The sequence below is a fragment of the Malaclemys terrapin genome, chromosome 4 (assembly GCF_027887155.1).
Source record: "Malaclemys terrapin pileata isolate rMalTer1 chromosome 4, rMalTer1.hap1, whole genome shotgun sequence".
Taxonomy (NCBI): domain Eukaryota; kingdom Metazoa; phylum Chordata; order Testudines; family Emydidae; genus Malaclemys; species Malaclemys terrapin.
This window is the reverse complement of record NC_071508.1, coordinates 11,556,039-11,700,217: the sequence shown is the minus strand read 5'-3', so window position 1 is coordinate 11,700,217 and position 144,179 is coordinate 11,556,039. Positions and strand designations below refer to the sequence as shown.

The 144,179-nt window shown below is 45.0% G+C and overlaps 3 protein-coding genes across 4 annotated transcripts; 2 read left to right on the top strand and 1 right to left on the bottom strand.

The window, feature by feature from the left end:
• Positions 1-41,508: 41,508 nt before the first annotated feature.
• LOC128835335 (olfactory receptor class A-like protein 1) lies at positions 41,509-42,838 on the top strand. Its single transcript, XM_054024730.1, has one exon. It carries the CDS (start codon positions 41,509-41,511, stop codon positions 42,460-42,462), a length of 954 nt encoding a protein of 317 aa, XP_053880705.1. The 3' UTR covers positions 42,463-42,838.
• Positions 42,839-59,985: 17,147 nt separating this feature from the next.
• Positions 59,986-92,780, top strand: CAMK1G (calcium/calmodulin dependent protein kinase IG). Its single transcript, XM_054026455.1, has 13 exons — positions 59,986-60,073; positions 67,100-67,217; positions 79,707-79,835; positions 80,947-81,021; positions 82,669-82,807; positions 84,167-84,290; positions 85,524-85,599; positions 86,105-86,217; positions 86,753-86,831; positions 87,222-87,309; positions 88,238-88,653; positions 89,223-89,351; positions 92,119-92,780. Exons 2-12 carry the CDS (start codon positions 67,126-67,128, stop codon positions 89,311-89,313), a joined length of 1,422 nt encoding a protein of 473 aa, XP_053882430.1. The 5' UTR covers positions 59,986-60,073; positions 67,100-67,125; the 3' UTR covers positions 89,314-89,351; positions 92,119-92,780.
• Positions 91,686-140,540, bottom strand: LAMB3 (laminin subunit beta 3). Of its 2 annotated transcripts, none has more exons than XM_054026453.1 (23): positions 140,398-140,540; positions 139,489-139,553; positions 138,481-138,635; positions 118,870-118,984; positions 117,459-117,532; positions 116,587-116,778; positions 115,193-115,256; positions 114,467-114,660; positions 113,108-113,228; positions 112,163-112,351; positions 111,890-112,045; positions 110,434-110,630; positions 107,637-107,748; positions 106,873-107,245; positions 106,003-106,163; positions 104,103-104,311; positions 102,350-102,553; positions 101,346-101,490; positions 98,471-98,678; positions 97,017-97,158; positions 96,357-96,533; positions 95,215-95,368; positions 91,686-93,626 (listed from the first exon to the last, which is right to left on the bottom strand). In XM_054026453.1, the coding sequence occupies exons 2-23, from the start codon at positions 139,535-139,537 to the stop codon at positions 93,493-93,495; spliced, it is 3,525 nt and encodes a 1,174-aa protein (XP_053882428.1). In that variant the 5' UTR covers positions 139,538-139,553; positions 140,398-140,540; the 3' UTR covers positions 91,686-93,492. The 2 variants fall into 2 exon arrangements, with proteins under 2 accessions (XP_053882428.1, XP_053882429.1); XM_054026454.1 differs by lacking the exon at positions 140,398-140,540 and adding an exon at positions 139,799-140,068.
• Positions 140,541-144,179: the final 3,639 nt, after the last annotated feature.

Below are 144,179 nucleotides of genomic sequence, written 5' to 3'. Positions count from 1 at the left end.
CGGCAAACATTTAAGGATCCTTTTTAAAGGGGGTGGAAGAAGAAAGAGGGAATTTTACAGAATTTCAATCCAAATTAATATTTTGTGCTCGCTCGCTCTCACACACACAGAACACATGAATATATTTTAGGGTGACCAGATGTCCCGATTTTATAGGGACAGTCCTGATATTTGGGGCTTTCTTATATAAAGGCCTATTGCCCCCCCACCCCCTGTCCTGATTTTTCACACTTGCTATTTGGTCACCCTAATATATTTCTAAGTGGATGAGGTAAGATACTTGCATGCAGGAAAGCTAGTCACCTCTTTTAACATTACTCAAAGGGTACATTTCAAGATTTCTATCATTTGAAGCATATTTCAAGACCATGGATAGGATATCTGTGGTAGGTAACCGGCAGTTTCAGCAATAGACTCTCCTCCAAGTTGGAAGCTCACTACAAAATATGTATATTTTCAAGCAAAATAATATATGTAATGTTGCAAGTTTCCCAATTTTACTGCACCTATCTTGCACAGCCTTAGTTCTAAATCAAGAAACTGCAGAGTTGCAGGCACGGTTTACATTTACCAGCACTTGAATGATTTTAAAAGGGCCAGATTGAGTTACCCTTATTCCTGATGAATACTGCATTACACCATTACACCACGCATATGAGCGAAGGTATCACAGTTCTATCCCCTTCTGTTCTCTTCAGGTTCTTATACTGCTCTCATCACCATCATTACAAATAAAGTTCACACCTGACTGAAAGAATTCTCTGACTGAAGCCCATGTAGAGTCTTCACCTTAAACATGTTTCAGAGAAAGAACATGATTTTAATAACATTATGCCTTCTATAAAAAAAAAGTCATGTATGAGAACAAGCTGACCTTGATAACAGTTTGACTTTTAATTGGCAAAATGTGACTTGTTTGATAATGGTGCAGATTAGGACGGAGCTGATGTTAGAACTTACTTTGTATTTCCTTCAAATAAATGCACGGTAGATGGGGAGATCATTTTAAATGGAAGAAAAGAAATCAAACTGTATAAAGAAATTTTCTTTGATAGATGTTACTCTTTTTAAAAAGTTAGAGACAAATGTGAATAAATGAGATAATCCTGATAATGTTCTGCTCCATGGAAATGATCAATTAACTGTAATGGCGTGTGTTCTTATTGAAGGTTAGTGGTGGGCAGGAGGTATATTTTATTGAACATTCTTAATCTACAGCAAAAATTCTCCATACCATTCTCTGTATAGTTGTGTGTGTTCAAGGGATATTTAACATGGATTCTCAGAGTGACTGGACTAGAAAGCAGTTAGATAAATAATAGTACTTGGCTCTTCAGGGATCCCCTGGAACCTTGCAACAATTAATTAAGAGACACAATGACCAAGATTTTCAAAAGTGACCAGTGATTTTGGGCACTCAACCTGAGACACCCTAAAGGAGCCTGTTTTTTCAGAGAGTGCTCTTTTCAGATGCCTCAATACAGGTACCCAAAAACGGAGGTCTTCAAAATCACTAGGCCAAACCTTGCCCTACACACTTGTGGGGAAGGTATCAATATACCCATCTTACAGATAGGAAAACTGAGGCACTGAGAAATGAAGTACATAGGTCCAGTCACTGGCAAGAGGACAGAGGACTCCATTTCAGATCGGTCTCTGACTGTCCAGCCCCTTCCTGTAATGGTTAGGCTGGACTCCCTCACTACCTACGCGATCTTCCCTACCTGCAAATTAAATGTTAGATACTTTATCCACAATAGAGGCAATAGGGTAGGAAGGACGTCTAGAAAGTAGGGAATGTGTTGGCACTCAAATGTTCTGGGTTCAATTCCTGCCTCTGCCACAGACTTTCTACACAACCTTTGGCAAGTTCATTAATCTACCCTGTGCCTCAGCTCCCCATGTGTAAAAGGGAATAATATTTTACCTTACCTTTCCCTTAATGATTGTAAAGCACTAAAATACTATGGAAATAGTGGCTAGATAGGTAGCATTTCATGTTTTTTTAGGGTTCAAGCCCATTAAGACAGCGTGTGTTATATACAGTAGTGCGCTAGTTAAAATGTTACATTGTTTTATTCTCCTGAACTGACTTTACAACCATTTACTCCAATACTTGCTTGAAGCTATTGGAACATCTACCTTTTCCCTCCTCTTCCCAGCCTTTTGATCTTTGCAACATAGGAACTATATTTGACCAGAAAAGTTTCATTCTAAATAAACATAAGAATCATGGTTAGCGATACTTAAACAAAGCATATTGGCACAAAGGTGCATCATAATATTTCACATCCTTGAAGCAGGCTTTCTATTAGAAGACCAATAATTTTGGTAGTTCCTGCGGGGGGGCGGGAGTAATTGCTTTCATCCAGAGAAGGAGTCTTTATTCCCCCTGTTGCTAAAATGTGCAACCAAGAACAGAATATCCTTCCTATTGTAGTTTAAATCTTTATGGTAAGATGTCTGGAACAGATGTCACCCACCCCCATGATTCAGCATGTAACTCTAAAGGTCAGTAAAGGAGCATTGTGCTCGCAGAACTGCTGTCTGACTGTTCCTTGAGCATAGAATATTACAGAGAACTCAAAAGGCAAATACATTATTATTCTGATTGTGTGTCTCATTATTTTAATGCATTGATCTAATCTCCATGGTTCAGGATTAGACTAAGGTTCCTGCATTTCATCAGCAATTCGAGATGAACATATTATTTAGGTTCAGAAAATTATCCACCGAGCATAATCAAGAGTTCTTTTTCCCAAAGTTCTTTGCCACGCTAACATTTTCATTAAGAGGAGCGGGGCAGTAGGTGTTCTATTCACTTCTGTGGGATCTGGCCCCCTCCATCTGATCACCATACGAGAATGGAAGCTGCACAGTGTGAGTGTGGAATATTGTGTGTATAAAGAAATGACATAAAGCAAAGTTGATCCCAGTTCTGCATTAATGAGTGTGCTTACCCTGGAGATGAGCATTAAGAATAATGCATTAATAAGATCCACTGCTAAGGCTTTGTCTAGAGTGGAAAAGCTGCACTGGTTTAAGTAAATCAATTTTAAATCAAAGTGTTTAAACCAATCCAGGCCCCTAATATAGACACACTTAAGCCAGCTTAATTGCTGCTTAAATTGGTTTTAGTTTTCATTGGTAAAATTACCAACTCGATATTAGAGTGTTGCACTGATAAAGCTAGATCGCTTTAAAATTTATTTGGTTAAACTGGAGCAACTTTTCCCCTACGGACAAAACCTAAGGCATGTGACTAAGCAACTCATTAGCAGCAGGAGGATCATAGAAGATCAAGGGTAAAATCTTGGCCCCATTATCAAAGTCAATGGGAAATTCCCCAAACATTCCCTTTCTCCATCCACACACTACCTCTTCCTTACCCTGTGAGAGCAAGGCAGTGAGTATGCAGGGACATGAAGCCTACTTCTAGTCAGTGCAAAAGTGTATGGCTACCATTTAACCTTACATGCCCCCATGCATGAGCTCCACAGACTAGTGCGAGCATGCTACAGACTAACGCAACTTTCTGTGCACTGCGCCAGGATTTGCAGGTTCCAGGCCACAAATTATCAGTAAAGTCTCTTGGGGCATGTGAGGGTAACAGATGGGATAAAGGGAGAGAACATTGCTGGCATTCTCGCTCCCACGGATCTGGATCTTACATCTTCTCTAAACATACTTTGTTGCTGGTTATTGGACACATCATATGGCAAAAAACAATCTGACATTCAGTGGGAAGCCACAAATTCGGCTAAAACCTGCACCCTTCCTAAGAGAAAGTTGCACACCCCAGCTCCAAGTGCTCTGGTACTCATGCAGCAAATCACTTCAACACGTATTAAACTTGAAACACATGAATAGTCCCACTGAAGTCATGGAGCCAAAGTGCTCAGCACCTACTAGGATTGAGCCATGCATGAGTGAGTGAGCACAGAACCTCTTAACATCATTATTATGTACTAATTCATTCCAACAGTGCCATAGACCAACATGATACTCATAACAGTGCACTGGACTGTATGATCCCTGCTCCTGCTGCCGAAGAACTCAATGGTAAAAGTTCAGGACAGAGCCTTGTGCCTACCTTTCAGGGCATGCAAGAATAGTGCATTTCCTGATGCTCTTCTTCTAAATCGTCTCTGTTTAGTTTTTCATAGCAAAAGGCCCAATGGGGCAGCCCTAACTTAGGTAAAAAGCCCCACTAAAATTGGGTGCCACCTCCAGTCAGTGTGATTACTCAGATGACCAAGGAGGAAGACCAGAACTTACTCAAATCACTGAAATATAATAAAGCATCTCAAATCAAAGAGCTAATAAATGGGGCACTAGAATTACCCAGTGATGCTAGGAATAATTTAGCTGAAATAATAGAGTTCTTCATTAGATAATAACAATAATAATGACAAACGCACAACATGTCCCGTCCTTTGAAATCCATCAAGTGCTTAATCATCTGCAAGAGGTCCCTTCCCTACACACACTAAACATTCTGGGCCACATTCTGCTCCCAGTTTACACTAATATAAATCTGGAGTAAGTCTACCGACTCAAATGGAGTCACTCCAAATTTACTTGTTCTAACTGGCAGCAAAATCTGTTCTATACATAATTTTCTTATTAGTAAGTTTTTAAGCGGGAGGGGACTGTTGATCAATTGTATAGTTAATTGTTTGGCCCCACTTTGGTTCACTATGAAATATATTTATTTAAGAGACCAAATAACCAATGCTAGTTAGGTTTGTTAATACGGTACAGGAAAAAAGGTTTTATATAATGCTAGTTTTTGAAGAGCAGTTTCGTGAAGCGATGTTACATTTACCTTACTCAGAAGATGTGCTTTTTAAGTTACACATTTTAACTGGTATTATTAATATAATTTTACAGGTTACACATTTTTACATGTTACTAAAATTTAACCCATTAGTTTTAGTTTTTGAACTTGTTGTTTTGGGGAGGGTTTTTTTATTTTTGTTTTGGATACTCTCATTTCAGGTACTGGTCCATGAAGGTACTTTTCTAGTTTGTGCTAAGACACTGAACAAATGTAGTTTGATTTATTTGCTTATGCCAAATGCTTACTTTAGCATAAACAAGGAGTTACGGGATACTTAAAATGAGTGAACAGGATTATAGTATAGACCAGTTTAGGCTATATCGCGGTTACAATATTTGTGCTTAATGCGTTTATGCATGTATATATACAAACTTGCCTTCCTGTTGATAATGTCATCTCAATATTTGCCATGCTCCCTACACTAACTATAGGGAATTCCTAGCATGTGCTAGGAGATACACATCTGGGATCAGTAGGGGTGTTCGAGTGGAGCCCCATTAAGTTTAAATTGGGAATGGGAGGCACAACTGACAGGGCCTTGTCTTGCTGGAATTCACTCCCCCCTGCCTGAAATAGCCTGATGCTGATGACCTTCAAGGCACATTACAAAGTTGCAGAGAGATTTGAGCTTTCTGGTTCCTTACTGGCGATGGTGGTATCTTAAAGTGCGTTGCTGCACTTCGTATACATTTGTTAAGCTATGGCAAGGGCACCCAGTGTATTTTTCTTAGCATTTCTATCAGTCTCTAAATACATAATTAAATAAATACTGAGGTAATGTCACCTACAGCAACAGAAATGTTTTTAAGGGTGACCTTTATACCTAGGGATTTGGGGTAATTTGGAGATTTATTTTTATACGTAAAACTGATATAATCTTTGAAAATATAAACATTCATCATCCTTAAAATGTCACAGTTTTGCAATTCCTTTGTTCTAAAAGACAAAAGTAAACAATGTAGCACTGACCTCCAGTGGAGACATGGAGGGACTACATCCATCCCGTTCCTTAAGGTAATGGAGAGCTTTTTGTTCCCAGTAACATGGAGCAACGACATTTCAGCATATGTGAGCACTGCAAATGAAGTTACACCTGTGATTAGCTTAGATGATGCTGTTATAATATATTAAAACTAACGGTGTGAATGATCTCAGGCCATTACCTTCTACAGCAATGACAGCAAGAACACAAACAGAATCCAGGAGGCTGTTTGCACAAGACATTTCTATGACGGATGGGAGCACTGAGGCTGCTGCTGCTCTAAGATAGACAAGGTCTTTGATACAATGACATCTCTTGTCTTGCCTTTGTGCCCATGTTAAGAAAATTCAGCAACATCGTGCATTTGTAGGCATGGGTGGACACGTGGCAGTTCAGAAATGTCTAGTCCAGCTAGGGAGAGTTCCAGGCTATGGATATCTGGCCCATTTCCTGGAAACAAACTCAGAGGAAGATATCCTGAAGTCCTCAAAGTTTTCATTTAGTCCTTACTCAGGCAAATTCCCAGTGAAGTCTCTAGGATTTTGACTGGGTATAGGGTGAATGAAAATTGAATAATTGTCTAAGAATTCTTTTTTCAGTCAGCTATTTTCATTATTATTTTTTTAATTTCCCTTCAGTTGTTGTAACTGATGATGCATTAATAGGGCAACAGAGCTAAGACATTATATGTATAGTATTTGCTATCTCAGGTGACCTCAAAGTGCTAGGGATTACTCCAACCACCACTGAAACACAGACTATTCTGGGCAGGGCCAGCCCTAGATCAAATGGTGCCTCAGGCGAGGAGTGTCTTCATTACCACCACCCAACTCCCTGTCCATTTATTAAACTTTTGAATACCTTATTTTTTATTGCATTTGTAGCCCATTTCACGACTTTGATGCAAAATTTGCATACGTGATTTATCCCTGTCATATCAAACTGAATGGCAACGCCCTGCCCCTTATATTCAACCAAGGGCATGACTGACAACATTCTAGGAGGCTTTGAGGAGAATGTAGTTCTCAGAAAGTCAGGAAGGTTCCATGAGATTCTACAGAGGTCCAGAACATTCTAGGAAGTTAGTGAAAAATGAATCCACATATGGAATACCTGAAACAAAGGCAAACCTATTTTACTTCAAACATTCAATTTTCCATTTTGACACTAACAGCAAAAACAGTACCCCAACCCTGGCATCCGAGGCAGTCACCTGAGTTGCCTACCCATAAATCCAGCCCTGATTCTGGGCAAAATGTTGCACCTGTTTGACAGCAGGGGGATGAGATGTATCCATAGATTCTAACTTTCTTATTTCTCAGACTCTGAGATGGTTTCAAAAAAAGAGGCCACCCCCTTGATCTTTCAGCTATATTTGATTGCTTGTAGCAAAGTTACATTTACATGTGTGGTCTACTACACTGAAGGCTTTTCAGTCAGCATTCGCAATTCAAAGGCTGTGCTGTACCCTGCACAAGGCAGCCTAATGCCTGATCAAATAAAAACATGGCATGATGGTTCTCTGCCTTCTGTCAACACAAATCAAGGTCTTTTACACTGGCCTTGTTATTTGGTTGTCATCTTATTAATGACTTTTGGAGACAGGCGTTGACTTTGAGGCATTGTTGGCCTAAGATTAATCTTCTCACTTTCTTTTCTTTATGGAAGGTAGATAATTTTAAAATCAGAAGTGCCTCCACTAACACCATCTGCTGCTGATGAATATGAGAAGAACTTTGTTGACACATTAATAATGTTGGTGCTAGAAAGGATGTTAGATAGCAGGAAAGATGCATCAGTCATTAACACAAAAGCTTCAGCTAAATGCACAGGAATGACCTTCAAATTAAAAAGACAAACAGTAGCAGAAGGGAAGAAGTTTGGTCACGTAATGCACCCTCTGGCCCCGATTGAGGAAAAATTCCCCTTTGGGAAGTCAGTGAGACTTCAGCACGTGCTTAAAGTTAAGCACGTGTTTAAATGCTTTCCTGAACCAGGGCCTCTCCCTTGATTCAACACTTAGGCCCCACTTCTGCAATGATATCCAGGCAAAGGGAACTTTGCACCACCTCAAAGCCCCACTGAAGTCAATGTCTGGGGGCTGTGGGAAAAGCCTATGCAGAAGTTTCTGATAACTGAGGTCTTAGACTTAGAGAGATGCATTTGCCTCTGAGAGTGTGCACCATTCTCCCATTAATTCTACTGGGAGCATGTTCCAAGGGCAAAAGAGACCTCTCTATAGCATCCAGCAGGTAATGACAAGTTATTTGTTAGATCAGAGTTAGGCAACTCTACGTACTTTCCTTAGCTCTCATTTTGCTTGCTTGTGCTGCTGGTGCCTAGGTATATATTATGTTAAGAGTCTGAAATGTTATGGCCTACAGCTCTGGATGGGCATAATTGGGGAAAGAACTTGAAATACAGTTAGACAGATGGAGAGCTAGCTAGCTATTATGGTGATGGAAGCCTTAGAAGTGAAATGATAGTACTATAAAACAATTTAGTGGTAGATGAACTATTTTGGATTAAATAAATGGCTTTCTGTAACCACTGAATGGTCTCCAAAATGAAACCAGAACCTTGTATGATTTTTGGAAAATGTAGATTTTTTTGGACTCTCTCATATTTATAAAACGCAGCCACTCCAATAGCTCTAGGTTGCAGTTGCTGCCACCCCATCCTCATTTTTCCATCATTGTTTTCTCTGCACTTCTGGGGTCCTCCCAGGACCAGAAGCGGAGGGTCCAAAATATCAGAAGAGATCCTGTTCCTGTGAGATTTGTGCATCCCACAAGTTCAGATAACACCTGATCCAATCACCACTGAAATCTTTTATCCAGTGTCCATTGCAGACTCCAGTTTGGTTAGGCATTGGGACTTAGTTCAGAGAAGGGGGAACCTCTGAATTAGATTAACTTACCCATCACCTCTATGAATGAGCACTTCCACTATTAGGAATGCCAGTGCTGTTTCTCCTGTGTATTTAAAGAAGCTATGCTGTTGATTATACCATCAGTATCTGCTGATATTACTCGTGCAAACAGTTCCTTTACTCAGTGGGATCCATTTATAATGCAGAATTAACACAAGGTGACATACTACATCTCCTCCAGCATCTTGTTCTTGTGATATCTTAAAATACCATGTGTTGATGTTGTTTTTGCAAACTCAGATGGAATCAGTGTGTCCCCTTCTGATAAGATCTGCCCATGAGAGAATACTACTGTATGTCTCAAAAAAATACATATATACCTTTATCCTGCATTGTAGGGTTTCTCTTTATAGGAGAAGCAATCTCATTCCATTTCTCTCTTGGAAAAGTTAGGAATATAATTGTTCATTTTGCCTGTTTCTTATTACAAGGAGAGGGAGAGCATTCTAACATGTCCATAAGAAACCAGTTAATGTCCCAGTGCATCACTCCTCATTGAAATGATGCTGCACAGAAAGGCAATTCTTCATCATGTAAAAAACACTAACAATACTGCAGCGTCTCTACGTGCTACAGCCGGCGCAATATTAATGGAGGAGATAATATATTGGCTTGAATCAATATTTCCCTGACTTAGTAAAGATCGCCATCCATCAGCTCCCCTTTCACTTGATAAAATCCTTCCATGTCACTTTTACTTAGACTGATGAGATCACAATGCCCCTTTCCAGTGTGACTGATGGTGCCTGGATGAATAATTGACCAATAAATTACCACTTCTGGATCAAAGAGATGAGATCCCTGGCTGCCAAGAAGGCTCACCAAACACCACAATAAAAAAAGAAAACACACGATAATTAATTAAGGCTCAGTTTTGCCACCCTTACACACACTGAGCAGTACCTGACTTGATGAGTTGCACAAACTCCCTGGAAGAAATCCACACAGCCACTAATTCAGCCTCATTCAAATCCCTCCTTAAGACTTCCTTCTGCCAGCATGCCTACAGAATGCTGCCAATTGACAGAAGCTAGACAGGTGGTGAGTTACATTGTTCAGATAACTAATGTGTGTGAAAATACGCTCATATTTCTACTACCTCCACCTCTCCCCACCTGCACTTATTTATTTCATGGACCCATTGCATCTGATTACTAGCTTAAACCCCAACTTACTCCGTGAAGACAGAACTCACCGCTACACCTGCCCAGACTGCTGTATTCACTCGGGCTCTGTGTGGGAACAAGGGCCTGCCCACGAAGAGCTTATTCCAGGATCAGGGCCCACGATTGTAAACTTTTCAGTGCAGGGACTGTCTCTGTATTGAGACAGTGTGACCCAGGCACTGTACTGGGAGTTGGGAGACCTGGAATCTATTCCTGGCTCTGGCACAGGCCTGCTGGGTGACCTTGGGCAAGTCATTTTACTTCTTAGAGACTGTTTCCCTACTTGCAAAATAAGGATAACAACATTTATCTCCTTTTAAAAGTGCTTTGAGATCTATGAATGAAAAGAACTAGGTATTCATTATTATTAGATGTCTGTACAGCACCTAATACTACGGGGTTCTGATTAGGGCCTCTAGGTGGTACCGTAATACAAATCAGAATTAATTAACAATAATTATGCATGCTACTACTTATGGATATTACAAAACTCCTGTGGATTCCTTCTCTTTAAAACACAGAAAGCAGCATCAGAAGCCCTGGCAGAGGAAAGCCATACAACCACAGCGAACAGCGGATACATGCTGATGGGCAGTGTAGCCAATGTGCCCCTCTTGCCTCATTTGCTGCTCATTGACATTGAAAAAGCTGGAAGCAAACAGGGTGCATAGAATGACAAATGATACAGCACTGCTTAAAGGTGCTGCTATTTGTTTTTAGCTTGGCAATTTGGCAGGGCTTGTTCTAAATGAGTTTGCTAGGGTCAATGAAATGTGTTAGGGGGTCAACGTGAAGAGAAGGTGGCGGGTCTCCATCACCAGGCCCCTGCTTTGAGGGCACCTCTGCTTCAACACCCTCTCTTCACCCAACCTCTACTTCCTTCTCCCCCAATGGCTACTTCTCTCTTTCCTCCCCCCGCTTCTCTGTGACTCATTTTGGGTGATGGGATATAACTGGGACTCACAGGGTAAAAGTAAGAAACTGAAGTTTAGGTTGGAACAATCAAGGAAGACAGAGTCAATAAGAACTATGAGACTCTGTAGTAGTCTCCCAAGGGATGTGTTAGGAGCTTTGTACCATGAGTCATTTAAAAGTGGACTGGACAAAACACTGCAGAATATAATGTTGGGAGCACTCCAGAACTGGCCTATTTATAGATTAGATTTGACCTAATGTGTCTTCTTTTTCTCTGACATCTACGATACTCCATGCACAGGAACATAGGACATACCACACTGGATCAGACCCATGGTCTCTAACAATCACCAGCATCAGATAATTCAGAAGAAGGAAAAAGAAAACTCCTTGTTCCTAGCAGTCAGAGACTGACTTACGGCCTGAAGAAAGAGTCTGAATATCTCTTCCAAAAATTGTTAGCATTAACTATTATAACTCTGGTTATTCTTGTTAGCCATATAAATGTCCAATGCCTTTTAAATTTTGCTACGTTTTGACCTGAGCACAAGAGATAAGCATAATTGCAGTAAGTTGTTAACAAAACTGACTCAAACTGTTCTCAGTAGGCTTCAGGGTCAACAGGCATCACAGTTAAGATGAATGAAGGAAGTGTGTTCTGAGGGCTGTTACCTCATGTTCACCGTGTGCAGTAGAATTAGCCATTTTAGTGGCTCAGAAGGTTACTTTTCCAATGGTTATAAAATTTAGACCTGATCCTTCAACCTCTACTCATACAAGTACTCCTATTAATCACAAAGACATCACTTGCAAAAATAAAGACCACTTGTGTGAGTAAGGCTACTTATATGAGTAATTATTGGGGCTACAACTATGTTTTCTCAAAGTGTATATTGTGCAGAAATTTATCAGGCCCCTAAGATGTTGAAATGGTGCTCCAGTCTGATCCACATCACTTTGAGCTTTGGTAGTAGAAGAAAAAGCAGTAGCTTTTCAGGGTTTTTCCTTCTAACCAAATGTGCGGCCTTATATCTAAAAGTTTATTATAAAATGGAAACAAAATTTGTTTTAGCCGCCCTCTAGCGGAATTTTTATGCAGTGCACACAGTTAATATTGCAGACTAGACTGTGTGGATGCAGTTACGTATGGCATAGCACTTCTTAATTCAAACATCAATAGAAAGGCTAATTGGGAAAAACATATGAAAAGTCATAACTTGCATCTGTTAGGTTCTAGCAACTATTTCAAATAGCTCCCAATAAAATCATTGTACCATCAGAAGCCTATGCCAAAGGAATGGAGAGGCTCCCCTCCAGTTTCAACCCTGAGGTAAACCATGAATGTTTGAGCCCTGGAACAAATGTTTGTTGAAGGCCCAGACCAGCATGAACAAATGTCTTGCCACTTGACTGAAGGCTAATCTGTTAACCTGAGTTAAAAAACTCTAGTGCAGACAAACATTCTGTTACTCAAGGGCCTGATCCCACAATCTTTTCTCATGGGAGGGAGCGTTGTCAAGATTAAGTTCTAACATCTCCGTATCTACTCTTTCTAATTCAGATAGTAGATCTAGGTTTATTCTCCTCTGCACTGGTTTCAAGCCTAACACTGACAGTTTGCTAGAGAGAGAGAGGGAGAGATGAGCCACCTTTGCAAAGGAAAAAGAATAATGAACATATGGGGAAAATTTTCAAAGAGACATAGGAAGTTATTATATGGCTAAAACTGAGCAAAACTGTGGACATTGAAGGGAGGGTGTATTAGTTGTTGTGGAAAGTGAACTCCACCATTTCTAAACATTGTGCTATGTTTAACTGAGAGGTAGACTATTTAATGGATTGTGTTTAGTGTAACTGTCTGGGTCATGTGTCCTGTGAATAATACATGCAGAATGTAATGGAATATTTAAAAGCATGTAATGCTACTTAGAGGTTTTTAGATTTGCTTCTTTTTACAGGAGTAATGAGCATAAATCAGACTAAGGAAACAAAATTTCAACAATAAGTGTCAGTAGAGTCAGGATGAGCTCTACCCTGACATCTGGTGGTGAATTATGTCGAGTGTGGAAGAGAACTCCAGGGGCTGATCTTGTTTGCATAGGCACACCCACTCGCCTGGCATGAAACAACAGCAACTGAAAGTGGTTACGTTGGCTGGTGTGGGATCCCCAGTTTCTCTGTTATTGGGGCAGAAAGAATAAAGTTTTGTTACCCTGATTCTGTGAATCAAGGCCAGTGGAACTGTTGTATGACAGAAGGACTGAGTGAGTCCTTCACCATTACCTAAGTAGCACTTGCTTGACAAGGGGGCATGGGTTACAAAACCAAGTGAATTGAGAGAGGATGGGGATAGGTATTTGTACCTGAGAGTATGCCCCCCCCTCTGAGGGCTTGAAACACCAATTGTACCACCTTCTCTCTCTCTCTCCACTGTTGAATGTCAGAGCTAACTTTGATTCCATTAGGAGTCTAGTTACAGGCTGCTGAGCTGAATTCACTGTGGGTTAATGGTGCACCAGCACTGGGGCTCCCCTACTCTGAGTTGAAATCACTGAGAATTGAAATCACAAAAGAGTTAAAGTTATAAAGTGCTGTGTTAACTAGTGGGGGAACCTGAAGCTATATTGCTAAGCAGCTGGCGGAGCAATTTGCGGGGACGACTGGAGGAGCAGCGAGTGGCGCGGACCCTTGCGGGGCCAGTTGGAGCGGCCCAAGGAACGGCGAGCGGAGCTGTTTGCGGGGATGGCTGGAGCAGCTCACAGGTCGGTGAGTGGAGCGGAGCAGCTTGTAGAGCGGAGCGGTTCGTGGGACGGCAGGAAGTGGACTGCCTCGTGGTGAAGGTTGCGGCGGAACCCCACGGAGAGATGGCCAGCCGGCCTTGGATCACGTAAGGTGCCCCTTACCACCCTGCATGCCCCCCTTTTACTCTGGGGCTGCACTGACCAGGGACAGAGACTTTGGGGGTTGTTGGACTTTTGGGACTTTGCGTGGTTGCTGAACCCAAGAGACTTTGGGGGTGTTGGACTTTGGGGACTCTGGATGATTTTTGGGTTGCTGGATTCAAGAACCAAAGGGAAAGGACACGGCCCAATTTGCTGGGGTGGGTTTTTTTGCTCATGGTTTCTGTTATGAATCCTGTTTGTGGTGTTTTTCCAATTTAATGCTGATGTTGTTTACCTCATGTTATTAAACATTTCTGCTATACTCAGACTCCGTGCTTGCAAGAGGGGAAGTATTGCCTCTTAGAGGCACCCAGGGGATGGTATGTAATTGTCCCAGGTCACTGGGTGGGGGCTCGAGCCGGTTTTGCATTGCGTTGTTGAAACGGAACCCCTAGATACAGAACCCGGCCCTTGTTGCTGCCAACTTAGGTGGGCAGAAGGGTTACATAAGTAATAACTCTGAGCAGTTACAATTCAGAAGTCTCAGACAGCTGGATCCAAAACCCACTGATGTCAGTTGGAGTCTTTCCTTTGACTTCAGTGTGTTTTGAATCATGCCCAAGTGCGTACAAAGATGATTAGGGACAATCACACACACACACACACCTGTTTTGCAGATGGGGAAACTGAGGCTCTTGGAAGTGCCTCAACCGTAACAAGGAGGGCTGGGAATGCAATCCAAGCCTCCTGCTTGTCAACTGGGTGAAATGAATAGCACAGCATGTTGCCTCCCAGTAGTGGCTTTTCCAGTGCTCTCACCAGTTGTGGAACATGGATCTGATTTCTGCATTAGTAGCTTGCCACCCACCTGTAGGCTGCTCTGCAAGCCTTGAGGTGGGAAAGTGTTCCAAGATCATTTTGTCTTTGCTTGGCCTACCCTCCCTCGGGAAACCACATTTACAACTGTCCAAGATCTATTGCTCCTCTGGAGGAACACGACATGCATCAGATTATAAATGTTCCCTAAAACCACAGTGGCTTCCAATAGACTCTCAAAATCAAAGCCAAAGCAGTTTGTTTTAAAACTAATGTGCGAGCTGTGAGCCTGTCCCCTTTCTGAGCTCAAATAATTAAAGATTTTTAATGTGCTTTGTGGTATTCTGAAGGTCCAGCTATGACAAATCCCTCTCATTTTTACTGTCTACTCATTGCATAGTGAGTTCAGCCAAGACTTTTTGTAATCATGTAAGATTTGTCTCTCTCAGCAGCATGGTTTGCTCTGCTGCTTCTGTGGCTCCATTTGCTTTTATACATAGAAAAGGGACTAATATAAAAGGTTCTAATCTGAATCCACATTTTCCCAACAGGAGCCAGTGTTTTGGTTCAGACTGCTCTCTAACCAGGTCACAGAGCTTTGATCCAGATATGGATTAGGTTTGGGCTCAAGGCTTAATCCAGGCAAGGGCATGGAATTGAGTGACATCCAAATCTTGAAAGCTGCTTCAGCTTTATTATTGCTATTTACTACTTGTTTGCAGTAGGGCCATAACATGCTAAGTACTTTCCAGACATACGAGAAGGTATGGTCACTAGTCTGAGGACCTCACAGTTTAAGAACTCAGACAAGTAGACAGAGGTCAGGGAAAGAGAACAGTAAAAACTGTTGTTTTATACAAATCAACTAGAATTGTTATAGGCAGCAAAGCAGGGATGAAAAAAGTGGATAGGGCAAAAGCCTTGTAGGTGTGTTGAGAGAAGTCTAGTTAGCCAGAGAGCCAAACAGAAGAAGGCACAGAGGAAATTCTGTGAGAAACCAACAAACAGGAGAAAGTGGGAATGTTGATTGACTAGAGGTGGGGACAACATAGGAGATTTGGACCAGAAGTCCAGAATCTCCTTGAAAAGTGGAAGCCGGGTCATTGTGAGATTACTGCCATCTTGAACCACACAGGAACCAAATCTGGCAAAAAAAAGTCCCTTTAAGCTTTGCATCTGAATTGGACCCAAAATGGTCACCGTGGATTTGGGGCTGGGAAAATCCTCTTACCAAAACTGAGTGTGAGCAGGAGGTTCTACTTTCCTGGTGCTGGTCAGAATTTTCTATCAAATACACTTTTCAGTGACAAATGGCTTTTCGGTCAAAATGGGAATTTCCACAGGACCTATCTATTTTCATCATTTTTTTCAGGTTTTCATTAAAAAAAATGAAAACCAAAAACAAACTAAAACTTTTTTTGATAAATACCTGACAAATGTAAAAGAAAAATTTTGACCAAAACAGGCAAACAAAGCAAAACTTGTTTTCATGAACATTTTTTTTTTACTGGGGAAAAACCTGCAAATATTTCCCAACTAGCACTAAAACTCTACAAAGGCAAAAAGTCCAGAAGCTTTCAAATTAGCAGTGGACATTTATGCTCTGTTTATTCTCTTATGTTACCCGTTTTCAACAAAAAACTATCTAGAGAGTTAATTCACCTTAATTTATACCATGGAGCATTAATGAATGAATGAACAGAATTGCTCAACTACACTGAGCAAAACAACGCTAACCTCCTGGACTTCCTTGAGGTAGCAAAGATTAGATCAGTAAAAGACACTTCCTATGGTGTAATTAAAAGTTCAGAGCAAAGGAATAGTTGTACTGGCTTGAAGGAGCTCTGGTAGAAAACCATGGGAACTCCTAAATTCTACATATTTCCCAGAGACTGTCTCATATGGCATTTCCTTAATCTGTCCCATAAAATGGTTTGTGGTATGAAATGTGAGCATAAAGACCCAGGAGATACTCAAGTTCTCTATCACTAGTGGATATTCACTGAAGCTGTCCCAATAGGTGGCTGTGTGCGCGTGAAGGGCACCTGAAACTTGAGCCCTACTATTTTCTAGACAAAAAGCTCTACTAGATGATCCCTGTCTGAGTGGGTGGGAGCTACAATGAGTTGGGAGTTGCCTGCCACTCTTTGCAGGCCTTACACACAAAAGGGGCACTGAATCAGAGGCTTGAATCTTAAAAAAGTATTTAACACAGATCGGTGCCTAACTCCCATTTGAAAATACCACTTGGCCGCTAGATGCTTTTAAAAATCTGGCCCTTAATTCCCAAAACACCCTTGAACACTAGGAAAGTTGAGGTCTGGAATGCAATCTAGTTTTAAACTCCAAGAGTGTCCTTTCTCTGTTACAATGGGTCAAACCGGAGGGCCCTGAAGAAGTTTGGAGCTTTGTTTGCTTGAGCCCCGGTCTGTTGCTAGAGGGCAAGAACCCTGGATCCTGACAAAATAAGGGCCAGCCCAAGAATGATGTGAGGGTCAAAAAGAAGGTTCAACCCACTTTATTTTTCATTTCCTACTGGCTCCCCGAGTCTGGTAAGGACTGGCAGCAAAAATACTGAAATGCTGCAAGCCACATTGTTCTCTTAGAATTTCAAATCCTGTTTGATCAGACCCAAGGGTTTCTAGCAGATAAGGTAAATTCCTGAACCACACAGAACTTCTGAGGCTGGCCCATTGCTATGTATAAACTACAGATATTTCTGTTAATGCTCTACCCCTTTGCTGCCCCCCAAAAGGATGTTAGGGAAACTAGGAATCAGCTATCAAAACATAAATCATCGTCTCTTACTTTAATATCTCAAAGCTCTGACTGGTTTCATGCTTTTTCTTTTCTCCAGGCACATGCAGGCTTCCTTGTTAAACAACGTTAGCCAAATATGTCACAGGTGCAGCCCCAATGACTTGAATGGAGTTGAATTTAGTCCTGCTGAGTTTACATCTTGTGAACCTGCTTAGCAGTAGCCAAGCACAACCCTATTATAGCAACACTGATTTCAACAGGATGAATTTGGCTCAGTGGGTTTATGTCTTTGTACTTGCTGTCTCTGCTTCTCTCCTTGTTAAGTATGCAGAATACAAGGAAGCTTTTGGAACAAAGAGCCATTCATTCACTGGGTGACTTCATTACTCTGCTAGATATCTTTACTGGATTTCACTTGATTCTCGGCACTCCTAATTTAATAGAATACTTCACCAACTTAACCTTTTAAAAGGGGGGGGTTATTGATAGTGTGGTACATAGACTTTCCCTCCCATCCCTTCTCCCCCCCTCCAAGAAATGTGAAAGAAAATTAAATTACTTTGCTTAGTGCTCTTAATTGTCTGGAATAATTACCTCCAGTCAATTCTCAAACAAGAGCTTTCCAGAGAACTGAGTATTATAGTTGGGGTAAAGAAAAAAAAAACTGAGTCCAAAAAACCCAATTTTGTAACTTATTTAGAAATACCTAATTAACTCTCTGAGTGAGGAATCCAATCAAAACGTCTCCATTAGATTAATTATTAAAAGCCATTAAAGAGGAAAAAGCTTTTGTGTGCTGACTAATGTGCCACAAAGAGCTGGTTAGGTCTCCAAAGCACCATTCTGACATAGAACGGAACAGGCTACATAGATAAAAGAGAACTGGAGTGGGAAATATTATTACTATAACAGACTGAAAAAGGTGACTCAGGGCTAGATTCACAGGCAGGACTTAGACACCTCACTGCCATTTTATTCCCCAAGTCTAACATTTAGGCTTTCCTGACATTCATAAAGGGGGCTTAGGCATTACAATGCTGCGTGTCACAACACCTACCTTCTAGGTACCTAGAAAATCACAGGAACAACAGTGCTATCCACAGAGCCATGTTCCAGGTCTAGGCTCTCTGTATGATGAATAGGGAGAGATAGATGCCTAACAATGCAAGATACCTAAGCTAGCCCATGGGAAACACCAACTACAGGGGTGGTTGCTAAGCCCTATCCCTCTCTTACAGATAGGCTGACTGCAGGGAGGCGCCTAGTTCTGCTTAGCCAGCCACCAATGGAAGCTCATCTCCTGGAGTCAGGTGGCCTTGGTGCCTAAGCCACTTCTTAAGGGAATGAGTTAGGTCCCGCCTCACTCCATACAAAACAACTGGAGGAGGAGCCTATCTTATAGCTTTAAAGCCAATGGTTGGATCCCTTACCTGCAGTGTTAGGAGATCCAGCTTCAATTCCTCCCTTTCACTGGTGGGGAGAAAGAATTTCAGCAGAGTATGTTAACCACTGAGCTCTGGGATAGTCTCATGCGAGACTCCCACAGTTTCTCCTGTTGAAAGTGTTCCTCTGTGGCTACGTAATGAAAGAGCCATGGGGCTGGACCCTGGGTCTCCGAGCCCCCAGATGGGTGCTCAAACTTTTAGACTACAAAGTCATTCTCAGATGCTCTCTTTCCTCTCTGACCCAATGGAGGTGGGACCAGGCCTCCTATTTCCTATGCAAGTTCCCTAACCACTGGGCTATAAGGTGTTCTGGAGGGGTATTTTTCAGTCTCTCCTGTTGAAGCTGCCCCACTATGTACAATTCATTAACCATTACTTGGGCATGCATCCAAACCTTCCACTTTTCATGTGAGTGCTCTAGTCATTGGGTGACCAAACATCTCAATATTATTGGGAAGGTCCCAATACTAGGGACTTTGTCTTATACTGTATATGCAACTATACTCTTCCCTGCCCCTACAAACAAAAGGTGTCCCAATTTTTCACACTTGCTGTCTGGTCACCCTTCCTAACCACCAAGCTATAAGGTCAATCTCACACATTCTCTGGCCCAGTGACTATTTAAGTATTTATGTAAAGTAGAAAAGTTACACTAAAACCCCCTTATGATTCTAGTCTCGGTTATTAGCCAATCCCTCTAACCCAGAGGTTTTGTTCCCTTTATTGTTAAAATGGAATACAGTCATGCTCAAAACTGAATAAAAAATAAAAGGTGGGTAGAACTTCGCTGGATATTTTAAGGTGGAATGGCTAAAAGACACCCTGTTTAGCATAGGAGAAAGTGGCAGTGCAGGCTTGTAACTGATCAGCACAGGTGATCCCTGTTGAGTCACTTTAGGGAAGAATAAAAGGACTCCTGCGAATGAAGAAGGAATTCATGTGCACGCTTTTCTTTCTGGGGAAAGCTTTCCTGTTTAGTACTCATAATAGTGTATAGTAAAGAGTTTGACCTGTTTTTGCTGATTTAGTCTTAGTTATTGTAAGCCAGATATGTTAGAAATATAATACCAAATACTGGGAAAGGTTTTTTGTTTCATGTGAAGTGTTTGTAAAATGTAGACTCTTAGTTATCACAACCTCTTCCCTTAGCACAGCCCTGCCTTGCCCTAGGCCTTCCATGGATGGCATAAAGCAGAAGAGAACATTTCTTCTATTTTCATGTCTTAATATCTTAACAAGAACAACACTTTCCAAATATTTAATAGGACCATGCACAGTGGGGTGTTCTAAATGTGATGCAAATTAATGTTTCCTATTTGGTACCTTTGCGTTAAAGCCAAAACCTGAATGAATCTGGATAGCTCAGTCATAATAAGTGAGAGCTCAGACAGATTCACAGCTGGGTTTCAAAAGGGCACTAATCATGAAAGCAATGTTTTTAATCAGGAAGGAGCAAGGGGAAAATACAGGTTTGTTAGGGTAGGCCTAGCCGAGTGTCTAAATAGCTACAAGCATGTGTATCGTCCCCATACAAACAAACCGGAATCTGAGAGGGCAAAGCAGGAAGTGAAGAGATGAGTGAGAATTTAAAATGAAAGTTAATTGAACTTTATTTTCCATTTGCACAAGTGTGTGTTTGACAGCTGACTTGTGGAAGCTCCACAGGGGGTCAGTGTTTCAGACTAAAGAACTGTCACCATGTGCAAACTGCTTTCCCAACTAAAAACTGAGTCTCAGGACACTACCATGATGGCAGACAGACTTGTTACCCAAAATCATTTCTGGGTGTCCTGTTCAAATTAACAAGAGCAACTCAAGGTTCTTGTTTAGTTCAGGAAGAATTTTATTTTACCTTGACGTTAGTCTGAACACAAAGCCTGGGTCTGAATACCCACAAGCTGTAGGGAACTTGTGACTTGAGGAAACTTTACCACAACATTCCATTTATGCACAGAGAATGCATCCTTTTCTAGTTCCCACGAATTGTCATTTTCCGCTTGTTAGTGGGAAGGAGTGTTGCCTAGCAGTTAGACTTCTGGACCAGAAGTCAGGCCTTCAGGCTTCCTCAGTGAGTCACTTTGTGATATGAGTCAAGTCACTTCCCCTCTTTATTGTTGTTTTCCCTCTTGTAAAACAGGATAATAACTAATTCACAGGAATGTCAGTTAACATTTCAGATTCCTAGAGGGAGGTGCTATAGAAGTGCAGAATAGCAGCAGTATGATACAACTACTGCTAAGGACCAAGAGTAGTCTTCCTCAATTGCACTTTGCCAAGGACATTTATTGTTACTCTCTCACTACCCAACACCCACTTACTTATTTACTCACTCACTCATGAAGAGGCTTGTGCAGAGAGCTCTGAGCCTAACTTCTTAGCCTCCAAGGTAGTCACAGAGCTTAAATGCAGGACACTTGCTTTAGGGCTCAGTCAAAACAAGCAAAATGCTAAAAATAAATTGGTATCTCATCTGTTGCTGGGAAAGGAACATTCAGGAGAAGGAATGAAAGGTCAGTAACAAACACCTAGAAATGGATATCCTACAAATTCTGGGGCATGGGAAAAGGGGTCTGATTTTTTTTTTTTTTTTGGTCTTTTCCACCACGTGACATAAAAAGACTTTTTCCTAAGAGAGCATTCTTCATGGTGTGGGAAGGCAAAGAACAAATATTGAATCTTGAAACATTAATAATTTACAAATGAGCTACAGCAGATAAACTTGGTGTTACTTGAATGTTAAATACTAGTGAGAGTCTGATCTGAATAACTTGCAAGCCAGACTAGCTGGTTATATAGGCAGAGGGAATACATCAAGGGGCATAGCAGGTGCCATGTATCAATCATATTCCCATGGCAAAGTGAGAACCTCCACCCTTTATTCTTTCTTTTCTGCCCATAGTAGCAGTTCTAAGGCAAACTGTTTGCCCAGGGAGTACATATTTAGTAACTCAACAAAATTTTAATGGAGTCTAATGTAAAAGATTGCTCCAGAAAATATACAGTACCCGTGGAAGTTCGATTTATATGGGGAATAGGTAGTGAAGAATCTGGTTAGAGTTTCACTAGATTTCAGTCAAAAATAACCTGCTGGCACCTGCCAGATGTCTCTGCTGAAGTTGCATCTGAAATAACAAAAGTAAACAGAAGAGTAATTAATTTAGGGCCAGCTAAAAGGTGCTAGCCTGATAATGGTGGCGATTAATGCACTGATATGCAGCCACTTCTCAAGTGAAATCCAGCAACTATTTAGCAGAGCACAACAAGATTACACATTCATTTGGGACAGGAAGTGAAGAATAGTCCCCTTTCCCACACAGGATATGCCTACACAGCAACTAGACACCCATAGCCGGCCTGGGCCAGCTAACGCAAGCTTGTTGGGCTTGGGCTATGGAGCTATTTCACTGTGGTGTAGACTTCCAGGCTTGGGCTTGAACCCGAGCTGTAGGAGCCTCTGAAGTGGGAGGGTCCCAAAGCTCAGGTTGCAATCTACACTACATTGAAGCAGCCCCACAGCCTGAGCCCCGCAAGCCCAAGTCAGCTGGCATGGGCCAGCCACAGATTTGTCTTTGCTGTAGAAGTGGAGAAGACAGTTTTGGTAGGCAGAAGATAATCACCTGAGTCAATGCCCTGGCCAAACTCCAACTAATGTACAGTATCAATAAATCTTTCAAGGATGATGCATCACCTGAAGGATGTTGTCTTCGGAAACATAGTGCTCCTTAACACCTTGCAAGGTTATAGATCTAGTACTGAATCAGAGGAAAGAATACCATCTAGTGTACACAGAGCACTTCCTTTTTCATTTAAACACTCCTTTAAAGGTCTTTGATTCAAGTATTGACCTAGTCTGATCCTGCTTAATTTATTTAAGAGCTTAGGGTCCGAGCCAAACCTCACTGAAATGAAAGAGAATCTTTCCATCCACTGCAAATGGGTTTTTGTATCCGGCCCGAACACTGATCACAGCACAAGCTGTCATTTGGTATAACATTATAATACAGCAATAACCACAAAGCATATCACAAGTCTATTCACTTTGACACCCTAGACAGCCTGAACTCCATCCCATTAGAGCACTTTGATTAGTGACATGCCATTTCATGTGTCATTCCCTTAACAAGAACATATTAAAAACCATCTTTCATATCAACGGATTTTATAATCTGATGTACACTACTTCTAGCAAGGTTAACTAATCATAGTGGTAGGAGAAAATATTCTTCTGCATAAATGATGCATCTGCCCAAGTTTGTATGTTAAGTATGACTAATGCCTTATCCAATCTCAGCTTTATGAAGAATGGGCAAATTATATGTAATAAATAATGAACTCTTTATTTATTAGAATCTAAAATTCTACAACTCACTGCAGATGATGAGGAAGAATATCCGATAAATAATTTAAGCAGAGGTGATGAAAAATGTTCTAAAACTCAACTCAATAAAACGTAAATTTATTTTATTAGAAAAAAATAAATAGGAAGTGTTAGAGCCAGAGGATAAACTAATAATGTGATTGGGAAAGAGATTTCAGCCTAGTGAGATATGTGGAAAGTTCATTTGCGGAAGTCTCTAAAGGTACATCTGTAGGAGCTGATCCTCATTTGCTCACCCAGTAGGTAGCCTGCCATCTTCCTTGTCAGTGTGAAATATGTCTGAATGTTGTTTGTTTGGATTATTATACTGGCTGTGGGTTTTTTGCTTTGTGGGTTGTGGATTTTTTTAAAAAATATATAACAAGGATAGACAAGTAATATGAAATGAGAAACTCACAAGTAAAGGTAGAGTCTGAAATGTCAGAGTCCCTCCAGTATGTTGTGTTATTTATTCTGTTCTTGACTATTCATGATTGTTTATTGAAATAAAATGTGAATATGTTACATGAAGTATCCTCTCTAAAATTCATTAGCTCATATCAAGTTAACCCTTCAGAGGCCTTCCTTTTCCATTCTATACTACCTTTACCCAATAGACCCAACCAGAGTCTTCTGCTTTATAAAGCCCTGAATCCCATGCCTATCTCCAGTAACAATAATCTCTGAGTCTCTATCAAGGTCTATTTTTACAATATACCCCAAAAGGAGAGGCTTGAGTCATAAAAATAAATAAATAAATGGGTTGGCGCGGTGCAAAATATTCACATTAAAACCACAAGCGACTCACTTGCACAAACACTCCGGCCCAGTTGGCCAAGGTTCGTGAACCTTTCAATTAAATTTGGCTCCAGGTTGTTTGAACCTAAGTCATGTTATGGTTTGGATCAGACTTGGGCAAAATTTGTACTTCTGCATGATTTTAGAACAAATCCGAGTAAGAGATGGTGGTTTCGGCCTCGTTTTGCTTTTAGTTGTGTGAGTAGTATGAACCTGTTGCAACTTGTGGAACTCAAAACATAGAAACTGACTTTAATATTGCCAAAAATATATATACTAAATTTTTCACTACTTTCTGAGAACTCTTTATATTGAGAATACTAGCAGTGATTTGCTGTAAATCTGGTACATCCCTGGCTTTTTATTATTCCATCCACAAAGATCAGAATCCTAAGCAACTTCTTGGCTATAAATAATGCATCAGCTTCTGAATTTTCTCCCTCTAAGGTGGCATCACAGACGGTCCCTCTCTTTTGTATCTTGTACCTTGATAAGGAGGCTCCGCATATATTGCCTCCCTTCCCCAATGCCAACCTTCTCAGAATGGACACTTGAAAGCGATCCCTATACTTTTGCAATATAAATAATAAACGGTTTTTATTCTGGGTGGAATTCAATGGCAACAGATGACTCAAATAATAAATCAGAATAAGGCAGGTGGTCTCTTGGCTGGCATCTCAAAGCTGATGTGCAGCTTTTTATGAGGAAAGAGGTGGCCCTCTTAGGAAACCTATCCGTATAAATCTCAGAAGTTATAGCACTTGGCAATGCCATTAGCAGGCCTTGTTGTAACTCAGGGCTTGATCGTGAAAAGTCGCAGGAAGGAGGATGGATTTATGAACTTCCGTGAACCGCCCTAACTCTTGTTTTTATTTTCATACTTGTAAATTAAATTAAAGGTGGCGTAGCGCGCTTACTACCAGCCTTGCCAAAAAAAAATTCTAGTAAACCTCAGGATACTGGGGAGTGGAAAACTGGTTCTGAAATATCTCCATGCCCACTTCATCAGTGGGAGCGCCTGCCTAGTTTTAGAACTAAACCTCAAGCTGCCTTTGTACACCTGATTGGTAAACTGAGTGAGTTCCAGATTCCAAAAGCATTGTTCTTGCTCCTATTGCATGTAGTTTGTGAGCTTTGTGTCCTCTGCTACTGCCCTCTAGATTCAGAATTGTTCAGCTGTGTGTCAAAGGGATTCTCCTTAAGCACAGGACGAAGGGGTCTGAGCTTTTAGCAGCAGCAGGAGAGAATTTGCTGCCAATCTGCAGCCCCATTTGCCCAGAGTTTGTGCAGCAAAGTGACCATGGAAAAGTTCTAGATAGTCCATGGATTTGTTACACTGATGTGAAAATGGAACTGAACTCTTGTGAACGCCACACGATCCTGAAACTGCAAGAACTTAAGAAACTGCATCTATATAGATATAATCTATTGGCTAGTGGGGATGGCGGAGTACTATTGTCCTCTAACTGATCAGCTGTGTGTCAGAAGCTTTATACTGCTGAAAACTAATGGAGATTCTCCCTTGAGCTCAAGTGACAGGATCCTGTGCTGTTAGAAAAGCAAGACAATCTGCACTCTGTCCTCAGTGTTGCTGTGAGTTCACAGGCAACACAGATACCACCATTAAATTCCTAAGTGGATCTTGTCTGTTGCAGCATCTTTAGCCACAATGAAAAGCAACTTACAACCGGTTTCCTCCTTTAACTATTATAAATAACAGCTGAAATCCATCATTTAAATTAACTCTCTTTTCATTGTACTGCAATGCTCTTGTGCATTGTGGTTTATATTCTTTAGCCAACAACATTAAGTTCTGATGTTTCGTTTCCCTGCATATAGAAATCCCAGTGACATTCAGCACCTGCTTTTATAATTTCTCCTGCCCACATTCAGTTATTCTATCCATATTTTCTAAGCTGCTTACAAAGCCTGCGTTTTCAAAGGGAAAGAAATATTTAAGATGTCAGTCTCCATTTTCCACTTACACAATGTAATTTAAGGGACTGTCAGGTCACCTTAACGTGTACAGTTATTATCTGTCTTGTATGTTGTCAGATTTTATAGGAAGGAAGCTTACTGCAGGAAAGTAAGAGGTGTTGATTTAAGGATGCTATAAGTAACTGTATAGTTTGTCTAAAGCTGACTCACTGCTCCTAAGGATAATAACATTCTATTTAAACAGTATTTTGAAAAGATAATTTAAACACTGTGATGTTCTCCTTAAGCTCTAGCAGATGTATTAACTGCCAGCAAGTGCAATATAACAATCCCCAAATAGTTAGAGAAGAGAGATTCTGAATTATTCCTTACATCTATCAATAACTATGGATATATGCAGTATTGATGTTGCCATGTTGGTCCCAGGATACAGTATTAGATATTAGAGATATTACAGAGACAAGGTTGGTGACCAACAGAAGTTGGTCCAATAAAAGATATAACCTCACCCACCTTGTCTCTCTAATACAGGGGCGGGCAAACTATGGCCTGCGCTGCTCCCAGAAGCGGTCGGCACCACATCCCTGCAGCCCCTGGGGAAGGGCAGAAGGTTCTGTGCACCGCCCTCGTCTGCAGGCTCCACCCCCCACAGCTCCCATTGGCCGGGAACAGGGAACCGCAGCCAATGGGAGCTTCGGGGGAGGTACCCACAGGCGAGGGCAGCGCATGGAGCCCTCTGCTCCAGGTAAGTGGTGCCAGGCCAGAGCCCGCACCACCACCCCCTGCCCTGAGCCCCCTTGTACACCCCATACTCCTCCTTTGCCCCAACCCCTTGCCCTGAGCCCCTTCCTGCACCCCAGCCCCCTGCCCAACCCTACATTCATGGCCCTGCATGCAATTTCCCCACCCAGATGTGGCCCTCGGGCCAAAAAGTTTGCCCACCCCTGCTCTAATAACTATGGAGACAAAGAATTATCTGAGCCCCAAAACTGAGCAATGAATATTGTGTGATGCTACCTTGGAAAATATTCCTATATGTCTATGTTCTTGGCTCATCTGGGAGCCAAATAAAGTGAAGGACTCGCAAGAGCTGATGGTCAACTAGATGCAACGATAATGTTCCCAGAGCTTCAAGTCCAGGGTATTAATGTGCAGTTTGTAATTACAGGCAGAACTGGGTTTCATTCGCAATCGCACATGCTGACTGATGGACTCTGTAGTTGCTTATGAAATGTTTTGTCATGTATCTTCTAGTTTTCAGCAAGCCACTGGAAAAACAAACTAACTAACTCATCAGGTGAGTTGTCTCACCACCTATTGGCAGGTTTTGTCTACTTACAGTGAATGATAGAAGTCTTCCAGAGCTGATATAAAACAGAGAACTTGTTTACTTTTGATCACTAAACAAAAAAGCTAAAAAACAAAGACCTTTCCCTGATCTCACAAGTGTTAATGGTTTTAACCCCTGGGTCCTGCCAAAATTCCAAGTTGGCTAAATATTTTCTATCTCCTTTTAAATTCCTTGTACAGTTTAACTTATTATGTTATTCATCACTTCCTTTCCTAAACTCTATCGCAGTGTTGCTGTGCATTCTTAAGCAGCTGCTGTGACCTGGCCCAGAGGTGGCTGCATTTCAGTAGCAAGCAAGGTGCTTCTGCCATGTTGGCATATGTGGTGCTTAAAGGTACTTTAAGCTCCCTTGGAATGTAGGATGCCATATAAATTGGCTTGGAAGAATTAAATTGTTATTAAATTTTTATAATTTAGATGGATAATATCGATGGTTATGTTTAAACTTTTTTCTGATTTTTATCTATTTAAATGTTCAGAGTTGCCAGAAATTATGAGGTGGGATCAGACAATAGAGGGGGTAGTGCAATTATTTAATGAGAGTAGATGTTGAGATTCAAAAAATTAAAGCTTTATAACCATTAAAACATGAATTGTCACCACTGCATGTCACAATATACCAAGTTAATATTCTGAAACCAAGTATAATAAGTTCATAAACAGCATTTTTCTTACTTTGCCTCTCTGTAAATTTCAGTAACTATCAATGGAAATATCTGTTTGTTGTGAAATTATGTTTACCAGCATTTACCAATTAAAAAATCGAATCCTTCCAAGACTACATATAAATGTAAAAATAGTTATAATTGCAACATAGGAATAAGGTGTAGATTTTTAACGGAGATGGTAATTAACCACTGAAACAATTTATCAAGGGTCGTGGTGGATTCTCCATCACTGGCAATTTTTAAATCAATATTGGATGGGGTTTTTTAAAAGGTAATTCCTTTTGAAATAGAACATATGTTGGGGACATTCTGTGGTCTGTATTATACTGGAGGTCAGACTGCTGATTTGTAGTTTTCCTGCTGAATTGTAGAAGAAGCTGACAGAACTAGTCTCTGGGCTGAAATATTCTTCTGTGTAAACTCCATATTCAAAGGGATGTGTGGATTAGGCTCTAATCTTTTATATTTCTCAAAATAAACTCCTTTCAGAATTACAACTGGGTTGAAATTTCTCATGCATCCATGTGGGGGAGCACCAGACCAAGCAATCTCACTGGTAGGAAGGTCATGGGTATGCCAAACTGCTAAGAAATCATCACACTGACTGGTTGTGATAGATAGATAGATAGATAGATAGATAGATAGATAGATGTAGCTTGCAATTGGATTCAGGGCCACTTCACAAGCTTTGAGGACATCTGTTTTAAGAATTAATTAATCCTATACCTATTGAAAGAATCTGAGAAAAATCATAGGAAAAGATGTGCAAACTGTGTTTGTTTAGACTTGAACCAAGACTAAAGTTATTTACTTCTCAACAGCCTATAGCTTTGTCCAGGGAAGAGAATGCATTGTTAGCCAAATACAGATTTGGGTCGGTATTTTTATCTTTGGTTCTCTGACTCAGTTTATATTCTATTGTCGAGGGTTCATCCAACTGTAGCTCAGTCAGAGAGAATTTTCCTTTTGCTACTCTTTGCTTTTACCTACAGTTTTGCCTACACTTGACCTTGAGGTTTTTTTTTTTTAATTTCCCACCATTGCAGCTCACAAATATGTAAATATCCCACAAATGCAATCATCCTCCCAACACTCCTGTGCACTACAGAAGTATTATCAGCATCCCAATTTTTGAAATCTCAGAATAAATGTCTTGCAGAGCAGGGAACAGAATCTCTCTCTTCTGCATCCGAGCCCAATACCTTAGCCATCAGACCATCCTCCTTCTCTCTTGATGATGGTTCGCATTTTTAATCTTATATCTGAATGTCTCTCCTATTAATATCTCCCTCTGGGATAAGAGATTGAGGGGAGGACAAGAATAATTCCATTCGGTCATGTTACTCTTGCGAACCAAAGCCTGTCCATTTGTTAGCAGCCAGAACATTATAACAGACTCTTGCTAGGAGCATAAAGAACAGTAGCAAGTATAATCATTGTTAGATTAGCCATGACAATAATGAAAATTCTGCATGTTGACAGAGGCCACTACAGTCTGCAGCCCAAACCATGTATCCTTCAGAGTAAATGCTGTGGGTACAGCCATATGATCAGCTGCACATTGTCAAACCCTAATTCCCATCATCATGATTTAGCTTGCAAAACCAATAGGCAACAGCACAGCCCTTGAGTGAATTCGCTGCCGCGACCTATCTGGAGCCATCATGTAAAAGTACTAATGGACTCCGATGTAATTCCTGTTTCATTTCTTAATCAACACCCTGCTGCTCCCAATGGGAGACTCTGTGGCCACCGTTCAACATAAATACTGGAAAATAGCTGTACAATTTTTTTTCTTGAACATATTTTGGCAGAAGGGTAAAAAAGGATTTGCATACCATCAGGCATAGCCTGGTCTGTTTCTGTCGTGCTATCAATTGTATCAGTTGTTTATTCTTATTGATCCCATTACACGGCTCTACAGCCAAAATGCTTCTGAAATAAATATAGTCAAACTTTACTAATTCTGGGTCACTGAGAATGAAAATGATGCTTAAAATTGTTGATTGGCTCTAGTTTTCAAGATATGCTATTGGGTCAGTATATACGACCCTTGACTTGGGAATGGCGGAGGATAAGTGACTTATAAAGGGAAGGGATCTCAATTTAAACCAGAAATGACTAAAATACATCTTTGACTGGATCTATGAATAAATCTATGACTGGGTTTAGACAGTACTTGCTTTTTAGGCAAAACAATGAATGATGCAATCTGAAGCTGGTATTGCGTCATATATGATATGAATTGCATCATGTTATTCCTAGAAGTCATGGATGATGCAATCATAACGAAGCTTACATCACTCTGCTGAACAAACTGCCCTATATCAGCTCTAGAAATCATACAGTGTCGTGCTCTCTTATTTGTCAGTGTTTGATTTTGCAAAGGGACACATTTCTGTTTAGCCAAAGTGAGCAGAGATGCCTCGTACTTGTGTGAACAGTGCAGATAACTTCTGCTATGTTTGTGGTGAAGTGACTTTTGCATCACAAAAGCACAGTATAACCACTATGGTTAAGAAAGCCTATCACCTTTATTTTGGCTGCAAAATTGAAGATCAGGACAAGAGGTGGGCCCCACACATATGCTGCAACACTTGTGCAACAAATCTTCGCCAGTGGTTGAACAGGAAAAGGAAATCTATGCCTTTTGCAATGCCAATGATTTGGAGAGAGCCAACAGATCATACCCAGCAACTGTTACTTCTGCATGGTGCCTCCAGTTGGGAAAGGTGTGTCAAAGAAGAAAAAGTGGACTGTACATTATCCAAACATTCCATCAGCTATACGCCCAGTACCCCACGGAGAAGGACTGCCGGTTCCTGATGCACCAGAATCATTCTCACTTGAGTCAGACGAGGAAGAGGAAGAGGATGAAACTTCTGGCCCTGAACCATCAATATCACAGGACCCACATTTTCTCCCATCCTCCTCCTCTGAACCACACCTCATAATACAAGGTGAACTGAATGACCTTGTCAGGGATTTGGAACTACCCAAGAGTAAGGCAGAGCTGTTGGGCTCCAGACTACAGCAGTGGAATCTCCTGGCAGGTGATGTTAGGGTTTTCATGTTCCTTGACCGTCAAAAGGATCTTGTCCCATTCTTCTTCATGGAAGGTGATCTTGTAGCCTGCAACAACATCGATGGTGTGATGGCAGCCCTCAACATCGTTCACGATCCAGATGAGTGGAGACTGTTCAGTGATTCATTGAAGACGAGTCTTAAAGCTGTTTTACTGCATAATGGCAATGTTTTGCCATCAATTCCAGTTGGTCATGCAGTCCATATGAAGGAAACCTATGACAACATGAAACAACTTTTGAGGTGCATAACTATGACCAACATCAGTGGCAGCTTTGTGGCGATTTGAAGGTTGTTGCTCTCTTGCTTGGTCTGCAGACTGGATACACAAAGTACTGCTGTTTTCTCTGCGAATGGGATAGTCATGCAAGAGATTCCCACTACATCAAGAAAGATTGGCCACTCTGACAGTCATTGGAGCCTGGGAGGAAAAGTGTTCAGCATCCACCACTTGTTGAATCAAGGAAGATTTTGTTACCACCCTTACACATCAAGCTGGGTCTGATGAAGAACTTTGTCAAGGCCATTGACAAAACACAAGCAGCTTTCAAGTACCTCCGTGGAAAATTTCCAAGGTTAAATGAAGCTAAGATAAAGGAAGGTGTCTTTGTTGGTCCTCAGATTCGTGAACTTCTTCAAGATGATGCATTTGACCATGCACTGCGTGGCAAAGAAAAGACGGCATGGAAAGCCTTCCAGTTAGTGGCAATAAATTTTCTCGGAAACAACAAGGCAGACAACTACAGGTTGTTGGTGGAAAACCTCCTCAAGGCATACAAAAGCCTTGGTTGCAACATGTCACTAAAGATACATTTTTTGCACTCTCATCTAGATTTTTTTCCACCGAACTGCGGAGCAGTGAGCGACGAGCACAGCGAGCGATTTCAGCAGGACATTGCAACAATGGAGAAACGCTATCAGGGCAAATGGAGCCCATCAATGCTTGCAGACTATTGTTGGACAGTGACAAGAGATGCTCCATTTAATGAATACAAGAGACAAGCCAAGAAGCGCCGAGTAGACACTGAATAGGACTAAACTATGTACATAATAGTTTTTTGCCTTTTGTTTCATAATAAATTTTATTTATATAACCCTTTTGCTGATTTTTAAAGTGTTACATAAACAGGACAAGTGAAATGTTATCATGTAAAGCAACCATAAACACATGAAAAGACCTAGGTTTACAATTTATGATTAAAACTCTACTATCTACACAATATACATAGACATAAAATGTAAAAACTTAAATATCTTAGAAACAATAGCCAATCAGTTGTTTTAATTGTCATATTTGAATTCAGCACATCAAAATACATAATAAATAGCACACTTTATCTCTGAAGCAGACGACTTCTCAAAAATTGTAGACCAGTGTTATATGCTGTCTTATTTGGAGCTGATAATGTTACAGGGATATTTGTTTTCAGGGAAGCCTTTGAAATTTAAGATGCCTTGTGTAACAAGGATCTGACATACAGTGCTAATAAGAAATTGAAGGGTCCTGGTTCGTGACTGCCTTGCACCTTGTCATGTCATTTACTACCAAATCTGAATGGTACCATTTTAAATCCACTCTGCCTCCACTTTCCATTGGGATACAGATGCAGGGAAATAGTGAGTTGGAGTCTGAAAACTCATTTCCTGGCTCCAGCCATGTGATCTGGGCCAGGGCTCTAAAGACTAAGTCATCTGTCGCATACAGCCACCACTAACATTACCTACACGTTTTTGTGTTTTCTGAAGTTCTAAAGTGAGATGTTGTAGACAGAACAGTGAATTCTATCTAAAACTTCATGAAGTGAGACAAACCTATCACCCTAAGGAAACAATGAAATGGTGGGGGTGGGGGGAGTTTGCTTTATTTTTGTTTTTAAGGGTTTTTATTATTATTTAAAACTTTTGTCAGTGGAACATGCAGCGTCCAGCAGGATAAATGTTTTGTTCTGAATCAGCAAAGAAAAAAAGAAAATATCCTGAGCGGCAGATACCAAATCCTCCTGCTGACAGAGCATCCAGTCGTGTATAAGATCACAATATAATTCACAACTGTCATTAAGTTTTGCATCAGCTATGTGTTATCCCTTTTCTTAAACAAATCAGATAGAAGTGACTCTCCACTGTTCCATTCCACAGCAGAGTCAGGAATATAACTCAAATCCTAATTACGTTTCTGACATTTCAATAAATTGCAAAAACCAGTACTGTGTATGAATGCCAGTATTGTAACCACGGTGTTGAGAGGTATCATCTTGCTGGAGTCAATGTGATAAGGGCAAAGGTCAATTTAAAATAATGGGTCGGAGGTTCACTCTCTCCTGGGGAAGGAGAAGAAATAAATAGACGTGGTGACATTTGAAATATGGCTGTGAGGTAATTTCTGTCTTCAAGGGCATATGCAGGCTCTTCACAGGTGCTGATCTACATGCTGCATTTAGCAAAATGTCTACAGATTCCCCTTATACCACTTTGATACATCTGCCTTTTGCTAATTGGGCACTAATCCACATAATTGTCAGTGGTGATTTGAATAAATGCAAGTTGACAGGTGACTCTTTCATATAAATGTATTACAATTGTAGGCTCTTGTGTATTGCTGAATGTGCTCTGTATTACAGTGTTAGGTTTGGAATGTGTTCCCATTCCTAGAGGGGGAAGCCCATATAAATTCTCAGTCTCAGCCGATCACTTATTCCAGACTCCTGAGCTGTTTAAAATCCCTCATTTTCCAAAAGTGAGGGATTAAATCCTTTCAATTGACACTGAGTTTATACACTGTCCTTTTGTAGATGGATACCGGCCTCAAATTAGCCACTTCAGACCTATTATGTAGCCTATGAGTAAAAGTTTTCTAAATCATGCATCTTTGTTTCAAGAAACCTGCACAGCTTTGACCCTTGCCCATAACATGGAGATGGCTAAAAAGACCCTTTTAGATCTTTTCCATCTCTAATTTTTAGGAGTCCAGGTTTTTCCATCATATCATCCTACACTGCCAGTACTTCCTGACGGTGCTCCAATCCATCCATGTATATTATAAACAGATTACACTTGATACAGTGTTATATTTTATATAGTCTGGATAACTCTCCAGAAGACACATCCTAGCAAATCTGGAGGTTTTGGTAAGTGAGGTTGACAAGTAATATAATATTTAATATGTGCCATATTTGACTTTACATTTTATCAAGAAGGCAATGGCAAATGATTGTCAGTGAGAAAGAAGGGAGACACGTAATGATAAAAAGGCTTGCTATGTTTGTGTACGGTATGCAGGTATATTTAATGAATATGTGCAAAGTGAGCATAATGGCAGTTGACCAAAATCATGGATTGGAAACTGAAATAGACACTGGTCTAAATTTTTACATCAGTTTTCAAACTTTAATTTTAATCCTGCGTCGAAAGGATTCCTTGTTGCATGAGCTGATAATGGAGAATGCATTCAGAAAAAGTTACTTGTTTTGGACCTGAGGCTTAAAATTGCCTCGGAAGATGTCCACAAATAGCACTTTGTTTTCCTTACTGTCCCTATTCAGTTTCACTGCAGGCAACAGGCAGGAGCCTTCAGAACCTCTGAATGAAGCATGGAGAATCCAGCAGAAACTGAAGAAGCCTGGTCTCTGTCTCCTGCTGTTGCATGTGAGTGTTTTTGTTTGTATGTTGACAACGTGACATGGACGGATCCCCTCTATGCCTCAGATAGACCAGCTGCAGATGAGGGTTTGTTTGGTTGGTTCCTGATATGCTCTTATTCCTGTTTATAATCACAGCCACTGACAAAACGGTTCTATTAAGAATGAGGTCAGCGGTTCAGAGTAGAATCCCATGGATACACTTTCACATGTACTGGAGTGAAGATAAAACAGCATGTTCATGACTGTAGAATTCACTCCCATGATCTATCCTATTTAGAAAATACCATAGGCTTAATGCATTTAATCACTGCATTGCCACCTTCTGGATTGTACTCGTGCTGTGACAAATTTTAGGCTTAGGCTTCCCTGGGGCTGACAAACAATGCTGTTACACATAGGAAACAATGTATATCCTGGCCCATGTGTACCTGAGGACAATGATGGGATGAGTCAACATGTCTATTATTCACCACCTCAATGATCAAGGATAATTGAGCTCTGGTCAGACAATGAAAACACATAGAAATTACTCTGTGTTCCCAGTAGTGACTGCTGAGAAACCAGCAATCGTTTGTTTTCCCCCTCGACCCAAAAGTAAATTCATCTCCTCTTTAGAATGTTAGCTTTTACCTGGAGCTCAGGTCAGAGTCTGGTACAAAGCACAGCCCCTTCCCCTCTAGATACTCCTGACTGTCAGTAGAGGGGCAGGGAGCAAGAGGTGGGATAGGTCCTGTGCCCAGCACTCACTGGCCAGGTATGAGGGGTGAAGACGGTAAGCTGCATCCTTTCAAAGGCTGTGGCATCTTAACCCCAACACTCAACCTCCTCTCCAAGAGCAGGAAGAGAGTGGTGGAGGGAAGTGTACCTCAGAGCAGCGTTGGTGGCACAGTGCCTTCTCCGGCTACTGCTGGGATGGTGCAACTCATAGACCACCATTTGCTCAGGGTTGTGCCTAAAGGTACAATCTACCCCCAGATGTTTTGGCTTCTGCCCCTTGCTGGCTTTATGGAGCTCATGCAACAGTTCCTCTCTCTGGTCCTCCTGCTTGGACTTTCATAGACAGCTAGTGAGAGTGCTACCACGAGCCATGTTTCAAGTAGCTCACGTGAACCTCTGTTAGGAATACGGCATTGACTGACCTGAATTGTCCTTGCCTGTGGGTTGACATCATTTGCATCTTCCTGGCCACTGAGATGCTTCCCCAGCTTTGCTGCTCTCCAAGGCAGTGGGGGAGCTTCCATGAAGAAAGTTAAAGAACTAATTTTTTAAGCTCCTCATTTTTCACTTCTTTCCCTAGTGCAGACAACATTCAGATTTCATGAGCTTCTCCCTCCCCAGATGCACAACATCAAGTTCTGCTTTATTATGGAGCCATAATTAGCCCCTGGAGAAGGCATCTACTTAAACCTCCATAATTAGTACTTAATTTCTCTAAAGCTAATGAAAGGCCCTTTTAGGTTCCTAATTGGCTGCTACCTCCTATTAGCATTCACTTTGAGCATGAATTATCAACTTGGGAAATAAGTTACTTTCACAGGAGTAATGCAGTGGTTGGGGACGTGAGCAGCTTATCAACCCAGGAGTGGAATGGGAGGATGTCTTGGACTGCTGGCCAAATACGTTTCACGTTTCACCCACGTTGCAGCTGCAGAATGTAAACTAAATCTGCTGCCAGGTGTCGCTTGAGTTGGAACAATCTAGGCACAAACCCAAACCAGCAGTGTTCAGGGTGCAGGGCACCATCTGAGTTCTGTAAGCTCCATGTGGCAGGTATTTGTATCATGCCAGTGCCATTTTTAATGACATCCCTGGTGAGGCCCATAGGTGGGGCCTCCAGATGTAATATCCTGAGCCTTTCCCATTTGAGATAAAGGACCAGGCCCAGAGGTAGGAGCAGACCCATAAACCTATATATACCAATGCAGTGAGGCACTGAGAGGCCATACTGACCCTCAGGCCTCCATCTTATCTTGTCAAGTTATCCCCCCATAACATGGCTCTCCTCAGCACAAAGTTATGGTCCTGTCTCCCATCGACTAGCCTCAGAGAAGACCCATACGAGAGATGGTTGACAACTACAAATTCCCATCCATAGGAAATCTTGAGTGTTCTGGGTTTTTAAAAAAAATAAAATATCCGGCAAAAAATGTATTTTGTAAGAAACTGAGAGGCAACAACATTTTTACTGCAAAAAAGTTAACCAAACTGGGGGAGGGAAAAAGTTTTGATCAGCTCTAATAGTTATCTTTGGACATGCAGCTATCAGAGGGGACACATTCGTTGGTATAAATGGAAAGCCAAAGGCTAAGAGAAGATGGAGTGATCATTGACAAGCTTAAAAATATTTTTTTAATTCAAAATTGGTACTAACATGTATAATGCTCACCCTTTCCTGTCTCTGTTGGGTCACTGACCAGGTGAAAGTTAATGGTTCCTTATGGCACTTCTTTTTAAAATACTCAAAAATCCTGAGACCTAACTGACATTCCCTGTGACCGTAGAGAATAACACGACCTGATTAGCTACATATTCTCTATGCCACACCCTACTTTATAAAGCACTTTGAGATGCCTGGAGCTTTAAAGGTACTAGAGAAAAACAAACTTTCCCATATTCAGTATCCCTAGTGTTTCAGGGCAGACTGTGGTATGGATTTCTGATGGATGCAAACACACATACTGAAAACTATTTTGGCATATTGCACAAGAGTTTGAACACTTGAATGAATTTAGAATTTCTCCAGCAAGGATCATTTTGAATAATTCTAAATGAAATATTATCATTGAACAGCTTGGAGACTTTCATCAAGTTTAAGTGAAACTTAAATGCACTGATTCATATTACAAAGGTATATTGCAAAAACCAGACAAACAACTGTGCAAGCTTTTACTGTTCTTTACAGACAAGTGTCTCTCTTACGTGTAAGGGCATGCTCCAGGAAGATGGGCCTCTCTGTGAAAACAGAGTTGCATCAGAAGAGACTCTGTCTAGATTTATTTAGAGCTTATTAATTAAGCTCTAGAGTAAATGTACCATTGAACAGCTTAATTAGCAGTATGTTTATTAGGAGCTAATTACATAATCCCTAAGCATTTTTTAAAATTAATGATTGCCACTTAGTCCACAGAATCTAATTGACCAAGGTTAAGGAGAACATGCAAAATCTGTTGCAGAGTCCTTTTGCTAATAGAGTTAATCATTTACTGTTACTTTCATTGTACTAACAGGGACCTGGAAAGAGCTGCTTCGCCCAACAGAAATTCACAGTTGCATCCCACATATACACAGAGGTGTCCTCAGGAAGGAAAAATGCTTCCATATGGTAAGAATTGGAGGACAATGGACAAACCAGTTCAGATAAAGTAATTTTCTCCTCGCTTTCACCATTTTGAGTCCACACACTGAAGAATAAAGTCTTTGTGCCACAGCACCTTCTCACCTAGGAATCCAAAGGCCACATCAGAAAATTTAAACATGGATCTCCCATAAGACAACACAATGCATTAATGCTGAGACACTATAGGTATGAACAGCTATGATTAAGAATGAAAGTAATGCCTAATTTTCCTATTAATTCTTCCAAAGCATAATCTGTTTTTATACCTAAAGTGGAACCTAGGAGTCTGGACTAAGTCTAAGGCTGGTTTGAATTATTTTTGTGTAACATCAAAAGCCACCTGTTGAAAGGATTACAGGAAGATTTTGTTTTTTTAGGTGCTGTCCCTTCTAATTCTGACACCATTTCTCCTGCTAGTCCTTTGATTAACATCTATTAGCAATTTAAACAAGATTTCCATGCTCATGATGTCTTGCATAATCTCCTTTTTGTGTTCCTGCTGGACTACATGGTGTCATTCAGTCTCCTCCCTGTCAGGGCCAGCTCCAGGCACCAGCGAGGGAAGCACGTGCCTGGGACGGCACATGCTAAGGGGCGGCATTTCCTCCATTCTTGGGGCGGCACAGTCCGGGCAGCTGTGCTTCCCACCCCCCACCCCCTGGGGCGGCAAAAATGGTAGAGCCAGCCCTGCTCCCTGTTCTGGGCTATGTTCTATGGTTTCACTCAGTACATGAGAGGGAAACCTTGAAATGTCCATGCCTCTGATTCTCACCACACCAGTCTATGTTGGTGCACAGAATTGTGATCTGTATAAGCAAGAGCACAAAGGCATGGAATTAAAAGTAGCTATGTAAAGACTAAGAGACCTATGGATCTATTGCTGTAGCTCCCAAACACTGCATCTCTGCTCTCCACTATGCCTGGGCTTTTGCCAGTATGCTGAAGATTTACATGTAGTGTTTGTTTTCATATTCTAATTTAGACTGTCCGACTCTATTATGATGTTTCAAGAAGAGCAGATTTTTGCAATCCCATGCTGGGCATCCCAGAGCCCATGCATGTCTAGTAGAACATATGGGATTAATCTCAAGCACGTCAACTCCCATCTGAATTACACCCCAGTAGCGGGGGGGAAGTATAAAGAGAAATCTGTCTGGTGCCAGCTTCAGTCTCACTGCTGGAACTCATGAGAAGGCAGGGACAAGATTGCAACAAGAAATCTTGAATCATTTCCTGGAGACGCAGGTATTGTAGAATAATTTTAAATATTGCCTTTTTCATTGAACATGGTGTTTGACTGGTAACTGTTGCCCTGGTTTTGTTTTCAGTATCTATTTCCCCTTAGTAGTCTATTTTAATTTAAAAGGCATTGACCATTTTGAATAATGTTTTTATATAGGAAACATTTTATTGGCTTATTCTTATAAAAATTAGGGCCTGGTCATGCTTGGGTGGTAAGTACTCTCAGTTCTCACTGACTTTAACACAAGGTGAGGAAATTCAAGCACTTTTTGATTGGGCCTTTAAAAGCAGACCTAAGATAAGAAATATATATATATATATACTTTCTTGTGGGAGGGTAATAACGCCTTTCACCAAAGAGAGGCAAACCAGGTCTGCACTTCTTGGAAGTTCAAAAACACATCCAGCAATTAATAGATGTGTATTTATCTTTCTAATAATGGTGAAATAACTGCTTTGTCTCATTATTTCTTTACCAATAATTTGTATAGTGCACTTTGATGGAAAGGCACCTGGGTTGTGTAGGTAAAGCAATGCCAAAGATTAAATATCAATAACTGGACCCAGTCATCTGGCTACAGCTCCTCCTACCCTCTTGTAATTACAAAATATTACTTTTTGTTAATGTAGTGGGAGTCTCCAAATAAGAAGGTCCTAACTATATCTTTATTGAGAAACAAGAATCATTAGAAGTATTCCTGGACATAAAGAACACCACCCCGGCGTATGGTTTTTATGAGATGTTCAGTACACTCATCTGTGTGCTGCAAGGTACCTGCTTCTAAATGGCCAATGACCCACACACACAAGGGGTAGGTATATGCAAACTTTTGAAGTATTTTTCAAATGCCATTTTTTCGCAAGTTCTGTTTTTTACTTTTTTGCAATCTGTTGAATTAATTGAAAATCACTGTTACAAAACCTATTGCCCCTGGGGATCTGAACACCCTCAGCGGCTTGTGTGCTATCTCTGCTGTAGTTGCTCCATCTCCGGAATTAACCTTTTCTAAATTGACGTTGCTGGAGATAGGCACCCAGGCAGATGTATTAAAATAGCGCATTTCATGCTGAAACTGGACTGGGAGCATTGGAACAATCTGGGGATTTTTTTTTTCTGATTACGGCTTTTATGTCTCAGTGAAACTGTGACCAGAAAGCAGGCTTTCATTGCGATGATTTTACAGAGCGTGCATTCTTCTCATATCTGCTCTGGAACTTTTTACCTTACTCATCAGACACTACATCTTAATCCATAAATACAATCAATTTCAGATAGTGCCTTACAAGTTTTCAGATCTTACAGAATCTAATTGATCACCCACTTCTGAAAATGTTTCTTTATGGAGAGAGGGCTTACATGGATGCAAAAATCTTTGGCAGCTGTGCAAACGAACTTGCTATCGGCTTGAATGAAACTACTCCTTTGTGCAGAAATTCCTGTCAGGATGTTTCAGCATGGTCTGGAGGAATGAGCGAAGGTGTAGGAGTTGGAAGGTTTCCCTGCCTCTATCCCAGACTCACTTTATAGCTATGGACAAGTCATTTCAGCCCTCTGCTTCAGTTCCCCATATGTAAAATAAGGACAATAATATTTACCTGCCTCTTTTGGGGGGTGTTATGTGAATTTAGCTTGTAAAGTGCTATATAAATGCTACTTATTATTGATAATTAAATAAACTAATTCAGTGCATAAGCACTGTACTGATTGGCACTCTGTAAAGACCTACATATAGATAGCATTAATTAATTTTGCCAGTTGGTATTGTGACCAGCAAAAATTAATTCTAACACCTGTTCACTAAGAAAAAGCCTCAGACCACCGACCCTTTTCACATAGGCTGTTGAACAGCCATCAAAGTAGCACCTGGAGCACAATCTTATGACTGAGCTTTGTATGTTTGCTTTTGCAGGATGGTCCTCGGTGCTCTTTCCCTCACAAATTGGACATGGCTAGTGACACCTGAGCCCATTATTTGATGAGGATCTTTAAGAAGGTCAAAATCTGTCCTAACTCTAGGTATGTAATGACACCTCTGACGATCTGAATCCGGGTTTGAATCCAGAACCTTCAGTACCACAACACAAGCTTTTAACAGTTGAGCTAAAGGAGTAACTTCACTAACTGGTAGCATTAGTAGGTTGTTTTCTTATATTGGACCAAATGTTAGAGGGCATTAAAGACACCCACTTTGCAAGTACATTATATGACTTGAAAGTCCCCAGTTTCTAATGTACATACCATTTCTAATGCACAATGTCTATACAGAATATACTAACAAATAAATTTTTTAGTCTCTAAGGTGCCACAAGTACTCCTGTTCTTTATACAGATCCATCCATTTGCAGGATCAGTTATGGGAGCCTGGTTCATCTTTGACATGGTTGGCTTAATTTTATTGGACATGGTGGGGATCCCAGGGAACCTAGTCATCCTCTATGCCTTCACCCACATGTTAATGTGCCATGGAAAAGTCACGCCCTCTGAAATTATACTGAGCAACCTCGCGCTCTCCAACCTCCTAGTTATCCTGACCCAGGGGATCCCCATCACCCTCAAAACCTTTAGGCTTCAGAACACGTACAATGACCTGGTCTGCAAAATTACCCTCCTTATTTACTGTGTGGGCAGAGCCATGACCATCTGCATCACCTCCCTGCTGGGCTGTTTCCAGTGTATCCTCATTGTCCCATCTCCTTGCAAATGGTTGCGCTTGAGAGAGAACCTGCTGAAAAATCTCTCCTCAGTTATGATTTCCATGTGGTGCTTCAACCTTTTTGTGTGCAGTACCCACCTGGCTTATTCCTCCTCCCAGGCTGCTGCAAACTCCTCCATCATCAAAAGCCACACAATGGTGTACAACTTCTGCTACATGGTGTTCCCCAACCACCTTTTGTACTTAGGAAACGGGGCGGTGTCTGTCATTCGGGACTTGTTCTTCCTGGGAGTCATGACTCTTTCCAGCTGCTACCTTCTCTCCATGTTTTATCAGCACGGGAAGCAGGCAAAACATCTGTTGGGGCTGCACACAAAGCACGCGGAGATCCAGGCAGCCAAAGCCGTGGTGGCCCTGTTAATCATGTACCTTCTCTGTTTTGGGCTGGACAGCCTCTTCTGGATCTCTACCCTCTGTATGTATCCTGTCTCACTGAGCCTCATTGATGCCCGGATGTTCCTTGATTCCTGCTACTCGGCCATCAGCCCACTGCTGATTATCCTGACCAACAAGAAGGTACAGACAGGTTTGAAATGTGCAACCAGGAGGAGACAGTTACCAGGTGTAGACAGCATCTCAAAGTATATTCAATAAGAAACAAATGGGCCAGGTAGCAACTTTCAGGCTTAAGTCTTATTCAGCTTTGTTTTTAATATTGCAATTATTATTGTTTCTACACACACACACATACACATACACACACACACACACACACCCCAATTCATACTTCAAGTATCTCAGAACAACAAAACAAAAAAACAACAAAAGTAAATTCTCCATGAGGCAGAGTGAAAACACAGGGTACAAAAATCTGTATTTGACTGTACACCCAGGCAATAACAAGAGAGGAAGGATGGTCTTGTGATTAAAGCATGACTCAGGAAACCTGGTTTGATTCCCACTTTAGCCATAGACTTCCAGTGTGAGTAGAGAAAGAAATTATTTCCTCCCATCTAAATAATTAACAAAGTTTCAGTAAATATACCTGAAAACTGGGGTACATTTTCTGAAATAGTCAAATTGGAAAGTGATGCATGCCAATAACTTTGTTGTAAAGTAACTTCCAGACTTGTTAGATTGTTCCTTGATGCTCTGTAAATGTGCATTTTATCTTCATATTATGTGTCTAAACCCCGGAGAAGGTGTCACAAGCTTAATAGGCATATTTAAATTCAATATATGTCACTTATGCATTTTAATGTCTATCAAACAAAAGATGAAAGCCACATCAGAGCCAAAACCAGTGGTAGACTTTGAACATATACAGCACTGCAATATTTAATGTCTACAACACAAATCTCATGTTCAGATAGTAAAAACTAGGTTTTATCCCAGGGTTCTGTGGCCTTGGTTTCAGAAGTGCTGAGTATCTCCAGCTCTCATTGAGTACAGGTGGATATGTGGATTCTCAACACAATGCAAATCAGTCTTTGGCAGGCTGCATGTCAAAACTGTGACATAACTATGACATATGCCTCTTTAAAATGTGTGAAAAATTCCCCAGCAACTTTTACAGCATGTTAACCAATAGGCGCAGAATGCAAGTGAACGAGTTAACCAATCATCTTTAAGCTGAGACACTATTAATAATACAATTTCATCACCTAACACTGAGCTGTAAGGGATTGCTCCAGTAGCTTGTTAATATAGTATGTTTCAAAGTTATTTCAAATTTGTGCAGGAAGTTTGTGCTAGTTTAAATGTTATAAAAATCATTCTGAAGAATAAAAATCAAATGACAACTCTCTCTGAAAAATGCCACTGTTTTCCATTTGCTTGAATGACTAAGACAAGAATTTATTCAAGCTGATGTAGTTGTTAACAATGCTGTCCATGCTTGACACTGAAGATCATTGCACTTGTTTATCAAGTCAGACATCACGTAAAATTATTTGAATTTCCATCAGGGGGAAAGATTCTGTTCTATTAAAATTTAATAAACAACCCCCTGGTCTGTTCTTCTGTTACCCAATACCACTTACATTCAATGCAAAAGATTTGAGCTCCTCTCACCTTCTTGATGATAGACAGACACACCCACATCTACACAATTCTTCTCTGAGTAGCTGTGACTAATTGCCTTGCATCTCAGTGCCACTGTCATTATTACTAACCTCCCTCATTAATTTCATAGGACAATATTTGAAGGCTGCTAATAGTGTCTCTCTATACTTGTCCTGATCATGCTCATTGCTCAAACGAAGGTGCTAATTTAAACTTTGAAAAATGGAGTTTCTTGCCACCTTGCGGTGCAGTACCTCCTACACCATTCTGTTAGGGTTATGGCCAAGAATAAATACCATTGCCCCTAATCTAAGGCATATTCTCTAGGAGCATCTGCTCACATACTATTGTTCTACAGCAAGAACAGAGCCTTAATTGCATGTCCTATATTTTAAAGGGGAAATCTAAAGTCTCCTAGGGAAAGGCCATCATAAAATACCTTATGTATAAGTGCCACTTATATGAAAAAAGTTTATTGTACGAATCTTGCATTCCAAAATCTGTCAGAAGATTATTCCGGGTAGGTTTTATTTATATGGCTAGAAAATAATTTGTAGGAGTTGGATCAAACTTTAGAAAATAAACATTGACACTTTGAGAAATTTTCTGTCTGTGGCATATTCATAAATCTGTAGAAATGTCTACAGTGTGATGGCTGGATCCAGAATTTAAACTATTTCTCAGCGCCTCCCGTTCTGGCTGCATTCCACTATGTCTGGTATCTCACTTACTAATAAGGAGGCTTTTTAAGCATAGACAGCTAAGCAAGACCAACTATTAAAGCAGAGAGACACAATACGTCTTCTGCTCCTTGTCTGCCAAGTGTATAAATATTCAAAGACCTGGAATTGATAAAGTTCATTAGAAAAGATTAATGGTTCACTTGGGAATAGTTCCAGAAGGGAACTGAGTTGAATGTGTAGGTCAGGGAGTTATGAAAGAATAAAAAATATAATTAGACTATTTTCTTAATATATCATTAAAAATCAGATACTAATAGATTGCATACCTGTTATGGGCCTCACTGAAGTTGCTTTGGGTTTTAGAAATTGGAAGGATAGTCTGTTGTGGTGAAAATTGCCTTCATTTCCTCCACATGCATCTCACTGGAACAATCCTCATTTGAACTCATCGGTATCTGAGGCATGTAAAATGAACAGTACGTTTTGCAGTGTAGAAGGAGCTTCACTGAAGGTTCATCCAACTCACTTTTTTTGGTGGGTCCTAGCTGAATCCAGTCACAACCCCATCAGAGAACTGGAGGATAGCAGACTGAGGTAAGAGAGAACTAGTGAGAAGTGTTATGGGCAAAATAACATTGATCACAGTGACTGCCGAGAGTCTTGTCTTTGCTTTTCTCATATTTGATGGGGTCAATAGCCTGAAAGAAATCTCTCCTGAACCCCCTTTTCTTGCCTTCAAACTACACCCCAGCCTCACCAAGCTCAACTCCAAAAGAGAACTCCCCATAGACCAGGACCCACCTACTCAAAGAGGCTCCAGACCCTACCAGAACAATACATGCAAAACCTGTAGCCACATCTCCACTGCTATGGTGATCAATATCCCCACACACACACACACGCCTTTCAAGATCCAACATGTGGTGTACCTCATCCAGTGCACTAAATGACCCAATAATGACAACGCAGGTGAAACCAGACAACCACTATGCTCTCTAATGAACTCACACTGGAAATTAATAAAAGACAAAAGCACCATCTCCACCCATGGGCAAAAGCTTTTCACATAACGATCACTCTATGGCTGACTTATCAGTCCTCATCCTCAAAGGAAACATGCACAACAGTTTCAAAAGATGAGTCTGAGAGCTTAAATTCATAACTTTGTTAAACACTAAAAATCATGGTCTTAATAATGACATTGGATTTATGGCTTATTACAATAATCTGTAACCCATTAACCCTCCCTTTTCTGTCCTATGATTGCAGAGCTGTAAACAGGCCACTTCACCTTGAGTGGTCTCTTACAACATGACTTAAATAACTACTTATGCTAAACAATCTGTTCCACCTTGTATTTAGCTGTGACACTCAGACTTGAAGAAGAGCTCAGTGTAAGCTCAAAAGCTTGTCTGTCTCACCAACAGAAGTTGGTCCAATAAAAGATATTACCTCACCCACCTTGCCTCTCTACTAAGACTAAATTGTGCTTTTAGGCATAGCCCTGAGCACTGAATGGAACATGAGCCGTGCTGTTCCAGGGGCAACCTGGAAGGCAGTGTGACTCCAAGTATCAGAGGGGTAGCTGTGTTAGTCTGTATCCCCAAAAACAACGAGGAGTCCAGTGGCACCTTAAAGATTAACAGATGTATTTGGGCATAAGCTTTCATGGGTAAAAAACCCACTTCTTCAGATGCATGGAGTGAAAATTACAGATGCAGGCATAAATATACTGACACATGAAGAGAAGGGTGTTACCTTACGAGTGGAGAAACAGTGTTGATGGGGCCAATTCAATCAGGGTGGATGTGGTCCACTCCCAATAATTGAGGAGGAGGTGTCAATACCAAGAGAGGGAAAATTGCTTTTGTAATGAGCCAGCCACTCCCAGTCCCTATTCAAGCCCAAATTAATGGTGTTACGTTTGCAAATGAATTGTAGCTCTGCAGTTTCTCTTTGAAGTCTGTTTTTGAAGTTTTTTTTGTTGAAGGATGGCTACTTTTAAATCTGTTATAGAATGTCCAGGGAGATGGAAGTGTTTTCCTACTGGCTTTTGTATGTTGCCATTCCTGATGTCCAATTTGTGTCCATTTATTCTTTTACATAGAGACTGTCCAGTTTGGCCAATGTACGTGGCAGAAGGGCATTGCTGGCACATGATGGCATATATCACATTAGTAGATGTGCAGGTGAATGAGCCCCTAATGGTGTGGCTGATGTGGTGGGGTCCTCTGACGGTGTCGCTAGGGTAGATATGGGGACAGAGTAGGCAACGGGGTTTGTTACAGGCATTGGTTTCTGGGTTAGTGTTTCTGTGGTGTGGTGTGTAGTAGCTGGTGAGTATTTGCTTCAGGTTGGAGGGATGTCTGTAAGCGAGGACTGGCCTGCCTCCCGAGGTCTGTGAGAGTGAGGGATTGTTTTCCAGGATAGGTTGTAGATCATTGATGATGTGCTGGAGAGGTTTTAGCTGGGGGCTGTATGTGATGGCCAGTGGTGTTCTGTTATTTTCCTTGTTGAGCCTGTCCTGTAGCAGTAGATGACTTCTGGGTACCTGTCTCACTCTGTCAATCTGTTTCCTCACTTCCCCAGGTGGGTATTGTAGTTTTAAGAAGGCTTGATAAAGATCTTGTAGGTGTTTGTCTCTGTCTGAGGGATTGGAGCAAATGCGGTTGTATCTTAGGGTTTGGCTGTAGACAATGGATCGTGTGATGTGTCCTGGATGGAAGCTGGAGGCATGTAGGTAAGTATAGCAGTCAGTTGGTTTCTGGTATAGGTTTCTGGTATGTTACCATCACTTATTTTCCACTGTAGTGTCCAGGAAGTGGATCTCTTGTGTGGACTGGTCCAGACTGAGATTGATGGTGGGGTGGAAATTGTTGAAATCCAGGTGAAATTCTTCAGGGGCCTCCTTCCCGTGGGTTCATATGATGAAGATGTCATCAATGTAGCGCAAGTAGAGGAGGGACGCTAGGGGACGAAAGCTGAGGAAGCATTGTTCTAAGTCAGCCATAAAAATGTTGGCATACTGTGGGGCCATTTGGGTACCCATAACAGTGCCGAAGACTTGAAGGTATAAGTTGTCCCCAAATCTGAAATGGTTGTGGATGAGGACAAAGTCACAAAGTTCAGCCACCAGCTGCGCCATGGCCTCATCAGGGATATTGTTCCTGATAGCTTGTAGTCCATCCTCATGTGGAATATTGGTGTAAAGTGCTTCTACATCCATGGTGGCCAGGATGGTGTTTTCAGGAAGATCACCAATGCATTGTAGTTTCCTCAGGAAGTCGGTGGTGTCTCAAAGATAGCTGGGAGTGCTGGTAGCGTAGGGTCTGAGGAGAGAGTCCAAATAGCCAGATAATCCTGCTATAAGAGTGCCAATGCCTGAGATGATGGGGCGTCCAGGGTTTCCAGGTTTATGGATCTTGGGTAGCAGATAGAATACCTCTGGTCAGGGCTCTAGGGGTGTGTCTGTGTAGATTTGTTCCTGTGTTATAGCAGATATAGATATAGCAGTCTCCAGAGTTGCCTCTGGGAGGAACAGTTCCCTCCTTTGCTTCCCCTTGATCCTGGATTACTAGCAATTTTCTAGCAATAGTAATTAATTCATAAACATCATGAGTATATATTTGACTTTTACATTATCACTCACAATTAGCTGTGGTAGGGCTACCATATGTCCGGATTTCCCCGGACATGTCCGGCTTTTCGTTCTATAAATAGCCGTCCGGGGGGGATTTTTAAAAATCTAAAAATGTCCGGGATTTCCCCAGTCGGCTATTTATAGATCGAAAAGCAGCGGCCAAGTGCCGCTGGGCAGCCAAAGCCCCTTCCCGGCTCCCCCCATCCCCTGCAGCCTTACCACTCCGCTGGCCCCGCAGCTATCTTCCCCCTCCTCCCCTCCCCTGAACGCTCCGCCCCCTGCTCCCCTGATTCCCGCGAAGCTCGAAATGAAGCAGGGGCAGGCCGGCGGCAGCAGCAGGTAAGCTGGGGGGGAGGAGGAGGAGAGCTCCGGGGAGGCGCGGCCCTGGCCAAGCGGCGCCCGGCGGCCCCAGCAGCACCGGCCAGGACCCGACCCGCGCCCCAGCACCCCCGGACCCGGCCCGGCCCAGGCCCCAGCAGCGCCGGCCCGGGCCGGGCCCCAGCAGCACCGGCCCCCAGCAGCGCCGGCCCGGGCCGGGCCCCAGCAGCGCCGGCCCCAGCACCCCCGGACCCGGCCCGGGCCCCAGCAGCGCCGGCCCCAGCACCCCCGGACCCGGCCCGGGCCCCAGCAGCGCCGGCCCCAGCACCCCCGGACCCGGCCCGGGCCCCAGCAGCGCCGGCCCCAGCACCCCCGGACCCGGCCCGGGCCCCAGCAGCGCCGGCCCCAGCACCCCCGGACCCGGCCCGGCCCAGGCCCCAGCAGCGCCGGCCCCAGCACCCCCGGACCCGGCCCGGCCCAGGCCCCAGCAGCGCCAGCCTGGCCCGGGCCCCAGCACCCCCGGCCCGGACCCCAGCAGCGCCGGCCCCAGCACCCCCGGCCCGGCCCCCAGCACGCCCGGCCCGGGCCCCAGCACGCCAGCACCCCCGGCCCGGCTCGGGCCCCAGCACCCCCGGCCCGGACCCGGCCCGGGCCCCAGCAGCGCCGGCTGAGCACCTCCGGCCCGACCCCAAGCCCTGCAACCCCGGCCGGAGCGCAGCCCGATTCCTGGGCTCTTTAAAGCTGGCCCTGGTCAGGGGACAGGGAGGGGGGGTTGGATGGGTCGGGAGTTTTGGGGGGGGGGCTACCAGGGGGGCAAGGGTGTGGAGAGGGGTTGCGACAGTCATGGACAGGGAGTGGGGGGGTTAGATGGGTCTGGAGGGGCTGTCAGGGGGCCAGGGGTGTGGAGAGGGTTTGGGACAGTCAGGGACAGGGAGCAGGGGGGGTTAGATGGGTCTGGGGTTCTGGGAGGGCTGTCAGGGGGCAGGGGTGTGGAGAGTGGTCGAGGCAGGCAGGTAGCAGAGGGGGTTGGATGGGTCAGGAGTTCTGGGGATCCTGTCGGGGGCAGGGAGCAGTTGGATAGGGCATGGGAGTCACCAGGGGTCTGTCTGGGGGCAGGGGTTTGAATATGGGGTGGGAGTGTGGATAAGGGTCGGGGCAGTCAGGGGACAGGTAGGGTAGTAGGGCATTTTCAGGAGGGGGCAGTCAGGGGACAAGAAGCAGGGGGGCTTAGATAAGCGGTGGGATCCTAGGGGGCAGTTAGTGGCAGGGGTCCCAGGAGGGGGCAGTCAGGGGACAAGGAGCGGGGGGTTGGGGGTTCTGAGGGGGGCAATCAGGGGGTGGGAAGTGGGAGGGAGTGGATGGGGGTGGAGCTGGGGCGGGGCTAGAGCGGGGCTCCTCCCCCCCCCCCCCCCGTGTCCTCTTTTTTGCTTGTAGAAATATGGTAACCCTAGCTGTGGGCTCCTGGGGGGACTCTGCTGTATTTCACACTCTGCAAAGGATTTGCAAATGTGATTGAACCTTGCAGGGATCAGATTTCCCAGAAGATTCCATATGTGTATCCACTGGGCACTGAAGTAGATAATCCTGCTGCTTACAATACATCCAAATACAATTCTCAGAGGCACACGGTGTCTTTATCAATGTCCCCCTCTGATGCATGTCTGACTTTAAAGGGAAAACTCTGCTGCAACAGGAGATGGGAGTAGATGACTCCATCAGCAGGATGGACCCCAATGAAGTATTACAGTCTCCATACTGCTTAGGGGGCTCTTTGCTGCAATAGGAAGTGTGGTCTTTCAGAAGCTGTGTAACATCTAAGGGTTTTTACCACCTGTAACAAATACATGATCTCAAAGCACTTTTCACAACTGTCATGGCAATATCCAATGTGCCTTAGCTGACGTCTACCTCTGGATGTTACATTCTGCCTCTCAATTCCTCCTGCAGTTTTCCATATATGGATTCTTCTCTTCTTTTAAGCTTTTGTGCATTGTTGTTATTGCTGATAGATACATATTTTGGGCCTTGAATTTGAATAGCAACTCAACCTGACCCTAACATTTTGCATTTGCAACTCTTTACTTCAATTTCCCCATGTGTAAAATGGGTACAGTAATACCTACCACCCTGCCTCTTAGTTCTGGGGGAAGGATTAACTGCTTAACAGCACCTTGAAAATTACAGGGACAGATATTAAGCTTGAGAAAATCAGTGTGGATACACAGCAGCTGAGGATCTGATCAGATAATGTAGTCTATAGATGTTTCTATGTATATAAATGAAGCTTTTTAGTCCCTCTAAAGCATGGCTAGTAACTGCACACATTCCTAGTTATTACAAACTATTTCGTTGATCTCTGAGAATAAGGAGATATGTATAATTGCTATGTAAGTTTCACTATTGGAAAAAGCCAACCACTAAGGAAAGTAAAAACACTTACAAAATTTTATTCTGTAAGGAGCACATAATTAAATTAAATTTAGCTCAGAGGAATTGATCCAAACATTTAAATCCCTCTGCCAACTCCTTAGAAATCCCATATGTGCTGCTTTTAAAGGTCCATATTTTTAAAAAAAAATGTTTTGCCTCAATCAAAACGGTCCTTTCATTGGTTATACTACACTGCTCTCTGCTGGCACCATGCTGGGATTTTCTGTAATATTACAGCTAAATAATGATAACAACCTATGCCTTGATCCCACCAACTCTCACCAGCCCGGCAGGGTGTGCTGGTTGGTAGTCAGATGTGTAGATACGGTAGAGTACTGCAGGAAGAGTTATTACTTGTTTCAGAGTCAGGCTCCCAAAAGTGCTGAGCTTTTTAAAAAGAATAAATTTGTGGGTTCTTTTTATTTCCCTTCTGTTTTTTAAGCATTTGGGTGGCCACATATTCAAGCTCTTTGCTGCAAGTAGAAGGGCTAGAAATGTCCTCTGTTTCTATGAAAGTGGAGATGCTCACTCAGCGCGACTCCAAATATTGTATCACTCGTGATAAAATCAGGGTTGACAACAACGTTGGTGATTCTTCTGTCTGGGTTAGCACCAAAGCAACCCCCCAGCCTGATGTTAAGGGCACTGTCTGTCCACACTCTTTATCTGATTCAAGGTGCCTTCATCTTAGCAGGTCGAGGCCATTCTCTTGTTGTTGGGGGTGCTGTTTATCAGCTGCAGCAGCAGCATCGTTAGGGCAAATCCCAAAGCGATGTAGCCTCCTTGCAGATGAAGCATGTCCCAGGAGATTGATATCTAGCTAGGTCCTTAAGACAGTCTGGCTGGATGTTCACTCTATGTCTGTCATTGGCAATTTTATCACAGCACCATCTGATCACTGACTGTATGGCGGCATTCTTTGCTAAACACGCTTTACTATAATTTTGTTGGTCTTCCATCCTAACAGTAAACGTTTCTCAGCTGAAATGTAAAACTCTGGTCCTGGTTTCTGGTGGCTTCTAAATATCCCATGGCACATCCAGCATTCCAAATTGCCAACCTACAGTTTTCCTGCTTTAAAATACCCTCCTTTAGCTCCAGGTCAACAATCCCCCAGAAACTCCTGTGACCTGCTGTCTTGTACCCTGGCTGCTGTTTCTATTGGTCTCTGCATACTGAAATGACTTAGAATTTTTCGACATTAGAGATTTTTGCAACCGTATCGCTACACGGATGTGCAATGTGTAATACCCAGTGTAATGTGCTGCACTGAAGTGACTTACCCATTTTGAAGTCAGGGTAAGTCACATGAGTGTGGCAGCTTGCATCCATGTAACTCCGTCATGTAGATAAACCCTTAGACTCAGCTCTGCACATACCCCTCTGGGTCAAGTTTGCAGGTGCTGGCAGGCGTCAGCATGTGCCGGGATTGGACCTGGTGCTGTGAATAAACAAAGGACTGTAGTCTTCAAGGCTATCAAACCAACAACTTTCTGCAGCCATTTTAATTAAGGAAAGCACCCACCCACTCACACACACACACAGTCACAACCGAACACAGAGATTGTTTAGGGTAAGCTGCCATCATGCTGGGAGTACAGGAATAAAAATTGCTTGGGGGAGTGGGGCCTATAGGGCCAGGAAAGTAATTTATACCAGTGCCCAATTTCAGAATGATGATTGAGATGACAATATTTTCCCCTAATATGCAAGATTCCCTGAGTCCTGTTATTAGCACCAGGGACCTGTGATTGGAACAGGAATCCTCAGCTAACTGTCACTGTACGGTCTTCTTTCCAAATCACATCTTCATCCTGCATGTCATACTGGGCTTCATTGCTCTTTACAGAGCATGGAGACTCTTGGACTGTGCCTGGAATGCCTCCGTATCTCCTGCTGCTTGCTTGAGATCATGTGTACATGCTGTCTGCCTGGGCCTAAAGCATTGCCCTTAAAGATGAGACCCAGCTATGGCATTCAGACCCAGTCCTGAATTTCTCCAGATTTCAGAGTGTTGTATAGATCCTGGGGTGCGGTAAGAAATGTTTTTTCCTATTACACATAAAGCCACACAAGTTGTGTACAGTGGGGCAGAGGGTTGTGTGTTTCCTTCAATATGTCTACTTCCATCCACAACCCACAAGTGTAAAAAGTACAGAGGGGCTGAAATTAGAGAAAATTAGATGTTTATCTAGATTCTTGTGAACCTCAAAGTCTTGGGGGTTGATTCTAGTCTCTATAGGTTCTTCTCCTCAGTGTGGTATCTGAGTATCTTCCAGTTGTGCAGTGAACAACGTGACTAACACCTGTCATGTGTGGTGCGTTCTTTCAGCCTCTCCCAGGGTGGGGAGGACTGTGTGAGCAGTGTAGGGTTTGATTTTTTTTTTAATGTCCACACTACTCTGTGTTTATATAAGAGAACACAGGTCAAAGACATGAACTTGGCACTGGGAGCAAGGCGTGCGGAGGTTGGGATGGACCTTAGTTCCTGTGGGAATTTGTTCTTCATTCAAGTTCTGGCAAAGACTCACCAGTGCGGGTTAGGGGGAGAGGGGTTCTAGTTGTTTTCCATATGCCTTTGACTGTTCCTAGTAGAAATCCTCTTGATAAACAGAGCAGTTGCTTTATCAGTGGTGATATTTCTTGCTAACTGATGTTGCCATCCAATTACACATTTTGCTAATTCAAATTCAGATTGGCTTCCAGGAGAAACTGACATCAACAACAAAATAAGAATTCCACTAAGGTTCCTCACTAGCAAATTACTGCATTCATCATACATATTGATAATAACCAAAGCTGTGAGGGGCTTTGGCCTAATTATCAGACTAATTAAAAACAATCCTGTATTCTGATGATTAGAAAATCAGTCAGCTGTAAGAAAACACAGTTTTGGAGTGGTGTCTCTTTTGTTGCAAAATTACAATGCTTTAAATGTGGTTGATGGATAATTCTCACAGCAATCTATAAAACCTTGTTTCCTGCAGTCTCATTACTGGAGTGCCCTGTTGATGGGGATTCAGTGTTCCAACTTGGGAATTCAATATGACACACAAATTCTGCATTTGGGCACTTAAATTAACAGTTAATCACTTGAAATGAGGAATAGTGCAGATTTTCTATTAGGGTCAGGATCTGATATGCAGAAGTTTAGGCATGCAAATGCATCCATAAACTGTGCTCACAATTGTGTGTCTCATTTGCAGCACAAATATCATAATTTGGGCTTGCAGCTGTGGTCACAGTGCATGTGAAATTACCACCTGTGTCTAACTCTTCATTTGAGCATGCAGTAGTTGTGATTCCATGTGTGCACACAACTTCTGAGCCTACTATAAATTAGCATGTATAAAACTGAGTTTGTGGTGAATATCTTGTGTTCTCCCCTGATATGTTTGCCCTTTGTGGTTCCCGTGATGCCACAGAAATAATAGCGTAGTAGAAATAAATGATACATCATCGGGGTCAATGAACTGGTGATAGTAAAGCACTCTGAGATCCATTAACTGTGGACTGTGGAAATGCAAAGCATTATAATTACTGGGTCAATTCCTAGGAGATGCCAACCTCCTGAACGTCTCACTGGCTTCAATGGTAGATGCAGGTGCTTAGGAACTGCTGAGGTGTTGGCCTGAATCACTTATTTTCCTGAACCCTGGAAACTGAGTTTAGCTTGTGTTAAAGCAACTAAGGGTAATGGTGCTGAGATTGTGCTCTGGAGAAGTCTAGCTTCATTTCTATTCTTTTCTTTTGCACCCTAAGACAAAAAAATCTTGCTGCCCTGTTGCTCGTCTCCCTGGCAACATTTAGATGGTGTTTCTCTGTTTTCTTTCCTCCTCTCACAATCCACAGAAATGTTTCCTGGCAGATCCTCAGCTGGTGTAAATCAGCACCGCTCTGTTGCCTTTGCAGGGGCTGCCCCCTGTTCTTAGCTGAAGTGTGGGGAAATCCTCAGCGGGTGTAAATTGACGTAGTCCAATAAGTGCTGACTATTAGGAGCAGCTTCTGACTGCAGGGCATTGGAGCTGACCCTTCTCAGGATCGGGATCTGAGAGCATAACCAGACTGCTTCCCTTCTCAATCTCCCCTATATGTTCTTACCCATCCATAATGGTTTATTGTTCTTCCTGATGTTCGTTGAGGAATATGCTGAAGGATACAACCCTTCTCCAATCAGCCTGCTCTAATTTCATAAACGATCTGGAAAAAGTGAGGTGGCAAAGTTTGCAGAGGATACAAAATCATTCAAGATAGTTTAGTCCAAAGCTGTGTCCGAAGAGTTACAAAGGGATCTCACAGAACTGGGTGACTGGGCAACAAAAGGGCAGATGAAATTCAATGTTGATAAGTGTAAAGTGATGCACACTGGAAAACATAATCCCAACTATACGTACAAAATGATGAAGTCTAAATTAGCTGTTACTCCTCAAGAAAGAGACCTTGGAGTCATTGTGAAAAGTTCTCCGAAAACATCTGCTCAATGTCAGTGGCAGTCAAAAAAGCGAATAGAATGTCAGATACTATTAGGAAAGGAAGAGATAATTAGTCAGAAAATATCATAATGCCTCTATATAAATCCATGGTACAATCACACTTTGAATACTGCATGCAGTTCTGATCACCTCATTTCAAAATAGATATATTAGAATTGGGAAAAGTACAGAGAAGGGCAACAAAAATGACTAGGAGTCTGGAACAGCTTCCATACGATGAGAGGTTAAAAAGATTGTGACTGTTCATCTTAGAAAAGAGATGAGCAAGGGGGGATATGATAGAGGTCTATAACATCATGAATGGCGTGCAGAAAGTGAATTGGGAAGTGTTATTTACCCCTTCACATAACACAAGAACTAGGGGGTCACCCAATGAAATGAACAGGCAGCAGGTTTAAAACAAACATAAGGAAGCATTTCTTCACACAACGCACAGTCAACCTGTGGAACTCATTGCCAGGGGATGTTGCGAAGGCTGAAAGCATAACTGGGTTCAAAAAAGAATTAGACAAGTTCATGTAAGATAGTTCCATCAATGGCTATTAGCCAAGATGGTCAGGGATGCAATTCCATGCTCTGGGTATTCCTAAACTTCAGACTGCCAGAAACTGGGACTATATGACAGGGGATGGATCACTTGATAAATTGCCCTGTTTTGTTCATCCCCTCTGAAGCATCTGGCATTGGCCACTGTCAGAAGACATGATACTGGAGTAGATGGACCATTGGTCTGACCCAGTATGGCTGCTCTTATGTTCTAAATTATGCCTCTACAGAAGCACTGGCTTTTCTTTTAACAACTGCTAGTTTTATTCAAATCCATTTACCACTCAGTGAGCAGCCCTGAATTGAATAGCCTATTTTCCCAGAATTCTAAGGTGCAGGGTTAAGAGGCACCATCTTGATAAATTTATTTCACAATAAAGCACAAGGGGAAACTTTTATTCCTCTTGCCTCCACTGGATTATTGATGTTGTTCTCAATACTTCTCTGAAGGCCAAACTCTGAATACAGCTGGTGCAGGAAAACTCAATGGCTCTTGTCTACCGAGTCTAAATAGAGCCATTCTGCTTGTTTCTTTGCTCGATCAACTTTCTTCAATGGCTGTTTCTAACCTCCCCTCAGTATAGTCATGCTCCTTCTAAAGCTGCTATTCTGGTCTTTGCATTGTTTCCCATTCTGAATACAGTAAATATCACACAAAAGCCAAAGATCGCAGCGCAGGAAGTTTTGATTATTTTTTTCACGTTGCTTACTTTTCAACCATGTTCACAAGGCAATCGGGTCATTCTGAGCAGTAAACTTAAAAAAAAATTACTCACATTTAATTGTCATGACATTAACCAAATGCTGGCTGCTTGAATGCCCAGGCACAAGGCGCTCCAGCCATCAGTCGGTGACAGGGTAGAATTAATACCAATTCCCCAGCAAGCAAGGGAAGTGGTTCTAGATTCAATCAAGAGGAGGAACTCTCATCACCCCAGTGAAAAAAGAGGGGAAGCTGCTCCTCCAAGCCAGGGAGAGGAGGGGAGCTGAAACCCAAGCTGGGGAGGTATGTTTCCTGTGGTGAATGGTAGCTTGCTTTGAATTACGGTTATAAAGAGTTGCTCCTAATAAAAGACCTTGCTGCTTTGTCCAGTTTCTTCTGAGTTGCCCCACCAGCTTCCTTCAGGCATTTTGTATGGTGCTCATCACTGTGATATCTGAGTGTCTTATTCAAGTTTGGCTATGGTTAAGCATTCCCTTTTCCCCAGGTTGTCCCCTACTTAATCAGGGTCTTGGCTTACAAGACTGTTTCCTGAATGGGGCATTTTGTTGGCCGATGTGGGACTGGGGCTAAAGCATTGAGCAGTGTCATGCAGAATGTATTTTTTTTATCCATCTGTGCAGGATAAATGCAGTACAATTAAAGTGTGGTGCCCAGATTAACTGACTGCAATGTTTCCAGGGCGCAGACATAAACTGAACCTGGAACACTTGCCCCTATGCTAGACTATGCTCCTCTTTCGTGCCAATCTGATGTACACTGCAAGCTTATTATTAATTGTTTATATGCTAGTAGCTCTTTGAGCCCCCAGCCAAGACTTGAATCCCATTGTACAAGGCACTCTACATACACTGATAAGAGACAGTTCCTGCCTCAAAGAACTTGTGATCTAAACAAACAAGAAAAAGGAAGTATTTTACAGGTGGGAAACTGAGGCCCAGACATAAGTGACTTGCCCAAGGGCACAAAGGAAGTCTGTAGCAAAGATGGGAAATGAATCCACATTGCTTGAATCCCAATCCAGTGTCTTAACTAGAAAACTGTAATTCCTTTGCTGCTATTGAAATTCTAGGTAAGCTCTGCTTTGTTATTTTTCTTTACAGAAATGAATTTTAAACTACTAAATGCATGAACAGATTTATAATAAGACCAGAATGGGAATTATGGTGAAGAGCTGAGCAGTGAAGGCGACAGAGATAAATGACCATTAATAATGATGAAAAAATACAATTGATCTTTTTCCTTAAAACTAAGATGAAGGATAGGAACAGAATATGAAAATCGGCAGTTCTTTTGTTTCAACGGGAGTTTTGCATGAGCAAGGAGTGTACATTTGGGCCAGCTGTTCATGGAATAAATTCATCTAGGCCAATTTAAACCAACTGAGAGATCTGGTGCTTGGCTTTTAACTGATGTATCTGATCGGAACATGGCCAATATCTGCCACTAGAAGGCAGCATATACTTACACATTTAGGGGGATAATGTAGACAGCCTCTGTGCCCGGGCAGGCTGGAGATTTTTGTTATGAAATCCATCTTTCTTTATTATCACTGTGAGGCAAAGTTATAGGCTGAAGTGCCATTTGTTTTAGATTGGAATGCAAATTCCTGAGACAGAGTCCTGCCCAATGAGAATCCTCTGGCATTTATGTAGTCCAGAGCTAGGAGCTAGGAAGGACGTTTTCTTATAAATCCAGCATATTTTTTTAACATTAATATTTCTGCCGATGAAATATTTGCTCTGTAGTGTGGGGAAAAAAGTTGAAATGTGCTTCCAGAGGAATAGAATTCATGGTCTCATTGAAGAATTGCCCCTCAGTATTCTGTGTATGACACAATGAACGGAACTGACCTCTTCTGACGCTGGAAGAAGTGTGGGCTAGTCTTCGCATGGATTGGGATTGGGAGCCAGGGGACTTGGATTCTATTTCCAGCTCTGCCCACTGACCTGCCACATGATCCTGGGCAAATCTGTCTGGGCCTCTGTTTTTCCTCCCCGACTGAGTGGCAGAGCAAATGGTGGTGTAAATGGAGGCAGGATAGTATAACTTGCACTAGCATTCAGTGTGTGTGTGTTTGCGCATGTGCAAAACAAGTGTGACACTCGTGTTGTGGGGGCAGGAAAAGCAACAGACAGGAGAGTGCATGATCAAGTAAAGGGAAGATTGTTAAACTTTTTAGGGCAGGGTCTGTAACTTAATATGTGTTTGTGCAGCACACAGCACACTGGAGCCTTGACTCTGTGTAGGGCATACAGATGCTACTGGAATACCAATAGTCATTGCAGGTGAAATGCAGAATACTAAACTGAGGTCTCCCGGTTCATCTTTGAATTAAACAATAGTAAAGCAAGGAAAATAATGTGATTATCCTGTATTGACTAAGTGTTGCTTTATTCCTGATATCGGATCAAATTCTGCACTGAATCATACCCTGTTTGTTCATGCAACCCCGTTATCTTATATGAGGGTATAACTCAGCTGGCATTTCTGCCAATACTATTTTTATAGCCATCCCACAATATTCTAAACTATCTTAAAACACTCAAACAGCAGCTATTATTTCCTATTTTTTACTATCTGGAAGCTAAACACACGGTACTGTTGAAAACTAGACAAAAAACATTGGCTGGTTTCAAGAAGCCCAGAGTCCCTGACAATAATAATACCTAGCTCCTCTGATAGCACTTACGGCCAGAGACCTCAGTGCGCTATAAAGGAGGTCAGCATCACTAGCCCAGTTTTACAGATGGGGAAACTGAGGTGCAGAGAGGCTTGTCCAAATTCACCCAGCAGATCAGCGGCAGAGCCAGCAACAGAACAGAGGTCCCCTGAATCCCAGTGCAGTGCTCTGTCCACTAGGTTCCACTGCCTCTCTCTGAACATTTCCAATGTAATGCAAAAGAAAGTCTGACAAATTTGTATACTGAGAAGCCGAGTATTTGAGAAAATCAAATTACTTTGCATTCGACGCAAAAATGTTTTGATAGGAAGTGCTTTCCTTGAGAAAGGGCATTGTTGCTGTTATCAAAACCAATCCCTAGCTCACAGGTGGGGTAAGCCTTGTCTGTAAAGTGCTTTGGGATCCTCAGATGAAAGGTGCCAGGTATTACTGTTATTGCCAGAGGCGGGTGGGCGGGGGGAGGAGAGAGTGAGAGGCAGAGGTGCACATCCACAGACAAGCATATCCCGATAATCAAATTACTCCCCTTTAAGTGCTGCCTGGTTACCATCTCATGAAAGAAATCTCCTGCATTCCTCCCCTTTAATCTCAGTTTATTGCTAGCACCAGACCAGTCTCTAATCCCCGCAGACCTGTAGGAGTGGAACAGGAGTCAGAACAGGAGCTGCTTCATCTGTGATCATTTGGGTAAGCGAAACATATTTTCTTAATAACCGTTTGCCTTCCTTGCCTGTTCTGTGCACAAGACTTTAGGTTCTGTACAGTATTTTCTGTTTTAAGATCACTTTTATTATGTCATAACAAAAGGAGTGGAGTACAGCGTTGCAGAGGTGGTTAATCTAATATTTCTCAGCTCTCATATGTTACACGTGTGACCTCATATAATATGGGTGGTACAGTTTTACTTGTAAACTATTTAAACTAATCTGTTTACCTGGAAAATGTGATTCAGCAGAAGTTCATCCCTGACTCCAAATTAATCCACTGCTTTGATATCAGTAGCATAGTTGGATGAATATAAGATGTTTAATGTAGGTTTGGTTTTAATGCATAACAGCTGGGTCTCTCTGCTGTTCACTTCCTCATTATGCTGTCCCCTAAATGTGTCTAACACTGTCTGTGTCTGTTCATTCATTTACATGCAGAACAATTATTTTGTTGCATTTTACAAAGGAAATCCTTTTGACCCTGTATTCCCACCCCATCCTCTTTTGTATGTACTTTTTGTTCTAAAGATAAAACCACCTCTTCATTTCCCCCCTCTCATGCATTGCTGTCGCAAGATTATGAATCAAGTGTTACGGCAGTTTTGTTAAGGAAATTCAGAAGAAGAATGTCTGCAGATGGATCTGCTGCTGTGTGATACGAAAGCTGAACCAATTTCTCAGGGAAATATTTAAGCAAGATCATAACAACACATTAAATTCTAAGCGGTGATGCGTCATTCCCTGGATCAGACTGTACAAAGCAGCAGTCCGGTTTATTGCTCTAGTCTCTGAAAGAGCAAAAAGGTTAGGCATGACAATTGAAATTACTTGTCATTTACAACACAGACACTTGTCAGCCTGGAGTAGCAGAAGGGATCGATATTATACAGTCCTGCATGGTTAATGAATTCATTGTTGTGTGGTGGCTAAATACATTAAAATAATACTTAGCACTTCAAAAGCCTTTACAAGCAGTAACTACTTAATGAGTATTTCCATTTTATTATGCAAACTCAATATCCTGAAAATAAAAAGAAAGCCTATTGTTCTTGCATTGCCAAAGGGGTATGGAAAAGATGAACATAGAAGTCTTTTCTCACTCTGACATCTAGGATTCTATAAGAATGTATTTTCCAAGCACGTATTGAGTCTATTCTGCTCCTGTTCTTTCTTTCCCTGTGTGTTTTCCATTGATGCGAATGGAAGATACACAGAAAACAAAAGGATAATACACATACTAATAGAGTGTCAAGAAGAGATTGACAGAAGGAATATAAGTGTATGTTAAGTATAGATATAACACATATATGCAAAATCATTAGAAAAATATGCCAGGCCAAGCACAAAATCTTCTTGTCCAATTTTTACCATGATATTTTACTTCTCCGTGGAAAAATAAAACTAACACAAACAAGTGAGTAGAATTAGTAAGTATTTATTTGTATTGCGGTAGTGGTCTCAGGCAAGATCAAGGTTTGCACTAAGCACTGAATGAACTAAGTAAAACAAAGACAGTCTCTGTCCCACACCACACCACTTTCTAGGATTAGGGCAAATTACAAGAGGTGCATAAACAGACCAGTGAGGGAAGGGTGGAGGACAAGGTAAGAGTGAAGATAGGTGAATTGCATAAATCGCCAGCCGCAGGTCGGAGTCGTCCAGGGATTTTTGCAAGGCTTCTGTGTTGTGTGCAATGTCCTTGTGAGACTAGTTCTTTAGTAAATGTCTGGCCGGGGGGAGGAAGACTTTTGAAAGTCTCTATGTTCTGCCATGAGACGAGGCAGATGGGCTCTTTGTCAAGTACTTACCCAGCCCCCATATCTTGGCACCCCATAAACATTCAATGTATTTAGCTCACAGTAATGCCTCCTATGCCACTGCTCCCCACTCTGGGGCAGGTAGGAGAACTGGGATGGGAAGTGACTGGCTCAGTCACACAAGCTGGCCTGTGGCAAAGCATGAAATGGAATCTGGATCTCCTGAGTCCCTGTCCCAACCCATCCCTAAAGCACAAGATCATCCTGCCTCTCCCCAGGCACAGACAGGCAAAAAGTAACTGCCCCCATAAAATAGAGGGGGTAGGAGGGGAAGCTAATCATATGATCAGATGAATGATAAAGGAATATACAGACACATGATTCCTTATCTAAAAACAGTATCCGTTAAAAAAAACCTGTTGCAAATAGAATTAAGTATAACCCTCCCCCCTGGAAAGATCTAGTCTGAATGAGCAACCATCAGGCAACACAAAACTAGTATTCTAATGGGTGTAAGCAATAGAGAGAGTACATTGTGCACGCAGATATTGACTTGATCTGTTAGCAGGGAGTGCTGGAGAGGGGCAGGGTATGAGCTCAGAGGTGGTTTCACGTGTCATAATTCTGCAATTGCCTGGTAGGTTTCAGATGAGTACTCAGCCGGGGATCACACTGAGCCCAAGTGCTCTTTTGAACGTCACATGTTGGATCTCCTTTGTTTCTGGCTTGGGGACTGTCTCATTTGTTCTTCAGTAAAAAGAAGAACAGGAGTACTTGTGGCACCTTAGAGACTAACAAATTTATTAGAGCATAAGATTCATAGATTCATAGATTATAGGACTGGAAGGGACCTCGAGAGGTCATCGAGTCCAGTCCCCTGTCCGCATGCATCCAAAGAAGTGGGCTGTAGTCCACGAAAGCTTATGCTCTAATAAATTTGTTAGTCTCTAAGGTGCCACAAGTACTCCTGTTCTTCTTTTTGCGGATACACACTAACACGGCTGCTACTCTGAAACTTGTTCTTCAGTGTGGCACACAGCTGGGTCCCAAACGTCCCAGGGAAGGGGCTCCCTTTCTCTTGCACAGCTCACTGCCTCACTCACGTTTGGATACTGTCTCCCATTTTTTTCACAAGCTGAATACAAGCAAGCCTGAACTGCTGGCCAGTGGCTTCCCCGCTGCTTCTCAGATAAGAACATATAAACATAAGAATATAAGAAAGGCCGTACCGGATCAGACCAAAGGTCCATCTAGCCCAGTATCCTGTCTACCGACAGTGGTCAATGCCAGGTGCCCCAGAGGGAGTGAACCTAACAGGCAATGATCAAGTGATCTCTCTCCTGCCATCCATCTCCATCCTCTGACAGACAGAGGCTAGGGACACCATTCCTTACCCGTCCTGGCTAATAGCCATTAAAGGACTTAACCACCATGAATTTATCCAGTTCTCTTTTAAACGCTGTTATAGTCCTAGCCTTCACAACCTCCTCAGGCAAGGAGTTCCACAAGTTGACTGTACGCTGCGTGAAGAAGAACTTCCTTGTATTTGTTTTAAACCTGCTGCCTATTAATTTCATTTGGTGACCTTAGTTCTTGTATTATGGGAATAAGTAAATAACTTTTCCTTCTCCACTTTCTCCACATCACTCATGATTTTATATACCTCTATCATATCCCCCCTTAGTCTCCTCTTTTCCAAGCTGAAGAGTCCTAGCCTCTTTAATCTCTCCTCATATGGGACCCGTTCCAAACCCTTAATCATTTTAGTTGCCCTTTTCTGAACCTTTTCTAGTGCCAGTATATCTTTTTTGAGATGAGGAGACCACATCTGTACGCAGTATTCGAGATGAGGGCGTACCATCGATTTATATAAGGGCAATAATATATTCTCGGTCTTATTCTCTATCCCCTTTTTAATGATTCCTAACATCCTGTTTGCTTTTTTGACCGCCTCTGCACACTGTGTGGACATTTGCAGAGAACTATCCACGATGACTCCAAGATCTTTTTCCTGAGTTATTGTAGCTAAATTAGCCCCCATCATATTGTATGTATAGTTGGGGTTATTTTTTCCAATGTGCATTACTTTACATTTATCTACATTAAATTTCATTTGCCATTTTGTTGCCCAATCACTTAGTTTTGTGAGATCTTTTTGAAGTTCTTCACAGTCTGCTTTGGACTTAACTATCTTTAGCAGTTTAGTATCATCTGCAAACTTTGCCACCTCACTGTTTACCCCTTTCTCCAGATCATTTACATTTGAGTTCTTTCAGAACTCTTGGGTGAATGCCATCTGGTCCCGGTGACTTGTTAATGTTAAGTTTATCAATTAATTCCAAAACCTCCTCTCATGACACTTCAATCCGTGACAGTTCCTCAGATTTGTCACCTACAAAAGCCAACTCAGGTTTGGGAATCTCCCTAACATCCTCAGATGTTCCGTTTCATGGCCTAGCCCAACCATCTCTCAGGAGCTTAGCATCCTGCTGGAGCCCATGTGAGTTGGCTGCCTGCTCCATGTCATGGGAATGCCCGGCTGGGAGCTTTCCACACACTGGCTAGTCAAGATGTCATTCCTCACCTGTTATGGGGGCATGCGTAGTTCTGTTCCAGTGTTACCTACAACTCCTTTGCTGCTCTGATGACAGCTGTGCAGTGGCCGGTGAGAAAAGGAATTAATGGCTGTTAGTCCATTTCCTCATGGACAGGTGATGACGTCACATAAATCACCATTATAGCTGGAACCAAATGGCACCTGTGGAGCACAATGATTGGATGGGATTGGGGTGCGTCCCTTTGGGGAAGAGAGGAGGCATATCGGGAGGGTAAGGTGCTGCTGGTGGCTAATCTAAGTGCTAGAATTGGGCCAATAATTCATAATCATTATTTTGACCAATTTCCTCCCCCCCCTCCGCCCCCTCCCGGATACAAAGCAATGATCTTCATCATTCAGATTTATTCAAGCTTTGCAACTTTTACATTTGGATACATCATATGAAACTCACTTTCAGTCAGTCCTTCAGCATTCATGCTTAAAATCCATTTCTGCGAGTGATTTTTCAGAGAGCAAAGGTGAAAGTGTTGAAAGAACGGTCTTGAATGAAAACCTGCTTACGAATTCAAACAAATATATGCAGACAATGTTTTGCACTAATTGCTCCACGCTGCTAAGAACTCTCCATCAGCACTAATTAAATAAACCGCAAAATAGGGCTGCTGTCCACAGGACTTGCATTGAACTGTCTGAACACATCAGAATCTATAAAGTGGATAAAAACTAAGTCTGATTTGGCCGTTAAAGAGCGTATAGACTGAAGCTGTCATTCTTTTGCAGCTCAGTCAATTTCTCTTTCAACAAAGTTGAATTAACCTTTGAAATCTCATGTTAGGGATCTGAAAATCATTGTAGCTCTGTTAATTAAGGTAACAAAATCAGCTTGGCAGGAATCAAAAATCTAAGCTAACTGTCATGAGACATTATTTGCCAGCCTCTTTTTTGCTTTGGTGCTCTCTGTCTCTTCTGAACACTTATTTTTTCTTTAACAAAAGACTCCATTTTGTCTCCCAAAGATTCAGCCATGTCTTAAAGTCTTTTATGGAACGATGTGATTGATCGTGAGTAGTGAGAAATGGAGTGTCTTAAAGGCAGTGCTTTCAGCATGCAATCTGATTCTGCTAAACGGAGAATTTTCAATGCATTTCCTTAGTACGCTTGGCATGGGGGAGTCTCCTCCAGTATCCAAGGTCAATGTTGGTTCCAAAGTTCTCTTCTCAACTCAGTTGAGAGCCTCATTGATCATTTTCTAATATATTTCCCTCTCTGGACTGTTAGATTTGATCTTATTAAGAATACTCATAGAATCATAGAATATTAGGGTTGGAAGAGACCTCAGGAGGTCATCTAGTCCACTCCGCTGCTCAAAGCAGGACCAACACCCACTAAATCTTCCCAGCCAGGGTTTTGTCAAGCCGGGCCTTAAAAACCTCTGAGGATGGAGATTCCACCACCTCCCTAGGGAGCCCATTCCAGTGCTTCACCACCCTCCTAGTGAAATAGTGTTTCCTAATATCCAACCTAGATCTCCCCCACTGCAACTTGAGACCATTGCTTCTTGTTCTGTCATCTGCCACCACTGAGAACAGCCGAGCTCCATCCTCTTTGGAACCCCTCTCCCCCCTTGAGGTAGCTGAAGGCTGCTATCAAATCCCCCCTCACTCTTCTCTTCTGCAGCCTAAGTAACCCCAGTTCCCTCAGCCTCTCCTCGTTAGTCATGTGCCCCAGCCCCCTAATAAGTTTCATTGCCCTCCGCTGGACTATCTCCAATTTGTCCACATCCCTTCTGTAGTGTGGGGACCAAAACTGGACGCAATACTCCAGGTGTGGGCTCACCAGTGCCGAATAGAGGGAAATAATCACTTCCTTTGATCTGCTGGCAATGCTCCTACTAATACAGCCCAATATGCCGTTGGCCTTCTTGGCAACAAGGGCACACTGTTGCCTCATATCCAGCTTCTTATCACACAGCTTTAGCCATTATATATTCAGCAAAATATAAACATTTGTAATTGCCAGTCTCTCACATTAGTCATTAAATGAATATCCCCAAATGACAAGTCCCACCATATGAGTGCTAAATTCTTAGCCAAGATGTCTAATATTAACTGAAATGCACATTTGGAATCTGATGCAATTTGATATGTAAGATCCAATAGAACTTGAAGTCTCATCTTGTTAGTGGCTGTGAGTGGAGTGCACTGGTAATTTTCAAGGAGAGTGATTATTTTGTGTCAAATTCTCAGAAAAACAATTTTCCTTTTAAAGGGGTACAATTTGTACTTGCATTTTTGTACTGGCAATTGTGGGTAAAATTATTTCATCATTCTACCTGGTAGTCACATGATTTGCACCAACAGTTTATTTTGTGGATGCAAAATTGACTTCCTTGCATCTTGGCTTTGACAGAGCCAAAAGGAAATGTTCAAAAATCTCTAAAAGAGAGGTTTCACAGTGGTAGTCTGTATCCACAAAAAGAACGAAGAGTACTTGTGGCACCTTAGAGATGAACAATAAATAAATAAATTTGTTAGTCTCTAAGGTGCCGCAAGTACTCGAAAAGAGAATCCAAGCAAATGGGTACTTTGCAGGACACTATGCAGAGGTTTAAGTTTTACACACCACTAGCTCCTGCTCTTGATACTGTGAATACCTGACCGCTCAACCAGTGCTCTTCCCCTCTTTCTGGCAGAATTCCCCGCTTCAGCTCTGGAGAAAATGGGCCGCAAGGAAGTGGATGACACCCGTTCCTGGAAGAAACCGACCAACAACATCCGAAAAACATTTATCTTCATGGAGGCACTAGGATCGTGAGTACCAAGTATCATGGCTAATCTCTGGCCTCCTCCAAATTGGAAGCAAGGCTTTTACAAGCTAGAACGTGTGGTAGAAGGAGTAAAGCACATGTTACTTAAGCAAGAAAGAGATGCACTTTAAATAAAGTGAAGAATAAAACTGTTTATTTAGTAATGGAAGGTTCGGACAATCTTTGGGAAATAACATCTTTACGTGACACTAGGACAGGTGTGGCAATTTCCTCCAAACATTTGAAATGTATTTACACCTTTTGTACCCCTGCCTCTCAACTGCATTTCAAAGGCTTCACTGTCTCTCCATCTCCCATTAATTTCTATATCTGCCAGCATGAGAGACATCCAAAATTGAGGACAGATCTGAGAGTCAGGAAGTCCTGAATTCTAATCCGAGCCTTGACAGGAATGACCTCTCTGGTGTAGAATGAGTCCCTTAATCTCTCTGCCTGTTTTCCTGGGAGATGAAGGGAGGTTGTGCCCTCTTGATCCTGGGTGAGAACATTTGGTAATAGGGCAAAAAATCACTGGCAGTTGTACAATCCCAAAGTGTTTCATGCTATTTTCATTAATTTATGTTTGTAAAATGCTTTGAACTACTTTGATGAAAGGTGCTGGAGATGTGCAGTGCAAGAATATTTATGTATAGTTATTTGATTATTTTGCTATCGTTTTTGTTGTGTGTGTATGTGTGTGAGACCTCCTGCCTACACACCGGCTCACACACACAGTTCTCTTGCCACCAGCACCTTCTTGTCCATAAGGATCAAATTCTGAAAGGCAGCCTTTACGTTTGCAACTTCCCCCACATTTACACATGCAAAACAGAGGAGTAAGATGTCAATCCAGTTTGCTCATGTAAATGTGGAGCCTTGCTTAGAACCATGTTGAAACCTTGGTCCTTATCTGCAGTAAGAAAACTGATGCCTTTCTTAGCTAAACATACTCAGATCCGCTGTGCTTCTGCCTAGCACATGGATTTCAGGATGCAGACTGTACTTGACGTGCACAGATTAGAGTACTCATAGTTCAGTATAGCTACAGTCAATACTTGCATTGCAAAGAGCAATCCCATTTCCAATTTCATGTAAGAAAAAAAGCAGGTGCCCAAGCCAGTTACTGAATGGCTGTATCTGCACGAAGCTTTCCTCTGAAAACAATCCCCATTGCTCTAGCACTGGTGCAAACCCCAGTGTATACAAGATGCCTGGGTTTAGGCAACGTGTGGTCTATATCTCCTTGGAGCAGGCCTGCTCAGGAATGTGCCTCCAAAGCTGCCTCAAATGCAATGTCACCTCCCAGCTCTCTGCTCCGTTTGAGTGAAAAGTAATATGGAAGCTGCCTGGAGGCATGCTGGGGTGACCAGATGTCCTGATTTTATAGGGACAGTCCCGATTTTGGGGTCTTTTTCTTATATAGGCACTTATTACCCCCCACCCCTGTCCCGATTTTTAACACTTGCTGTCTGGTCACTCTAGCCTCAGCTAGCACTAGGAATTTATCTGTACAAAATCCTGCCTGCGCATTCCTATGTGGTGCTGGGTGACATCTTCTTTCTGCACACTTCTGTTTTGTATGCCTGTGTCCCTTTAAGGCCAACATGCTATAATAACCTGTGAACTGCAGAATCTTGGCATTGTATCAGCCACTGAAGGGTTTGAAGCCTGCTGTGATAGCTGTGGTGTTCGTTCTGGACCTTTCCTCTAGATTCACACGAGAGTGCACGCTTCATTCACAACTCTCAGTCTGCTAGAGAGAGGTAATGTTTTCTATTGCTTAAAACAGGAGGCTGGGAGTCAGGACACTTGGGGTCTGTTCCTGGTCTTGAGACGGGATTGTTATCCAATAGTTAGAGCAAGGGAATGGGAGACAAGACTGCTGAGGTCTACTCCTGGCATTGCCTTGCTGTGCAAATGTAAGGAGGCAGTTTAGATGTGCCTGTCTTCTCCAAAGGGTTTTACCAATTTCCTTGGACTATGAATAGAGTGGTGGTGGTGATGATATCCTAGAGTAGTGGTTCTCAACCAGGGGAGTACGTCTACCCTTGGGGGTACTCAGAGGTCTTCCAGGGAGCACATCAACTCATCTTGGTAGCATAGTGGGCACGGTAAACACCCTGCAAGGCTTAGAGACCTTGATTCAATTCTTCCCTGGGCTGTATGCGAAGCAATCTGAACTGACAACCATGAAGCTTTCTTGTTGATGCTGTTCCACTTTAATTATCTGTTAATTGGGCCAAAGCAAGACTTAAGCCTAAGAAGCTCTCTGTGGTGTAGTGGTCACAGCACTTACCTGGGATGTTGGCCTGCTTGGCTGAAATCCCTGCTATAGCAGCAAAGGTGTTTCATTTGAACAGGGAGCTCCCTCAGTCTTGCCTGTTGGTGCTGTTCCCCTTTACTTAACTATGAATTGGGATAGGTGAAGGGCTAGGATCACTCTATAGTCCAGCAGTTGGGTGCTTGCTTAGGAAGTGGGAGATCCTTGGATTTCCTCCCTCTGCACCTTTAGAAGGGTTTTGAATGGGGAAATCCCAACTCCCAGGTATAGGGCTTGCTTTGGCTCAATTAACAGTTAATTAAAGTGGAACAACTTCAACAGGAAAGACTAAAGGAGCCCTACCTCAAAGTCCAGCACTTAGGACATTCACTTGTGATGTAGGAGAATGCTGCTTAAATCCCTTCTCAGCAAACAGAAGGGGGATTGAACCAAACTCTCCCATAGTTTGGGTCAGTGGTTCTCAGCCAAGGGTATATGTACCCCTGGGGGTACTCAGAGGTCTTCCAGGGGGTACTCAACTCATCTAGATCCGTGTTGCTCAACTGGGGGGGGTGCAGCCCCCAGGGCGGGTCATGGGACAGGTTGAGGGGGATTGCAAGTGCAGGGCTGCAAGTAGTAGGGGTGGCAAGAGGGCAATTGCCTGCGACCCCATGCCACAGGTGGCCACGCAAAGCTGTTACATGCTTCAGCCCCCGGCAGCAGGTCTTGGGCTTCAGACAAGGCTCACAAGTGAAAAACAGGCTCGGGTATCACACTGAAATATAAGTACAGGAATGTGACCAGGATCCTGGGGGGGCACACTCAGATTGCTTAATCAGAGCAACCTGCAAAGAATGGGGCAGACATCCCCAAAACTGGTGGCTATCTCTAATAATTAAATTCACCAATCCAGCCACAAAACAGCTTCTACAATACCTTACTGGTCACCCAGAAGCCAAAAATACAGTTCCCTGAAAACAATCCAGCCTTCGGATCCCACCCAGTCAGCCAAGTCAAATCATATATAAAGTTCTAACAATCCCAAGGGATTGGACACAGCACCAGGTCAATGAAAATTTCAGCTCTTACCCAAATACACGCTTACAGCCAATTCTTATTAACTAAACTAAGGTTTATTCAAAAAGAAAAGAGAGAGTATTTGTTCATATCCGTATGTATAACGATCTTTTAACCAAGTTCTTAGGTCAGTTTCATAGTAGAGATGGTGAGCTGCTGAGTTGCAAAAAGTTCTTTCAGAATCAGTGCCACAGTTCACAGTCCAAGTAGGCAGCCAGTGTCCAATATCAGGGTGATCCAAACTGGAGCTGGAGACCTCAGTCTTGTGACTCAAACTTCCCCTGACGAAGCCTAAGCAGGTCTGAGATACAGGAGTGGAGCCCTAGAGTTCTTTTATAGATCTCTGGCAGGCTGTCGATAGCCTCTTGATAGCAGATATTCCTTTGGTGAAGCATTGTGGCTTTGAAGTAAAACCTCCTATTTCCTATGTATACACAGGTAATTAGTTGCATTCATTATCCATTACACAGTTCATAGACAGTTTACTACAAACTTCAAAGAGAAATATAGACAATGATATGATCACACCCAAGTTTAATCTAAATGTTAATATTAGCTTTTGAGCTCTGAATCAATAGAATATAGTAACAGACAGGAACTGTTTGGTTACATGGTTAACATCTAACAAGATATAAGTAAACACAGACCAATACAATCACTATCTTCTTCCAATTCTCTAACAATACATATTTGCATTCCAACGTTCCAGTCTATCTAACATGGCTTTGTTAGCTATTTATAAGGAATGGCCCTAAATACCATTCATATACTTTTCTATTATGTCCTTAAAGGTTGAATTTGGATCGTTTAGCCTGCTAGTTGCTTAAACCTCTCTGGCCCAGTGTTACAAATATTTATAGTCCAATTGATTTGTTTGATAATTCTATGGTAAAAATGAGACAGTAAGCCATTTGTCAGTAAGTGTGCTGTGACACTTGTGTATTTTTATGTCTGATTTTGTAAGCAAGTCATTTTTAAAGTGAGGTGAAATTTGGGGTATGCAAGACAAAGCCGACTCCTGAAAGGGGTACAGTAGTCAGGAAAGGTTGAGAACCTCTGTCCTAGAGCCCCAGCCAGGAATGTGGTTAGAGTCTACACTGCTCTTCAGCATGGGTTTTACATTTGGAGAAGCAGAATGGCCCATTGTTCGGGAGCAGGAATCAGAAAACCTGGGTTCCTTTCTTGATTCTGCTTCTGACTCTTTGCATGATTCTGGGCAAGTTGCTTCACCTCTCTGTGCCCTGGTTCCTGCATCTTTAAAATGGGGGTGACACCACCTGCACAGCTCCGTAAGGAATTGGTTAAATACCCAGTGAGGTGCACGGAAACTTAAATCACTTTGATGAAAACTGTTTCATCGTGCTCACACTTCAGAAAAGCCACCACACGCTGCTGAATTACACTGAGAAAATGGGATCTCTTTTCCTAACCGCCCCCTTATAATTCTTTCATTCTATTTGACAAACAAAAGCACTTTGTTTTCCAAGAGCCCCTGAACCTGCTCGGCTTCCGCATCAGTGGCTTGATTGTGATTACAAGACTGAGTGAGCAAAAGATTTCTCCTTCACATGCTGCATCCTATTTAATTCTCTCTCAATGTCTGAGACTCCAGCATCGCACCGTAAGTGTCTCTTCCCCTACCTCCAGTCCAATCAGGATGTTGCCTCGCTCCCCAATTATCCCTCCAAAGCTGGACTGGCTCTGTGAGTAATGGGTTGTTTGGGAGACAAGCAGCTGTAATGACATAACTGCTTAGTCACTTTCTCTTAAATTTACAAATCTGCCACTTAAGTTTGCTCACGCTGACATCCACATTCTCAGCCAGCCACAGATGAGACGCCTTACGCACTCAGAGGCTCACCCATGGCTTTGGAAATGATACTAAAAGCAATTTGGTCCTGTCTGCACTAGTTTCCATATACAGCGCCGTCATTCTCTTTTGGATATCTGAAAATATCAGGAAAACAGACTCTCTGGAGATTTCTAGAATATTCTAAATTAGTCTTGGGTGCTCCCCTATTTTCCTGTCTCCTTTCTGGGCTCAGAACTCTGCAGCTGCATTACTCGATTCCTGTTTTTCACCTGTCCTCTGCTTTCCAGCTCATTCCTACAGTGTATCTCTGCAGGGAGCATGCTCCCCAGTTCCCCAGCTCAACCCTGCATTGCAATATTACAGGATTCCCCACAGATTCTTCTTCCCCCTCTGATCACTCTGCTCTTTCAATGCCCTGGGTGAAGAGGGGGGACGACGCTGGCAGAACGTAAACAGTAAATAGGTAATTCAGGTCCTCAGACTCTGGCTGCATTGCACTGTGCAGTATAAACAGAAGTAGCACGTCCCATAACAAATACTTCCACTCCTGCATTTGGATGAAGAGCAGCAACTCTGCCTTAACCATCCATCTGCTGCTACCCTGAACAATCAAATCTTCTGGAATCATACACTGGGGGGATATAAGGGGGGGAGGGGATCAGGAAGGGCGGTGAAATGATATGTCTGTAGCCATAGACAGCCTGCCAACGGCCCAGGCGGGACGCAGAGAGAATAAGGAAGCCCACTGCTCAGTTTTACCACCTGCTTAATGAGGAGAATGACCCAGACACAGAGAATATTCGCTTGGGTTATGTTCCAGTCTGCAGACACCACCATGTTACTCCAGGGCAATGTTAGGAGGAATGAGAAGGGCTGCAATGAATGCAAAGCACTTCATTAAGGTCCCTCAGGTTGCTCTCTGGAAATACTAAAATAAATAAGTGCAGTTTATCATTCGCACGGTAATGGTTTAAAATCTGAGGGCTAGGTTCCCTTGAAAATCCCCTGGAATTGACAGCAGAACCTGGCCCCAGCAACAGGTCCAGATCCAAACGTGACTGTCCCTGATTCTAAACAACAACCTGGATCTGAGCCCTCCCTCCCCCCTCCCACACTGATTAATGGGAAAAGCTCAGATCCAACTTCTAGTTCTACTAAGAATTGATATGGCCAGTGCTCGTGATTAATACTCAGTGAGCAGGAAAGATGCTGTTTTACCTCTTCCCTTATCCTTCCTGTCACATTAAGTTGTCTTGTCCGCCTGTCGTAACCTGGTCCGCCTGTTGTAACCTGGTTTGTACATTCTCTGCGACACAGGCACCATACAAGCACTTCTTTAAAAGACAGACCAGTGCAATACAGCCCTAATTCCTTGACTGGAACCCTTCGATGCTATAATACAGTAATAACATGGGAAGAGTTTTATTGAATTAGGATTTTAAATGAAAATTTCCCACAGCTCAGAAGCACTTAGATGCATTTTCCATTCACAATACAGGCTTTCAAGCTGACCTCAAATATGTAGGATTCTAATTTTTATTTTAGTTGCTTGGAAATTTGCTTTTTTCTCTCCTCTCCCCACCATATTCCATCTACTTTACCACTGACCTGTTCCGTGCTGAATGTTACATCGTGGGAAGTTAACCGCTTGACTAGTTCTCGTGTGTGTACAAAGCTGGTAAAACTTTAAGGCAGTGGAGTGCGAATCGGGCTGCTTTTCAGAGCAGGGAATTCTATAAGATGAAGCTTTCCTGTGACCTAGGAACCTGCAGTTGAGCTTCCATGAAATTCAGCATGGTCTCCAGAGTTAAGCTGGTGCTGTGAACTGTACTTGGCCATGGTCAGCCCCAGAAATGAGTTAACTCAGTGGTTCTCAGCCAGGAGTACGTGTGGGTATGCAAAGGTCTTCCAGGGGTGTACAGGCTCAGCACTGGAGTGGAAGGGGTTAAGGCAGCACTCTTAGCAGCAGAAGCCCTGCCCCCTCGACCTTGCTGGGCATGTGCCAACTGCTGCTGCAGTATAAAAGGGAGCAGCCCAGCCCAGTCTGGGATGACTGCTGAGGAGGAAGGATGCACTTTACTCGCTCCAGCTGAGGAGCAGCCAGGAACCTGGACTGAGCAAGCAGGAGATGCTGAGGCCCAGGTGGTCACCCAGGCACCTGTGGATGCCCTAGGGAAATTGCAATTGCCACCCGAGGTGCCCTGAGACGCTGAAGACACCCTGACTTCAACTACAGGAGTCATGGTAGGAAGCAGCCCAGGGAGGGACTAGCCAGTGCCCCTGTAGCAGTTGGTGTGTTGTGGGTGGCTTCTCTGGTGGCTTTGTGGTGAACCCTGTTGCTACTACCAGGGCCTTGGGCTGGGATCCAGTGGATTAAGGAGGGCCTGGGCCCTCCTACATGGCTTCCCCCCTTGGGGGGCAGCCACTGGGCTGTGCTTCCCTGATGCTGAGGGGAGCCCTGCGGCCTCTTGGCCATGCAGCCCTGAGGCTGAACGCAGCCATATTGACTTAACTGTCGGGCTACCATGTCCTTGCCTCACCCCCTGGGTGATGGGGTGTACTGGCCCTGTGACAAAGGGGTGCATCAACTCCTCTAGATTTGCCTAGTTTTACAACAGGCTGCATAAAAAGCACTAGCGAAGTCAGTACAAACTAAAATTTCATATAAACTGACTTGTTTATACTACTTTATACACTGAAATATAAGTACAATATTTGTATTCCAATTGATTTGTTTTATAATTATATGGCAAATGAGGAAATCAGCAATTTTTCAGTAGTATGCTGTGACACTTCTGTATTTTTGTCTGAATTTTTTGTAAGCAGGTAGTTTAAGTGAGGTGACACTTGGGGGTATGCAAGACAAATCGGACTCCTGAATGGGATACAGTCATCTGGAAAGGTTGAGAGCCACTGAGTTAAATTATCCAGCAGCACTGTCCTAGAGGGGAATGAGGCTCAAGGAAAGCTTTGTTCCCTTCTAGCCAATTTGTTGATCCATAATTTTTTAACATGGGGGTGGTAATTATTTGTTTAGGAATGAAATGTGGAACAGATGCTCTAGCATCTGATCTGTAGGTTGTTCATTTCCTACCATTGCATTACAAACCAAGATGGTATTAGAAATGAGGATTTGTGCCACATGCAGTGGGTGTTTCAGTAGGGCAGCATTAATTAGCACTGAAGAGAGTTGAGTAAAGTAAAGGGAGATATCAGTAAAAAAAAACTGAAATAAATGGAGGCAGCAGTATCCTAGGAAGTTCCAAGGATTCCAAGTGCAATAGAAAACCAAAGAAGTAGCTTAAGCCATTTAAGTGGCTTTCCAAGGGAGATTGTCCTATCAGGCAGCGTGGGTCCCAAAAAACCCACCTGTTTTGTGATCACTTATTTAAAATTATTCATGGAAAAAATGTCATTGGAAATCCAGTTTGTCAGGATTTCATTCTCAGTGTGCCCCTCCTGCTAAGGGGAGGGGGACAGGCAGGATGGACAGATGTGAGTATGAGGGACCAGTTTGTCTATGCTTGTATGAAGATGAGTATGAAATAGAAGAGAGCATGGTGGGTACTGAGCCTAAAAGTGTCCCAAGGGGAGATGCTGGGTGCTGAGAACTCTGGAAAATCTGGTCCTTAATTAGGTGCCTGTAAATGGAAGTGGAGTTCTCTTGGGAAAATGGGGCTCCCATTCCAGGTGCTGGGCATTTGAAAATCTGGCCTTATGTCTATGAGAGTGCTCAATGAATTAAAGATTGGGAATCAGGAACACAGGGAGATGAGGGCAAGACAAGGTTGCGCAATAGTGATTTGTTCTATAGAGTTGCAGAAAGAGATGGGGGATGGGGGGGGGACCAAACTGAGCCTGGGCACAGGACAATTGAAGTCAATAGGCTCTCGCCTGCTGGAATCAATGCTGAATTTGGTCTTGAGGATGAACTGTGTTCCCCTTGGAAACCTTCTGTTTGATGTCAGTCTGGATTGGGCATGTGGCTTTGGAGAGTTTTCTGCCCCAGACTGCTCCCTTCTGGATGTCCAGGGAGCGCAAACTGAGAACAGCACTGTGATGGTTACGATATCAAGAGAAAACGTCCCTTCCCCGCCCCCCCCAACAGCTCACTAAGATATGAGAAGACTCTCTTCAGTGTAAGATGCTCACACCTTAGTGCCAGTTAATCCTCAGTTGATTCAGTGTGAAACTCTACAAAGGTTGTATCCTTAACTTTTAACTCCCTAGACTTGCTGCTTCATAAACTTTTCCTGATTTCTGCTTCCAGAGTGACTGGAAATTCTCTTGGACCATCCCTGCTCCAGGGCCAGATAAAGGGTCCCTTGCACAGCTCCAGAATACAGGGAGCACCAAGGTAGCTTAAATCGGAGATGGTCTGATTTGAGAATCAGGCCCTTGCACTATTTGTGCCTTCTGCCTCCATAGCCTGATGGACCCACAGTTCAGGAGAGACCATGAAATGGAAGGAAGTTTTTTCCCCCCAAAAAATGTTTGAACCTCAGAACATCTCAGGATTCACTCTGTTTCAAATAGTCATAGACTGGTTCTACTCCAATTCAGTTGGCTCTCCCCCAGTGCTGACTATGATATGATCTGCACCTCTCCAGGCTAAGCCAGCACAGTCGCCCATCTGTGGGGAAGGGCAAAAAGGACATGTCAGGGGCTAAGATACATGGGCAGGACCCTGAGTAACGTGGCTCAGGGAATCTTTCTCCCTACTGCAGGCGAGTCATGCCTGGAGCTGCTTTCGTCTTGCTCTTCTTTTTGTGCATGAGTCACTGCCGCTGGCTAGCAACTGAATACAAAATCAACCAGCTGTGTGCCAGATGGGTACCACTCTGTGCTTAGCCAAGCTATCTGCACAACATACTGGGCGCTTTATTGAGTGGGATATGAGAGTGGCACGTTTTCTGTTCTTGCTAGTTATTTTCATTACCGTAGCATCTATAGGTCCCAGCTGAGAACCTGGCCCCATTGTGTTGGGTGCTATATGGACACACGGTAAGACACTCCCTGCCCTGAAGAATTTATAGTCCAAATACACAAGAAAGACAGAGGAAGAGACTTGCTCATGGTCAAAGAGCTGGGAACAGACCCCAGGTCTCCTGAGTGCCACTGGATCCCCCTTGGATCTCGCTGCCTCTCAAACCATTTTTCTCTTACGTTTTCTTCTCTAGCTCCCTTAAATGCTCACAGCTCTACGGGCAATTCTGTGTCAACACCATCCGTTAATCTGACGTGCAGGTGATGAGGATTATTTGAGACGAGCTTGGTGCAGTGGCACCATCACCTGACACGTTTAGCTGCCTAAGCAAAAACCTTTAACAAGATTGTAGGCTTTGGCAATGTTATAAATATTCACCCTTCGTGTAATGAGTTGAACTCTGCTATGTGGGATGCGTTGGACACTCATCCATTGCATTTTAATTCAGGGCATACAGTTGTAATCTGGTTGTGCGAGACGCCAGGGCCAAAGCCATCCGATGCCAAAAGGAAATGTTATGCAGTGAACTGGGTTTATCCAGATATTTCACATTTGATTGGCAGAACTTGGATTAATGCACAAAGCACCCAAACTGTTTTTCAATCTATAGGCAAAGTAAAACTCTCACCTAACTGACATGCAGCCACCTCTGGGGCAGGACACAGCCATTCAGTTCAGCTCTGAAATGTCACTGACACAGAGCTGGGGAAATGAATATCTGCCTTCATTGAAACAGCAGAGGGATGCTGAGGAGGCAAAAGATAATAAATCACTCATGTTAGAATTTGGCTGGGATTCCATGAATACCTCTGCCCTGGCCCAAAAAAAGTGCCGTGGGATCTTTAACGGTAATGAGTGGACAGGTCTTTGGCTCTGTGCCTCATTAGACAGGTGCCAATACATTCTCCTAGCTGGGATTGCATTAGCATTCAGCCTGGGGAAATCCTGAGCGTGGGTCCCAACAGATTACGGTGCAAAGGCTGAGAGGCAGTAAAATGCCATGCCCTCGGATCTATCTCCTTCCTCCTGTTCAGATACTGATCACTGAATACCTGTGCTGTCAAGTGGTATATGGCACCTGCCTTTCCTGAGATGGACTCTAAATCTGACACCACAGGAGTTGTCTCATGGGCTGGCATGTACATAAGGAGCTATTGGATTGTCTTTACTGGTGTGGTGTTCTCCTGACTGTTGCTACTGTGATTCTGTATCCAATCTCTCTTCCTTTTATCCATCTGTCAGGAAGGTTCCATGCTAGATGTTCTGTGTATTCAGCCCTTTCTCTACTCACTACCTGCTTTTCAAAGAATGACCCTACACCACTGGGGACCTTCACACTCTGGAACTGAAGTGGGTTCTCTATACATTGGGTCCAGAGCCAGTGCAAGGAAGTTTTGCGCCCTAGGCGAAACTTCCACCTTGCCCCCCCCCAGCCCTGCGGCAGCTCACCCCCCCCTGCCCTGAGGTGCACCCGTGGCACCTCCCCCGCTCTGGGGAGCCGTGCGGCAGCTCTCCACCCCAGCTCACCTCTGCTCCGCCTCCTCCCCAAGCACGCCACCCCCACTCTAATTTTCCTCCCCTCCCAGGCTTGCAGCGCCAAACAGCTGATTGGCGCCGCAAGCCTGGGAGGCAGGAGAAGTGGAGCGGCAACCGTGCACTCGGGGAGGGGGCATATGAACACTGTAAAAAAAAAAAAAAAAAAAAAATTGGGAGGACTGCTTTTTGGCGGCCCCAAATCTTGGTGCCCTAGGCAACCGCCTAGTTTCCCTAAATGGTAGCACCGGCCCTGATTGGGTCAAATCATGATCCTGAATCAGAACACATCCTAGATTTGGGCTGCCAGACATTCACATCCAGATCTGTATTATTCAGCTTTAACTTATCTAAATTAGGCACATCTTTGTCTGCCCCTTTCAGAAAAGATTCTTTGTTAGGTGTCTGCAGGTACTGATCATTTTACATACATCATAATAAATATATTGAGTACTAGAAGTTGAAGTGAAACTCTACAGGCTTGGTTAACAAGGTTCAATCAAATGTTTTCTTTGTTTTTAATACATCTCAGGTTCTTGTCTCCCAAATATTGCTGATCCCTTACACAGTCTTAAATTGTACATTTCCAAATGGCAACATGAAATCAATAGAATTTTGAAGCCATATATATATCACAATAATGGTATCCTAGATATGTGGCAGCTAATTACAAATGCCATCCACTTATAGTGGAAGCTTTAATCATTATTCGATTACTTGCCTGCTTTTTACTTCAGCTCCTTCTCCGCACGTATTTGCTTCCAGCTTACAACTTTGCCATCTATTGAAACACCTTTGTCCTTCATCTGTGTTTTCTCCGTAGAGGTGCTTTTTCAGAAGTTTTCCTAGTGAAGCAAAGGACCACTGGGAAGCTCTTTGCTCTAAAGTGCATCAAAAAGTCCCCTGTCATCCAGGACAGCAGCCTGGAGAATGAAATCGCAGTGCTGAAGAAGTGAGTATAATTTTGAATGTGAAGCAGAGCAAACTATTTTTGCCTGACCTGCACCTTTAGAACCAAAACCATCGATCACCCTAGGTATAAGGGCCATTTGCCGCTGCTGCACAAATTTGCATCTCATTAAAGGTGGAAGAATGAGATGAAAAGAAGATCAATATTTGGTATTTATTTAAATGATCAGAAAAGAGGGATATTTGTAAAGTTTATTTACATATGCCCCTTGCCAAGCCCAACAGTTTTGCAGGAGAACCAGAAAAAGAAACTGACTAAAACCAAACAGCATAAAGAGTGACAGGAAAATTAAATTTTCACCACTGTCTAAAAACAACAATAGAGACTTGTCCTTCGCTCACCAAAGGAGTGCAAAATGCTACGCCAGTGCAAAGTGGGTGTTAAACACTGTCAAAGCATTTTGCTTTGACAGTGTTTAACATCCACTTTGCACTGGTGTAAATGGAGACACACTGCAGGGCAGGAAAGCATCAGCCACAAAGGAGCGAATGCATGTCAGCCAGGCCTACCTGGACAGTCAGTCTTCAGCAGGCTAGTGCAGGGTCAGTTCACACCTCCTCTTGCCACAAATTAATGTTTATGCAGACAAGCCTTGATTCTCCCCTCTCACTCCTGCATAGATTAGGAGTCACTCTTTTGGAAGTGAGTGGAATTTTGCCCAGAGAAAAACTGGTGTGAAACAAGAGGAAGATTAGGTGCATGACTTTCAGCTTGACAATGCATCTTAACCTTTTAAGTACATAAAAGGTTGTTACAAGGAGGAGGGTGAAATATTGTTCTCGTTAATCTCTAAAGATAGGACAAGAAGCAATGGGCTTAAATTGCAGCAAAGGAGGTTTAGGTTGGACATGAGGAAAAACTTCCTGTCAGGGTAGTTAAGCACTGCCTAGGGAGGTTGTGAAATCTGTCCTTGGAGGTTTTTAAGGGCAGGTTAGACAAACACATGTCAAGAATGGTCTAGTTATTACATATTCCTGCCTTCAGTGCAGGGAACTGGACTAGATGACCTATCAAGGTCCCTTCCAGTCCTACACTACTATGATTATTCTCATCAAATAAGTTTGTAACCTCTGTTCGTCTTTGCTGGTTGCAGAATAAAGCATGAAAACATTGTGACCCTGGAAGACATTTACGAAAGTGCAACCCACTTTTACCTGGTCATGCAGCTGTAAGTACCTCTTTCTATGCTTCATAGAAACAACCATAACATTTTCCTGGGTGCCGAGTGTCTATTTCAGCATCCCCAGGCAGGATTCAGGCACTCAAATCTGAAAGTCAAATGCACAAAAATATCCACTCTGACATGTGTTAGTCTCTAAGGTGCCACAAGTACTCCTGTTCTTCTTTTTGCGGATACAGACTAACACGGCTGCTACTCTGAAACCTATCAATGAACTGTGAACAACAGGGTTTGAGATGCAACTACCCTAGACATTTCTCCATTGTGCATGGGCCTTCTTTTATATTAGTATATTTCTAAACTAGATCAGGATCTAATTCCTCACCGTTTAGCCGGACAGGAATGGGCAAGTTTCTAATTAAAGCTATGTGTCAGCAGTAAAGAAAGCAGCTAGCTGTAAGGAACAGTTGAAGGTGTCCCTGTTGTGATGGATGGATTAAGTGTGGATTCCTCTAACGAGGATTGTTTTACTCAGATTAACTCTCAATAAATCAGGTCATGTGATGGAGGCTGGAGTCAGCTCAACACACGAAGCTGAAAGTCAGAAGGGAAACCCTGCCAAGCCCCTGGGGGTTCAGACAACCAGGTTGCAGCAGCATAACCCAAGGCAATTTGGGTTTAAGAAATTTTCCAGTTGAACTTATTGGCTCCTTAGGAATTATACTAGTGAATTATTTATGGAGCATTTCAAATGCTTGTCTCAGATTGAAGAGCCAAATTGGCTGCATCGAGGCAATAGGTTTCAGGGCTATCCCAAACTTTGCTATGTACATGTCATGGGGCTGGTACACCCTGTCACCCTTTGGGGGAACGGTGAAGGAGCGTTATGGCCCCGCAGCTGAGTTTAAATGACCACTCCTAGTCTTGAAGTAGTATGGCCTAATGTTTGGGCATTGTCAAGGTGGTCCTCCTACACTGGGCTGTGTGGCTTAATGGCCAGAGTCCATATAGCTGCCCTCTTTGTCAGGGCTGTGTGGCCTAGCAGCCAGATTGGTTGGAGGGGTGGGCCGCTGCCTCAGGGTGGGTGGCAGCCAGGGTAGGAAGACCTGGGCCCTCCTGACTCCACCAGGTCCCAACCCAGGGCCCTGGCAGTGGCGGGGTTGCCCGCCACCAGTTTGGCAGGGATCCTGCCAGAATACTCCGAGCTAAGCCCCGGTTTTTCACCTTTAAGTTTCCCTGAATCACTTGCTACCCATTCCTCCATGGCTTGTCTTGGGATTCCTAAAGCCTCTCCTTCCTGTGGTGTCAGATGTCGGGGGGTCATGGGTCATCACCATCTAGCTGGTCTCCATGACCTGACGTGCTGCTGGCAGTCCCGCTACAAGAACCTGCAGCCCATGTCCCTTCCCTTTGGCGGTCAGTCCCGCCTGAGCTGAGTTGCTCCCTTTTATATCCATGTTCCAGCTGGAGCATGCCCAGCAGAGCTGAGGGGGCGTGGCCTCCTTGGCCCACAGAGTAGGATTAACCCCTGCTGAACCAGTGTTTATGCATCCATTGGCACTTGAGCAAGGAAAGCCTAGATACCATAGTGATTGTGAGCTATATAAAGATCAAGTAAAATTTCCTGCTCTTGCCTTTTATTAGTTTTTAATATCCATACTCTTTAGCTGATGGTGTGTACTAACTTCCCTTCAGGGTGTCTGGCGGGGAATTATTTGACCGAATTTTGGAACGAGGAGTTTATACTGAGAAAGATGCAAGTGTAGTGATCCGACAGGTCCTGGCAGCAGTGAAATATCTCCATGAGAATGGAATAGTTCACCGAGATTTAAAGGTATGTAGCCCCTGTGCTTTTTGGAAACAGCATTGCCCTGTGATGTTAACAATGTCTGCAATGCAGCACTGCAGGGTTCACTAGAGCACACAGTGAAATTCTACTAATGCTCACCAGCTTTTTAAGATGGTGCTAATATCACTATCACCACCCAATAGATCATCCCCTTGGACTTTCATCACCAAAAGCACACAAGGCTCCTATGTAAGGTGCAGGGGCCACTCCATTTGGTGGTAACAGTAGCAGGTTGCACCAAACACACTTATCCATCAAGCTGTGCTCAGTGAGTGTTAACCTGACTCCTGAATTCCACAGAGCCACTGCCTGGAATTGGAACCTCACTCTGCATTCTGTGCAGTAACTTTCTAGAGGTTTTAGTCTGAGTCATCCTACTGTTCATTCTGCTGGCCTAGTAGTCAAAGAGCGTCTTGAAATGGCAAGTGAACTGTTTACAAACCAATTAACTCCAATGCCCCTCTTGACATAAGGGCCTCTAAAGAGAGGTCAGTGGCATAATCCATTGTTTATACCAGTGTCCCCTGGCGCCAGCAATAGGAACTACATATACAAGGATATGGGTATGTAACAGGGCAAATCATTGCTGGAGACATTGCTGGTGAGAATACAGACATGGGCCTATTCTGGCCTGGATTCTTTAGACAATGTCACTTCAGCTCACAATATCAGAAGTCAAGGTTATCAGTTTTTCCCCAAATAAGGCTGCAGCATCAGCAACAAAATACAGAACTCTTTTGGACTGAGTGTCAATATTGAAGTAAAACTATCTGTACTACAGTAGGGTCCAGGGGCCCCACACATGTAGTGCAAAACAGCCCAGGCCCCAGGGAGTTGACAGTCTAGGTTCTAGAAGGGTGCTTATCTGATGCTCATCTCTGCAGTATCTGAATGCCTTGCTCTCACTGATGGGTTTTTATCTTCAACAGCCCTGTGCAATAGGGAGGTATTACCCACCCTTACAGAAAGGCAAGTGAAGCACAGGGTAGATGAAATGACTTGCCCAGGGTCACTCACAGGCTGTGTGGCGTCAGAGCTAGGAAATTAACTTGGGTCTCAAGTCCCAGCCCAGTGCCCTACCCACTAGAGCATCCTTCCTACCTAAAACAAAACCAATATAAGAGGAAACTAGTTGGTAGAGCAGACAACAGGCATGGTGGGGAGAGCCTAGGAATGTATTCATCATTTTACTGATGTAGTTTTAGAGAGTGACCATTATATCCCTGGCCACCATTATTTTTATTTGTGCATGAACAGAAGCGCAAATGAACCTATCATTTGTTGATTGTAGTTGTCCCTCTTTGTCAGTGCAGCATTTAAATTCTGACCATTTCTTACTGACAGCCTGAAAATCTGCTTTACCTGACTCCTGAAGAAAACTCCAAAATCATGATCACAGACTTCGGCTTGTCTAAAATGGAGCAGAATGGCATCATGTCCACCGCTTGTGGGACTCCAGGATATGTTGGTGAGCAAGGGGGAAAGGATGGACTCTCACTGATGACCTACATGACACAGGCCCACATAAGGCACTTTCCAGAAGAAAGCCACAAAATAACATGCTTATGCATATTAGTAACATGCTAATAATAAATACACTGTGTAGGCTACAGAAGAATCAGATTAGGGACATGTTTTTTAAGGATGGCAAAATCTCAGAAGGCTTAAAAGAGAAAAGAAAGTGTGCAAAATAAACTTTTTTTAAAAATTTTCATCCTAATCTTGAAGTTATTCAAGAATTCATTTTCTAATTTAAAAATTGAAAGCAATGGAAGTTTTGCTTGAGTAAGGATTTCAGGATTTGGCCTGTAAGAAGTAGTTTTTTGGGACATTCCCTTGTCTGGTTAGCAGAACATGTCTGAGACAGCTTGACCTAATGGCTTGAGATCTCCAGCATTCCAGCGTTCTAACCCATCTCCAAATTGCACTCTGGCCTTGTGCCAGTCAATCAGCCTTCCTTTGTATGTTGCCCATCTGTAAAATGTATTTATTTCATATGTCTAAAATGTAACAGTAGGGAGCCCATTCTAGGCTCTGGACCCCAGTCCATAAATTGAAAATCACAATAAAAACAATTAGTATAATGACCCATATATCACAAGGGATGCTAGAACTAATTAATGTCCAAACAGCATTTTGAGGCTATAAAGTTCTGTAAGAACAACCAAGTATAAAAGGTAAAACAGAGAACCTGGCTCTTTGAAACACACAGGAACTGAGATCCAAAGGTTGGAAGCTGAAGCTAGACAAATTCAGACCATAAGATAAAAAAAAAAATTAACAGTGAGGGGAATAACCATTGAGAGTTTACATGGTGGATTCTCAATCACTTCAAGTCTATAAATCAACACTCAATGCTTTTCTAAAAAGAAGAGGCCGATAGCTCAACCAGAGGTTATAGGCTTGATGCACACATTACTGAGCGAGGTTCTCTGGCCTTTGTTATGCAGGTCAGACTAGATTATCATCATGTTCTTTCTGGTCCTAAAATCTGAGTCAGTCCCCTTTCTGCTGCTTGGGATTTGGTGGGTGGCAAATGCACAGAACTGTTCGTACACACAACAGACACTAACTCCCTCTCCAGTATGAAAGCCTCACAAACCAGGTCGATGAGAAGCCATTTTTTTTTATGTCAAATCATTCACTATCCTGAAATGGTTTATATTGCCTATAACTTTGACTTGCTTTTGATTTCCTGTAGCTCCAGAGGTCCTAGCACAGAAGCCATATAGCAAAGCTGTAGATTGCTGGTCTATAGGAGTCATTACCTATATCTTGTGAGTACAAGCCAACAGCACCCTTGCTTTTTTGACACATGCTCAGGATTCTTCAGTGGTGTGGCCCTTTGTGTGACCCCCACATATGCTTGTGCAAAATGAGTGTGACACGCCACCAGCTTAGGAGCCCCCATTTGTTCCCAAGGTGAAAGGCAGTGAAACTCAGTGTAATAAAGACCGCAGTCCAATTCACTATAGAGCCCACCCCCTGCACTATTCCTTCAGTACCATAACTATCACTCAGCATCCCCTCTGTTTCTAGGTTCAGCTGCATCCCATTAGCTGCACACCAGCTGTGGCTTTGTCCTGACATTGCTGCACCGAAGCTTTTAACCTTTTTCTGAATTGTTTCACCCAAACCGTGCTGTATGGTGAGGATACATACAGCATCGTCCTCTATTCTTCATTTATCCCTGGGATACACACCAGCTGATCCTGGTAGAATTTAAAAAAGCTTGTGTGCGTGGAGAGAGGAGCTAATCCACTTCTTCCTGTTCTGCTCCAGGCTGTGTGGATACCCTCCCTTCTACGAAGAGACAGAATCCAAACTGTTTGAAAAGATTAAAGAAGGCTACTATGAGTTTGAGTCTCCATTTTGGGATGATATCTCTGAGTCAGGTAAATCTCACGCACTGGGAAGCACATTATTAGCACCCTGTCCCCTCTCAGGCATACAACATCGGCAATCCAGAATTCTCCTGATCTTGGATAGGCTGAAATCTACAAGGGAGTGCAAGTGAAGGGGAGTTAAGTGAATCACATCCTCACACTTTCCACAGCAAGTTATTCCCTTTGCTTCCTGGCCACAGTTAAGGGTTTCCATGCACCTTCCTCTGAAGCATCTTTGTACTGGCCAGAGTCAGAGATGGGATACTGCAGTGGGTAGGCCACAGGTCTGATCCACTCTGATAATCGCTACATTTTAGCAATAAAACTTGACCCATCTTCAGTTACATTGCTTAAGGGGCCATGTTCTCTCCATGGAGCACGTGTCCATTTTACCTTTGGGACGGTGTTACAATACTGTGAGTTTAGACATGGAACACTTAACACTTAAGCAGCACGTTTTATCTGCCAGCATTTGTTGTGTCAGCTTTAGGACTACTTCCTGTATGTGCTAAAACATGATTCTATCTCTGTTTCTCACAAACAGCCAAGGATTTCATCGCTCACTTACTGGAGAAGGATCCAAATGAGAGGTTCACCTGTGAGAGAGCCCTGAGGCACCCCTGGTGAGAGGAACAGGTCTCCTACCGTGTGCATGTGCACCTAACATTGCCAGTCTCAGCATTTTAGTACTAGAGGGCTATCTGTAGCCTACAGAATGGTGATGTGTTACTATTCTCTAGTATTTTCTTTGCAATCTGACTTGGAATGTTCTGTCTGTCCTTTTTTGTGAGGTTATTTGTGCACAGTTCACCTTTAAGATGGAGGGGAAACAATCCCACTGATATTTTCTCAACTCTGAAGTGTGTGTGTTTGTATTATGTTTTGTTGCTGTTTTTCCTTTGGGTTTAATTACTCTTGATTGAATGTGCAAAGCAGTTAGCAGCCTCCAGAATATGGAATGCCTCTCAAATGCCATCTGCCTACAAGCCTGTTTCTTCTCTCCCCATCTGCAGGATTGATGGAAATACAGCCCTTCACCGGGACATATACCCATCTGTCAGTGCTCAGATCCAGAAAAACTTTGCAAAGAGCAAATGGAGGGTAGGTTGTTTGCCATTGGGAGCTCTAGAACCATTTCCAGCGCAAATGCCAGTTGCTGCCATCTAGCCAAGAGCACACCTTCAATACCATGAATAAGCACCCACAAATTGGACCCCTTCCCCAGAACTCAGTTTGGACATCTTACATGATCATTATTTATATTATGGTAGGACCAAGAGGTCTCAACTGAAATTAGAGCCCCTCTGTAGTGCTGAACTTAATGCAAACACAACCCCACACACAAAGGGTGGGAAGAGGATGGATTACAGTCCCATATTACACCTGGGGAACTGAGGCACCAAGCAACTGACTTGCCTGTGGGAATTGAACCCAGGTTTCTTGTCTTACCCACACACCTGTCCTTCCTGTCAGCTAATCGTGCGAGATTGGCACTGCTTCCTGGTTGCAGTGAGGTTGGCAATGCTGCAAGAACAGCCTCTTCCAAAGTTCTTAGTTACTTTGTTCAACAAAGTGAAGTGAAACACTGGAATGGGTTCCCTAGGGAGGTGGTGGAATCTCCTTCCTTAGAGGTTTTTAAGGTCAGGCTTGACAAAGCCCTGCCTGGGATGATTTAGTTGAGGATTGGTCCTGCTTTGAGCAGGGGATTGACTAGATGACCTCCTGATGTCTCTTCCAACCCTGATAATCTAGGATAGGGTTCAGTTTTGAGCTAAATCTTGCAGCTCTGACCAGTCTGTAAGCAACAAGTAAATTCCACAGCTGACTTATCAAAAAGGGGGTGGGTGAAATTCTCTCCTGCCTTTGCTTATGCCAGGGTTGAACTTGGCCCATCAGAGCAGCATGGCACTGGGCAATGCAACTGCAGTAAATCACTATTCAGGAGATATCCTCCATTGACACTGCAGCATCCAGGTAGCTTTGCAGCTTGGGAGATCGTCATGGTTGTTTTATGTCTCCTCTTGCTCAGCAAGCCTTCAATGCTGCAGCTGTTGTGCGTCACATGAAGAAACTTCACATGAACTGCCATGCACAGGCTGACACGGGCCTCCCTGTCATACAAGTGTCAGAAGTATCCAGACTCAACAGCCCTATGGTCACCAGCCAAGAGGTACCCACTCAAGACAAGAAGATGCTAATCCCCATGTTAGCATGTCAAATTCCTCCCAGCCAGCTTGACCAAAACACCCGGATGACACAGAGCAAGTCACTAGATCACTTGGTTAATGGGTCACTCCCAGTCGACAAGTGCTTGATCCTGCCGGACAATCAGAGCCCTCCAACTCTAACTTCTTGCGGTTGCAGTTCAGCCTCTGAGGGGCATGAGAAGGTGAAGACCATCTTCTGTTCGGAGTCAGCGCTACTTAAAAAAGCTGCCAAAAACCAGTAGGTAGCCACCTTGTCCATTCTAAATACTGACCCAGGTTTATCTTCACAGCACAGTCCCTGCAACCAAGTGGCACTGGGCTTTGTGGAAACCTGCTGGATGCATTCCGTTCCAAGCACCAGGTGTAGGTGGGAAAGAGGGGAGGGGAAAAGGACAGATGGAAATTTGCAGTGGCTGTATAGGTGTGGCCAGCCAAACCCCCCTCCCACTCCCTTGGAGGGGAGCCTGGGGCATCAGGTTGAGACACATTGGCCAGGTGACATGGCAGAGCTTGCAATGTACTGATGTACCAGAGGACTTCACTCCCCAGCATCCTCAATCTGGTGCCTTTCCATAATTTGGAAGGGCCTATGATTTTTTTTTTTTTTATTTTTTTTTTTTTTGCAGTTGCTAAAAATACTGGTCCTGCTCTTCAGCTGGCATTAATCATAGCTATACCATCTGAGTAGCTGGCCCACTGTTAATATTTAAAAAAATAGTTATTTCTGCTCAATGGAAGAATGGACCTAGATTTTGCTCTTCACTTTTTTTGCATTTTTCTCTTTTCACCCCTCTCCCCCCAAACCAGTCACTTCAAATCAGAGGTTATCGTACCCATGAAAACCAATAACAATTCATACCGTGGCACTGGGCAAACTGGTGTGTGTTTGGTCATGTGATTGGCAAGTCATCCATTTGAGCCAACACATCTTTAACGGTAAGTGCACCAAGATCAATAGGATTATTGCTATAAAATGAAGCAAAAAGTCTGGCTTATAGAGTTTTCTGGGTGGAATAAGTTTGTTTTGGTTGTAATCATAGCTGATGGATGTCTTGGCAGCAAGAGTCTGACAAATTGAAGCATCTTTCAACTTCTGTTTAGACCAATTCTGTGAATCCAGGGGCCAGATTGGTTTCCATGGGGAATTGCTCGCATCCTGTTGCATGAGAATAGGGCCCCTCTAGGTTCTATTCTGTAGAAGAGAGGTAGCACATAGGCCTGCCATTCTGAACTATACGCAATTGGGCGTTATTAAATCAGAGCAACTACACAGTGGCCAGGTCTGTGACATGGGATAAGTAGCCTATGGCTAATGTCAGTAGTGACCGTAAGCTGTTGCCACATGACTGCTCTGCGGTAGCCTGTATAAAATGTGATTTGAAGGCGTCAGTCCAGCACAGAGGAGGCAAGTGTCCACATCACACAAACCACTAGCATGGTCAGCACTAACTGGCTCCTTTGGCATTCTCAGCAGACATCCAGGACTGATTGGGCCATGGAACCTGAACTACTTTCCCATCCTTAGCTGGGATCCACCCAAGTCAGGTCTGAGGCACAGTGACCCCGCAGCATAGGGAAACCTGCACTGCTACCCAAAGCTCTGCTCTTGATTAAAAGAGATCACGTACCAGAGGCTTTAGGAATGTCTGTGTGAGTGTGGAAGTGGCTTTCAGGACTGCAGATGAGATGAATTATGGATTAGTTAAGCAGACATTTGCACTACTGTAAGTAAGCGCTAAGAAGTATTACCATTAGACATTACTTGAAGGAAAATATTCCCCAAACAAAGGTAAGAATGTTAGCTCAGTTCTCCTCCCAAGTAGATGTTGAGAAGTCAGTCTTGCTTTATATCAGGGGTCGGCAACCTATGGCACGTGTGCCAAAGACGGCACGCGAGCCGATTTTTAATGGCACGCTGGAGCCTGCCGGGACTCCAGTGTGCCATTAAAAATCCTGCCCAGCCCGGCCCGCTCTCCTCTGCCCTCCGCTCCCCCCGCGGGGGCAGGGAGCAGAAGCATAGCCGTGCGCACGGGGTGGGCAAATGACCCCACTCTCCCGGCACTGCAAGCCGCGGGGTCCGCGCTCCTGGGCCGGAGCACAGCAAGCTGCTGGCCCCTCCCGCGCCTTCTCCCCTCCCCTGGAGCTCTGTCGCCACGCGCGCAGCGCTCTGGGGGTAGGGGCTGCGCGCTCCCGCGGGGCAGCTTATCAGGCTCTGTGTGGAGCCTCATGGTAAGGGGTCCGGGACTGGGGGGGGCTGGATAAGGGGTGGGCATGGGGGCAGTCAGGGAGCAGGGGGGGGTTGGATGGGGCATGGGAGTCCCGGGGTCTGTCGGGGGGTGGATAGGGGTCAGGGCAGTCAGGGGACAGAGAGCAAGGAGGGTCCCGGGGGGGGGCAGTTAGGGTGGGGGGTCTCTGGAGGGGGTGGTCAGGGGACAAGGAGCTCGGGGGTTGGGAGTTCTTAGGGCGGCAGTCACCCAGCCCTCTCCCCTGAGCCCTGACCCCCCCCCACATACACACCCTTCCCTCCACCCTGAGCCCCGCACACACCCCAGACCCTTGCCCTGGGCCCTGTACCTCCCTCATACACACCCAGCCCTCTGCTTGACTACTTCATCCCACCCCCACAACCCTAGCCCTGACTCTGGCACCCCCACACATCCCCAGCCCCCCCATACCACATCCCCACCCAGAGCACCAAACGGGAGCTCCTGCACCCCCCCACATTCCCATCTGCACCCCTCGTATCAAATGGGAGCTGCCCAGGTAAGTGCCCCACACCCGAACCTCCTGCCCCAACCCTGAGCCCCCTCCCTCATTTTAGCTCCTGGCCCGACCCTTCACCCCCAGCCCTGTGCTCAGTGCACTGCCACCCTCAGCTCAGTGCAGAGAGAGGAAGAGAATGGCCAGAACCAGGGAAAAGGTAGGTACCCACTGTATGTGGGGAGGGCCAGGACCCCAGACTGGCAGCGGGCTAAGTGGATCTGGGAGCCAGGATCCTGGCTGTCAGAAGCCGGTGGATGGAACCCCTGAGTGGCAGTGAGCTGAGCCGCTCAGTCCACTGCCGGTCTGGGGTCCTGGCCGCCGGCCCCACACAGCCCGCTGCTGGTCTGGGGTTCTGGCTGCCGGATCCTTCCCACCAGGGTCCTGGCCGCAGGCCTCGCTCAGCCCGCAGCAGGCCTAGTTGAACAGAACCCCAGACCAGCAGCGGGCGGAGCGGGCTGGTGGCATAAGATCAACATTTTAATTTCATTTTAAATGAAGCTTCTTAAACATTTTGAAAACCTTGTTTATTTTACAATACAACAATAGTTTAGTTATATAATATATAGACTTATAGAGAGAGACCTTCTAAAAAACATTAAAATGTATTACCGGCACGCGAAACCTTAAATTAGAGTGAATAAATGAAGACTCGGCACACTGCTTCTGAAAGGTCGCCGACCCCTGCCTTATATTATGGTTCCAATTTTTATATAAAGGGTTAATAGATGATAGACATGAGCATATGTGTTATAAGTGGCTTTATGCACATCAGTAGAAGGTTATCAACCTGTTGGAGTCTATTTCAATGTATTAATCCTTTATAAACTACAGATTAACGAAACCAAGATGGCCCTGGTGCTGTTTGTTAAAGCAATGTGTGCTGGAGGAACTGTCCACTGAAACAATTCCAATAGTGACTTTGAACTCTCTCCTGTTCCAGAAGGGCTGATTTACTCATTTCTGCGCTTCACAGCCAGACAGCAATAGCACAAGCAAGAGGAGAGGAGACTAAATCCTGGCAGAAGCAGATGGAGAGCCATTTTCTCAAAGGAGAGTGGCCATTTGTTGGAGAGCTGCACACTTTTTACTCTTAAGTAATCCTTCAGAGCAACAACCTTGAAGAGTATCTGGCTCACTAGAACATGGAGCAGTTGCTTTAGAGAAGGGAGGTGTATGGGCACAAGGCTTCTGCTAGCACCTTCCATGTATATGACACATACATCATTGCACAAGGCTGTATCTTGGTTCTTAATATATATTGTGGAGTTGTTCAATGTGTAACAAATGTACTGCACAGTATAATTCTTTTAAAGCAAAGCCATATGGTGTTTATTTAGTCACAGGCATCCCAGCAGTTTTTACAGTCTATACCTCTCTGTTAAGACTTCAACAGGCTGGAGCTCAGATGTAAGAAGTCGTCCAGTAACAATGGCCTGTCTTGGGTGTGCAGTTTTCCTTTTAAGCTGTGAAAGGAGAGAGCCTGCTACCATCCTCCACATGCCTGATGATAATCAAAGTGAGGTCTGAATTCCCTGTTTCCAAGTCTGTAATTGTGTAATAAACACTGTGCTTAATAAAGCTGACTTTTATTTTGTAAAGTGACGATTGGTTAGAGGTGGAAGTACTCTCTTAAATCTCCCAAGACAAATTCCCACTGCCAGCGCAGAGTTGTTCCCTACACTCTTCTGTCTGCAAAGTATTGTTTGAAAATAAGCAGGTGCTGACGAAGTCAATCTGGGTGGTATTTAACGCTACCTTAGAGCACCACTGCTCTTACATTTGTGTAAATAGGGCTTTTAGTGTTTACCTCAGTTAACCACTCCTGGGAATGGTCTTATATTTAGCTGTGGCCTTCATCCTGCCCCTCTTATGACTTTCTTTGAAGAACTAAATGCAATATACCAGAAAAGGTTATTTTTTTAAAAAAGGCCAGAGTTGAGGTTTTCATTCAAAAGGTGAAATCCAGGTGCTAAAATGAATAAACATCCCCTGTCAAGTTGGCAAACCTCATGCAGAAATAACTCCTTCCAAAAGGCTTTATTAGTTACTGACATTAGATCCATCTTCCCCCTTTCCTAGAGCCACTCAGTGTGGCTTTAGCAAGGCTACATAACATTCATTCTCCCTAAGGGACCTTGTTCTTTTTGGCTCCATGCTAGCTATTTTCTAAAGGTACAGTAGGTCTATTGACAAAGACCTTGAGAACAAGAAACTTCTACGAGCCAGGAGATGGGACTAAGTCCCCCAGTCAGTGTTCGAACAGAAGGCAGACAATGCAATTACATGGCGAGATGGAGCCCCAGCAGCTCATTGATTAGCAACTGGTGTAGTATGTGATTCGTTCATGGATATGATTGTTGATCTTTTCCACCTGCTCCTTCAGGCCTGCGAGGCTGGCTGACTTGACGATTAATGCATTGTTGCTTTTCTGAATTTCCATTTCTATAGCTAAGGAGAGAGGCAGTTGGAGTTAGGGGAAGATAGTCCAGGAAAATTATATTATGCCCTCAAGCCTTCATCACCGTTCTGAAAATCTACACCCTCTCACCGTAAGTCAGGAGAGCACTATCAGAATCCAACAGAACAGCCAACCATGCTAGCCCTGCCTAGGACATGCCCAACCCCAATCAATAAGTGCATCATAAAGCCACTCCTCCACTGTCCAGGGCACCACATAACATCAGTCAATGTTTCTTTCCAATAAAGCCTGCCCCCCACCCCTCCAATAAAGCTACTCCAGACAGTGACCATTGAAGTCAATGGAAATTCCATTGCTGACATCAATGGCTGGGCAGAAACAAGCCCATACTGTATGCACCTCATGTTCTGGAAGGGAAATTGCACACAGGCCTATTTAGCAACGTCAAGACTCCTTGCTGAGTTCAGCAATCTACAAGCAGCATTAAGTGCCTGGTACGAACAATAAGCAGCAGCATCCGATCAAATCCCTGACACGGAGAAGCACCTTTGATAAATGATGTTCACTAGAGCCACTGCTTTATCACTGAAAGCGGTGCCAAAGCTCTGGCCTGATAACTACTTGGGCTCAGTGCCATTCTCCACCAGCTTGAAAGGCTCGAGCTTCTGACCAGGGCACTTAATCTGCCCCATGGCTGGCACCCAAAGTATACTGAATGAGGCCCTTAGACACGAGCGCTGGAAATGGAAATGAGTGCATGGTGCATCAGCGTACATGAGATGAAATAGAGAAGCAGGTTATTGAAGCTAGTCCAGAGTGGCACAGTGGAGTTGGTACATTGGCTTTTGCTCTCCAGATGCAAGTTCCGATCCCTGCATGGGCCACAAGGGATTTGGTGGAGTCTCAACCTCAGTTCCCCATGCATGCCTCTCACAAAATGCCCACACCGCTGGCATGGAGGGGAAAGGTACTGAAATTACACAGCAGGGCCCAAATTCATCCGGGTGAGGCCAGGGATGAACATGGTATGAGATTTCTATTACTCAACCCCATAATGTTGCACTGCAACATTATCTAGGAGCAACAGACGCAGCAATGGGAGCTGAGCAACATGCTGTGAGGTTCAGTGATGTGACAAATGGGGGGCACATTAATCAATCCCTTTGTCATGAAAACCACAAAGCAGAATCCTTTGTATTCAGAGCTAAGTTTAACCAGTTGTCTGGGTTTCTGTGGCTAACACATTTGTCCTCCAAGGTCTTTACTTAGGAGGAGGTTTCTTGGATCTACAAGCAGAATCACTCATTCAGGGCTTGGCTAGATTAGGGGAATTTGTACTCACATCATTACATTACATTCCTGGCCAAACAGAGTTTGCATAGGGGTTATTCACCCTGCTGGTTTACAAGCCCCTTCTTACACCAGTGGATTACACGTACACTAGGGCTTTGGATTAATGTAGAGGGAGGGGGATGAGGAACCTAATATAGACAGGGCTTCAGCCATCTAATTCAGCACCACTCCCTCTCAGTCTTCTATTCCTCTCACCAGTGAGAGCCAGCAGCCCCTCTTCTCCACTTGGAATCATGCTCTGATTGCCTGCACAAGCTTACTTACTTTCCATCCTGAGCATCATAGCCCAGGTTTCTTCAAAGAGCGCTTTTGCCTCCATGTCGATACTTTGAATCCTGCTGCCCTGGGCTCCCAGATTTGAATTCTGTCCCATCCGCCTCTTCAGCTCAGCATATTTTTGTTTGACCTGTTCAAATCCCTGTAGGAAAGTGAACGAGTAGTGCAGGTGAATTCAAGCAAATAAATGAGGTCCAAGTGATGAATGGCCTCTAGACACTGTATTGGAGCTGTGTGTTATAAATGGCCATTATTACTACTGTAGAGATATTAAAGACCCTAATAAATTTACATACTGGTTTCCAATGCCTTTATAGAAACCAATAATTCAGCATCATCTGGATTAACGTGTAGAGTACTGGTCACCCCATCTCAAAAAGATGTGAAGAAAGAGGTGTTCAAAGAAGAGCAATAAGAATAATCGAGGGCCTGGAAATCTCTCACGTAAAGAGAGGTTGAAAAGCTTGGCATTGTTCACTATAGAAAGGAGATGAAGAAGAGGGACAAGATAATAGCATATCAAATAATGAATAGTTTAGAGAAGAGAGAGAGAGAGAGATCAGGAACTTCTTTTCTCCCTGTTTCATAACACAAGAAGAAGGGGACAGTCAAAGCTGATGAAAGGAAATTCTTTCTCACATGTGTAATGAAATTGTGGGACCCATTGCCTCGGGAAGTCATTGAGGCCACAAAATTAGCTAGATTCAAAAAGGGATTGGACATGTCTATGGATAACAAGAATATGCAGAGTTACAATAGTTAATGCTAACAATTTTTGGCAAGGATATTCAACCTCGTGCTTCTGGGCTTAAATCAAACTAATTGTTAGACCAGGATGAGACCTAATGTGGGGGCAGATTATCCTACTTCTGCTACTGCAGGGTTCTTACACCTTCCTCTAAGCCATTGGGTGCCGGCCATTGGCAGAGCTGAGATAAGTAGACTAGATGGACCTTGGGTCTGAACCAGTCTGACAATTCCTATGTTCCTAAAAACAGAGTAATTCACTTTCCCTGCACCAATCAAATATGTTCTGCATTTATGTGGCTTTGCTCCTGCATGAGAATAAGAAGCTAGTGAAGGATTATGGGCAGAGTCATTCCTAGGGTCCTACGAGACCTCCTCCGTACCTGCTGAGCGCTCCTTGCTTCTTCACTGGCTTCTTTTGCTCTCTGCTGAGCATCTGTGGCCTGCAACCGATTCTGCTCCGCCTTGTGCCGTAATTGGCGGATTCTCTCCGTGAAGCTGTCCAGCTGATCCGTAATGTCTCTCATATTCTTCTCCATTGGAACAAGGACAGCCTGGATCTAAAAGCCAAAGGTGTTTGGTATTTAAAAGAAAAGCTCCTCCCAGAACATCATTAATGATATATCATCCTCACAGGCACGCTTATGATTTATTATTGGTCTGTAATACAGACTCAGAAGTGAGTACAGCCCCCAGCCAGGGTCCCACCATGATAGGCTTTGTTCAGCTCGACAGAACAAAGACAGTTCCTATCTCACAGAGAGACAAGTGGACAGATGGGGTAGGGCACAAGGAGAACACAAAGAGAAAAACAGTCAGACTTTTACAGCAAGCCAATTTTGCTAGGATCCAGCCTCTTTTCTACATGGTGGGGCATCATTGCATCAGCAGGGTAGGATGAAAATGGGCGGGGGTCAAGGATGTGATTAGTAACCTACCCACCGTGGCAAGGCACTTTGCAGGGAGTTCCAGGAGAGTTTCAAAGGAGCAGCGTGCAGGCCACGCAGCGTTACAATGCCAGGAACGCAGCGTACATCACTCACCTCATCAATGCGGAGTTGGATGAGCTGAAGGGAATAGCTGGAGCCACTGATAGCATCCTGGGCTTCCTGGAGCACTGCGTTTGCTTGTCTCAAATTCTCCACCACTTCTTCCACGTTGCCCTCTACTGCGTTTGCTCGGTTCCTGGGAAAATGCAATAGGGAAGCATGATTAAATCAACAATGTATCGTTGTAATTATGACAACACAGTATGAGATCCTGCTTTGTGGCTCAAAAGTTAAAAAATGGCAGAGGGAAATAAGCTGGACAAGTGGAACATCTTGCAAAGAGACGATGTGGAAAGCTTGTAATAGAAGCCAGAAGTCCTAAAGCCACTGTGCTTTAACCACTTGACCATGCTGCCTTCTAAGAAGAGAAGCAGTGCTGTACTTCCTACCACTAGGATGAGGAGGCAGGATGGGAAAAGAAACCAAAGCCTCCTTTAGAAGCACAACTGCTTCTAATAATTGGTCAAGTGAGGAAAGATGAATTATTTAAGGGGGAAGAAAGTGCCCAATTGGTTGCTTAAAGTTTTACGTCCGTTACACCGGCTGCCAGTTTGAAGTGAGCCTTTTTACTTTCCCCTGGAATGTCTGCACGCAAAGCCAGACTCCCCTAACTCATCGCGCTCAGCTGGGGTCAGATGCTCTCAATGGGTTTACCCTCTTATCCCATTAACCTTCTCTCCAGAATATTGCTACGACGGAGTCGTCATAAAATAAACCCATTGCAGTCTACAAGGGCGCTCTGGTGGTGGTGGTGGTGGTTGTAAAGGGACAAGCCTCCCCACTTTCATCAGGATACTAAATATGCCATTTAATGCTCTTGTCCTCTCCCTTAGTAACTGTGCGATTATAATGGAGATCCTATTACTGACTCCCTGGAAATCCCTGTTCAGCTCTATCATCTCTCATGATAGGAGCTCAAAAGAAGCAAAAAAAGGTTCCCATTGGTCAGGGAAAGATCTCCCCACCCCAGTATCTATAATGAAGGGATGTCAGACTATTGTTATTAGCAGCAGGATTTATTATATGCATTGCGATATCAGCTAGAGGCACCAGTCAAGACTGGAGTCCCATTTCTCTAGATACTGTACAGACACACAAGCTATGGGGCTAGAATCCCAGCTGATATGAATCAGCATAGCTCCTCTGAAGTCAATGCAGATTTACACTAACTAAGGTTCTGGCCAGCAGTCAGGTGAAATTTGGTTCCAGTAAGTCTGGCAGCATTATCCCAACCATGCTGTGTAACGTGACTCAGGCACAAAGGTGGTGAATCTGAGAGGGGGAGTTGCTGGAAGGCCACGTGGACAGTGAGCAGCAGGATTGAAATGGGAGTCTCTCTCTTCTGGAGGGACTTGAGGAATGCAAATATAGGGCCACTTCCATCCATTTCCGTGGACTCTGGGTCAGGCCCATAGACTCTCATCCCATTAGCTTAAAGCCCAGCTTACCTTGCCTGTTCAGCCTCTTGCTGGAGCCTCTTGGCCTTAGCGATATCCCCAGCTGTTTGGGTGAGGATGCTCTCAGGACACTGCAGTTTAGCAGCCAGGTTTCGGATCTCAGTCATTTTCCTCAGGACCGCAGCAGTGTCCGTTGGGAGGCGGAGTGAGAGCACGTAGTCGCTGACCTCCTGGATGGTAGCAGGGTCAGTGGCTGGGTCTAGAGAGTTTACAAACAAACAAAAAAGTCAGGAAGAGCTGCAAGAATAGAGTGCGGGCAGGTCTGGGAGCACAGCACGGGGAGCCAGAATTCCCAGGGGTAGGCAATGCAGCAGGTGACCGTAAACACCAGGTTCAGGGGTTACGAATTCCCAGCTCCTCTAGCTCCCACTACCTCCTCATTCAAGGAGTTGTGTGTGTTTGCCAACAGGCGGCCAGATTACCACTAACTTAGTCCATTAGTGTATCCCCCATTTTACAGTCCCTCCTAAGGGACCCTAGGCAGTACTTCTGCCAGAGCCACTCGCTACGCAGATAAGATGTTCTGTGTGTCGCAGCTGTAAGTCAGTCTTTGTGGTTCCTACCACGCAGGCAGGGTTTCAACTGTGTGAGAAAATCCAGGAGGTGATTCTTTGACAACTGAACCCTCTGAGCTCAGGGGAGTCCGATCAGTTGAGCAGAGAGACAATGGGCCAGATTCGGCTTTGCACAAGTCAGTGCAGGTCGCTGCACCAGCTAACACTAGGCATAAACTTGACCCATTGCCTGGAATAAAATAAGAACTGGCTGATATTTAACTGAGGACACTGCCAAACACTTCAGCCAAGCTTCCACCCAGAGTACTAAGACAATACCTTTGATTTGACAAAGAAAGCTGTGAGGCTAAATGTGGAGCACAGTCTGACACTAGCAACAGACTGAGTAGCACATGTATTCCAGGACAAGCCTTCTCCTAGATCACCACTGAAGGTAACAGATCTGAGAGAGAAGAGATGTGCACATCCCAAAGGATGTTAGGTTAGTGATTAGCTGGAGCTTGGTAATCTCTATAATACCAGACAGTGCTGAATGACCTGATTTTCTTATTCAGCTAATGCTCACAAGGTTGATCCGTTATTAAAATCTGCTTATGAATTATAGGTCATCTCACTGGTTGTGGGGCACAATAACTTCTTTCGCCTGGTTAATAATCTGCACCCTAGAAGATTTGCTTGAGTTTATTTCAGGTCAGCAAGTGCTTCTGGAAAGCTGGTGTAGGTCTGAGTGCTGTGCAAAAGCCACCATCATAACTGATGCTAATTGAGGGTCCTCAAAGGCTGTCTCGGCATCGAGGCGAAGGAGAACGTACTCTGCTCTCAGATGCTAGGATAGAGGTACAATGGCAGTGGAAGGCATGTGAGGAAGTGTCTCCCTGCTGCCGCTGTACTGTACCTACTCTGCAGATGGAGTTCTTGGTGCCCCGGGGCTGCCAATCCAGCACTTTTCACCTCTGCTAAATTTAGTTGATTTGTTTTTAACTGTTTTTTTTCCAATTTGGAAAAGGAGAGTGATTCCTGGACAGCTGCAGGAAGCATGGCCAGATTTCTCATTAACTTCTACAGTACAGAAGGCTGAGGTCTAGCAATTTCTGCCCTCCCTGCAGCCACTTATGGTAACGTCACAGATGGCATTTGAAGGCCATTAAGGCAATGGGCTAAATCTGTCCCCGGTGTAACTCCGTGGAGGTCACCAGGGTTACACCGCCAGTAGTTAATCTAGTTCTGTGTGAATGGCACAATTAAAGCTTGACTCTGAAGATGTTGGTCATGGTCAGACTGTACTTCTACTCCCCAGGGGAGAACTAATTTAAGTTTCAGGTGCTGAAGGCTCAAACCTATCTAGATATAGTCAAATACCAGAGCTGACTACATTCAACTTATATCAAAGTTAGTCCATTTTTGAATGCAAATCTGCTGTCCGGGGCTCACGGTGCATTAGTGACATTTACACTCTTAGGCAAAGCAAAAGCAGCACTCCCTTTAAAAAGTGTTGTATCAGTTTAACAGTGTTAGAGTAAGAATATTAACCACATCTGGTTCCCTAGACAGTGCATTGTGAACTGATGCAAGGATGATATTGGGAACTGCAAGATATTATTAGAACTAAGAGAACTGTTCACAAAAAGGCCCAACACCAATCAGAACTTGCTTGTTCTCAGGTCTCATTGAAACTCGGACTGCAACTCAAATATTTGCAAACCTTTTGAAAGCTCCTGGGCCTTTTTTCCAGTAAATCTGAGGCCAATTTATTGTTTCCTTGCAACACGAATTAGGTGAAACTGAGCCATTTTAACTGAGTTTTGGGCTTCATTTGAGCTCTAAATACAAAGCAAACCTTGGAGGCGTTCAACGTACATGGATCAAAACCAAAGCAAATATTTTGTACCGGGAGACAAACCCCTGGGTTTCACACTGCTGTGGTTATTTTATTTCCCCTGCTCTTCAGAAAACACATCTAGGGAGCTAGAGCTGGTGGGGATCCCAATGGCCCAGTGATTATGTAACTCTTTTGCCAGGATTCCATTTCTCAATACAACCAAGAAATCCTCTCATGAGATTTAAAGACTAAGCGGAAAGCACAAGGCCAGATCTTCAATGGTTTCTTTAACTGTACTCAGACCTGGCACATCCAGTGTAACCAGCCAACAAGCCCTTGTCCAGGTGAATAGGTGTAAGCCGGGTTGGGGGAGTGATTCCCTGACCTGTTCTCACCCCTCCCTTTTCTTGTGGCTAAGGTTTTCCATCCACAAAGGGACATGCATGGGCATGCTGTGGGCTTAGTTAAGGAGTCCCTTAGAGCTTTCCCCTCAGTGTCCTGCCCTCGCATGCATGGAGACGGTTGGATTTACCTGACAGGAAGTTGCGGACTTGCTGGATAAATTGCTGGATGCGTCGGATGTCTCCTTCTATCTGGGTCCTGGTTACACTTACTTGGTCCCCGAGACGTCGTGCATTGCTTTGGATTTGGTTTGCAGCTGTTTCTGCTGCCCTGATCTGCCAACAACAGTGCCCCCGGTAAAGTCAGTTTCTGCTTGACACAAGACAGCCTAGAACGCTCACCAGCCCTGTCCAGACTCTGCAACCAACTCCCTGGGTGACCTTGGGCAAGTCACTTCACCGCTCTGTGCCTCGCTTGCCCCATTGTCAACAGATGGGAGGAGAGGCTTGAGGGAAAAAGATTTAAGATAGGATTTTCAAAACAGACTTTCAATGGGACTTGGGCTTCTAAGTCACTAGTCTCCTTGGAAAATTCTGCCCTTAGCATGTGAAAAGTGCTGTGAGATACTCAAATGAAAGTCTGTAGGAAGGGACTAATGTGGCTAACGTGTATATGCTGGGTCCTAACGAATGATTGTGCAGAGAATCTGTAGCATTAGAGCAGCATCGAAAGGCCTGAGAAGTTTAAGCTTTCCAAACCCCCACTCCATCTAGCATTGCTGCCCTGGAAATTCAGTGAGAACAAGCTCCCTGGTGACCTTCCCCGAGTGCTGGAAACACCTGGAGAAGAGCTGTTCCCTGGGTATTTCAGACCTTTGGCTTCCACTTTCAGAGGGAGCCAGGACATGTGAGTCAAGCACAAAAACCACCATTTTTTTTAAAGAAGTTCTACTGACATTTCCAAGCCACCCAGGAAATTCAGGTTTAGGTGAAGTTTGAGGTGAGTTATTTGAGCTCTCCCTAGCCCTGCCGGGGTAAATATGCCGGCCATCCCCCTCTCTGCTTAATGAAGGTGACACCTCCATTGCAATGTATCATGGGAGCAGGTGAACGCACAGTGTGTATGCTAATCAGCCCCTCCTTGCCGTTACCTGTGGAAGCAGACACCCCTGAGCTCCTCATTCCCTGTACCTACCATCTGCATGGTCTGCTGGAGCTGAGTGTTTAAGCCATGGAGCTCTCTGGTGGTCTTCTCAGCAGTTCTGATTGCGCCCCGTGACAGCGGAATGATCCCTCTGCAGCTGAGGCCTGTTCCGCACTCCATTGTGCTGTCCTGCGGACACAGCTCCCCGTCACAGTGCCCAGGGGTGCAGGCCTTGGATCTGACACCACTGCAAATCTAAACACAGAGAGAAGCCGCATGCTGTTGAGAAGGCTCTGATGGTATTGGTGCTACTTCACCATCAATGGCACAAAGACCATAGCGGAGATGAACTTTCCAACACAGACACAAGAAAACAGGTGTATTCGTATATCCATGGGTGCACAATTCTTTTAGGACTATTTCTGGTGTAGCATTCAGCATGGGCTTAAAGGAGAGTGCATGCAGGCGTGGCTACATATGAGCGTAGTGCAGGAGTGTAACAGAAGATGCACACAAGAACAGTTCGTGGAGCGTAGTGAAAGGTATGTCTTGCAATACAGAGCAAATACATTCTGTGGGGAAGAGTTTATAAAGAGCAGTGGAGGGTATGCACAGATAGCTGTATGTAACTCAGGGTGAGCATACCTGGGTACAGTAGATGGAGTAGATATTTTTGGAGGCAGGTATGCACTCACTATTTGGCAGCTGTCAGTGGCAAGGAAAAAATGGTATAGTTTCCTGTGCTCCAGTTATCAGATCTGTGAGCAACAGAAGAAGCTCCATACAACAACACAAGGGTGTCTAGAAATAAGCTAATACGCTTCAAAGGGCCAGGGCACGCCTGGTCTCCAAGTTATATGTGATGCCCACGATACCCTGCAACCCACAGGTTTGGGATTGCAGTCACCTTCTGACATTATCACTGGGGTCTATTCAGTGAGGATGCCAAGAGGAACAGTCTGGGAGGGTTCAGAACTGGTGCAGGGACTGGCATTTACCCCCTTCCTGTCAGAGGCAGGGATATGTCACCTGGGGGTGGCTCTGATGCTGTGAAAAGCAGCGAGATGAATGGGTGATGGTCTCCACAGCAACATACATCAGGAGACGCTGAAATGCGTCTCCATGGCAATAGCAGAGCAGCGTAGGGAGGAAAAAGAAAAGGAGACCTTGACCAGAAATCAGACAGCTCTTGGAGACATAATGCAGTGAGAACCGCTGAGGAAAAGTTTCACTGGTGGGGAGACCATCCAGTGCCTTGGTATCTGCTGTTACCAGACAAGCAATGCTCAAGCTTGGCTCAGCTGAATAGCACCTGCCAAGAGCCCCAGGACCACACCCCTTCGGGACCTAAAACAGAGCAGTGATGCATCCTATAGATGCTAGAGATCCCCACGTACCATGCTAGGCTGCTTGGGTCAAGGTGGAGTAGTGCAGGCTGGAACCTCTACCCTCTGTGCACTGCAGCCGGGTCTTAAAAATGAGAGTGTCTCCTAGACAAAACGTAGGTCTGCACTGCAAGCAGAGGTGCGAGCACAGCACGTGTAGACATGCTCAAGCTAGCTTTGATCTAGCTAGCTCAAATACCAACAGCAACTAAGTTGTGGCATCACGACTAGCCGCTTACGTATATACCTAGGGTCCTGGGTGGGCTTGAACAGCCTACGTGATAGGTGCTCAAGCTAATGAGGCCCTGTTTGTACCCACGTGCTGCCGTCACACCTCTGGCCGCAGGTAGACGTATCCTTCGTCAGAGATGCTTTGACCACCTCATTTCAGCCTGCGACAGGATCCATGTCTCCTTCACCTTATTTATAGTTGGCGTCAAGTTGGGGGAGGAGGCCATCTCGCCCTGGAGGGCCTCCAGCCTGGAGGTGTGGTCTGTAAAGCTGCTTTCCAGCCTCTCAGTCGTTCTCCGGTTCTCCCTAGATCGAGTCAGCAGGCTGGAAGTGCCCGTTATGCGGTAACTGGCGTTGGTGGAGCTCTGGTAGGCAGAGCTGACAGTCTTGAAGGCTCCTGCAGGAATAAAACCATGTGCAACGTGAATGGCTTCATGACTCATCAATGCAGCAGTGCAACCTAAACCATGGGATTGATTTTAGCCTGCTGGAGAATGTGTGGTGGGGAAGGGGGCGGAAGCTGCGCGAGTGGTTAGTCACAAGGATAGCGATTAACGGTCCTTTTATTGATTGCTTCACTGTGAACTGCAGCCTCCCTTGTGTGTCTAAGTCTGTCTTTGAGCTAATGGCTGTAAACAAAACCAGAACAAAACACAGACAGGTCCGATCCTGGGATGCATTCCAGCCACCCTCAGTGCAGCCCAGGAGCAGCGGCTTTATGGCACGTCTATGGCTTTCCCACGCCAATCCTGGGGACCAACAGGGCCTGGAGTAGTCCATGGGGGGGCTGCTCTATTTCACACCCATCTATGAGGGACTGTCCTGATAGCATGGGATCACGTGATTCCCTGGCCATTCCCACGTTCCCCTGGCCAGAAACCCTCCACTGGGAGCCAGAGGAGGGGGCGGCACAGGCGTGGCTGCAGGAACTTCGTACCCCTCTATGGTTATTCTCCTTTGCTGGAGCGGAGCAGTTGAAAGTGGCTATAGGGGGACCAAGGATGTGGAGCCACAGATGAAAGGAGAGGAGTGACCCCTACAGGGCAATGAAAGAGTGAACTCACTTTAAAGTAAAACAAACCACTGGTAAAACCTTAGGTTGAAAAATGCGGAGGATTCTGGGTGGGATTCTAGTATTCAGCTGAACCCCACAACATCTCAAAGGGAATCTCACTACAAACCGCCGGGAAGCTCACTACAAACCGCCAGGCTTTTCTTGGTTTCCTGCTGAAGCTATTAAAATTCTCAGGTTCACCATCCGACCCCACCAATCCGCCCAGCGGAGGACCCCTTTGGAATCACGGCAAGGGAGTCCTGCTTCCTCTCTACTGCTCAACAGACACGGACACCCAGCCCTCAATGGGAGCAATCAGAGAGAAGCAGATGGAACTGCACAGAAGAAAGATGGAATCTACCATAAGCCTCGGAGGTCGTTCTCCAGCGCTTCAGAGCAGTGCTTTGCCAGCAAAGCCGAACAGAAGTACAATGTGCAATGAGTCAATGAGGGAAAGCAGAAAACAATAAGAAATCTTTAGGGAACTAGCTATAGCAGGGATGTGAAGGCAATCCACCAATATCATCATCACAAGGCTTAATTAGCTCTTCCCAACAGTGTCTGACAACCATTTGGCTCTCTCTTCTACCCCATCACCTCTTCCATCTGTGCAAAAGCTTCATTCGTTCAGCTCCCTTCTAGTCCTGGTGACAGATTCTCCGAGGGGCTTTTATTTCCCTTTTTTAATTAAGCTCAGGCTGTGTTTTAGGAGGAGAGGTGCTTCTGTAACATCCAGAAGAAAGTTTGTGATGTCTGGGAGGGAAATCAGCTGGACTGCTGCGATACTAGTAGCAACACTGACCTTCTGATGCTAAGCTTTGGAGACGAATTCTACCAGCTGTAGGTGCAAACTTGCTGATGAAAGCTTAGAAGTTTGGTGGAAAGAGCACCTCTAACCTGCATAACTATTTGCTGATCCTAAATTGCCCATCGACACAGAGATGCTCCTCACCCATCCGACTGGTGGAAAATTAGCCAGAATTGCAGTCACCACGGATGGTCGAGTACAACTGCATTGAGCCAAAACTGCCTACCTGAAAGGTCTGTGCGGCGGCTGGCTTCAAACTGGGTCTTCTTAATCTGGTACTGCCCGTTAATCGAAAGCAGGCTTTTGTCCAGGTCTTCGAGATCATTGGCTAGAGAGAAGGTGTCAATCACAAAGGGTAGGTTGGGATTTATGCCCTGGACCTGCTGTCTGAAATCGAGAAAGGAGAAAATAAAATGAACCCTATTAGAGAGCACCATCTGTCTGTCTCACGTGTATTACGTGTAGAGAGCCCAGCTGAGATCAGGGCCCCACTGTGATAGGCATGGTACACACATAGCAAGAGAGAGCTGAGAGTTCCTGCCCCAAAACTTTAGCATCCGAATAGATACCGGACAAAAGGTGTGAGGGGAAACAGAGGCTTAGGCAGGGGAAGGGATTTCTCCCGATCACAGAGGAGGTTGGTGGCAGAGCCAGGAATGCATCCTCAATCCAAGGCCAGCACTGTCTCTCTGCCTTATCTGTCTGTCTAATCATCTGGGGTGATAACTTCACTAGGACGACCTGTGCAAACAATGGGAATGAGGGGCTCACAGTCGGTTCTACCCCGTCTGTGGATTAGGAGGACAGATAGGTTGGCAGGATGAGCACATATGGCAGGACCTCCACATTGTGCGATCGCTGAGCCAAGCAGACCTATTTTAAACTGAAGAACAGGCAAAAATATTAGTGCCATTAAATGTGTAGCGTGCTAAGTCTGTATGTTGAGCCCCTCTCTAGTATTAGGTCCACACAGGATAAGAGCCTACTACTGCAGCCAGCCCAGGGAGTGCTTCCTTTGGTTCAAGTGCTAGAGGCCGGTATGGGGTTCTTGGCACTGGGAACGGATCATCTGTACAAGTGAGGAGGAGTCCTTTACCTGATTGCTGTGAGCATGCTGGACACCTGACCCAGGCCCTGCTCTGTCACTAGTGGGTTGCCGAGGATCCCCTGGATCTGCTGAACATTGCCTTCCGCTTCCAAGATGCGGGTGCTGAAGCCAGCACCCCCCATACCCAGCTGCAGTCGTGAGGTGGAGTTTCTCAGGCTGGCTTGGCGCAGGCCGAACCGGCGAATGTCGCTGTCGTAGGTCTGGAAGCAGGGGTGGCACGTCTCGCAGTGGGGGTAGTTGCTGCAGTAACCCCGCTGGCACTGGTCACAGCGAGGCCCGGTAAAGCCAGGGCGGCAGAGACAGCTGCCTGTGGTCTTGTCACATCCCATCCCCTCCATGCCCTGGAAATTGCAGTCACACTCTGTTGGGTGGAGAGGGGGAGGTGAAAGCCTGTGACAGGCAAAGCGGTGCTGCTAAATCAAATCCCCATTGAATCCCGCTTCCCCTGCATGGACTCTCTGTGGAAAGGAATTAGAGTGGTGAGCCCCAACATCTCGCACCTTATCCAGGATGCAGAGGGGAAGGCTCTTGCACGGAGGGTGGCAGGAAAGGACCCAGTAGGAGGCAGTACTAGGCACATGGAGGGATGGGAAGAGGAACAGAGAGACACAGGGGGGCTGTTCCAGAGGGGAATGATCTCGTCTACCAAAAGCAGCAAGGTTTTGAAGTGGCAGGACAAGGGCCAGGAGATATTTTTAGAAACAACAATTCCCTGGTGCTGAAAAACAGTGATAAAAACCGATTGTACGGACCTCTGCATCCTGTCCTGATGTCACCGTAGGATCCATCTGGACAAACCCGCAGGTGGGCAGCAGAGCAGGTACGCCCCGCAAAGCCTTCCCGGCACTGACACTGCCCTGTGAACTACACCAAGAGAGGCACATCAGTGGGGAAACAGCTTTGAAGAATGTCTGTAGGGAGACAGGGGGAAAGCCCTCCCTCGCTTGTTCTTGAACCAGCAAATCACATCCCCTCTTAGCAATGTCCCCTTTGTAGCAGGACCAGTGTACAGAGTCCCCGGCAATGGCAATCCCACGCTTCCTGGAGGAGAAAGTCTCATCAAGCTAGTGGGAGGATGTCTCCTGGGGTTGGGAATCACGCTCCCAGCTCAGAGACAACTTAAGAGGCCTGAATCCTTGCAGCCCCTGTTGGCTCAAGCGCTTTTGACAACCCACATCCCCGATGTTTGAAAACGTTGGCCCGAGTCCCATGCTAGCTGTGATGAGAGTTCTCCTCCCCTCTGCGTCTCCTGCACCATGGAGACCAAAGAGCTCTCTCTCCATTATTCAAGCCCTTCTGCTCTGACTCATTGGCTCAGAATCTTTACTGGGCGAGAAACAAAGAATGTAGCACAGGATTTGATGTTTCTGCCATCGGAAGATGCTGATCTTACAGACTGTAGACAATGCAAATGCAGGGATATTACCATATCTCTCATTGACAGTATGTGGGGGGTGGGTGGAGATTGGGGAGAGATCATCAGCTGGCTTTAAGTAGGGAGATGTGAGTCCTTAGACACCTGTCCCCACACTGCTCTGACTGGTGACCGCAGCTTGAACCATTCTAGGGGCCCACTCAGTCTCTGAATCACCCTCAGACCCCTGCAGTGCCCAGGGGAATGCAGGAACACTGAATTTCATTCCCCTCAGTCTCCACTGTGCATGCCCAGCTCAACAAGGCCCATTTCCAATGCTTGTATCAGCTGGCAGTCCTCTGCAGCCAATGTCTGTTACTGAATTCTTTGCATGGTCCACTCTCCCAACAAAGGGACTATAATTAAGGGCAAAATACCTGCCTGCTCTGCTTTAAAAGCCAATGATTTTGCAGCATCATGCTGCCCCTTATCCTGCCCCATACAAGTGCTAAGCTCAGTCTGCAATGAGCCATCCCAAAGGAAAACTCCAATATACAGTCCTTAGTGAGGAAGACCCTCTTTCCTTTACAGGGGGAAAGAATCAACTGACACCCAATTCTCAGGGACGGCTATAATGCAAAAATACAACCTGGGGCTGAGATTGGATTGTGACTCGAGACTTGGGTTGAAATCCCTGCTCTGCCACAGACTTGCTGTAACCCCTGCACAAGTCACTTAGCCTCCCTGTGCCTCAGTTCCCCATCTGTAAAATGGGGATAATAATCCTCCCTTTGTCAGTATTCTCTGTTTTGACTGTAAGCTCTTCCAGGCAGGGACTGTGTCTTATTACATGTCTGTGCAGCTCCTACCGCAACGAGACACCAGTCTGAGCTAGCCCCTAGGGATGTCTACAACACAAATAATAAACAAATAACGTTGATTCCAGATTTCAAACAGCCCCATGTTCGAGATGTTCAGACCTCAGGTTTTCGTTTTATGTAGGATAGAGGAATCAACCACAAAAACTGGATCTGGGTTTGAATCCTGAATCCTCACAAAGCGTGGCCCCAGTTGTTCGATTTTAGGACCCATCTCCAATTGTTAGAATTGGCATATTTTTCCTAATACATAATCTGAATTTTCCTTGTTCTCCTCTCACTGATTAATTAGGATAATTAGTCCCCCTTCTCCTTCTCCCACACCTTAAGAGCTCCTATTAGGATTTCTTTGCTAAATAGCAGACCTTTCAAATGGCTTAGCCTTGTCTTTGTAATTACTGGTTTGTCTTGCTGCACTCTATGAAGGGCATGATGGACTACAGACAATTGCCGGGTGCTTTAGGGACATGTGATGCAGCCCTTTCCTTAAGGGGAGAGGCAGGTTCCATAGAAAAGCAGCAAGATGAGACCATCTAATAAGTGGTCTCAACTCTGCGATCACTCGGTGGCACAATACCATGTCACCACGGCACACAGCAGGGGCCCTGGCTTGTGCTGCTGCTTGTGACATCCTCAGCTGTTCTAATAAACCAGCCAGCCCAGTTCCCTTCTCAGAAAGCTCCATTCAAGCCAAGAGCAGTGCCAGCAGCACTAACAGAATTATTTTTAGAATTGACTGAAAAAAACATGGGGAAAGAGAGGAAACTGCAAAAAATTGTGCTGAATTTTTTTCCTAATTTTTTTTCCATAGAAAGTTCATCAACATTTTGAAATTCATAAAATTTCAGCCAGTTCTAATTAATACTATTGCCCCCCACTTGTCTATCTGTGGAATTTATATGGTCCCCATTACTGCAATATTGGAGTGCCTCGCAACTGTTAATGTATTCATCCTCACAACACCTCGATGAGGGCTGTAATCCTTTTGGAGAACCGCAGCACAGAGAGACTAAGTGACTTGCCCAAGGAGATACAGGATATCTGTGGCACAGCAGGGAACTGAACCCAGGTTTTTCAAGTGCTAACCTAGTATCCTGACCCATCATCCCACCCACGGCACCAAGCTAATAGTGCTGTTACACAGCCATGGTCACACAGGGCTTTAGCAGCTACCGAAGGGGTAGATGGAGCGCAAAGTGCTCCCCGGCAGCGTGACATGCGATACAATGACCCAGTAGCACAATGCCTGTCCACGCCCAGGATTCCCACGCTATTGCTGCCAAGTTAGCTCCCTAGGCTGAAATCTGGGGTCTGTACCTGGTTACACTGGGGGCTGAAGGCGTTGCGAGGGTCGCAGTTGCACGGCTGACAGCCTTGGCCACTGGCGATCTTCCAGTGATTGGCAGAGCACTGATCGCAATTGGCTCCCACCACGTTGGGCAGGCAGAAGCACCTTCCTGTTTCGTCGTCGCAGGGTGCGTCCTGGCGTGTCCCCAGGATGTTGCAGGCACATTCTGAAAGGCAAGGAGACTTGTTCAGCCAGTGCTGTCATTAGAACCGGGCGATGACCACTCCAAGGCCGGGGGGATAGTCAGGCTGCTTGGGGGGGGCAGATTCCTGAAGGGATGTCTGCTTTAAAGGGGCAATGAGCATGCAGGAAGGGTGCAAGAGGGGGGTTAGTTCAGGGGTCCACAGGATGGCAGCACAGGGACAAAGTCTCTGCAGGCCTTTCCCCCAATATTCAGAGACAAAAGGAGGCAGCTTCTATACCACCTCCCCTGTGCCAGAGTCTGGTGACATCAGTGCTACTTATCTGGTTTAATACAGTAGTGTGCAGTCAGACAATGCACTATGACATTGAGGTTATGACTCCAAAGTCTCTATGTCCCTGGGGTCTCTGTTCTCCCCTCCTGAGCCCTATCTAGTGCATGATGGAGATAATTCCATCCAGCCTTTTGCTGATCTTGTTCCCCATGCCAATGACTGAACCTGAGCCCACACTGCCACCTGCTGTAGCACAGATGCCAGCTCACCCCAGCACTGCACTGTCTTTAGCAGCTTCTGAGGCATTTGCAGAATCCAGTGTGAGATGCACATGACTAGCCCTGGGCGAATGTAGATCTGGAGGTCCTGGCTCTGTTCAAATGAGCACCCAAGGGTGTGAGTACATGACACCCCCACGCTCCGAACCACCAGCCGGTGATGCTCAGCAGAACAGGTTTTCTCATCAGGTCCCAGAGGGCCCTGCTTGTTGCCAAGCTGAAAACAAGTTCTCTTCCTCAAGACCAGGACACAGCCACTGCAGGGCTGGGTTTCGAAAACCTTCACTGGCTGGGGTTTTGTTCTGCAAGCCCCACACTGAGGCTGGCCTGGAAGCAGATCTCATTCAAAGCTCTCCGGGAAGCCACATAAAAGGGCTGGGTTGGACCCACCTTTCTCTTATGCCCCTGGAACCAGGCAGCTGGGACGCACCATGAAGAGGCCTCCGCTCCAGGTTCAAGCACTGCCAGAAAGCTCAGAGTGATTCTGAATTTACCCAGACAAGTATGTTCCCCCACCACCTTAAAAACCCACCTTCTCCTAAAGCCAATGTGTGCATCTGCTTTCCTAGTTTCATTTGTTTCAAGGCCAGAAAGGACCCTTTGATCACATAGTCTGGCTTCCTTCATAACCCAGGCCAGAGAATTCCCTGTTGCCCCTATATTCAGCCCAGTAACATGTGTCTGACTAAAGCATCTTCTAGAAAGTGGCGGTAGTTTCTGTGCTCACTCACTGTGGCATCCCAGGGGGTTGGCATTGGTGAGCTGGGTGAATCTGGGCTTGCAGAGATGGCAGCGGTCCCCTTGCACGTTCTCCTTGCAAACGCAGCGTCCGTTCAGAGGGTCACAGCTGGACCCAGGCACCGTGCCGTCCGGATCACACTCGCAAGCTGAAAAACACACACCTTACATAAACAACAGCGACAAGGATACCACGGAGAAGTCGCTGGGAGTGGAAGGGGCAGGTCTCCCAAGGAGATGGCCAGCGCCCAGGGAATGCCACTTACGCAGACAGGCTTCTGGATGGGTGACATCTTGTCGATGGTTGCGGAAAAAGTAGGCCTTGCAGCGTTCACAGTTCCTCCCCACTGTGTTGTGCTGACAGTCGTCGCACACACCTCCACTCACCCCACCACTGGCTTGGTACACAGCTGGGTCAAAATGGCACGTCTCCGAGTGACCATTGCAATTGCACCCTAGAAAGCGAGAACATCCCGTTTAAACGCTGATCATTCAGAAACCACCAGCGGCTGGAGTTCTTCCAGCTCAGCACTAGATGGCACTCGATCCTCGTGCATCACATTCACAATAGCTCTTAGCTATATCGTAGCATTTGGAAGTGGGCACTGCCAGGTTGTGTCTTTGAGGGAGGCTGTTGCTGAGGTTAAGCTCCTCGGGGCAGGGACTAAGTCTAGGGGAGGGCTGTCCAGCATGTTAGGACCCTGACCCTGATTGGGTCCTCTATGCACCACAGCAATCCTAATATAGCATAATATAAAATAAATAACAGGAGCAGATATTTCTGGGACTGGTTTTGCAAAAGCCATATTGGGATGGTTTGGATCAAGGTCTATTATTATTCTAAACCCCCAAGTTGTTCAGATGAATGGATTCAGAGTTTTGCCCCGCTCTAATTATTGCAATGCAATTCACTTTTTAGGAAGATTCCGAAAATTCTCAGTGTCCAAGTTAGTTCTACCCACAAGAACGTGGCATGCTTTTCCAAGCTGAGCATAGACAGCATGGGGGAGAAAAAGCCATTCACTCTGAATCAGGTCTACTGGTGAGAGCCACCCATTTTTAGATGGTGATGGGAAATAATAAAATATAAAGGGAATTAAATTCATTGCCCAGCCACAGCCCCAGAGTTACATCAGACAGATTTCAACTGGTCTGATGGGTTTGGCGAGGGCAAGAGAGGAAAAGAATGGCTGGACGGTGGACAGACATACTCCGGCATTCATTGGGGTTGCGGTCTTCTGCGGGTCTCCAAGGCTGGTCATTGTAGAAAGCTGCACAGCGATCGCAGTGTGGGCCGGCGGTGTTGTGCTGACACACACAGTGCCCATGAACCTGGAACAGAGACAAAACTTCACACCCTATTTTCTGCCAATCTGTTAGCTCACTGTGACACACACAGTGACACACACACACACACTGTGACACACACCTCTAGCAGTAGCTACTCCTTCTGGTCCCACTGCTCATTCCCCAGTTAGACTCACCTCTTTTTCCTGTCAGTCTGTGAGGACCAGAGCAGCACGGGGACAAAAGCTGCCTCTAGGAAATACGTGTAGATAGGGCCTGATGCTGTTAACATGAATTCCCAGCAACTACGCAAGGTATCTAATGGCAGGGGACTAGTACATACGCCAGCAGGCAGAAGCCTGTATTGGTGAATGTCATTTAGGTATGAAATAGAGTCAGCTAGGAGCTTTTGGGTCTCCTGGAGCCAGGGAAAGTGAAGACTTGCGGTGGCAAAAGGTGCAGTTACACCCTCACTTCACCGCTGTGATGTGCAGCCTGAGCCCTGGTCTACATTACAGAGGTAGGTCGATGTAAGGCAGCTTACGTCAACCTCATTCTGTAAGTGTCTACACTAAAATGTTGCTCCCGCTGATGTAACTCGCCCACTACCTCGACTTATCTCCACCTCCGCAAGAGGCGGAGCACTTAGGTTGACGTAGTTAGGTCAATGCAGTGTCAGTGTAGATACTGCATTGTTTACATCAACTTGCCTTTCAGAAGCCATCCCACAATGCCCCACAATGCCAGTAAATTGGTGCAAGCGCTCCTGCTGAGGACGTGCATCGCCGATGCAAGGAGCGTAGTGTGGACATGAAAAAGCAGTTTAATTACTGTGGTGGCTGTAAGTCAACGTAACTTAGGTCCACTTAATTTTGTAGCATAGATTTGCCCCGAGTAAGAATCCGTGCAATCAACAAGCACCACTTCGTAGACATTTCCGCCTTCCTCTTTGTGCATTAAAACATTACACACAGTGTGCTTTGCACGGAGCAAGCAAAAGAGCTCTGTTTTCCTTGGATCCTGTATCATTCCCCCCATCCTCCTAGCTCAGGCAACATGGATCAGCCCTGTCCCTCAATTGGCATGGGGCCTGCGTTAAGCAATGTGCAGCGCTCCCTCCCTCCTAAGGGCTGATCGTGCTGCTGAAGCAACACTGACAGTTCCTAGTCCCAGTGGAGGCCAGGACTGGGGCAGGAGCCTGGTGTTAAAACTAGAACTCGGGGATGGTACTGAGAACTGACACAGCAAAGCACTTGTCTCCTGGTTTTCCCTTGTGCTCTCACCTGCATCATGGCACTGGAGTCTGTGGGCGGGGCCCTGGAGGAAGTACAGCGGTCTGCGTGTCCATGGCAGAAGCAGCTTCCCTGAACTTGCATTTCGGTCACAGCATAGAAGGCGCTGGGTGAGCGGTAGCCCTGCTGCGGGAGGCGAGGTAGCTGGGTGAAGTTAACTCTCAGGTTGGTGAACTCTCCCAGGTCTGTATGGGAGAAGAGGACAAATGAGGAGGAAGTAGCGATGAAGTCACAGGCCGGCAGGGAAGCGAATGAGGCAGAGAGAACCAGTCATGGCACAACTGGCATTAGCTGGGCCCCTTTGTTGGCACCATCAGGACAGAGATCAAGGAGCAGAGAAGACTGAAGTATTCTCCTACCCATGGGATGTACGTCTCTCTCTATGGCCGGTCTGCAGCATATCTGTGGGACATTGCGGGGGAGGGAGGGAAAGTGAGATCGCTGCTGTGTGGGCTGTCCCTGCTCTGTAGGTTCATTGTATAGAGGTGCCCACACAGCACCTACTACTAGCATTAAAAGCTGCTTCGGAAACAAAGCACCTCGCAGCGCCACGTCATGCACAGCTTTACAAAGGCTGACTCATCTCCAGGGACCAGCATCCTCTACCTGGTGCTTAGTGCCTACAATCTTCTCCTTTGCAAATCTGTAGCTGGAAGATGCGCAAGCAACCCTGGGAAACCCCCCCTCCCCCAGGTATAAATGAGGAACTGTGCATACTACTGATGCTTTGGCTGCGAGATGCGGCGATGCCGGATGCCAGGTCAAGGGGGTTGAATTTGACCTGAGGAGAAGAACACAGAAGCAACATGTAAGATAGTTGCAGGGAAAAAAAAATATGGGTCTTTCTTTTCACCTCCCAGCCATCTAAACAATGAAATGCCTGCTCTGGAGCTCCCTCTTCTGGAGAAAGCGACAGAGTCCTGTGGCACCTTATAGACTAACAGACGTATTGGAGCATAAACTTTCATGGGTGAATACTCACTTCATCAGACGCTCCAATACGTCTGTTAGTCTATAAGGTGCCACAGGACTCTCTGTCACTTTTTACAGATCCAGACTAACACGGCTACCCCTCTGATACTCTTCTGAAGAGTAGTAGTTCCTGAGGACCATGCTGAAGGGCAGGTTAACATCGCTGAGGAATCAACAACAATTCCACCAAAATGCCCAGCTGCCCACAAGTCAGTAGGTGCCTTTATGCTTGGGGCGTATGAATCTTCCCACAGGACACTCCCTAGCCAGTCTCACCACCCTGCAGAACATCAGCAGAAGGTTCTCTTCTCGCTGCATCTGGGTGATGCCAGGGTCAAACTATAGACTATGGGCAGAGAATGCTACTGGGAAGGAGAGAGGGCTACTGGGGAGTTGAGACGGTAAAAATGGGGAAGCTAGGTGTTGGAACAATAGATGGTCACACAGCTCTGAGTTTGCTCTGTGTCTGCACCATAAGAAAGTTGAACAACCACTTGGCTAGACCCCCAAAGCATGTAAATAGGGCAACAACATTCCCGTGTTTTATTAACATCTGAAGAAGATATAGAGTGGAGGTGAGCTCTTTGGTTCGTTAATCACAGAGCTGCACTTCGTTCAACAGCCTGCAGTGGGCATTGTGTCCCTCCCTAGCTTCTCCCCTCCTTTTCAGATCTCCCGGCTTTCCACTTAACCCAATGGGGAAGAACAACTCCCTCCACAGCAGGAATTACTGGGCGAAATTCCAAGGCCGGTGCTATTCTGGCGTTCTGACGAGCTGATCATGTTGGCCCTTTCTGACCTGTGAATCTATGAAATGCCAGGGTGGCCAACTCCAGTCCATGGGTCATAAGCAACCAGAGGTTTCCATAATCAGTCCATGCTGTACTTATGTTGAATATTAGGGGGGAGGGATAGCTCAGTGGTTTGAGCATTAGCCTGCTAAACCCAGGGTTGTGAGTTCAATTCTTGAGGGGGCCAGTTAGGGATCTGGGGCAAAATCAGTTTTCATGGGAAGCTCCTGCATATTCAGGATGAGCGTGGCTGCAGTCTGCTCTACTTTATGGCCTTCTGGGTCCTGTCAGGTTGCTAACCTGGCCCTCCATGTGGACCTAAGGCAACGAGTATCACAGACATCGTACCTTCCCCCCGTGCAGAGGGTGCCCCTGGTGGGTCCGCAGTTCCTGACAGCGCACATCGTGCCAGCTCTGGGGGGAGCCTAGGGGGATCCGTGGAAACGCGGCGGCGCAGTCAGAGGCCAGGTACTGATAGATGGTCCAGGTCTCGCCAAAGTCGATGGAGCGCTCGATCAGCATCCCTACAGGCAGAGGTGCCTGGAGGAGGGGGGGTGGTGATGAGATCGTAGAAGTGCTGAGCACACATAGAGCAAGAAGCCCATTTTTAATTCCTCAGTCCCCTCTCCCACATGAGGCGTCCCGATTCTCCATGCATCTCCCCTTCCCTCCCCACAACAGAACTAACCCCCTCTCAGCCCTACTTCCTTCTACAAAGCCTTCGCCACGTGGGCCAGCTCCCTCTCGATCCTCTGCCACTAGCCAGAGCCTCCCCTGAAGCCTGCTCCAACTCAACCCCTCTCCTTGTGCTCATGGCCTCCCTCCTGGCTGGTTGGCTGACCTGGTCAGGGACCAACAGGGATGCCCAGGCTGCAGATCACGGAGTCACCTCTAGAAAACAGCCAATTATTTCTGGATGAATCAAGAAACCAATCTTACAAATACAGTGGAAGGAAAGGGGGGGGCATGTGTGCACATCTGTGTGTTTTCACACTCCGTTTCCAAACACACTTTTTAAAGCAATAATAAACCAAGCTCTGGAAGGAGCAGAATATATATTGGTGCCTTCATGCCCAGGCGGAGATGTTTGTTTGCCTGTTTGTCTCAGCTGGAGCCTGGAGGGGGCTGTGGGTTTACATTCTCCTCTGCTTGCAAAGGCCCACGGGCCCCTCCCAGCACAGTTTATAACCCACTAACGAAAGCGCAAGCTGCTCACGTACCCTGAAGTCCAGCATGATGCTGCTCAGCTGGAACTTTTTGTCGAGATCCAGCTGCAAGGAGACTTGGTTCACGTCTGAGGAGACACAAAAGGGCAGTTTTCAGAGCTGCAGACCTCAGAAAAACAAAACCTTCACCCATCGGAGCCAGGTCATTGTAACCTGCCCAAACCAAAACCCTGTTTGCGGACTCCACAACCCTCACCCTGTCATGTCCATCATTATTAGCCACTGGGGCCTCTCGGAAATCCACTGGCATCCTTCTGGTGAAAAGCGGGTGCTTTCTAAAGGGCTCTTGTTCTGTTTGTATCAGCGATGGGTTCCTACTGGAGCCCAGAGCCAAACCACCACTTTGGGCATGTTCAGGTCCAGATCCAAACCCACAACCAGAGCTGACCCTTCATGAAGCCCGATCCCCAGCTGGTGTAAATCCACAAAAATCCCTGGATTTCCGTGGGATTCTTTATACCAAAGGGGAGTGTGAGGAGTTTCACTGTTGTGATGAGAGCTGGTCTGGGATTTTCTGATTAATTTTTTTTTTTTTAATCAGAAGATGCCAATTTGTCAAAACAGAAACTTTTTGTAAAAATGTATCCGTTTGGATTAACATTTTGTTGGGAAGATTTCTCAGGTGCAGGGTGGAATTTCAGAGGAGTGGAGAGCCACAGAGACCCATCAGAACAGACAATAGCCCAATGCAGGGAGTAGGGACTTGAAGCGGGTTTCCCAACCCCACTTTCCTACCAGTTGTATAGAGAGCTATAGATATGGTCCTAGCAGACCATGTGCCAGGGTTTCTTCCCTGAAATCTTTTAAGGCATCCGTAATGGAGACTCGTAATTATGCTAATAAGCTGCCTGTAATTTATAAAGCAAGCAATGCTAGCTATATCTCCCCAGGATATCAGTGATCACACCCATAAGGTCAGGGTGCTACCATTTAGGCAAACTAGGTGGTTGCCTAGGGCGCCAAGATTTGGGGGCGCCAAAAAGCGGTGCCCCCAATTTTTTTTTACAGCGTTCCTACGCCCCCTCCCCGAGCACGCAGTCGCCGCTCCACTTCTCCCGCCTCCCAGGCTTGCAGCGCCAATCAGCTGTTTGGCGCCGCAAAGGAGAATTAGAGCAGGAGCAGCATGCTCGGGGAGGAAGTGGAGCAGAGGTGAGCTGGGGTAGGGAGCTGCCGCACGGCTCCCCAAGGCGGGGAGCTGCCGTGGGGGGGGGGGCTCGGAGCAGGGGGGAGACTGCTGTGGGGAGGGCGCCTCAGGGCGGGGGGGGGGATCTGCCGCAGGGCTGGCGGGGGGGGCAAGGTGGAAGTTTCGCGTAGGGCAAAACTGACCCTGCATAAGGTGTCCATGAAAGGCAGCTGCAGCTTCTGGGATGGATCCTAGCAGCTTGGAAGAGAATCCGGTACCTACCATTCTGGGACTGCCACCAGTGCATGTGTCCTTTGGAGGAAAGTACGTTCTCCACCCGGTGACTGTTGTGAGTACGAGGCACTCGGGAGTCACATCGGCAGCATTTCATCCTCCACTGAAAGGAAAAAGGAGGCAAACATCAGATCCTGACTATGTGCAAGGCCCTGCAGACTCTGTAGCAAGTGGGAACAAAATTTTCTTGCAAAATCTCTAGATTTTGCAGCACTCTGGGCTATTTCTATAACCTCACTGGCAGGAGGTCATGAGATAAACCCATATGTTCTATTACATCGGGACTAAGAGAACATAAGCAAATAAGTACCATCTCTTTGCTCAGATTGCTGGCCACCACCAAACCACTAAGGGGAAAAACAGGGTTTTCCAGCATTGCACCATGAGACTATTGCATTGAGACTCAAACAAACCACCCAAGATTGAAAAGTGGTGCATAAGATTCAGATAAATGGCCACACTCGAGATGGTAGCTTTCCGCACACTCAATAAACAACCTGTGAGATTTGGGCCAAAGTTTTCAAAAGCAGCTGCTAATTTGGGGTGTGTTTGTTGTTGTTGTTGGGAGCCCATTTTGGGCCTGAATTTTGGAACAGCTGTGCAGCATGTTGATGCAATGGCTTCTGTAAAGGCTGGCAGTTGTCAGCCATCTCCAAAAGGTGTCGGAGGTTTGCTCTGGCGATGAGTCCAAGAATTCAGCCCAGAAATGAGACTGTAAATCCCATGAGGTCAGGAGGGAGGAAGGGACTCAGTTTTTCCAGTTATTTATTTTAGGGTTACCATATTTTGTGCCTCCCAAAGGAGGACACTCCACGGGGCCCCGGCCCGCCCCCAGCCCCGCCCACGCCCCCTCCCCAACTCCGCCCCCTCCCCAAAGTCTCCGCCCCCTCCCCTGCTTCCCGCGAACATTTAATTCGCGGGAAGCCTGAAACAGGTAAGGGGGGGTGTGGGGGGAGGAGGCGCGGCCCAGGCTGGCCCCCCCCGGCGGCTCCAGCCTGGGTCGGCTCGGGCCCTGGGGTGCCGGCCCGGCCCCCGGCCGACCACCCCCGGCCCGCCCAGCACTGCCGGCCCCCGGCGGCCCGGCGCACACCCCGTCGGCCCGGCTCCCGGCCCCGCGGCCCAGCGCACCCCCCGGATCCCGGCCCCGCGGCCCAGCGCACCCCCCGGATCCCGACCCCGCGGCCCAGCGCACCCCCCGGCGGCCCGGCCCCGCGCCCCCCCCGGCCGGCTCCCGGACCGGCCCCCTGGCTCCCGGCCCCGCGGCCCAGCGCACCCCGCGGCCCAGCGCACCCCCTGGCGGCCCGGCTCCCGGCCCCGCGCCCAGCCCGGCCCGGCACCGCGCACCCGGCCCGGCTCCCGGCCCGGCACCATGCCCCCGGCCCCGCGACCCCGGCCCGGCCCCGCACCAGCCCCGGCCAAAGAGGCCCCGGCCGAGCCCTCCCGATTTTCCCGGACATGCCCGACTTTTGGGGATTTCCCCCCGGACGGGGATTTGAGCCCCCAAAAGCCGGACATGTCTGGGAAAATCCGGACGTATGGTAACCCTATTTATTTGTATGGTGGTTGGGCCTGGAGACCCCCAATCAGGGACCAGGGCCCCATAGTTCTGGCTATACCGACACACACACAAACCGACAGACACATGCACGACAATCCCCACCCCAAAGAGTTTAGAACCCGAGTAGCCCAAGTTATACTTAGTCAAGCCTGCCTGATGGCGTGCCAGCTTTTTGATGGAATTTGTACCCGGAGAGGCTGATGGTTAAAAGTCGCCTGGCTTTCCCCTGACCTTGGGGGCTGTTCCCCCTGCACTGAGCCTAAAGGCCACTTTGAGTTACACAAAATGCCACCAATCATCAGCATGGCACTGGGCTGTCCCAGCCACTCCTTTCCTCCAGCCGCACCTGCAGCCTGGCAGGAGAGTAGCATAAGAATCCCTAGAGCAGCTCTGTCTCACCAGAGAATCACCACTTAGACAGAGGCAATCTTCCCTGGAGTAGTGCAGCTGGATTTAGGGCCCAACTACACAAGCAATGCAGCTGCACCGCACCAGGAAATGAAGCCCAGTATGTCCCTGTTTAGCTACGAGCTCTTCAGTGCAGAGAAAAGACTGCAAAGCTGGTCTGTTATCTTCCACAGTGATAGATGCCTTTGGGCCTTGCCCATAGCTGACGGCTGCACTGGATGGGCTGAGGGATGTGTGTAAAGCAGAATTCTCAGTAAGGAACTCAGGGTGACCACAGAGCAAATGTAATAGGCGCCTATATAAGACAAGGCCCCAAATATCAAGACTGTCCCTATAAAATCGGGACATCTGGTCACTCTAAAGCAACTAATCATACTCCTGCTCTCTGCTTCCCATGTTACATGAACCACCAACCCGCCTGGGTGGTGGAGGGGGATGTTGCCGAATGGAACGCTGAAACGAAGCACGTGGCGGGTGAGCAGATGTAGCAGATTGGTTTGGTCCTGCAAGCTCTGGAGCTTGGGTTGCCAAGCCTCCAGGATTGTCCTGGAGTCTCCAGGAATTAAAGATTAATCTTTAATTAAAGATTATGTCATGTGATGAAATCTCCAGGAATACATCCAACCAAAACTGGCAACCCTCTCTGGAGCCTTGGCTCATACAAACTCCAGAATCCTATTCTGCATGGTGCCGTGTTGTCTACACAGCACCCCCGGGCCCCTTTGTGAGTGGCATGATTTGAATTTGTTTTGACAGATTTGAAGCATGTGGGGAAGGGGGGTGCAGTGTGTTTATTTTGATGTTTTATACCCCGGAGACAGTACATTTAAGACTCAACTTAACACCTCTGGGTTCTGGTGTGTGGCAAATGCAAACACAAATCTTAGCCTGAGTGTCTGTACAGAGGGTGTTTAGATGGTGTCATGATGTTGGTGATGAATATATATCACTCAAGCTGATCAGGAAAATATGTATTTCTCCCCCATAAAAAATGTGGGGATTTTTTGGTAACTGAAAACCAGTTTTTGGGGGTTGACAAAATCCCAAATATTTTAGCCAAAACCTTTTTTTTTTTTTTGTGCAAAAAACTTGTTTGCAACAAAACCCCATTTTTTGACTACAAAACTTGTTGTTGAAGAAATTCTACCAGCTCTAGACACAAGTTCTCAGTGTCAGTGAGCCTTTTCCACACAATCCAGTGGGGCTGTTTATTTGGGTGAACAGAAAGGCCTTTATCTAAAATGCTACATCTTAGCCCAGCCTCCTCTGCTCCCTCTCCCTGTCAGCGGAGCAGAGTGCAAACAGCTTAGTGGGTGAAAGGTTACTGGGTGGAAAGTCAAGCGGACCAAAGTTCATCCCTTGAGAGTGTAATTCAAGAAGCAAACTGACACTGCAGTCAGGCAATGTGGGGTATGTACAAGGGATCCATTACAGGCTGGTTTCTAGAGATGGGGAGAAACAGGGACTTAAGGGGGCCCACAAATATGCAAGGAAAGAGCGATCGGGCAAAGCTAACGCCGTTACTTTTGGAAAGCCTTTTGGGTGAAGCACACTTAGGCTTGGTTGCATGTCTATGGAAATCCATGCAGTAGAATTTGATGGAGGGGAGTGATAGGGTCAGGAAATAGGATAACAAGGTTTGACAGAGCAGCAGCAGGGCTGATGGGGAAAATTGGTTTGCACAGGAGGAAATACTTTACAGAGGGGGTAATTCAGTTGTAGGCGGATATCCCAGCTGAGATGGATGTTAACATGGTTGACCGAATGGGGCTCAGATACTGTGGTAATACGCATGGTATAAATGCCTGGATTAACAGAGGTACGAGGACTGATGTAGAAAGGGCATCATGGAGAGGCCTGGCGGTGGGGAGGGGACGATGGCTGGCAGGTATTACAGCTGATAGGGAGCAGGCAAATTGAGACTTCCATTAGAGACCTCTCAGCCATGCTTGTAGCGGGTCCATTGCTTCACACTGACTCAATAAACATTCTAGGCTTCAGAGTGACACACAGACCGACTGACAATCCTGGAATCTTTGCATATAGATCCTCACGTGGTAGGGCAATGCTATTATCTCCATTTTACCGGTGGGGAACAAGGCCCAGAGAGACTAAGCGATGGGGTCTGTGGAAGAGCAAGTTCCAGGCTAGTGTCATAACTACTGGGCCTTCCTTCCTCTCCTCCCTATCCCATAGAGGGATGTGACTTATCCCTCAGTTCGGGGTATAAACAAAGCCGAAAACTCAAAGGAAAATCCTTACCCAAATCTGTCATTCGTTGCCTGGGTTTATCAGGAAACACATGAAGCCGAGCATGGTTTTGAATGGAAAACCATAAATCAGCCCTAGATTTATTCAACACTGGGCCCAGATTTGCTTGAAAGTTTCACAAACCTGAGGTCAGATTAAGGCCTGACACAACTCTGCTGAAGACAATGAAACTCCAAATTAATAGAGCTGCAGCCGCTTACACCAGATCTGAATATAGTCTGTGGCTTGATTTTAATGTGTAATAAAGCCCAAAACCAGGTGAGTTGCAGGTAGATCTGGGTTCCACTAAGATAAGAGAGCTACGGGGATATTGCAAACGGTGGTTCTGTGAATATGCATTCCTATTTTTAAATGGAGTCACTTCAGCTGTGTTTGCATCCTTTCTGTTCACTTTCTGCAAATATCCTAGCACAGGGAGGTTACTTGCAGGAATATTTGTAAAAACAGCCAATTTTAAACCAATATTGTAAAACAACACAGAATGGTGCATGTATTCAGAGCAGCTGCAGAAGCAGCGAAAGCAGGACTGCTTCCCTGGAAGGAGAGAGTAAAAGGGTGCTCAACCAGAGAAATCCTTGTCCTCAGCACCCCTTGTACCAGAGAGCTGCCCCATGCTCTGGGTAAACGAGGACCCAGCTGTTGCCCTCCTACCCCACACCTTGGGGGGAAAACTGCACAGTGGAACCAGCCAGAAACTCTAGCCAGTCGGAGCAGCTGCAGAAGCAGCCAAAGCAAGGACCTTCGGAGAAGTGTCTCTGCCCGATACCGATTGGCTGTTTGCTCCAACCCTCGCCCTCCATCTCCCTCACAATCTTTTCCCCTTAGCTCTCTCCATACTTGACCCTCTTCTCCCCTGCGCTCTTTACCCACCTTCCCTCTGGCATCCCCTCTCCCTTCACTTTTCTTTCCAGTTAGACCATCTCCTCCTAGTTAAACCCACCCCAAAAGAGGTTGTGGAACTGGACACGCCATTTGCCACCATCACATTGTTTGCAATACTTGTGTGTTATACCCCTTCCCCCACCCCAGGTCTGTCTGGTCTATGCGGATTAGATGCTCTTTGGAGCAGTACTATTCTGTTTTTGTACAGGACAGTCTTGGTTGGTCCTCAGGCACTACCCTAATAAACATGTTTAATAAGAATAAAGCAACCTTAAACTGCATAATCATGAAAGTTCCATGGTAGTAAGGGTTATGCTCACCCAGTCAGGGAACAGAGAAATACCATGTGTCCAATAAAAGAATTCAGATTCTGATTACTCATAATGTACTTCTCACCAAGAAGCTACAGACCAGGGATTATCTGCAAAAATTAGTGAACAATTTCCAATCAAGATTCAACATGAGAAAAGTTCTCAATGTGAGAAAATTTCTGATGCGACCACAGAGAGTCCGAGGGGAAAGGAAGGGTAAATTCATCAGCTAAATTATTCATTAGGAATTATGCACTCAGCTTTGTTAAGAGCGTGTCACACAGACTTCGGCACAAGTAGCTTCTAGCAGCTAAAACACAATGCTAGGTTTTGACAATCAAGCTTTAATTGTTTTTTAAAACACAGCTCCACATAAAGCCATGGTAAAAATGTCTGGGTCAGACTGAAACCATTGAAGCTCAGCTCGGGAATCACTGAGAAGCTGTTTCCTAAGCAAAGCTTCTGTTTCAATTTACTGGCAAAGGCTCCCCCCTTCCCTTGGTGCTTCAGTGACCTGGAGCTCTTTAAATCCCACCTGTTTTTGCTCAACATAACTCTGTTACTGTGTGAAAGGTCTGCCTGCTGCAATCCCAGCGGAGGCTGGCATTGGCCGAGAGCAACGCCAAGCCACTTTGGCTGAGTGCCCCATGCCTCCCAGCCAGACTGAACACGTCCGCACTTGGAGACTGAAATAATCGTTACATGAAGCAGCAGCCTGGAATGTTGAAATCTCACTCGCATTTTTTAAAAAAACAACTATTTTTTTGGAAAGCTAAAATTAACTTTGGAAGCGAAACCACATTTCGCTGGCTCGGGACAAATTGGGTAACTTTTGCATTGCACAAGAGCATTTTGCCATTATAGAGACTTGGGCTGAAAGCAGAAACTATGTGTCTCAAAGTTCCCCAGGACAGAGGGAATTACCGGATATCACAATAGAACTGTTGATTAAAAGGTGGTTTACCCAGAAAAATCCTCCTTTTTCTGTCTACTTCTCTTTCACTGCACTGTCATGGCTTTCAATATAGATTCATTTAGGGTGCATTTCCCACGCTATGTGGTCTAGTGGATAGGGAATTAGACTGGAAGAAGGAGATAAAGATTCTGTTCCAAGCTCTGCCAGTGACCTGCCGTGTGATCTTGGACAAGTCACTTCACCTTCCTAACTTTCTGTTCTGTCTACTCAGATTGCAAGCTCTTTGTGACAGAAACTGTCTTCTGCTTTGTGCATGTACAGTCTCTAACATTGGGGGCCCCGATCTTAGTTACAACCACTATGTGATACTATAATATAACAAGTAGGTTCTAGACTATATAACAGTAATAATCCCTTGCAATTCTGAGCTAAAGAGTGTTATAGAAATGCAAACCCCTTTATAAACATTAATTCATTTAACCTCCCCAAAAAGCAATTTCAGGTAGGCAAATAATAATATATTTCACAGATGAGACCTTAGGCACAAAGCAGTGTTAGGACATAACCGGGCTTGTGGATGCAGGCACAAGTCAAATTGTGGGTTTGAACATGAGAAGTTGCACCTCTAACCAGGTTCTCAGATTCACGACAACAACTGAATTGGGTGCATACAGATTCAGGCACAAGTTATGCTCACAAAAAGAGACCGAGGGAAAATTTGCCCCTGACATTAGATTGGAGATTAGATACCTGTAGATAGATTGTATGCACTCAAGTGAGGACATAGAGTTTGTGTGGGGGTATCAGAGATTGTGTGTGTGTGGCTGGTTTGCACATGTTCTAAGTGAATGTAAGTATTTACATGCTTTTGTGCTTTGTGAGAGTGTCCAAAGAAGTAACTCTTTCATACAAAGGCAAAACTAAGCTGTTGCAATCCTCGCTCACCTCCACTTTGGTCTCATTCTCCAGTAACCTTGTAAACCAGCTGCTGCTTATCCTCACACTGCGGAGTAGGGGGGGGGAGAGGTTATCAGGCCACTTAGAGAATTTTAAGCTGACAGACCGACCAGAAATATTTTAAATAGCTCTAGCTGCCAATGTAATACTGGCTTACAGCCCCTAAAAATAGAACTTCCTGGTGCAGAAACCAATCTAAACTAGAATTACTGATCTCTCAGCAAAAAGGGAAAACTTCCTCCCCCGCCAGCCCCCTCTGGCCATAGTATGGAGACCCATGATTCCTCTTGACTTTAGGGTCACGTTTTTGACTCAGCTTCTAGAGGCATCAATGTCAATGTTTGGCTGCCAAAATCCAGCTTCCCCTCTTGGGGCCTTTCATGAGGTCTATTATGGGAACAGTTATTAGTCTGAGTTTTATCTCGGGAGAAGCTGAAAGACTGCAGGGATTTTTTTTTTTTTTAAACATATAGGCCTCTCAGGAACAATAGCAGTAACCAGAATAAGTCATGTCAGGACAAGGGCTGCCAATAAAGCTGGGTTACGTAATATATTATGTCCATGTATTTTAATTCCCCATTAACAACAAATATATGGATAAGTTAGGCCAGGCTGGATAGTCTCATTACGCCCGTAAAGCACCCCATCAAACCATAGACGCCCTAAGCTTTTCAACAAAAAGCACTGAAGAAATATTGGCCGATATGTTGTCCGTGTTCCAGCTCCCAGGATTCAAGTAGGCAGCTGAACGTGAAACGCAACCCAAATCATTACATTTCACATCATTTCAAGTCAGAACCAGAGGTAAGGCAAGGAGGACAGGGTCAGGTTTGGCAAAACCACGGGTGATTTAGATCCCAGTTTGATTTTATCTAGCCCCAAAGTCTGAAAAGGGATGGGGGAAGAGGAATGCCTGACCAACGTGATCGCCTTCTATGACAAGATAACTGGCTCAGTGGATACGGGGAAAGCAGTGGACATGATATATCTTGACTTTAGTAAAGCTTTTGATATGGTCTCCCACAGTATTCTTGCCAGCAAGTTAAAAAAGTATGGTCTGGGTGAATGGATAAGGTGGATAGAAAGCTGGCTAGATCATTGCGCTCAACAGGTAGTGATCAATGGCTCCATGTCTAGTTGGCAGCCAGTATCAAGCGGAGTACCCCACGGATCTGTCCTGGGGCCGATTTTGTTCAACATCTTCATTAATGATCTGTAGGATGGGATGGATTGCAATCTCAGCAAGTTTGCAGATGACACTAAGCTGGGGGGAGAGGTAGATGCGCTGGAGGGGAGGGATAGGGTCCAGAGTGACCTAGACAAATTGGAGGATTGGGCCAAAAGAAATCTGATGAGGTTCAACCAGGACAAGTGCAGAGTCCTGCACTTAGGACGGAAGAATCCCATGCACTGCTACAGGCTGGGGACCGACTGGCTAAGCAGCAGTTCTGCACAAAAGACCTGGTGATTACAGTGGACGAGAAGCTGGATATGAGTCAGCAGTGTGCCCTTGTTGCCAAGAAGGCTAACGGCATATTGGGCTACATTAGTAGGAGCATTGCCAGTAGATCAAGGGAATTGATTATTCCCCTCTATTCAGCACTGGTGAGGCCACATCTGGAGTATTGTGTCCAGTTTTGGGCCCCCGACTACAGAAAGGATGTCAACAAATTGCAGAAAGTACAGCGGAGGACAACAAAAATGATTAGGGGACTGGGGCACGTGACTTATGAGGAGAGGCTGAGGGAATTGGGGTTATTTAGTCTGCAGAAGAGAAGAGTGAGTGGGGATTTGATAGCAGCCTTCAACTACCTGAAGGGGGGTTCCAAAGAGGATGGAGAACACAGATGACAGAACAAGGAGCAATGGTCTCAAGTTGCAGTGGGGGAGGTCTAGGTTGGATATTAGGAAACACTATTTCACTAGGATGGTGGTGAAGCACTGGAATGGGTTACCTAGGGAGGTGGTGGAATCTCCATCCTTAGAGATTTTTTAAGGCCCGGCTTGACAAAGCCCGGGCTGGGATGATTTAGTTGGTGTTGGTCCTGCTTTGAGCAGGGGGTTGGATTAGATGACCTTCTGAGGTCTCTTCCAACCTTAATCTTCTATGATTCTATGAATGTATAAAGGGTTTCAGCTTTGCCCTATCTGTAAATAGGCAAAGTGACATCAAAACCCAGGGCAAATCAGATCTGGGACCTGTTTTATCCAAACCCCCAAGTTTGGGGCAATTGGATACCAGGCTGCGCTTTTAGTCAATCCCTTGCAAAAAAACCAACCTGCCCCAGGATTCCATCTGAAGCCATAATTCTGCCCAGACTCGTTACAAAGTAGGCTTACATTTGCTGAGGTTTTGGCAAGCTTTCCAGCAAACCTGACAAACTCTGGGGTCTGTAATGACACCCGAAACCAAGCAACATTCACTCTCACTACTTACGGAATTTCTCTAGTAACCTGAACAAGAGAAAACAGTTTTGTTATTGCATACGGAACTACTGAGTTGAGCTAAGTAGTTTGTCTTCTGAAGCTAGTACTGGCCAAAAATCATTGTTGTCTGGTAACCTGAGTGAAGTCTGTTAGGTGGCTTGTGATTGATTCTTTGTTGGCAAGGTGGGACCAGTAATTTATCTTTTATGGGACCAACTTCTGTTGGTGAGAGAGACAAGCTTTTGAGCTAACACAGAGCTCTTCTTCTTTGTTGGCAATCAAAGCAGAGGCCAGGGACTGAATGGGACATAGACACTAAACTCCCCTCTGATTCCTAGTCTTTCTCCATCAGCCTCACAGCTGAGGCACGCTTTCTGGAATAGTGCAGGAAACTTGCACTATTGCTTCTTGTGCTCCACATAGTTTGTGGATAAGCTGATTCCACTGCTGGACAAGGTACAAGGTACCACTTAAATCAAGGAATCGGCTTTGCTTGTTCCCAGTGGACCCACCCTTGTCTCGGTGTTGTCTAAAGGTACTACACTGTGCCTTTCCCCAAATAAATATTCCAATGAGACCGTGGCTCCCGCTGCTGTGACAAGAGTGTTACGCTGCTCTGAGCCTATTTCATTTGGGGTCTGATTCATTGTCATATTGAGAGTTTGGCAGTTTAACCAGATGTCACTCAAGGACAAGAGCACAATCTTTTCAGGATATGGGTTATATATTCCTCCTGGGAGCTTAATCATCTCTATATATTTTAGCATGACTTCCTTCCCGCTTTCTCACAGTAAACACACAGCTCCACAGTGGAGGTTTATCATAACCATTTCTAATCAAGAAACATGTCTAGTGGCAAACACCCATAGAGTATCTGGGGACAGCATGAAGCCTGTTCTCAGCAAGAACAGACATGTGGTGCATACATTTCTAACCACCTCAGGCCAGATCTGATACCCTTCTTCCTGGGGAATAACACTTTACCCCAGGAATGATTCTTTCCATTGGTTTCAAGGATGAAAGGGGAGTGGATTAAATAAACAAAAATCAAGTAAGAACACACATGAGGTTTCCCTTCAAGCATGTATCAAAACTAACCAAGGGCATCATTTCCATTTAAAAGGGAAGCACATTTAAAACAGGCAGAAGGAGATATCTGTTCATGAAACGTTAACCTGTGGAATACTCTGCCACTGGATGCTAACAAGGCAAAAGTTTCAATAAACAGGTAACTATTCATCAGAATGAGATTAGCTCCTACAGTTACACTAACGATGATAAACATTAGAGGCTCACATCTTTGATTATAAAGAGTAGCTAGATATAATTGAAAAGGCATGTGCAAAACACTAAAGTGGCAGGATATATTCACCCCATGATCTGGGTGTGTACCACTCACATACTTTCCAGTAAGTTTCAGATATTGAAGGGAGAGGCCCCTGTCTATCCACCTTAGGCATTTACATGGGCCCATCACGGGCTGGGAAGTAAGGCACAGAGAGGCTAAGAGTTGTGCCCAAGGTCTCACAGGAAGTCTGTGGTAGAGCAGGGACCTGAACTCAGGTCCTAGGCTAGTGCCCTAACCACAGGGCCATGCTATCTCTCCAAAAAGGCCCCTAGTAAGGTGCTCATTACTCATCTCTTACTGCAATAAATTTTCATTTCTACCATAATCTGTAAATGCCGCTGATTCTCCTGCCTCACTGCCATGGGGCGACTATTCACAATCCTTGACTAAACAATGCCAAAGGCCTGCTAATGAACTTCTGACCCCTTTCCTGCTCTCTGTTGGAGGTCAGCAGGTAGACATTGCATGACTGGAATCAAAGGTAAAATACCCTGCAAGCTGCCAGGGGCACCTGCTGGACAGGTAACTCATAGATAGCTATCTCATAGAAGTGCCTGGGTCTAGTTAGGCGACCCTCAGTTCATTAGTCTTTCTGAAAAGCAAACGTGTGGGCACCTGTTTTCAGGTGGCAGCTTTTTTGCCGCCCTAGGCGGCGGAAGGTCCCACTCCTGAAATGCCGCCACCGACAGAGGCGCCAGAAGGTCCCCCCCCCCCCGAAATACCACCAACGACCGGGGCGGCCGAAGATCCGGCCGCCGCGGTCGCCGCCCCCCAAATGTTAGTGCCCTAGGCGACCACCTAGGTCGCCTAATGGGTTGTGCCGGCCCTGCCTGTTTTGCTTGCTTAGAGTCAGTTCAGTTCCCTCAGCAAGACATGATTTACAATCTGCTAGTACAACAATCTGGAGGAACCATACGGTGCTGTTTATCCACACACAAAAAAGTCTGTTGTTAGGGTGTTAAGCTGATGTATGGTACTCTGATGTAATTTGTTCATCAAGCAGGGTGCTGTGCTGTCTAGAAGCATATGTAATGGTTAGCGTTTCTGCAGCTCAGCTCAGCTAAAGTTGGCATAAACAGAGAACAGGGAAAACCAATAGGAATGGGTTTTCCCATTGTGTGACTCATACAGGTTGAGATGTATCCTTTGTAGGACTGAAGCAAAGACAATATGAAGAAGAATAAGAAAAGGTTAGCCACTGCAATTCCCATATCAATGTTTTCTGGCAAACCAATCCCACAATGCTAGGCTTCTACCGTCAGAAGGACAGAAATAAGAATGCAGTTATGGATATAGACACCTTCTATGTCCAAGGCATTACAAAGCAATGCCTTAGAACTAGCCTTTCCCCAGAGAAAAGCTGAGTTTAATTCCGCTTTGGGTCACAAATGAAAAGAAGCTTGGTGACTCATGGGACTGGGAAAGGGATGCTGAGTCTTTCCCCATGAGGTTGCTGGTTCTAAGTTGTCCAAGGACTATCGTACCATCAGATGGCTGTTTGGTGGCCTCTGGGAAGTGAGCTGGTGGGGTTAGACAGAGGAGTGTACTTTCTACATTCCATTCAGTCCTTGGCCAATTGGGGTTTCTGTGATACAGAAATTGTACTGAGATCTACACTCAATTCAGATAGCCTGCATACTTGAGCAGCCATCAGATGGCAACAATAAGATGACCAGTTTGGGAATCACTGGTACATTCCCTTTTACTGATATTCTTCTGTCTATTTGGCAGTAGCCAAAATGTTTCAGTGCTTAGATACTAACATGATGGGTTCTATGAGTAAACCAAAGACTGATGGACGAGGTGCAGCAGCACCTCACCAGATTGCCAATGTATAGCTCTCATTTGTCATTCAAGGATTCTCCCCTGTATTACAGTCCCCTGGCCCTGCATTTTGGGGATTAGGTGTATCTATCACTTCACACCTCCTCACCTGCCGTGCCCATGTTACACAGTCCTGTTATCACTCCGTATCTCACTACGATAAAGAGGTCTTCTCACTCTTCATGGCTGTTATGCATTGACTGCCCAGCAAGATAATGAAGGAACTATCCTTGACCTTATGCAAACAAGGTTTTAATATTCAAGGTCTTTCATACGATAAACCTCTTGAGAAAGTTAGGGTGGCAGGGTCACCTGTAATCCTCACAGATTAACTGCCTCACCATGCAAAGCTGAGACCCCGAGCAGCACCTCATAGATGTGGAAGCACAATTTGTTTCTATCAGACTTTGTGTACATTTCAAAAGATTTTTGCAATGATGTGCAAGGAACTTGGAGTGCTTCAGTAACCAACTCACAGAGTGAACAGCAAACTCACAGCTATTTCTAAACCCAGGCTATGTTTTTATGCCTAACATACTCTGTAGCCATGCAGGAAAGTTCCAAAGATTCCAAGAGGAGCACCGCTAGCTCAGTGCCCCATCTTTGCCTCTGCTTTCATATCAAAGGAAGCAGCAAGGTGCCCACAGCACTGCCCCAGGCTCTCAAGAACGGGTGATCTCATGATTAAGGGGGAGATTTTCAAAGACAAAAACAAAAAACTAGCTAGGCACCTAACTCCCATTAAAATTCACTGGGAATTAGGTACCTACCTGCTATTTGCGTTATAACTCAGAAAGGGCATCAGAAAGGTCTGAGTTCAACGTCTACCTCTGCCATTGACTCACTGTGTGACCACAGACCTGAGACACATCACAATCTCTCTGTGCCCCAGGTGCTACTTCCTTTATGTGACAATTTGCCCATCCTGTTTATTTAGACAGCAAGCTCTTTGGGGCAAGGACTGTCTCTCACTATGGAGCCCTGATTTGACTGAGGCCTCTTGCTGCCACCAGATACAAATAACAAATATAAATAAAGGGGTTTTGGGGGGGGGGTGGGAGGGCGGGAGAGGGGAATTGAGATTTTGGACTTAATACGGTATGTAGGTTCTATGACCAGAAAGGGAGAGAACTGAAGACACATCAGACATAGGGCAAATATATCATCAACCCATGCTGTTGAGCCAAGCAAGCCATTTTTCCTCAGCCAGTCTTCACAGGAATACGTGACTCTGGGAAAGGATCTAAAGCCTTGTAACGGGGTGTGCCGACTCAGGGGCTAACTGAGCCCCCGTCACTCAAATCCACCCCATCCCCCCCAATTACATGAACCAGGCGTTGACTGAACAACAGGCAGTCGGCAGAAGGCCAATTAGCTGAGTGCAGATACCACTCGGGGCTAATTGCCTGGAAGCATCCCCAGCAGCTAGGACTATATAAGCAAACAGGAAGGAGGTGCTCAGAGCAGAGAAAGGAGCCTGATCGAAGGCTGAAGGAGGCCAGGCTAGATGCTGCTAGTTCTGTTCCCTTTCCCAAAAGCAAGTGGGGAAGCTGGCTAGGGACTGTAAACATACATAGAGAACCCAGCAGCCCCCCCCCACACACACACAAACACCCCCACACCTGTAATAAAAATACAATAAAATACAATGGTGGGGAAGGAGACCTGGCTTTATTGTAGTGAGTTGCCAAGGCTGGAAAGGCCCCTCAGGGGACCACCCCATGACAACGCAGAGTCAATCTGTGGAACTCTTTGCCAGAGGATGCTGTGAAGGCCAAGACTATAAGAGGATTCAAAAAAGAACTAGGTAAGTTCAAGGAGGATAGGTCCATCAATGGCTATTAGCCAGGGTGGAAAGGGATGGTGTCCCTAGCCTCTGTTTGCCAGAAGCTGGGAAATGGGTGACAGAGGATGGATCACTTGATGATTACCTGTTCTGCTCATTCCCTCTGGGGCACCTGGCACTGGCCACTGTCGGCAGACAGACTGGGCTAGATGGACCTTGGGTCTGACCCAGTATGGATGTTCTTAAGCCTGTTGAGGTCAATGGGACTATTCATGTGTTTAGCCACATGGCTGGATTAGAGCCCTCATCAATAGGGGTGAAATCTGGGCCCTATTGAAATCGATGACAAAACTCCCATGGATTTCAATGGGGCCACAATTTCCACCAGGTGTTTGAATCGGAACTGGCTCGGTGCACGCAGGCCAAGGAATGAATGCACCATGGACATTGCCCTCCCTGCATCACTCATAGAAGTGGTGTTCCAGGTGAGGGGGGAGGCATCTAAGTGGGGTTGGGAGGGGGGAGAGGGTGTTAGAGAGAGACCTCTTATCTTCACTAGGATTTTACTTTGTTTTAGCGGACATACGGTAAGAACACACCTTTTTTCCTAGTGAAGACAAGGCAACTTGTAGTTTGGACACGTTGGCAGCTCAAGGCAAACCCTCGGCTCTCCCTTAGTCTTTACCACGATTTGCTGACACAAGTTAAAATACGAACTGCTGTCTTCACCAGGAATTTACCTCATGTTAGTTACCACATGTTAGCTAACACAAGTCAAGAACACACCCTTTCCCCCCGTGAAATACTATGCTGGATATTTAAATAAATAAACGATATAGGGGCCTAATCCAAATCCCAAGGAAGTCAATAGGATTGTTCCCACTGACATCAATGGCTACTGCATCACGCCCTGGTCTCCTTTCAGCAGCACCAATCCCTTAACAATTATTTGTTTTAATTCATTCTCTCTCGCTTTTACTTCCTTTGCTGACTAAACTCTCCCAAATTCTAAGTATTTTTCCAACAAACTCTTTGTTTTGTCAGATTTCCCTCCTCTCTCACCCTTCTTTGCTATATATGGCATCATCCCTCCTGGTCTTTGCTCTATGCCTGAGTTTCAGGCCCTGACTAGCAGCCAGTGGGTATGAAGTATAAAGGTTAGAGGGAGTCACACTCAGAGCACTGGAAGCAGACCGTGGACCAGGGGCTTGGGATGACGCCAGCATCAAGAGACCAACTGGGATTGCAAAAGAGCGCACTTTGGGACAATTCACACTGGCACCAAAATCAGACAGTACACACCGGCCAGAAGGCCGGCGAAGGGGAGGGAGCAACACGGGAGACAGAATGAGAGTAACCCCTCATTACATGACCACTGCTGAGGTTGCAAAATGGACTCTAAATCTGCCAGTATTTGGCACGGAACAAGTCACGTAACACAGTTGTCTAAAGAGCGTGCAAGGGAATAAAATGGGAATAAATAAAACAAGCTTTTGTACTAGGGGGGAATTCACTGCATAGATTCATCTTAGCTCAGGATGCTTCAACTCTAGAGGCATTTCAAGAGGGGAAAGATTAGGGAATGAGGAGTGCCTGGGGAGTGGTCCTTCTAGCAAAAGCTGAATAATTCCTAACACTCATTGGTCACTGCAGTTGGGAAAGAGGAGCAGGAGTGTATTTTAGGTGACAATGAGCCTATCCGTTCAGTAAGGGAAAGGATCAAGCATGTGCAGATGCCAGGGAAACAGAATCACAGACACAAAACAGATAGACTCTCCTTTAAACTGTACCTCCATCTCGGTTATCCCAAACCAAGGGCTGGATCCTGCCTGGGGCTGGGTGCGTCCTGGCCATCTCTATATTTCCACAGGAGCTGAGGCCAATCAGGGCTTCCCAGAATAGGGCCCTAGGGCTGGCTTAGTTTGAGCTGCAGTTACAGACAGCAGAGAACTGTATTGTTCGGATTATTATTCTTGTACAGCGGGCCTGATTCTGCTCGCTTTTAAACCAGGTGGGATGAGGGAACATAAGGATTCAAATAATAGATTCATAGCTGGGCACTAGGATTATCTAGTCTGAAAAGAATCTCACCCAATAATCTCTGCATCAAGCCCATAACTTCTGTTTGAACTACAGCATATCTTTCAAAAAGGCTTAAAAACTGCAGGCAATGAAAAAAGTACCACGTCCCTAGGTAAGTCAATGTTGTTATGCTGGTTTAAGAGATTAATCCCATTATATCTACCATATGCAGATCACTAATTTGGGCCCAATTAGCTTAGCTTTCAGAAGTTCCTTATTCCCTAGAGGAAAGGACAGGCTTTTCTTTAGCTAAAAGAACACACTATTTATTCAGGGGGAGGTTTCAAAGGCACAAAGGCAGTTAGGTGCCATTGACAGCCAATGAGAGTTGGGCACCTAACTCTCATTTGTGCTTTTGAACATTTCCCCCTCATTTATTAAAACCAGGGGATTAAATCTCATGCCAATCAAATTTGCAATCTTTGCAAAACCTTGAATCCCCAAGGCCTCACCCATCTCTGCTTACTTTAGTTCAGTGGCCTCAGTTACACGAGGAGATGCACCATGAGCCCATGCTGTCTCTTCCACAGTAACATCATTGTCAGAGATATAGTCCAAGCAGAAATGCCCACAGCTAACTGCTGCCCCATTCCTCCCCAAATAAAACGTCCCTTTTACAAGTGCCTCATGTTGGGACTATCTGCCCAGCTATCTGGCCCTCAGAGCCTCCACCTAGGATGAGCCTCAGACACCCACCTGCATCTGTCAAATAGAAGTTGGGTTTGGTCAGATGAGCAGCCATAGCTTAGATGCTCATTCTGGACTTTCCAGGTCTGTCAGATCTCACATAAGTTTTTAGATACTTCCTGTTCCCTCTCAGCCCCCAAATGCCATGAGAAGAGCACAGGGGTAGGAGGCTTGTATGGGGCTTCACCCTAACATTGTGGAACCAGCCTGCAGTCAACAATGGCACAGCTGAGAACATGACATTTATAGTAAATAACCCGGACTGGTGCACAATGCAGCCGCTGTGTATTAATGGGAATTGGGAAAAATAAACCCTGTCTAGGACAAAACCAGAAAAAAAATGCACTATTTGTATTGTCCAAGAGTCAAGGTGATAGACAGTCGGGTTTTTTAAGTAAAGAAGTCTGCTTCATTCACAGCAGCAAAGCAATTCGGTGTAAAGGTATCAGGACACACACAAAAAACCCATCAGCCCAGCAAAAAGATCTGTCTAAAGTTTTTGATACTGCACCGGATACAAATGTTCAGGTCTGAGATTAGGCTAGATTATAGACAAGAGGCGTTCAGATCCAGATTCTATCATGTCCAAACTATGGCAAGTAGTTGGATAATTTCAAACAGCTACAGAAGTGTGTAGATCTTTGCACACACAAACATGGTTGCTAACAAGTAACACCCATGCATTTCCTGTCATTTTCCAGTATAAATCTGACTCAGCGGAGCTGTAAAATTACTGTGCAAAATACTGGCCAATAAAGGTCCATCATTACCTCCCAAGCATCCCTCCTTTATGAGCCACACCTACTTTCACGGACCCCAATTTCCACTCCAGCACTAAACCCGCTCCTATCTGCGCTTCCATTGGTGGCAGTTATTGAGATTAGAAATCACTACAAGGATCTAGGAAATGGCCATGCTAAGGAAATTAACCCCACAAAGAAACCAGTAACTCATTTGGTTTGGGAGATTGTTAAAAAAACAAAACTTAGGCTCGGTTAGTGAAGTTTTTGGCCCATCATGGTTGAGTTTCAGCTGAGCCTAGGGAGATATCTTTGAGATGACCTAGGATAGAGAGCTGACAATCTTTGAGTAAGTCTGAGCTGATTCAGTTCCATGTGAAACCCCAAGGAAACTCAATAGTTTTCCATAGTTTCAAGCTGAAAATGTTGCTTCTTAGGACAATTTCTACTTTGAATTTCACTTTGAGCTTTTGGATTCTAACAAATCCAGAAGTTCAAATGTACCTTATATGAATCCAACCCGCTGTACCGGGCCTCGTCTACATACACAAGTTGTACCGCTGCAAATATACTGCGTAGCCAACTCGGCACAACGCCCCTATTTTGGACACAGTTATACCCACATAAAAGTACTTATCCTGGTATAGTTCCCATACAGGAAGGGGAGTAAGATATATACATATAAGACATCCTTTCAGCGGGATAGCTGCATCCATCCTAGGGGGTGTACAGAACATAGTAAAAACATCGCACTCCAAACTGAAATGGTTATACCAGTACAGAGACTGTGTGTAGACCAGACTTAAATGGTTGAAAGGTCTGACTCAGCTCTGACTTATACTGGGGAAATGTCACATCCTGAGCTGTCAGCTAGAGTTAGCAGCAAGAGTTATTCTGGGTTTATTATCCCAGCGTTTGCCCGGATGGTTGGGGAACTGGCCTCTCTGTACCATTTTTAATGTGCCCATGAAATAAAATACTGTCTAGTTCAGGATGCCTCTTGGTGCCAGCTGCACTGTGCTTCACCCTGTTATGAAAGGCCCTCTTTCCCGGCACCTGTCAACTGCTCAGAACTTTCCAATGGCAATCACCTAGAGGCAGGATTAGAACAGTGGCCTTGGACTTGGGAAACCTGTGCTCAACTCTCAGTTCTGCCAGACTCCCTGTGTGACTTTGGGCAACTCACAGTCTCCCCGTGCCTCAGCTCCCCAGCTGTAAAACAGGGATATTAGCACTGCCCTGCCTGGGAGGATTAATACGTTAAAGATTCTGAGATGCTGAGGCACCATGTAAGTACCTACGCCAGACAAAAAGCAGCATCGCTCAGAGAGGGGAAAACAGGAGTATAATTAGCTTCCCTAGGTGATGTCTGTGAAGGCACAGATATCTGAGTTGAACGTACTTCCTCATATGATGTGCAGTAGGTCTCGGGCTTCACAAGGCCACATGTCGACGAGGCTTTTAAGTGATGGATTCGTCCTATCAGCAGGTCTCCCGCAGGTGGGTAGCAGGCACCGTGGGAACAGGAGCCCTGTGCATCCAGGAGCAGTGGCAATGCTAAAACAACACAAGAACAAGCCTTTAATAATGTTCTATGCTACACCACAAAATCACCATTGCTGGTGACAGTAACTGGCCTGGCTAATTGGCATCCTCTGAGGTAAGGGAGAAGAATGAATGGGTGAACTACATGAGCCCAAGCGGAGTGTAAAGGCAAGATGAAAACACTCAGCACAAGTGGTGAAAAGCAAACTCATTTTCTTCCTGAGTTGCACATAAGGAAAATGGGTTTTAAATAATTGGGCCTTAGTAACAATCCCCCCTTAGAGCTCTCCTCTGCCAAGATGTCTCCAAAAAACGTGATGTCGGTTAGGCGGCTGGTGTGCCGAGACCACTGCTGTCATACTGACCAATGGAGTCTCGTTGTCTCCTTGTGCTCGAGCTGTATCCACCTGTTATCGCTAACTCTTTGGGACAGGACCGTCTTTTCGTTCTGTGTTTGCACAGCACCTTGCACCCTGGGGTTCTGGGGCCATGACCAGAGCTCCTAGGTGCTAAGGCAATGCAAGTAATAACAGCAAATACATAGTTCATAACCTAGAAGCATCTCATGAATCTCAGATTCTAGCTGTTCTCGCTGCTCACGAAAGACTACAATCATTTCTCACAGAGGACCCCTATGGATCACCCTATGTACTAATTAGCTCTGCGGGAAATGTAGGCAGCGTTTACAACCAACTGGACTGAACAACAGTTTTTACAGGAGCTAAGGATAACGTGGCTCATCTCCCACCCAAATATCCTGGCCACTTTCAGTAAAGCACAGCAAACCACTACTAAACAAGGGCAGATATTAAGTGGGGTCTCCTCAAGGCCCCTTTAGAGGCACAGATAGGATGGTAAAGCTTACCCAGGAGAATGAAGCATGTCCATACAATGGGCCGGGGGGGAGATTCCATGCCTCCAAGGACTCACCTGAGACAGAATTTGCAGCATGAATGAAACGGTTCAGAAAACGACAAGCGAAAGCACAAATCACCATCCTTTTATCACCCTCCCTTCCCGTTTTACGACCAGATAACTTCCTTGACTTCAACAGAGTTCAACAAGCGCAAGTGAGAGAAGAGAATCAGCGCTTTGGATTGTCCAGAGTGTATATTTAACATTTAAAACAAATGGACAAGCCCCCACTTTTGTTTTTAACCTTTTAGTATAAATACCTGCTCATGAATGATAAAAAGCTCTTTGATGAAGTAACTGGCTGTATCTTTACATCTTTATTTTATTCTCTAAAGTGACCAATAGGTATAAACAGAACAAGTTACTCTGCTAGGATTCTGCTTTCATGCCTAACAGCTTGCTTTTTCAGAGGTGCCAAGAACCCACAGTCTCATGGACTATAATGAGAGTTGTTTGTGTACAGCACCTCTGAAAATCAGGTCCCAAATACCCAGCAAGTAGACACATTTTAACAAACGAATATAATCCAGCCAGGCCACTTCTTCACCTGCCTACAGTGTAGTTATGTTTGCAGTCCCACCCTTTATCCTTTCTTTTTCAGGCTTTATTCCAGCTCAGGTTCAAAGTCTTTTACAAGTTTTGCAAAGTTGAAAAAATGCAGCAAAGTACATGCACTATACAAACACTTTCCATTTGTGTAACTTAATCATATCAATGTTCCCGCTGCCTGCAGGAAACGCCTGCCAGCCCTCCGATCTTGACAAGAAATCCCTCCCTGTGCTGCCATTTTCCCTGTGTAACACACAGCACTGGCAGGGCTCACTGCTTGTCCCTGTCTCCTGGGCAGTGCTGTACATACCTGGCTCAGGGGCTAGACTTTTCTTTCCTCTTCCCCCGTTATTGAGCAGCTGATATGAATTCTCATCTGAGTCCTGATGGGCTGTCTCCTTTCACTCTCTGCTTTTAAATGCAGCCTCACCTGAGGAAGGAAGTTCCTGTGGCGAGGGTGCGGCAATGATAAAGGGAGGTGATTCAGGACTCTTCAGACGTACACACCCATTTACTGTGTAACTCATTACACACTCCCGAGACAGCCTGAGACAGAAGGTCCTTCTGCACTGTAATGCACGTGAAAAACCCTACAATTAGCCAGCAAGTGGACTCAGATCTATGAATATACACTTCAGCTTTAGGAACATCTGAGGACAGTGAGACAGTTTCACAGCTAATGTTCATGTAGATCATTATAATCCAGACTGATTCTGAGCTGCTCGGATGTTTACCTGAAGGGCACATATCCTGACAAGAGTTTGGGGATCATCATCATTATCAGCCCCATTTTACAGATGAGGAGTTGAGGCACAGAGAAATTAAGGGCAATGTTTTCAAAGGAGCTCAGTTCCCATTTAGCCACCTAAATAAGTGGCCAGATTTCCAAAGGAGTGCAGCATCTAATGCGCCAGGATTAGAACCCAGATCTCCCAAAACCCAGTCTAGTTCCTCAACCACATCCTTCCGTTTTGGATCCAATTCTGATCTCATTTACATGATAGCACTGAAGGCCTCATTTAGTTCTGAGCTGCTCTGATAAAACAGCCCAGTGTTACGTGAATACTAAGTCACTCAGAGTTGGATTGAGACCCACCAACTCATTGCACACAAGAGGCTAGCCTGCTGCTTGGAGAGTAGTGGCTTTCAGGCACTGCCTCTGCGTGCTACATTTGAGCAGATGCAGAGAGGCAGAAAGCTGTGTGTTCGTTTGCCAATCCCCCAAAGCCATGCAATTCTCTGTTCTCACTCCCTCCTTTTAGGGTGAGATCCAAGCCCCATGAATATCGATGGCACCCAGATGAGGCCCTTAACCTCACTGAAACAACCACCCCAATAAATATCTGGTCTCCAGCTGTTAAAGCTGTTGCACCAGAACACTGGCTGTTAAAAAATTATTTTGACTCTTAGATCCTCAGCTGGTGTATGCTGGAATAGCTCCATTGGCTTCGCTGGAGATATGCCAATTTGCTCAGGCAGGAGGCAGAGGAGCTGGCCCTTAATGTAGAGAGAACAATTAAGGTTCAAAAATAATCTGTCCCCTAAGGCTACCACATCTGAAACCTTAGCTCAGAGATTTAGGTGTGCCAAGTACGCTGTGTGGGCAGGCAGCAGCCTGGGCGTGCCTGCATTGAATGGGCTGTTCATAGGCCGATTAATAATGGTGTAATACCACATTTTTCACTCTGGAATCTTAATCCAGCAAAGCATCACCCCGCAGCCAGCAGCTCACAGCATGTCGAAACCAAGCGACTAAACGTCCCTCACAGATGTAAACTCAGCGTCTGAACACTGGTGGCTTTGTGGATACTGCATGTGGAGCAGCCCAGCTGTGGGACCAAACCCCAAACTCCAGATCCAAACCCTCCCAGGCAAATCCACCCATGGTAATAACAACACTTTGCACTCATATAACACCTTTCAGCAGGCCCCAGATGATAACAGTGACCTGACAACGCAAAGCACCAACTGGGTCCCTGTATCTCCTGGTGGTAAATGCCCCCACAACCAAGCTAAAATGGGACTTCAGAGCATTGGTACCTAAATAAAAGCTGTACCGTATCCTTCAGGACCAACACTGACTAACGGACCAAAGAGAGGCTTAGAAATCAGAGATGGGTCCAAACCCTAGAGCTGAACACTGCAAACCTTGAGGAAGTCTGGATCCAATCTGACCCCAAACCTGTCGCTGCCCCGGACAACCACTGCATATGACAGAGCCAATCCTGCTGCAGGCAAGAGACCACCCGGCTGCCTGTGCCTGGGACAAAATGCAATGCCCCCCATTCTGAATGCCTAGCCCATATATCAAAGGGTGCTCTTGTGGTCAAGGCACTGTACTTGAGAGAGGTGCATTCAACTCCTACGTCTGCCACACACTGCCCACGTGGCCTGGGGCAAGTCACTGAATCTTCTTTTGCCTCAGTTTCCCATCTGTGGAATGGAGCTAATAGTCTATCACAGAGAGGTTCTGAAAATAAATTCATTAACATTTGAGATGCCAGGGAACTACATATGTCTGAGCACCACTGATGTGAAGTACTTAGGGCCTGTTCTGATCTGTTTTGGTGGGAGCTGGATCCGGGCCTTAATACCCCATGTGAATCACGACAGAAGTTATTATTATTTTTGTTATCATAGCACCCGAATCCCATTGTGCTAAGCACGGTACAAACACAGAACAAAAAGACAGTCGCTGCCTCAAGGAGCTTGCAATCTAACTCTTGTACTCATTTTCCTAGGGATTTCCTCTAAGGGCCTCTTCAAAAGCCAAATTGGTCACTTCGGTGGCAGCCCACTAGACAGCTTGGACAGCACTGCTCGAAAAGGGTCCAAGTGTCCTGCGTGCTCTCCCCATTACATCCGGGGATCCTGAGCATTAGATGCCACATACCGTGGTGATTCACAGCCTGATAAGGGGATGCGAAATCCCAGCCTACCATAAAAGGCAGAGTGTTGCAATTCTGTGGCACAGACGGGGTGGAGCAGAGAAACATAGACAGACCCACAAAGCAGCTCAAAGTCTATCCAAAATGTTTTATTTCACTCTCCACCTTCTTCTCCAGGAGAACACAGACAGGAAGTAAACAAGCACCTGGTTAGTCAGGCTCTACTGGCTGAAGCAGGAGCAAACGTGAGGAATCGCCTGATTTCAGGAAGGTAGAATAACAACAGCCACTGTAATAGAACTAGGGCTTCTGGTGTAGGCTGGTCCAGGGATGAGAGATCCAACCTGGGAGTCAGGAAAACACAGTTCAACTCCTTACTCTACCGCAGACGTGTGCGATGTGGAAGAAGTCGCCTACTCTCTGTGCCCTCGTCTGTAAAAGGGGAATAACAGGCCTGCCTGCTAAATACTAGTGAGATAAGGTGGGTGAGGTAATACCCTTTATTGGACTAGCCACTGTTGGTGAAAGAGACAAGCATTGTAGCTCGAAATCTTGGCTCTCTCACCAACAGAGTTGGTCCTATATAAAGATACTACCTCACCTGCCTTGTCTTTCTCATATCCAGGGGCCAACCCTCCTCCCACAACACTGCAAATACTGTAATATTATATAGCAGGGAATAAAATATATTAAAGACTGGGAGAGCATATAAGTACCTAAAACAGATAGAATTGCAGCACAGTCGTGCAATTTTTATTTAATTTAATTAATTTATTTATTAAAGAGGGAGCATCAATGGACATAGGAGGGGATTGGAGGGACACAACGCCGGACAAGTTTTAAATGTTTTTTTATTTTTAAATTGTCTACAGCTGCATTCCCACAGTCCCTTCAGCTCCTGCAAGCTAAGGAGGGTTGGGCCCAGTCAACCCCCAGATAACTGACCTGCAATAAAAAAATGAGTCGCGTCAGGAAGTGGTTTTGGTGATTCAACAGCTAGTGCTCTGTCCTCTTAATCAGCACAGAGCCAGTGCCCCAGGGTAGTGCTAGGCTGCTGACAGTGCCCTCTGTGGGGTGCAACACGAAGGCACTAAGTACTCATGGCCACTAACGATCTTATGGCACTTTTCCCATAAGCTTGTTGTCCTATCTGGACTGACCTAGGACTTCAATTTTGCCTCCCTAAACTCCCAGTGAAGTTTCA

Coding starts and splice junctions, on each gene's coding strand:
- CAMK1G (XM_054026455.1), top strand. CDS start 67,126: ATGGGCCGCAAGGAAGTGGATGACACCCGTTCCTGGAAGAAACCGACC. Junction 67,218..79,706: donor TTCATGGAGGCACTAGGATC/GTGAGTACCAAG, acceptor TTTTCTCCGTAG/AGGTGCTTTTTCAGAAGTTT. Junction 86,832..87,221: donor AGAGCCCTGAGGCACCCCTG/GTGAGAGGAACA, acceptor CCCCATCTGCAG/GATTGATGGAAATACAGCCC.
- LOC128835335 (XM_054024730.1), top strand. CDS start 41,509: ATGGGAGCCTGGTTCATCTTTGACATGGTTGGCTTAATTTTATTGGAC.
- LAMB3 (XM_054026453.1), bottom strand. CDS start 139,537: ATGGAATCTCCCCCCCGGCCCATTGTATGGACATGCTTCATTCTCCTG. Junction 101,491..102,349: donor TCCAGCAGACCATGCAGATG/GTAGGTACAGGG, acceptor TGTTGTTGGCAG/ATCAGGGCAGCAGAAACAGC. Junction 95,369..96,356: donor AAGCAAGGAGCGCTCAGCAG/GTACGGAGGAGG, acceptor ACTTTCCTACAG/GGATTTGAACAGGTCAAACA.